Below are 141,270 nucleotides of genomic sequence, written 5' to 3' on the forward strand. Positions count from 1 at the left end.
ATTAGTTTTGGGTTGACTTTTATCTAATATTACTCACATTTGGTTCATATTCATATTTTAAGTGGGTTCAAACAATGGTAGTAGTTTTAATACATGCGGGGCCCGCTGAGTGAAACTTCATATATAATTTGATTGTCATATATTGCTTGAAATCTAATTCTCCAAAAATTAGTATGACACACGTACAGGAGCATTTTAAATAATAAATAAATAAAGAAGCATGCCAACTATGTCACTTATAATTAACTCAATACGTAATGGTTCAAAATATTCGCTTTTACATATTGTTATATTATTATGATTAGTATAATTATTTCATGAAAACAGGCCCACTAAATAATTCAATGGATCAAGAGAAGATAAGAAGATTGAGCCACAAGGTAAACGTAGGGTGATCTTGGCTGGATATAAAGCAAAACCTATGGCCAAATAAACGGGGTAGACGAACTTTGAGGCAATCAGGAGACGAGGGCAGAAGAGGGGGCTACCCCTTGGTGGCAGCTGGAGACAATCAAAAGAAAAAAAGGTTTTGACACCGCTGCTGCTCAAACAGAAAGTGAAAAAACACAAAGAAGAAAGCTAGCTGCCTAGCATGTCTCAAAAGTCACGGCTAAAAAAGAATTAAATAAACAAGCAGGCTGCTAAGCACGTGAATTAATATAACCAAGTTTTCACGCTAGTAGCTCAATTATATTTATTTCTTTTTCGATGATGAACTGTAATATATATTATATTCTTGTTTCATTGATTATTATGAGCGGCTAAACAGTTATACTACCTGAGTTTTGATGAATACTTTTTAGACTTGTTTTACTTTTGGTTTTGGACTTCTTATTGATTGGTGATGTTTTGGTAAAATTTTTATTGTATTTGGTTGTGATGCATATGCGTATTTGGTATTAATTTATAATCAATTTGCTATTCCTTATACATCTTTGTGAACGTCTTTCATGTATGGATGCATATTAGGTTGTTTACTGTGTATTTACAACTAGTTTATGGTTTATTGTTAACGTATTCCATAGGAGCGGTAATTGAGAGTTTAGAGACACCTTATATTCTATCACTTGAGAGACCGGAAGGTAATTAGGTGTCGTCTGTTTTGGTCTTTTGCGGGTTTGGGTAGTGACTGCACGGGAGTGAGTTACCCTAGATTCCCTTAGATTCTTACAGATCCGAGTTATAACCGAATTCAATAAAAATACCCCTTTACGTCTTAGGGTGTTTTGTGATTAGAGAGACCGGAAGGTAATTTAGTCTTTGGGTAGCTTAGCATAGTTAGGTAAGGTGAGACCGGGAGATGATTCGAATCATTAAACTGTTGAGCTTTACATGATATTTAGGGTTCTTAGGTATTGTTGGTGAGACCGGGAGGTGATCTAGCATACTTTAGTTATTCCTTAAGTTTCATATTTTTAGAATCCGGTTACCGATCATAAATCCAATTCTGAGAGTTTACGAGTTGACTAGTAGGATTCCTTGCCTAGGTAGTTGTTTCCCCTAATTAAGTGTCACCCCTATTTGTTCATGTCTATTTTTAGTGTTAGTTTTAGTATTATTTAGTTTATAGTAACTAATTAAAAACAAAAAAAATCAATTAATCCAGTTTAGTTTAGTCAGAGTATAGTTTAGGTGTTGCTAGGCTCCAGTGGGTTCGATATCCAGACTTCATTAGGCTTTGCTACAGCCGATAGGTACACTTGCCTGTCTAGTGGTCTAGCATTAAGAGAGTCTAGATTTATAAATTTAAATCTAGAGTGTCTATATTAGGTTGATATTTTTTATAGACCGCGTTTTTCACATCACATCCCATCGTATATCGCGATGGCCTTCTTGAAAACCCATCGCGTATCGAGATGAGTCATTATCTCGAGATGCTACCACGTGTTGACACGTTGCCTGCCACGTCTTCCATGTTTCGCCACGTGGTGGACACATGTCTTCGGCTGCTTAGACTGGTCATCGCGTCGCGATGGCTCAATATTTAGAGCCATCGCGTAACGCGACACTGCCCTTTATGGGGTTTGGTGACACATCCATCGTGTAACGCAATGGCTCTTTGGCTATGCCCGTCGCGTATCGTGATTGATTAAAATAACAGAATTTTCAGCTTCGATCCCTTTACTTTTGCTAACTTGTCATGTCTTGCCCTAACTTTCATTTTCCAAAAATACTAAGGCGTCTCTCAAGCCGATTGCGGCGATGCGAGCGTGAGAAGTGCAAAGTGCGTCATCAACGTGCCACATTGCGCCCATCGCCAGAGCCCGTGCGCGTCGGGTGCATATTAGCATATAAGATTATTACTATGGAAACTCTTTACCTTATAAAGAGCTTACAAGTTTTACAATCTTTACATTAGGAGGAAATTCTCTTTTTTATTTATACCAATGTGACATGCTTTCACTTCCTTCTTTTTTTCCATGTGGGATGAATCTATTTTTCTTGTTTCCTTAAAATGGGATGCTTCCATATTTATATTATATATTTCTCATTACTTATTTTAGTGAAATTTTAAGTCCCTTATCTTTACCAAGTTGTCAAAATTTGAACCGGAATTTTGGGGATGTTACATCGATACCTTACTTTCCCTTTCTAATAAATGTATTTTATAAATGTTTTTTATTAACCTTTCGACATCAATTAAAATGACGCCATTGTTGGGGAGTTAACGCACAAAGTGATAATTTAGTGTTTTGTTTTTAGTTTTATTTGTTTGTTTTTACGCTTGGTATCTTCGTGTTTCATGTGTGTAGGTAACTGGGTTTATGACCCATATGAGGGATATGAGTTCGTGGAAGATGCTGAATAGTACCATTCATTTCCATACCACGAACCACCATCATACAACCCTCAAAGCTACTATGAGTCAAGTGAATATGATAGTGATGGACTTGAGAGGCCAACTTTTGTACGTTATCAAGAGGAGGAGGATTACAACTACTATGAACATCCTCAACCGATATACGAGGAAGTCACTCAACGTTATAATCATGGTGGTACATATCAAAAGAATTATCAGCAAGATCAAGAATATTCCTCGGGTAACAAAGAAGAGTCTATGAAAGACGTTATGGAATTTCTAAAGGAGATTAAGAGAGATCAAGAAGCTCAGCATAAACCTATAAATCAAAGGTTAGAGCTTCAGGAAATGTCTAGTGCTGCCCAAGATGAACTAATGAGTCAACTTTTAGAAGAGATGGCCCAAATTAAACGGGAACGAGAGAAGTTGGCTAGTGGTGTCGTGGTGAATGATGAAGTGATAGATGAGGTTCAAGGGCTTTTAGAGCATGAAGAAAAGGAAGAGGTTGTGGAGATTAATACCACACCAACTCTGTCAATTATCGTTGAGCCAATGAATGTTGCTATTGTGGTTGAAGATGATGATATTGAGGGACAAAGTTCAGATATTTTAGGGAATGAAGTTGAAGTTTAGACCCAGTTTAAGACATGGAAACCTTTGAAGAACCGGTGATGGAAGTAACCCAGGTTTTGTTTGATGATGATGATGTAGCAAGAGAGGATACAGAGCTCTTGGAGCATATAGTTAAATGCCTAGAGTCTGCAGAAGAGATATCACCCGCTAAAGAATCAGAACCTGAGATAGTTTCATATTATCCCGATCATCCTCCATTACACATTATTCATATTGATAAAATAAGATATGATGTTTTGAACTCGAATAGAAAGAAGATGAAATGAAGAGTAGTGGGCAAAATGGTAAGAAGTGGGCTCCCGTGGGTTTTACAAACATGCCAACCATGAGGAAGAAAGTATGAACACATCAAGTTAAATACCGAGAATACACGGGAAACTCGGTGGGAAAATGCTCGTTCGCCCCCAATCAACATTTGACGCTTAAAAATAAGAAATAGGGTGTTGGCGAGACTAATTAACTATCGGTCATATGTTGGAAATTTTGAAGGTAAACGTGCATTCACACTGGCTCGTATTTGTTTATTAGACATGCTAAACATGAAAGAGGAAGTACAGCTGAGGCATGTCAACTACCGAGAGTTTATGGGAAACTCAACGGGTAATGTTCCATTCGACCGCCATAAATGCCAAATCAGGTAACAGTCTGACTGAAGACCTTAACAAAAACTTAGCATTAACTGGGAGGTATCCTGACCTTTTATTTATTTACTAGCTTTTGAACCCGTGTATTACACGGGATTTGTCATATAATAAAAATAAAAAGATCTATTATCTGAAAGAAATGAACAAAATTAAAGGTAAAAAGAAGATAAAATATATAATACAAACAATAAGAAGTCTAAAATCTCAAATTTATAAATTTGATTTTTTATATACAACATCTGCAAAAATTGTTTTGACCAATTACCCGTGGATAACTATGATAAATGAGATGATAGATTAGAGAATTAAAAGAGAAATTATAACCCATTTCTCAAAATTGTTTTGTCCCATGACCCATGGATATGTAGGATAAATAAAATGGGAAATTAGAGAATTGAAAATGAAATTATAACCCAATTGCTAAAATTATTTTGACCCATGACCAATGGATAATTAGGATGAATGAGATGATAGAATAGAGAATTAGAAAGGAAATTATAACCCATTTGTCAATATGGTTTTACTCCATAACCCATGGATATGTAGGATGAATGAGAAGAGAGATTAGGCCTAGAATGAATGTGGGATTGCCACATCATCCTTATTATTTTCTTTTATTAGTATAGTTAGATTTATATATTTTTTTCATTATTTTAATTTTTCTTTTTTTGTTTTACTTTTTATTTGTGTTTAACAATCATAGTAAACCTAAGTATGGGGAAGCTCATGTTGGTATAGTCAAGATTAAGTGGAATATATATTGTAATATCATAGTTCAAGGAGTGCGGCTCAAGGTTGCAAAAGTACTCATCTGCAGGACCCGGTGGACAAGAGAGATTCGAATCAGATACACGTGCCTCTTTCCTTTGCTTTGTTTGTTAGTATAGTTTAAATTCACGTGTACCACACTCGGTTGTTAAATGAAAATATACATAGGGACAATGTAAAGTTTAAGTGTGGGGATGCGGGAAAGTATTGGAGAAAGAAAATTTGAAGTTATTAAATATGTCATGAATTTAAATTTTTTTTTTACCAAACAATGGAAAATAATAGAAAAATAGGGAAATGTCTTTCAAAACTAATATATATATATATATATAGGGATATTGGTTTTAAATACTCTCAACTTTAACTCATTGGTAGATAGCACTCCCAACTTACGAATTGTTCCCCAACACTCCCAACTTTTAACATATTTTCTTCTGGCACTCCCGGAGTAACGAGACACTAACTTTGTTAGTGTTTGAGGTAAAAAAATGTCATTTTTGAGGTTGGATGAGTGGGCACACAAGGTTAGACCGAATACGAAACGGCGTGTTTCGGGAGATATTAGGGGTGGCGAACATAGCAGACAAGATACGAGAGTGGAGATTGAGATGGTTTGGACATGTGAAGAGAAGACAAACGACGAATCCTGTTAGATCCATAGAAAACATTACTATAGAGGGGAGAAGGGGTAGAGGACGACCTAAATTGACTAGGGACGAGAGGATTAAGCATGATCTGATAGACCTAAACCTCTCTGAGGACATGGTTGAGGATAGGAATTCTTGGAGAAGTAGAATTAAAGTTAAGGATTTTTAGAAAGAAATGAATACCTTAGGGCTTCTATTTACCTTATTTTAGTCACACATCATAATAATATTTTCTCTACATAAATAGTATTAATATTATTATTATTATTGTTATTGTTATTATTATTATTATTATCATTATTATTATTATTACTGTTGAACTCTGATTTCCTTTGTATTACTTCATACACATGTACTTTAGTACTTTAGAGCTGAGGGTCTCTTTGGAAGCCACCTCTTTATCCATGTGGATAGAGGTACGGTGTGCCTACATCCTACCCTTCCCAGACCCTACTTATAGCTATGCTATTGGTGGGACTTTACTGGGTATGATTGATGATTGATGATATATTTCAAACACTACACTCAATTGTCTAATCTCCTCAACAACTTTGGTCCATAAACTCTCATCTTTCTTAATCACCTCTATATTCATCGTTGCTTTCTTGATCTCTGAACCCAGTTCGGATAGTTGTTCGTCTGATGGTTGTTGTTGGGTGGGTTCTGATGTGGGCTTCTCTTCTTCTTCATCTTAGGCGTTGCAGAGGATGGTGTAGCGGTGGGTTTTGGTTTTGTTAGTGGTTAGTATGGTGGAATTGGAAAGTGGGTTTAGGGTTGGTTTGAATGGTGTTGGGTATTTGGGATGATTGATGAGGGTTTTGTTGCAGGTGGGAGTGAGAATTGTGTGAGCGAGAATGTCATGTTTAGGTTCTACACAAACCAGAAATTGAATTTGGGCGTTTAGCTGCACTTGAAACCCCCAAAAGTTATTGAAAGTTTGTATATAAATTGTGTGTTTCCACCGTAATTTAGGTCTAGTATCCTTTCAATGAAATGGAACTTTTGGCTAGTGTAATAAATAAAATTTGATTTAATCCCTTGAACTTTGAAAAATGACATTTTTTACCCGAAACACTAACGAAGTTAGTGTCTCATTACTCCGGGAGTGCTAAAAGAAAATATGTTAAAAGTTGGGAGTGTTGGGGAACAATTCGTAAGTTGGGAGTGCTATCTACCAATGAGTCAAAGTTGAGAGTATTTAAAACCAATATCCCATATATATGTGGGATAATAAAATGCAGAAACATACTAAACAAGGGATTTGTCGGTAGACTCAACTTTTAAGAATTTATGGACGGTTTGGTAGTTGACGTAATTAAACTTTTAATTGCTTGATTTTACTGGGAAACGTCTTAGGGTTTTGTTTGCTTAGTTAACCTTGTGTAAGGATTGGGATGAAATGTCGGACCATACTCAAGCCTTTTGTTAGTTTGATCACCAAAAATATAATTTTCTAAAATATGAATAGACTATTGAACGATGTTTGGAGAGGCTTAACGTTAGAGTATGCTAGATGACTTGTGAGATAAACTAAAATTAACATACTTCTAGTTTAAGTGGTTAACGCTTCACGGTGTATGGTTTAATGACCTTAAATCCTGTATTGATAGGATGCTTCGGGGTTTTGAAATTTTGGGTCTTTATGCGGTTTGTCATATGGGTATTTGTATAACCTAAGTGGTTGACAAATATTAAATTGAACTAAAAAGCTAAACCCATAATTACTACTACCAAAAAAGCAAAACCTACACAACCAATGCAAATCACTTGTTCAAAATAGTGATAAAAAGTCATAAATGATCACAAGTACTTCACCGTACACTTAAACAACTGTGTAGATCACTCATGCTGTTAGTCATTCGTTGGTCTCTCTTGCGCATTCCATACCAATAAGAAAGAAGCTACATGAGATTTAATGTATGTAAACCTTATAGATGAAATGTACATATTCACATAGGATGATGAGCTCCGGGGTGTAACTTGATAACGAGGGTATGTCATGTAGTGGGGACCACTTGCTAGGTTTGTACCTAATTGTACCTTAACTATATATAATGGCCACTCTGGTAGACTTTGATGCTTGAGTTTAGGTGGACAACAATATCCTTGATTGTCATAGCTATTACATATGGGTTTAAAAATTGTACACTTTGTTGTGTAAAATTTTAGTCAACTGATTTTAAGGTTTAAGTCAAGTTGGGGTGGTCTAGCTCGGTAAAACCATAATGAAGCTTGGTGAGGCGGCTTCAGGGCTTTGTAGTGTGGGTCCCACTTAATCATATAAACTACTGAACTGTCACACCTTATTTGTCTCGGTAAGTAGTAGGGCATGGGTTTAATTGGACAAAAATATAGGTGATCGCAATATTTGTGTTAGCCTGTCATTAATTATAATAATCTAAGTGTTTTGTAAAGACAGTTTCTGGTTCTGATTACATTGTAAATCTTTTTCGGGACGAAAAAGGATAAGTGTGGGGATGTGATGAGGGGGTAAAAGGACATGTTTATAATGTTTAATATTGTGCAATTCAACTGTTTATATGTATCGAACACGATTACTTTGAGTTCTATTATGTTTGCATGTAATTGGAGCTTAAACTAGCTATTTCGGAAGCATAAAGATGAAGAACAATCAATTAGTATGAAGGAGGAAGCATGCTGAAGTGTTGGATGAGATATAATAAATATGAAAATAATGAGCATTTTGTGACTGGGGAGTAAGGTTACTCTATAAAGGGCGTAACGTTGCGAAGTACTTGAAAAACCAAACATACTTCAAATTGAGTGGGGGCGTAAGGTGGTTAGACGAGGGAGTAACCTTATGTCAGTTTACCCAAGTAGGGCATATCCCTACTAGTGACTAAGGGCATAACTTTACGCCCTTGTCGAGTTTTTTATGTTGAATTCGTTTTTCAGCCACCTATTTATGGAAACCCTAATTCAAAAAGACATCTCTCCATAGCCGTTTTGGAGCCACTTTCCACCATCATGACACCTACTAATCACCATAATCAACTATGTTATCATCCTTCCAACCAAGAATCGAGACATCCATGATCAAGATGCAAGGCTAAACCGTTCGTGACCATCTCCGGGAGTAGGGTTGTGTTTGTAAGAAAGAAATTTTGTATTTTGAACCTTTACATGGAACTAGAGTTGATTAATCTTTTACATTTGTTTGTGAACGTAAACAATTTTTCGTAATTGAATGCGTTGAGGTTTTATCAGTAGTTAATTGATTTGTGGTCATCAACTTTTAAGATTATGTTCATAGAGTCATTGACCCATTTATTTTTAACCATTGAATTGATTACATTTATCAAACCCTAAAATTGGTAACCAATTAGGTTATTATTCAGCCAAGCCAATCAGTAACGTCAAATATTTAGTTTTTTTATTATATGTATAAATAAACGAGTTTTACAAATAGGTTAAATCAAATTGTTAAAGCTGCTTCACAATCTAAAATTTGAAGTTTGGTCATTTTTCTCTCAATTGTTTTACAATCAAATCAATTTTCCAACCGCTTGACATCATATGTCCATATAGTATAATTAGTTAGTAATTATTGAACTTGATTAGCATTTTCCACTGATACTTGTGGAGTTGTACTTTATAAATGTTTTTGATTGAGCTTTCGATATCGATCAGCTGCACCAGCTATGTTGCAAATTTAGCATGCATGAGTGCTATGTGAAGAGGTATGTACCCGCCTCAACATCGAGCGGGGCGGGTCAACCCACAAGATATATACAAGACATTAGAAATCAAAGATATTATCAAGGCACAAAGCCAAAACTTATGCGCACAGCGCATATCGCATATGCTCAAGCATCACATGCTTGCACATATCACATATGCTCAAGCATCACATATGCTCACGCATCACATATGCTCGCGCGTATCACATGCTCACGCATCATATATGCTTATGCATATCACATCGTGTGTGGCGCATCCGCGCGCGGCGCATCCGCGCGCATCATACATGCCCACCCATATCACAGTTGCGCATGGCGCAGCTGCGCGTGGGGCATCCGCGCGTGACGTGTATTACATGCTTGTGCGTATCACATCTGCGCATGAAATATCTGCGCATGAGAATAAAGAGAAGACCTCGCGCATCCTCAGGATGGGCGCATATCACACATGCACATAATCAACCTCGTCCTTATCCAAATCAGGATTAGGGCAACCTTGATTGTGCACGTCAGACAACCTTCCAGAAGGCATCTTTTTAAGGAATAAGGATATGCTGTTGTTGACAGCTGCTAAATGAAAGGTGGACAGCTCGGCATGACTCATGGGTTACCACGTGATTATAACCAATGAAAAAGCACCAGGTGTCTCCAAGGACACGTGGCGCAAATCGATTGGAGGAGGCCAACAAAACCCTAATTTGGTCCCAGCTCAATCAGTGGAAACCCTAGCACTATAAATACAGCATCAACTCCACAAGGAAAGATATACAAAAACACAGTCACACAATCATACAGTATTCAGCTATTAAGCAATACTCTCCAGATTCCCTTACTCTCACATTATTATCTTTTCCTACATATACTTATTCTCACGCCGGAGGGTTACCCCAAAGAGGACCCCTCTGTCCCTTTCTGAGGGGTAAGTTAACGGCGTTGTTCATTTTGTAGGTGGAAGAACACAGATCCAGAAGAACCATCGGTGAGATAGTACAATCAAAACCCGAGGAAAGTAGATCTGCTACCAGTGAGTAGATCCACGTTTCTTCACCATGGGACTGGGTATTGATATATAATCATCATCCTAAGTACTCTTTCAGTGTTGATGTGTATCCACCATGCCTTTTATAAATCCGCCCACTCTATTCCAAAAAAATTAGTTACAGATAAAAAAATCAATCATAATAGTACGTTGTATAGTTGAAGATCAAAGATAATTTAATTATTGCTTTTATAAAGTACAGAAGGATGAGATCATGAGAACCTCTATGTCTGTCAATGTGTCATATGAGACCATGCGATCGCATTAATCGTGTAGTAGAATTTGAAGAAAGCTGTCTTCATATAAATCGGGAGTTTCTCAATCGCATGATACATGACTAAAAAGTAGTTACAAGCTTATAAACAACTTCAACAAACTTAATACTTATTAAAGTAGTTACAAGCTAAACTACTGCTCCAACTCCATTACATATCATAAGTTATACTGGGATGCCCTCTAGCATCTTATTTTATATTTAAAGCTTCACCTCCAATGTAAGGTACACATTCTTGATTATTTTGTCTCTTAGATTGGACTAAAAAGCAATGATGATAAGTAAGATTTAGTTATTTCAGGACGAGCATGCCCATCTCCTTCGCCATTCATGAATTGTGCCGTCCTAGCCATATTTGATGCATATTCGATGTACTCTCGTGAAAATTGAGTATTAGCACGTGCTCGTTCTTTGTTAAGCTTCTTCCATGTATCCCCAATCAATTCTTTGATGTATTTTCTAGCTTCTTCTTCTGTCGCACCACTCTCATTCATGTAACACTGAATTGATTTTGGAGTGTCGCCTCTTGCTAGTTCATCCTTTAAGATATTAGAGAATGTGTGAGTTTATTTATTTGCATTCTGTATTCCATATATATAATCAACATTTTCAAATTTAAAATAAGTTTCTGGTAAACAAAGTATTAAAGATGTTGTCTTCCCAAAATTTACTAATACCAAGTATAGATACAAATAAAAAGAATTGCATACTGTGGATGTCCCTAAGTCATCAGCTAGTCGTAAGACAGTGACGAGTAGCGATCTAATGCCTCAAATTCTTCCATATGTTGCAAGATTTCTTCGGTTGCACCAACCGATGTTGCAAATTTAAGATGCATGAGTACTGTGGGACCAGATATTGATATATAGCCATTATCCAAGTACTCTTTGAGTGTTGGTGTATATCCGCTATAGTGCCACCGTGCTTCGACTAGGTAAGTCTTGGATAAATCTGCCCACTACAATATTACCATTCCGAAATATAAGACATAGATAAAAAATCAAACATTACAATATTTTTATAGTTTTGAGATCAAGGATGGTTTAATTACTGCTTTCTTAATGTATGGAAGGATGAGGATTCCTGTGTTTGTCAATGTGTCGTATGAGATCTCATTAATCGTGTTGTAGAATCCAAAGAAAGCTATCTTCATATAATTCGGGAGTTTCTCAATCGCATTAATATCCCATCTGTTGATTAGATATTTAATCAGCTTTCATATCCTTTGTGAATTGTCACAAAACACAAAATTAATTCTAATCAAGTGAGTTATCATTTACTTGTCTATAATATCAGTAAATTGTTGAAGTTCATCTAATGTGCCATACACGTCGTATATATCATCTATAGTGGTAATTATCGCAGCAGCCCGTGCTAGTGATCTCCTACCATGGCTATACTGAGGCTGGTACCCAAAACCAATAGCCCACAGAAAGCTCGGCACCACACTGTCTCGAATGAAGCTGAGGTTCTTAACCCATTTTGTATTTCTCCACCACCTGTTCATAGAACTTTACTCTTACTTTTAAAAGTTCATATATAAATGTATTGCGTGTAACATCCTGGACCATATTAAAATGATACCTTGATGTCTCTTTTAGATCATCAATATGGACAGCCTGAACCATATTAAAATCTAATTTCGCAAACTCTAACAATGTGGGATTCATATCGTTTCTTTTCTGGTATACTCTGATATACCATTATGACTCTACTCTTGGCATTCTCCAGTGTAGTGGAAGCTCCAAAGCATGGGTTACTAATGATGATATAACCTCATCCATCTTGTTTTGATTTTCTTCGAGATATTTTGCTGAGAAATCTCTAGTATCGTCAAGTATGCTTTCATCATCGAATGAATGATACGAAGACGTACAAATTCAACATTCCGATCATATCCTCTTGTGAGTGTGGCTTAGGATCTTGAGTCTTGTCCTTAAAGTTGTGAAATATATCTAAATATAAAGAAAAACGTTACTTTCAGTCGATGTTAGTAGTAGGCATTTTCAAGTATTTTTCTTTTAGATTATATTAAAGCTTTAAGTGTGTTCTATGTGAATACAAATTCTTTAATTATAAGTTTGTACCTTGAGAAACCTGAAAACCATGTTGTCTTAGTAGTCGAAATCCAAGGGATTTAAGGTTCAAATCCATTGTATTCCACTGGTCATGAGTTTTGTAGTAATTGTTATAAATCACCTCCAATATATTTCTTATTTCATCCTCAAAATGATACGAAATACGGAGTCTCTGCAAATCATCAACCAACTCTAGGGTACTCAATGGGCTTGCCACCTTGTGTATCATCATCTTCACCGCATCCTTCAATGTATCTGCTCTTGCCTTGCAATTTTCTCCCTAAATGTTCAATATAAGCATAACCTTGCATATTAAATACAACTAGAAATTAAAAGAGCATGTAAATGGAAGTAAATTCACAATCATACTGTGTATTCACTAGAAAGTGATTGAACATAATCAAATGACCATAACGATGGCGCATAGTTTGCTGATCGTCTAGAGACGGGTTCAACCGCCGTGATGGCCTTCACAATGACATTCGACTTTGATGTGGATTTTGATGAATATAGTGCCTTTCTAGTTTCAAATTGTTTAAATGTTTCATGATAAATTTGCAATGGAGAACTGAACAAGAAAAAGAACATATTGAAGCCATCTTGAACGAGATATATATCTATAAGGTTTGTTTGAGTTGCTATTATCATGCATGTAGAACGAGATTTATATAGAGGAAGAGGTAAATGATACCCAATGGAAAAGTTACGCTTCATAGACCTCATAATATGACCATGCAGTCAACATAAATAATATAAAATTGCATGTGATGAGTGAATGAATATAATATTTAACTAATTACAAAGAAAAAAAAAGTATTTTGGTATGCTCTAAATTATATATAAATCTTATAAACACCTACACTTTTGAGTTGTTTTAGTTTTGTTTTTATTAAAGTATATACTCATTCGTGGTTTCTATTTAAATTGAAAGGTTTTAAAATACGATAGGCTAAAATGTACTTTACTAAACCCTAAACCCTGGTTAATTTGATGAGTGATACGTCAAGCAAACTTTATTTATTGTGATTATTCATTTTCTTTGGAATTAATTTTATATATTAATTATTAAGAATGTTCAACGTTCTTGAAGCATTCAGTATTGTTTAATTTGATTTAACAGTTTTTTATGATAATATTTAATCTAACATTTGTTGGCAGAGGAAGTATAAATGGGCTATCTAATATTAAAGTCTTGTTCACAAATCATGCAGACCACACGATAAGGTGATTCAAGCAAATAACTTGGTGACGGGCAATCGGACAAAAGAAGAAAAAAAAACAAATTAACTTGGTGGCAATCGGAGGTTGTAGGAAATTAGGGGGGGGGGGGGGCTGAAGAAAGTCACTACCATAGACAGCAAAAGAAAAGAAAAGCAGGCACGTTAACAAAGTCCCACGCACGACGGCAATTCGAAATTAAAAACCAAGCAAGCTAGCACATCAAGTTTTGGCGTCGTTGCTAGGCCAATTAGGCTATAGCAAGACTAGCTTTGATTTAACTAATTGGTTAACTGGTCTTTTTGTGTCTTAAGTTGTGGTGTGTCTTGTGAGTCCCTGACTATGTGTGTTTTGTGATTAGTCTAGTGAGTATTTTATTTGGCGTCCTAAATCATGTGCAAGATCCACCATGGAATCTATATGTGGTAAAGGGAAAGGAGTCATGAAATGCTCGGGTAATCCTCATCATCATCATCTTCTTCAATAGCTTGAACGTTTTGACTGTTGAATTTGGAGTATGGCTTCGAATTGTTGTTTCTGTATGAGGATCCTTTATTCTTGTCAGGGGATTCTTGTTTCGTTTGAACCCCTAACCGTTCCTGAATCTTTTTGTCATCCTCCAGCCGTATGAACCTCAGTGCTCTGTTCCTTACTTCATCTAAAGTCCTGCAATAAGTCATCACAAGATCATCATAAAAGTAAGAGCCCTTCTGAATTCCCATCTTGAATGCTTCAACAGCAATAGTCATGTCAAGATTAGGGATTTCTAGAGCTTCCCTGCCAAACCTTATAACAAAATCCATAAGGGATTCACCACTAGGTTGGATAACGCGGTATAAATCACAAGTTAACCTCTCAAATTTCCTGCTACAGGAAAATTGACTGTTGAACAAGTTAACTAAGTGTGAGAAAGAAGTAACAGAAAAAGGGAGGGAGACTTAGCAGCCATTTCAAAGCAGATCCTGATAGTGTGGCTCCAAAACCTTTGCATAGACAAGCCTCCTTGAGCCTCTCAGGGATGAATTAATTTCCATCCTTTCACTGTATTGGGCTACATGCTCCTCAGGATCAGTGGTCCCGTCATACACCTTCATGTTGGGGGTTTGAAAGTGTTTCGAGATCTCCGCGTCACAAATTGGTGGTGCAAATCTGGATAACTTGTGGCTTCCCTCCGGTATCTCAGGAATTGGAAGGATCACCCCTGGTACGCTGGATATCATATCCTTGAGTTTCTGCAGTTCCTTAGCCATAGCTTGGTTGATACCTGCGTTCTGCATGGAACCATGGTTAGCATTTAAGGATATAGGATTATACACGCTACCTCTTTGTTGTGTAAAGGTCGGTATTCCAGAAGAGTGGCTGAGGTAAGAAGCATCTACTACAGGAGTTGGTCCACCCAAAGCTATAGTCTGCATAGGGATTATATCTCCTTCATTAACCTCGGAGGATCGTTGATATTGAACCCTTGAGGATCCTTGATTGTGGACAAAGGATCCCAATGGTTGAGAGTTGAGGGATCCTTAAAGATATGACCCTTAGGACCTTGGTTGAAGGATGAATGATCCTCGTTGGAAAGTTGAGGTTCCTTGAGCTAACTGACCCATGGACCCCGGTTGAAGGATGGATGATCCTTGCTGAAAAGTTGAGGATCCTTGAGTAATTGACCCATGGACCCCGGTTGAAGGATGGATGATCCTTGTTGGAAAGTTGAGGATCCTTGAGCTAACTGACCCATGGACCCCGGTTGAAGGATTGATGATTCTTGCTGAAAAGTTGAGGATCCTTGAGCTAATTGACCCATGGAACCCGGTTGAAGGAGGGATGATCCCTGCTGAAAAGTTAAGGATCTTTGAGCTAGCTAACCCATGGACCCCGGTTGAAGGATGGATGATCCTTGCGCATGTTGATCCAAGGATCCTAGAGTAGTGAAATCCAGCATCCTAGGCACTAGAGGATTCTGATCCTCTGCCGGCCTCTTAGTCCTCTTGAGATCTTCTATCTCCCGAAGGATCCTCTGGTTAGTCTTGTTCTACTGCTCCATGTAAGCCTTAACCTGCGAAAACATAGAGGAAACATCATTGTTAGTATTAACCATCGGAGTGGAAACAACGGTTTTCGAGCTCTGAAAACTGGTAGTTGCGTCTTGTTTCCAGCAGCAGTAGCCCTCGGTGCTCCCGTGATTGGCGGAGGCATCGGTGGCAAGGTTCTTGGTAAGAGAGGAACCGAAGATGGCATGGTTGATGAAGCAGAGGTTGATTGAGAGACCATTGATGGTGATATGGGTATGAAAAGTTGAATATTGAAAAGGTATTTTCTGGATTATAGCACCAATTGCTCCACGGTGGGTGCCAAATTGTTTTGGACAAAAATCTGCTAATGATAATGTATCCAAATCCGTAATTGTGAGGTATAGTGCTATGATAATAACAACGAATGTATGAACGAAATTGAGATGAACACAGCGATTTGTTGCGAGGAAAAACTTCTTGACTTTGATTAGATCAAAGGAAAAAAACCCCGGGTGATGACAAGTTGTCTATCACCACTTTATTAATATCAAAATCGGGTTACAATGGGTGGAGTTTATGATCAATGAATACAAGATAGCGAAGTGTGTGTGTGGTAACTGCTGTGTTTTGCTCTGAGGATGATTGTGAACGTGATAAGTGTTAACCTAATTGATCATAATCTCATTTAAATACTAAATAAAAGCTAACAAGAAGTCCTAAAAATATGCCACTCTCCCACTAGCTTAGTCTTCACTTTTACCCATGTGCTGAAGGTGCCTTGTAGCGAAATATATGGTAGACCACGTCTTATAGCCGTTATACCTATCAAATATTAACCTACACATGAGTAACAATCGTTAGTAATACCAATTACTGAGGATCCTTGATCCTGACAGGATCTGGAACACATGCTAAGGATAACTGATCCAGACATATGCCAGGATAACATATCCACAGTGTCAAATTTCCGCGCCCTAACAATACTCTGCTGCGTTTACTACTCTTCCTGTTGAGACAGTTTATTATTATTATTCATGTTATCTATTACTTAAATGAAGAACTGATCAACATTGCATATTCATTTGTTTTATAGTGATTAAGTTTTGATATCTCTTTTTGGCTTCTTCTTCATTCATAACAACTCATCAGTAACGAAGATTTACCAGCTACTCAGCTTACATAACTAATAGTAACTTCAACAAACTTAATACTTCCTCTGTCTCATTAAAAGTGTGCATATTTTTTTTTATTTCTCCCATTATTTCAAAATTTATTAGCCAATTTTCAGGTTTACCCTTAAACGCATACAACTAATATTGATAAACAATATTGATGGACCCAATTTCCAAGGGCATTATTGGCATTTGGTAAGCAAAGAAAACGATAATTTAATCTACCTTAAACTTTGTGTTTCTCAAACTAAGACACTTTGCCCGGGACGGAGGGAGTACTTATTAAAATGCGATGAAAATACAAAGACAATTGCTCCAACTCCGTTACAAATCATAAGTTACACTCTGATGCTCTAGCATCTTATTTTATAAATAAAGCTTCACCTTCATCGAAAGATACACATTCTTAATCATTTTGTCCCTTAGATTGGACTAAAAAGCAATGATGAAAGGTAAGATTTAGTTATTTCAGGACGAGCATGCCCATCTCCTTCTTGATACATGAATTGTGCCATCCTAGCCAAGTTTGATGCATATTCGACGAACTCTCGTGAAAATTGAGAATTAGCACGTGTGCGCTCTTTGTTAATTTTCTTCCATATGTCCCGAATCATGTCTTTGATGTATCTTCTAGCTTCTTCTTCAGTAGCACCACTCTCATGCATGTAACACTGGATTGATTTTGGAGTGTCGCCTCTTGCGAGCTCATCCTTAAAGGCATTAAAGAATGTATAAGTAAGTTTATTTCTATATCTGATATCATAAACATTTTCAAATGTATATATTGGTAAAGAAAGTATGTATGATACTAATTAATAAAAAAAAAAGCATACCGTGGATGTCCCTAAGTCATCAGCTAGTCGTAAGACTAGTGCCGAGTAGCGATCTAAATTCTCAAATTCCTCAATGCGTTGCAAGATTTCTTGGGTAGCACCAACTGATGTTCCAAATTTAGCATGCATGAGTACTGTCAGGCTAGATATTGATAAATAAGCATTATCCAAGTACTCTTGGAGTGTTGGTGTGTATCCATTATAGTACCACTGCGCTTCGACTAGGGCAGCCTTGGCTAAACCTGCCCACTACAATATTGACATTCCATAAAATAAGCAGATACTTAATTTACAATTAAAGATCAAAGATTGATTTAATTACCTTTTCCTGAAAGTATGGAAGGATGTGGATCCCTGTGTTTGTCAATGCGTCATATGATATCTCATGAATCGTGTTGTAGAATCCGAAGAAAGCTATCTTCATATAATCAGGCAGTTTCTCAATCGCATTGATATCCCATCTATTGATTGTATATATATTAACTCAATCAATACTCATAACCTTTGTGAATGAACACGAAATTAATTCTAAGTGAATTATCATTTACCTGTCTATAATGTCAGTAAATTGTTCAAGTTCGTCCAAAGTTCCATACACATCATAGATGTCATCTAAAGCGATAATCATGGCAATAGCCTTAGCTAGCGAACTCCTACCATGGTTATAATGAGGTAGGTAACCAAGTCCAATAGCCCATAGAAAACTTGGTACCAAGCCGTCACGAATGAAGCTGAGTTTCGTTACCCATTTTGTATTTCTCCACCACCTATTCATAGTATTTTACTTTTATTTTCTGAAAGTCCTTAAATACTTTAAAATATATTAAAATGCTACCTTGATGCATCCTTTAGATCTTCAATATGAACAGCCTGCACCATATTAAAATCCAATTTCGCAAACTCAAACAACGTGGGATTCATGTCGCTTCTTTTCTCGTACGCATTGATAAACCATTTTGACTCTGCTCTTGGCACTCTCCAGTGTAGTGGAAGCTCCAAAGCATGGCTTACTAATGATGATATACTCTCATCCATCTTCTCTTGATTGTCTTTGAGATATTTTGCTGCGAAGTCTCTAGCATCATCCAATATGCTTTCATCCTCGAACGAATGATACGAAGCCTCGTACAAATTCAACATTCCCCTCATATCCTCGCAAGAGTGTGGCTTAAGATTTTGAGTATCGTCCTTGAAGTTTTTTAATATATCTGGATAAACATTAGTGTTAGTCTATGTTTTAATACAATTAGCTTAACTCCATAAATTTCAAAAGGGGATATCGGCGCAGCTTGTTGCCCGCTTACCCATTATCCAGATGTAGCTCGGTTTGTGTTATATCTTTAATTATTTTGTCATCAAAAAAAATATATATATAGAACTTATCAATTATCATTAGTAGTCATATTGTTATCTTTTTGGTCACGTTAGGTAATTAAGTAGGTTCCTTAGTAATAATTATGTACCTTGAGGAATCTGAAAACCATGTTGTCTTAGTAGTCTAAATCCAAGGGCTTTAAGGTTCAAATCCATTGTACTCCACTTGTCATGAGTTTTGTAGTTATTGTTGTAAATTACCTCTAACAGATCTCTTATTTCATCCTCAAAATGATATGAAATACCGAGTCTCTGCAAATCATCAACCAGCTCCAGGGTGCTCAATGGGCTTCCCACCTTGTGTATCATCATCTTCACCGCATCCTTCAAAGTATCCGCTCTTGCCTTGCAATCTTCTCCCTAAATGTTCAATATTAGAAGAATTGTACGCATGATCATATATACCACTAGAAATTAAAAGAACACATAAATGGAAATAAAATCACAATCATACTGTGTATAATTCACAAGAAAGTGATTGAATATAATCAAATGACCATAATGATGGCGCATAGTTTGCTGATCGTCTAGAGACGGGTTCAACCATAGTGGTAGCCTTCACAATGACATTAGTCTTTGATGTGGATTTTGATGAATATTGTGGCTTCTGAATTATAATTTTTCTTAATGTGTGTTGATTATTTTTGAGATGGAGAATTGAACATGTAAAAGAGCATACTGAAGCCATCTTGAAGCTGGATATATACTGATAAGTAATAAACAGCTATAAGATTTGTTTGTCTTATTGTTATATATCATGTATATCATGTTGAACAAGCTGATATATAGAGAGAGAGAGGAAGATGTAAGTGTTAGAAAAATTACGCTTCATAGACCTTTTGATTTTACCACATGCGTTCAACATAAATAATATAAACTTGCATGTGATGACTAAATTAATCAAATACTAAATAAATACAAAAAAAAGTAAAGTATGTTCAAATAATAGCAAAATGGTGAATAATTGTGCTATATGCTTTTTTTAGAATGAAAAGAGCCTTATATGTGTCATTCATTATTCGTGGTTGAGTTATCTTACAAGGACCAATAAAAATGAAAACTGTGAGAAGTCATAATGAATTGGCATGTATCAGGTAGGGAACAAAGAAAAAAAGGTATTAGAGTAATAATACACATTTTCTCTCTGCACATGCAAGTCACATGTTAATTCCTCCATCATTTTTAAACGTATATAACTTTTCCATATGATATTTTTTAAATAAAATTCACCATAATAACATGTATTTTTTTATCTTTAATATGAGTATAAATTTGTTTTATAAAAATAAAAATAAAAATTTACGTCATTGTGTTTTTTTTGCTAACCATTGTGTCTTTTTTCGTCATTATGTCTTTTTAATTTGCTTATCATTATTTCTTTTTTCGTCATTGTGTCTTTCATCCTCAAAATGATACGAAATACCGAGTCTCTGCAAATCATCAACCAGCTCTAGGGTGCTCAATGGGCTTCCCACCTTGTATCATCATCTTCACCGCATCCTTCAAAGTATCCGCTCTTGCCTTGCAATCTTCTCCCTAAATGTTCAATATTAGAAGAATTGTACGCATGATCATATATACCACTAGAAATTAAAAGAACACATAAATGGAAATAAAATCACAATCATACTGTGTATAATTCACAAGAAAGTGATTGAATATAATCAAACGACCATAATGATGGCGCATAGTTTGCTGATCGTCTAGAGACGGGTTCAATCGTAGTAGTAGCCTTCACAATGACATTCGTGGATTTTGATGAAAATAGTGGCTTTCGAATTTTAATATTTCTTAACGTGTCATGATGATTTTTGAGAGGTAGAATTGAACAAGAAAAGGAGTACAATGAAGCCATCTTGAAAGAGTTATCTATAAGGTTTGTTTGAGTTATTGTTATAAGGTTTGTTTGAGTTATTGTTATCATGCATGTTGAACGAGATATCTATCTATAATATATATAAATGAAGACATAAAAATCCTACATGTCGTGATGTGGTCTCTTCCCCTTTTTTTGGAGTCATCAGATTTGTTTGCTTTTTAAATGGAGACTTCTCATGCATTTGACCCGAATTCATGGGTATGTGTTTTACCAAACCCAGATATTCTTTAAACGGATTATAACATCTCATTAAATTCAAAATTATTCTCACCAAATTATTGATGTAAAAATCCTATAAAATAGAATATAATAAAAATTAATATCTTATTTATTTGAAAAAAGATATATATATATATATATTATTTAAATTAAAAAACCAATTTGATAGTGAAAAAAATAAACGGGTCTTGGGTCTCATCAAACCATAAGTATATTATTAACTTTCATAAATATTATTTATAATTAAAAAACCAATTTTATAGTAAAAAAATAAATAAATGGGTCTTGGGTCTAATTAAAACCATATAGCTTTTAAACCGGGTTATAACATCTCATTTACTTGTGAAACAATTTATCATCAAACCATAAGTATATTATTAACTTTCATACAATAAAAAAAATATAAATTCAAAAAATAAATAAATATTAGAACAAAAAACATAAAACAACCCCTGTAATACGGGGGATAAAAACTAGTATGTATATATATATATATATATATATATATATATATATATATATATATATATATATATATGAACACATAAATGATGCCCAATGGAAAAATTACGCATCAACCTTCTGATATTACATTATTCGACATGCATTCAAAAAAAATAGTATATAATTGCATGTGATAAATGGATTTTTTTTTTAAATGGTGCTTGTTTCAAAAAATTAATCACAAGGGGCGTTGGGTATGGTTTTTAATCACAAGAAAGGTTTTCGGAGTTAGTATTGGCAAACAAGGAAACAATAGGGATGTAGGAGAGATCAGATTGCAAATCACTTATTCGCCACTAGCAATTGCAATTTAAGTCTTATTCGCCATTAGCAATGTCAATTTAACTCTTATTCACCGCTACCAATAACAATTTACTCTTATTCGCCACTACCAATGACAATTAACTCTTATTCGTCACTAGCAATTACCAATTAACTCTTATTTGTCACTATCAATGTCAATTAACTTTTACTCTGACATAAAGTCTTTTATTCTCTTGTTACTCTCTTATTCGCCAATACTAACCCCAAAAACCCCTCTTGTGATTAAAAATAATACCCAACACCCCTGTTATGTGCTTTTAGTAGTTAATGTTTTAATTATTTATTTTTATTAATTTTGTATGTAATGGGTGGTTAGTTTGAAACACTATCTCACGTTTGAAACACAAAATTTACACATACACGATTCAAAATGCCATCAACACAATACATATATGAACCTAATAGTACATAAATAAATCTACACACGAAAAAAATGCACATACACAATTCAAAATACCACATACACAGTAAAAATTAACTTCTTTTTGTTACATTAAACTACATATATAATAAAAAAACGGATTAATGACCTACACGGTACATATGTGAAACTATATCCTAAAAAAATATCCTACATAAAAAATATATGAACCCACACAATACACTATTATACAAACATTTATTCCTCCCACACACGCAAATTTGAATTCAATAGGTAATTACACTTTCACCAAAACCCCTACACATAACCGTATGTTTCTAATTTGCTACGTATGTACTATATGAAAAAAAAATCCATAATATACAGCATAATGTTGAAAAAATTATGTGTTTTATGAATAAATACTAAAAACAAATAAACAACTTACACAACCTTAAATTCCAAAAAATATATATAATTTATTTACAAAATTTTAGTGAGGAAAATTTTATGAGCATTGATTATGCATAAGAAAATATAACCGTTGAATACATTAATGTCTGGTTTAATGAAGGCGACACCATAAAAGACATGTCTATCCTTTTTTAATTAAGAATATGTTATAAACATATGTTTTTAATTACAATAATAATGACATTTATATTGTGGGATATTGGATTATAATAATCCAAACTTTGCCTCGTTGGCGGGCGTTAAGCCGAACTTTAGAAATATACTACAATAGTCTCAACTTTCAAACTATTGACCAACAACGAGCTTTTTACTAACAGAATTAGAGTCAGTTAGTTTTTGCTGACGTGGCTGCTTAGGTGGGAAAAAAATTCTTTCTAATAAATTCTTACAAGTCCAGGGGGCGAATTGAAAGATTGAATAAAAACACCATCGCCTGCACCACCACCTGCAGCATCGTCATCTTCATCACCATCTTTCAATCAGGAACCAAACCTAACCCTAACCCTAACCCATGTCAATTGGAAGATGCGTGTTGCAACCACTGCCACCTGCCACCACCCAACTGGTTCATCGGCACGAGAACCCTAGAACCCGCTCCAATTTTTGATTTTAAATGTCATGTTCGATAGTAGAAATGAAACGTCATTGGAATCGATTGGTGTGATTTAACTACCTTGATTGATGCTTGTTTCAATACCGTCTTTTGGGCGGAGAACACACAAAAACGACGATGGCGGCTTAACATAGAGAGATGGGGATCGATTGAGTTAGGGGAATCGGTTTTAGGCTATGAGTCAAACTGTTGCGTCAGTTGTCGGTTTCGGTCATGATTTGCGTGTTTATAGTTCTCGCTGGAAAATGCGTGTGTGGTGACCGGAGTGACACCCGAAGTTCAGAACAATTGTGTGAAGCTCGGTTTGAGATTACGAGTCAAATGATTGCTATTAATTATTGGTATCCGTCATAATTTGGGTGTTTGTTTCTCGTCGGAAAATGAGCAAGAGGTGGCGGTAGTGAGACATGGGGGCTAGAAGCAGATGCAACTTTGTTCAATCTTTCAATTTGCCCCCATGGACTTGTAAGAATTTTTTTGAAAGAACTTTTTTTTTCACCTAAGCAGCCACGTCAGCAAAAGCTAACTGACACTAACTCCGTTAGTGAAAAGCTTGTTGTTGGCCAATAGTTTGAAAGTTGGGACTATTGTAGTATATTTCTAAAGTTCGGCTTAACGCCCACCAACAAGGCAAAGTTTGGATTATTATAATCCAATATTCCTTATATTGTAGACCATTGATTAAACACAATCAATCGTACATATTCATTTATCGCACTTTTCACTATAATATTACTTCTTGTATGATCCATCACACACACTGATGGAGGCCCAAGTATTTAAGAGCGTGTCATGTTATATTTGGAGGCCTATGATCGTGTTTCGAAAGGTGGCCCGCGAAAACGGGCATAACTTGGCCTACGAAGCTTCGTTTCAAGCCAATGACCAGTCGAATCGAAACATGAAACGAGGAGCACGTTGTGGCAAACAACCTTCGGCGGTTTGGCCCTTGTCCAAAGCCCAAAAGCGTCCCCTAAATGAATTTATGGGCTTTTTTATGTTTTTATCAGTTTTTAAATTTTTCTTTTTGGGTTTGTGTTTGGCCCATGATCTTTTTTGGGCCCATTTCGTATTTCAAAGTCTATTTATATGATGCTATTGTAATCTGAGAAGTCATACTTGAATTTTATATAACACCCGACCCCTCACACCACCAATATTGTCCGCTTTGCCCACGAAGAGCTCACGGATTTGTTTTTGATTGCCCAGGTGGAGACTTCCCAGGAGGTCACCCATCCTGGTACTACTTTCACCTGAGCACGCTTAACTGTGGAGCTCTCCTCTCGTCCACTACCATTAAGCCCAAAACTCGTTGATGATTTAAGAGGTGGGCCATTTACTTATGAACTAAGGTTCTCTCTTGTCCACGGCCGATGTGAGATTTGCCTAGGATGTTACATTTTAGTAATAAAGTATATTTATCTTCATTTTCCTTGACCTTTGGGTGAGATTTGGGAGTTTTGAGAAGCTCATCACGGGTATTCTAAGAATCAACGTGATTTGATCTTCGTTATCGTTTTACTGCTGCATCACACACACAGACACACACACACACACACATATGGGAGATCAAGAGAGAACTAGACAAATAATAAAGAATTATTTTTAATCTAATTAAAAAATAATAATTTTTTTCTTTCATCCTTCTTATATATGTTGTTATTCTTCACCAGAAAAAAATATTAAAATAAGAAAAAAATTGTTGTAGTGAACATATGCAATACAACTTTTTTTATTGCATATGTGCACTAATGTGTTTTTTATTTAGGAAATAGCATTGAATATCATATATGCAATTGTTTATATTATATATGTGCAATAATGTTATTTTACATGTAAAAATAAAAAAAAAATCGATATAATGCATATATGCATTATTGTTGTATTACATATATGTAATAGTTTGTATTGCATACAAGGATTAATGTATATTTGCATGTATTCAATAGTATGTATTTTATAAAGCAATTTTGTTGTATTATATGCAATAACAATCTATATTATATTTGAAATACACTATTGCACATATGCACTACAACGACAATTTTGTTTTTTTTTTTTTGTTTTTTAGGAACAATATCAAGTTATTAGAATAATGAGAGAGAAAAAAATATAATATTTGTTTTAAAAAGTTAAAAATAATTTTTTATTACTTTTGTAGTTCTCTTTTTAAAAAGAGTTTTCTCCAGGTCTCACCAGTACACACACACACATAGATTTATTGGGCTACAATACAACTACATCCTTAAAACAAAAATTATCCCTCTGCTGATTGGGCGCCACATGTTACTTACCCCCCACCCAACCCAAAAAAAAAAAGTTGTAACCCCTCGTTACAAATAGTCTTAAGAATTGTGATGAGAAAGTTTCTCTACTTAAGTGGGAGAGAGATGTCTTTTAATTTATATTAACAATAATTAAAATATAAATTGAAAACAATAAATACAATTATTAATGCATAATATAGGCAAATTGCAAGTTTTTAACACTAATTTGTTAAAAAAAAACTTCATGTGATTAATTTGTTTCAATTTTAAACACATGTTTTAAGGCTTTTGATCGGAACGAAGGTACGGGTCAATTAATGTAAAAACTTACCTTGAAATGGTGTTCCAAACAACTTGATTTTTGTTAATTTGAAGTTCAAACGCCCGAATAGAAGCACATTTTTGTCGTTTGTAGCTCCGTTTTAAGGTAAGTTTTACATCAATCGACACGTTTCCTCATTCCTATCAAAAGCCCTAAAATATTAGTTTGAAATTTGAAAAAAAAAACTTAACGACGTTAATTGTGTTTTAACGGAGGTCCAATCAAAGAAAATAGTGTGAAAGGTGGGACCGATGTCAACTATTTTCTGAGGTGAGATTATTGTCGATTAACTGCAAGAAGGTGTGATTATTACAATCCAAATTCTCCAAAATATATAGCAGAAAATAAATCTTGTGATTGGAGAGAAATTAGTGGGAAAGTATAATCTAGTATCCCCCATCAAGCGAAACAATGACTTACATACACGAAGTAGTTCCCGAAAATGTTCAAACTAAGGTCTTGACAAACGTTTGGTGAATATATTGGCCATTTGAAGCTTGGTAGGAATAAATCGAGTATGAAGATTTCCATGCATAACAAGCACATGAACAAAATGAAAATCCCAGTCAATGTGTTTGGCTCGTTTATGAGAAACGAGATTTTGGCTCATAAACAAAGGGCTACAGTTATCAAAAAGTAGGGTGGGTTTATCTGGTGGGAGTGCATGAAACTCATGTAACAAGTGGGTGATCCAACTGATTTCAGCAGTGATATTAGCCATAACCTAGTATTCCAACTCACAACTTTATCTAGAGACTAGGGGTGTTCAAAGTCGGATATCCAGAATTTCGAATATCAAAATATTTCGGATAGTGGATTTCACTATCCTAATCCGTATTTGAAATTTCAGATATCCGACGTTCAGATATCAGAATTTTTCAAATAGTGAAATGAATATCTTAATTTAAAAAAATGTTTCAAATTAAAAAATACTAACATGTCAAGATTCCAACCCAAAAGAAACACCAGTTATTCAATCTGTAAAAACTAATAGTGAAAAGTTTGATATTCTTATAAACCAACAAATCTATAACTAACAAATAAACAAATGAACAAATATAATAAGATATCTATAATAAAGTTGTACATAGAACTAATCGTGAAGAATAGGCCGGAATCGGTACTCATCGGAAGTTGCATCCAGCCGTCTACCGCCAATGTCCGATCGTGAGTCACCCAAGCAACCACAGGTTCACCACCGTCTAGCCGTCCACCACCACCAGCGAGATGCGGTGGTGGTTAGAAAAACGTCAGGCCAGTCTTAACGGGTAATCATGTAACATAGTAGTTTTATAAAAATAATAAATTATATTAATACTATACTCAAATTAAAAAGAATAATATGCTCATTTTTATGATGTAATTGTTTAAAAAAATATTAACGTTTGAAAATGTTATGGTCGTTTAAAAGTCGTGGGAGTGGTTTGTTTATGATGAGGATGATGAGAATGAGAATGATGATGATGACCACGAGTATGACAGTTTCGATGAACCTCGTGATGGTAGTGAAAATAATGATGATGATAGTGACGTTGATGACGTCACTTGAGGAAATAAGGCAGAGGAACAGGAACCGCCAAGTGAAGCACAGAAAACCCGTGAGACTGACGCTGGAATCGAGCCTGAAATAGCCTCTGCTTTTAACATTTACTCTTTTGCAGATACCAGCTCGCCGGTTCAAGAAGTTGTTGAAGGAAATAAAAGTGACAGCGATGACGGAATCAACTACTCCCCTAATTTGGACACTCCGAAAATGGTGAGTGAAGAGCCTGTAGTTCAAGAGTGTGTTATCACTCCCTCTGCCAAGCCTGCTCGAAGAAAGTCAATAAAATGCATCAAATACTACAGTGTGAGCAGAATGGGAAGCATAAGATGAAGGTCAAAGCCCAATCCTCTACGCAAGGTGGCATAAGGACAACAAAAGTTGGGCTATCCGACGAGCCAATGGCGACTTGGCATATCTCTCTTATGAAGATGTGCACACCTTGTCTATTTTTTACATGAACTATTTTAGAAAGACGGTGGGTCGAGGCGAGGAGGAAAGCATGGTGGAAGGATGGTTCAAGCGATTTCTGATTCATGAGTGAAAAGATGACTACCCAAATTTTACTCTGAATCTGGGTAGGTCATACAAGTTTAAGGAAGTCAATCCTGCTACTGGAAAGCAAACTAAGGGATGGAGGTACATGATGCCAGATGATCATGGAGAGCCTATCTTTCATGGCATGCCCTTTGATAATGACTTTCTTTATGACTTTATCTCATGGGAATTTGACAATGCGCACGAAGAGGTTATTATTCATTGTGAAAGATCGAGTGGCCTCCGTTTTTTTATGAACACGAACTGGCAGGATTCGGCAACGCTAACTTACTAAAGCTTCATGAGTCACCCTTGTGCACGGTTGAAGATGTGCGTCGGGACTGCACCAATGCTATTGTCGCAAAGTTCTAAAAGTTCATACAACTACTTGTTGAGAAGCAACCATTTCATGATAACGACGATGTGTTCGAGTACGAGTCCGAGTCCGACTGAAGACAAGAGCTAACGGAATAAATACTAAAGACTAGAAGGAGATTGTTTGTGTTTAGTCCTTCGTATTTAATTATGCCTTTAACGTTTATGTATGTTAGCTAGTCAGATTATCTTTGTTTGTATGTTTGGGCCCGAGGCCTTATAATAAGGAGCCCATTGGGCGTAAATAATATCAAGATGGTGCATGGGCACACACACACTATATAGTGTGTGTATCTCATGCATGCACAACTATCAATTGTCTAACCTTATCCATATTTCAAACTCTCTTCTCTACTTTTTCTCTTCCACCCTCACGGTAATAATATAACCAAACAAGATCCGAGATCTCGGTTCCTCACTAGTGATTATCGCTAGCTAGTGTTGAGATTGATCCAAGTAGACTAGTGTTTTGTTGTTTGATCCGTCCATAGGACCTACACCTTTCGTGAAACCCTATATTACAAGCCTTGTTAGCCTTAGCCTTTTATTTTAACCATGTGTGATGAAATCCAGTATGCTGGAGTTGTGTATAGTCAGTACGTTGTAGAGCATAATACACGGTGTATTTATGTCTCAAGTTTTCTTGTTAAAAAAATGAAAAAAAAAAAGAAGAAAAAAGTTGGAAAATTAAAAAAACTCAAACGGAGTCAATGTTTAAAGTCAATATTGGTTGTAAATAATAGTCAATTTATTAGTTTGATTGTTTTTTTGAATAAATTAGGTTTCATCCACCATAAGTCACTAAATAATTCCTATTTCATACCCGTGCCCAAGCCGCATCAAAACCCTAATTAGTGCTAGTCTTTATACAATCGGTGGTTAATGGGTGGAGATATCACTAGCTTGCAAGCTTATTACTTTGTGTTCAAACTTGGTATAGAGGGTAGAGAGATACTGGCACACTTTTTGTTGGTCCGGATATTAAACCGAGAGAAGAGATATATTTATGAGGAGTGTGATCATGTGTGCCTTAACCGAAAACAATGTATACTTATTTGGTTTCCATTGTTTTAAATGCATCATTAAATTTGTTTGGTGGGTTATCAATCTTGAAAGTATTAGCTTTGAGAATTGGGTATGACATTAGACCTCACTAGTATTAATGATGATAATTGTCGAGCCATCGATCGAGGTGTATGTGTTGCATGATAGTTTGCTTGAGGGCATGCAAATGATAAGCGTGGGTATGTGATGGTCGGGTATATTTTGTATATTTTCGCATATTAATTCGTATGTTCTAAATAAATAATGTGTCAACTTTGGTGCTTCAAGCATGTTTTTTGTGTTCAGGTCATCGGATGCTAATGATGCCTATTGACGTTAATTATGAGCTTGGATTGATGATTTAGAAGAGCGGAATTGATTGTCACACGTTAGATGCATAAATAAGAAAAAGAAAAAATTCCATGGTTTGGTTTGGTTTGGTTCGGTTCAGTTTAAAAGTTTAATGGTCTTGTTTTGGTTAACAAGAATCAAAAACCGTTACTAACGGTTCGGTTCACAGTTTGACCCAAAAACCACGAATCAATGGTTTGGTTTTGGTTAACAAGAATCAAAAACCGTTACTAACGGTTCGGTTCACAATTTGACCCAAAAACCACGAATCAATGGTTTGGTTTTGGTTAACAAGAATCAAAAACCGTTACTAACGGTTCAGTTCACAGTTTGACCCAAAAATCGCAAAAAACGGACCGTGAACACTGAACACCCCTAGTTGACACGCGTCATTCCATACCAATTAGTGGTCAGCCACATGTATTTTCGTGAGCCTTTTATACTTTTATTTTAGCTAAATTACTAACCGTCCCTCTGCTTCTTAAATTGTCAAAACTGGTATGAAAATTTTCAAAAAATTTGATTAGAATAGTTTTCAAACTTTAATGACTTACTTGAAATATTTTTTAAACGTATTTAGTTACTTCTTAAGAGTATTTATGTTTAATAGTAATATTCACATTTTAGGAGCTCTTTTTAACGCATACGTATAACTTTTCTTTAAAAAAAATTAATGCCCTCATCGGTACCATGCCTTAAACATCGGCCGAGCCCTATATATGATCGTATGATCAGTATATGATTAGAGATGGCCCCGTGTATTATCTTAGTCATCCAAGGCAGGCTTGAAAAATAACATGATGGCCCTGTGATATGTGATTTGTTTATTTCATTTCTAACTTTATGTCATGTTGCTCACTGTATGCGACATTTACATACATATCAGCTTAATTTTTTTAATATAGCGTGTTCAAGAGTTACAAACCAAGTTTGGTGAAGCTCGTGGAGTCGTGGTCTCTAAATACATGTTCATATCTTTTTATTTCAGTTATATTTGTTCATATCAAATAAGAGCCTTAATTAATATATACCCCCTCCGTCCTTTTGAAAATGTCCAAATTTATTTTTTTGTTTGTCCCCTTTCAAACTTTATTAATTAATTTCCAAACTTACCTTTAAAAATGCAAGCATTCAAACTTTCTTAAATTTTGTTTTTTGTATATGTTAAGAGCATTATAGTCATTTGCTAAGAAAAAAATGCAATCATTAAAATTTTCTTAAAATTTGTGTTTTTCAAACCATGACACTTTTAGAGGGACGGAGGGATTAGGGAGTATATACTTTCCATACAGCCAAACGCGGATCCAACATACAATTATATGGGCCAGAACTTTTTCGAAGTTGGTGAACATTTGGTCCAAAATGGTGTGGTGAGGGCCACAAGTATTTTTGCGACACACATCTACAAGGGCTTCTTTTAAAATTCAAAAGTAGAGTTTCCCTTCATAATATTTTAAGAACAAACTAAATGCAATGTAATTAGGTTGTATTTGTGATATGGATGATGACTTAACGGCGAGAGACAAGAAGGAGAGTTAGAAAATTCTTGCTAAGTGCATGCATTTGGAATGTATGTTAGGAGAAATGAGATAGAAAACGATGAAAGAAAATAAGTTAAAAGAAAGAGAATGAATATAATAGATGATGTAACATGCATTTACATATTTTGTATTGGTGATGATCTAAGTTGTTTCATTATTTGTCTTTTCTATTATTATAAACTTTTGTTTGTTATTAGTCGGTTAATAGTTTGTCGGTTTATGTTATGTTAATAACTTTTTAGTCTATTTTTCCACAAATTTCTTTTATCATTGCTTAAAAAATTAATTATGATTTTTTTTGGAAAATTGAATTTTAATAATCACAACTTTAATATATTTGTCGGGATTAATCCCAACTAAATAAATTTTTACAGGTAATCTTGATTTTGAACTTATTTTTTCCTCGACAAATATACTAACTAATAGTTAAACCGATCAGTACTTTTTTAGACACGGACTTCCTATATGACAAATTAAAAGGGATACATAATTTTCCCTGTATTTAGTGGTTTAATGTTATTTTATCATAATTTTTCTAATTTAAAAATAATGCAAAAGCACTCAATTTAAAAAAAATAGTCCTAAAGTTTACGCATTTGAATGTTGATTGTCGGGTTAAAAGTAATTTTGAAAAAATATGGGACGCGAATATCAAAAATTTCCCGGACTTAAAACCGGTTGACCGGTAAAAACCGGTATTTTAGACAAAAACCGCTGGTACGATATTCTAGCACACCGGTCAAAAATACCGGAATCAAAATACCGGTCTACTGTGCGAAATCCGGTTTAACCGGTTTAACCTGGCCGGTTTTGAACCGGTTTTAAAACATTGAATGTGGGACAACTTTGGATATATTATTTCAAAATAAACGAGTACTTATATGAAAAAGAAAACTTAAGCAAAAAGGAACAAATCTTTTGAACAAATTATGAAAATCAAATAACTTAAAATAAGGAAAGAAAATAATCATCTTTTCTCTCTTGAGATCTTCCAACAACTGTTTCGCATCACTGTTGGGCTTGATCAATCACGCCCGATGGGTCTATTATACCCGGATCCAACGTATCATTTTGTCACTTGTCCATGACTGCAAGCTTTTCACAAAGTGTTCTTCAATCCAAGTCACAATTGTACCAAGATTTTGCCACTTCTCCACTGACTACAAACTTTTCACGCTCGTTGCTATGTGATGGTCATAAATTCTCACTGTCGTCGATGTTTTGATCCACCGAATGTATGGTTCATTACCAGAATTACAACTGAGAAGGACATAATAAATAAGTCGTGGGCGACACATGAGCGACTACCAGTTCGGTGGTTTCATTACCAGATGTCTTTCTTTTACTGATTTGCTATTAACCGAACATCCAAATAGTTAAACTAATCTTCTTTTCCGGTGTTCTGAAATACATTTTGAGTGCTAGCTAGCTTGATTTTAGTGTGATGTTACAAAACTGAAATCTGGGACTTGTTTTAATATGTATTGTTAGAAAAATGAATTTATTTGATTGAGTGAAACTTTAGTGGTCATAATAAGATTAGAGCCAAACATTAAGATAACAAAAGACGTTGTAGGATATGTTAATAATTGAAACATCTACTTGCAATTTCCTAATCCATATATTTGTTAGAGAATCATCTATCATCATGGTTCGATCGATCAACTAGTTCTAGTATTGTTATCATGTTCAGTTAATTGTTTATGTTGGTTTTTTCGGTTTCGTATACATCAAATACTTCTGGTCTCATTCTTCAATTGTTAAAAACTGAGGATTTTATTGATTTGAATATAAAAAAAAATCACATTTTGACGGATGGAATTCAAGTTCACTCTTGATTTCCAACGTAAGTGTAAAATACACACCTATTATAAGAATTATAGCCCTTGGATGGGATTAAACAACAATGATGATGCATGAGATTCAGTCAGATTTGGGCGACCATGCCCGTCTCCTTTATCGTACATAAACTGTGCCATCCTATCAATGTCCATTGCATAGTCAATAAACTCCCGAAGAAGCTGCGATTTAGCATTTGAGCGTTCTTTGTTAAGTTTCTTCCATGTTTTCGTAATTAAGTTTTTTATATGCATTCTAGCTTCCTCTTCAGTAGCGCCGCTCTCATGCATGTAACACTGGATCGACTTTGAAATATCCCCTCTTTCCATTTCATCCATCAAAAACAAGAAAACCAAAAATTTAAGCAATTAACTTGTATATATGCATTTAGAAATTCGTACAATCGTGTTAAAAATATTAGTTAAAATAATACCGAGGATGTCCCCAAGTCATCAGCGAGTCGGAAGATTAGCGCTGCGTGGTGAACTATACTCTTAGATTTTTCCAACCACTCCTGGATCTCTTCAGTTGAATCAATTGATGTTGAAAACTTAATATGCATGAGTGCTAAAGGACTTGATATTTGTCACAAAAGCATTGTCCAAGTACTCTTGGAGTGTTGGTGTATGTCCACTATGGTACCACTTAGCTTCTACAAGGTATGCCTTGCATAAATCTGCCCACTAGAATACATCCCATTCACCATATAATAAGAAAATCAAGACTATTCATAATAACGATATAATCGCGTAAGAAAGATGGATATACAGATTACTCACTGCTTCTTTTAGGTATGGAAGGATGATGATTCTTGTGTTTAACAACGTATTATATGCGATCTCATTTATCGTGTTGTAGAATCCTAGGAAGCATATTTTCATATAATCCGGTAGTTTCTCGATTTCGTTGATATCCCATCTAAAAATTAGAAACAATCTTTTCAGTTCGCATGAAGTTAATTTGTGCTAGGGAAGTAAGAGTATATTAACTAGAATTCACCTGCTGATAACGTCCGTAAATTGTTCAAGTTCATCTAAAGTACCATACACGTCATAAATATCATCAATAGTAGTAACCATGGCATTAACCTTTGTTAGATTTCTCCTTCCAAGACTAAATTTAGGTAGGTAACTATAACCAATAGTCCATAGAAAATTTTCTACTAATCTGTCACGAGCAAAGGTCAGCTTCTCATCCCATCTTGTATTTCTCCACCACCTAAAATTCATTGTATCATCAATTTCATATATGTATAAGTGTATACAAACAAATGATTATATTCATTATAGCTTGGACCAAGGTTGCAAAAGTCGTTAGGCGGACCCTATGCGGTCGACTGAGGAGTTGGGTGTACTCGGAGTACTCGGGGAGTACTCGGAGAGTACTCGGACATGTTAAATATTAAGAAAATTAATTTTTGGATATTATGTATATGTCAAATATAATAAGTTTACTAATATTTATAACAAAATAGGTGAATATCGATATAAATAAAAGAAATACATTTTTAAGTAATAAAATATTTTAAAAATTATTAATCATTAATTAAAAAATGATATTTGTTCGTTAATATTATTGAAATACGAATTTTGTTTTATTTTTTTGAGTCAAAATCGGTCCAAATTCACCGATAAGATGTGAATCTGGCTGAGGTTGACCACGTTTGACCGATTCTTTGTAACCAGGCGGATTTACAGAAACTCGCATCGGCGACATACCTTGTAGCGAGTACTCGGCCTTGTAATCCTACTTTTACAACATTGGTTTGGACACACGCTAGGTAGAAATTAATGATACCTGGACGTGTGTTTTAGATTGTCGATATGAATAGACTGAACCATATCAAAGTCCAATTTTGCAAGCTCGATCAAAGCGGGATTCATGTCACTTCTTTTCTCATATATTTTGATAACCACTTTGCCTCTATCCTTGGCACTCTCCAGTGCAATGGGAGCTCCAAGCTTTGGCTTACTAATGATGATATACTCTCATGAAGCTTGTCTTGATTTTCTTTAAGATATTTTGTTATGAACTCTCTAGCTTATCTAGTATGCTTTCAGCCTCAAATGAATGATATGTAGCCTCGTACAAATTCAACATTCCCATCATATCCTTGGGTGAATGTGGCTTAAGATTTTGGGTTTGGTCCTTAAAGTTGTGAAATATCTCTATATACATAACAAAATCAAATAAACAAATTTAAGTTAAATTATTTATACTGACTATTTTAAATATTTATTTCTTGCTTTTGCTAAGGATTATGCTACAAGTTTATAATTTATTTTTTCAAACATCTAATTTTGTATGGTCTTGTAACTATTTGTAGTCCTGAGAATTTGAATTTGGCCTCTAGTGGTATGAGGTGTTCTTCCTAGGTGGAGCCCACTTGGGTCAGTTCGAAGGACATCTTGGTAAACAGACGAATCACGGCTTTATTTCCGGTTTGAACCGGACAAGGGGCGAGGGGGTACAGTCTTATGACTATCGAGAAGTCGGCCTTGAACATAGCACCGAAAGAGTAGGTTTACAGGTGAGATCACTACTAGAAAAAGACATGTTTTTCTACAACTGAATTTGTAGGAAATTTGTTGGAAAATCCAGTTTCTAACAATTTTCCAACAAAAAAGTTAAAAAAGTTACGTTGGAAAAACACATGCTTGAAAATCGTTTTCAACCGTTTACCAACAAATTTTCTTACAAAATTGCTACAAAAACATGTGGTTGTAAACTTCCTACAACTTTCCTACAAAAACTATTTTGACTTAACATACTGTTTATTAGATAATATTGTAGTAAAGTTGGAGCTTAATTTTTTTGTTGGAAATCTGTTGGAACTACTTGTCGTAGGAAATTTGTAGGAAATTTTTGTGAGAAAATAACTTGTTTTCTAGTAGTGGATCCTCTGCCGTTAAAAAAGATAATAGAAAAGAACTATTTGTAACTTATTTTTTCAAATACCAATGAAATTGGCTCTTGCCTTATTAACTTATTATTTGTAACTATTTTTAAAGTTGATCTTATTGGTGTTGAATATGTTGCGGGTTTTATTAAATTAATTGTTAAATATTTATTTCTCAGTTAGTTATACTGATATATGTTGCAACAGGAGCTAAACTGTGTAGCAGAATATATCTCTAGCAAATCCGTAACAAAGTTATTATATTAATCAGATTTCATGCATGGAGAACTAATACAAACATGCAACTTAAATTAGTACCTTGAGGAACCTGAAAACCATGTTGTCTCAGTAGTCGAAATCCATGGGCTTTAAGATTCAAATCCATTGTATTCCACTTGTCATGAGTTTTGTAGTAATTGTTGTAAATCGCCTCCAATAAATTTCTTATTTCATCCTCAAAATGATACGATATACCGAGTCTTTGCAAATCATCAACCAACTCAAAGGTACTTAATGGATTTCGCAATTCGTTTAACATATTCTTCACCACGTCCTTTAACATGTCTGCTCTTGCCTTGCAATCTTCTCCCTAAACAGTTAAATATATCATCATATAATACTATACAAATTAAGTAGTACAATTGTAAGTGGACGGAACTAAAATTGTAATCATACTGTGTGTTCAACAGAAAGTGATTGAATATGATCAAATGACCATAACGATGGCGCATAGTTTGCTGATCGTCTAGTGAGGGGTTCAACCACAGTTACGGCCTTTGCGGTGACAGCCTTTGATGTGGATTGTGATGAATATGCTGGCTTGCGAGTATTAAGTTGTCTACTTCTATTATGATAACTCTTGTGATGGAGAACTGAAAAAGAAAAAGAACACATTGAAGCCATCTTCAAAGAGAGATCCTAAGAGGTAATAAATTGATCTATAAGGCTTGTGTAAGTTATTGTTATTAGGCAAGTGTATATATAGAGGTTGGAAGATGTAAAAGTTAATTAGGCACCTGAAATATAAATTTTTATGTTATGCATGAATATATAAAACAATTAATTTGTTAAAGAATTAATAAAATATTAATCAAAAACAAAATAGGAAAAACTTAAACATGTCTTTAATCACTTATAAAAATGATGCTATACTAGTGAATGAAAAGAGCCTTACATTAAAAAAACAGGAATTCCATACTTTATCATGTAAGATTAATGACTCATGAAATGAGAAGAATAAAAAACCCGAAACATGAGGCCGGTCCTCACATGAACGGGTCTGGCATACTAGTCCATCGGTGTCGAAGCTTGAGTAAAAATGCTAAGTTGGCCGGACTTAATATGTATAAAAATTTTCATAAACCGGGATAGCCGTGCTCAAACTTTTAGGACTATAACGGGTAAGAAACTAGCTAGATAACTTTTGTATAAGAATAACCCTCACGAAACCAAATAACTTTCGCACAACAAATTTTGTTGATAAAACCACAAGCTTTTCAATGTGGTGAATTGGAACTAGCAATTTTCGCATGAATTTAGGCTTTCGAACCTTTGCATAAGATCTTTTCGCATAAATTGAAACCAACAAATTTGGTTGTTGGTATGGTTTGAACTCAAAACCGAGCTAAATTGACTCATGCTCACCCTTATTAAACACGGTATGCGTGTCATAAATGGATTAAGTTGGTTTACCTCTGAGTTGTGAGATCCCAGGCTCAAACCTGGGGAAATGAAACAATTTACGATTATGTTACAGACCAAAACCATTGCAAGGTATGGGACTTGTCTCACATCGGTTGTATGTGCAATTGATGTGAGGTTTATAAGTCAAATAGGTTTCCTCACCTATTAGACTAATCTCTTGGGTTGAGTTATTTTGTTTGGCTTGTAACATTGGTACTGTGTTTTTTTAATAACGAAATACGGAGTATTATTTAAGTACTATTAATAAATTTATGTTTCCATTTTCTAAATGTTTCAAGGTCGTTAAATCCATAACGAGCCACTTGTGTGTGTAAGAAAGTTAAAACTCAATCACGGGACTCTGCGACATGAACACTCGAGTAAGTGATTGTTTCATTCACGGTCTCCAAACCATCTTGTTTGTATTTGGTCCATGATAACATTCACAAGTTTAAACTAAATCATCAACAACCGGCATTTAGATAAGTAATTTCTATTTATTCGTTTTCATTATCCCCATATTTTCATACTCTGTTTTTTTAATAACGAAAAACTATCTAAGTACTATTAATTTATGTATCCATTTTCTAATCTCATGGGTCGAGTTCTTCTGTTTGGCTTGTAACATTGGTATCAAAGCTAACCTCGGAGTGATGGCCTAGAGGAAGCCGGTTGTAACCAATGAAGACTCAGAGTGGTGGCCCACGGAGTGGTGGCCCACGGAGTGGTGGCCTGGTGTGAGCTAGCCGTGACCAACGAGGACGTTGGCCCTTAAAGAGGGTGTATTGTTACTGACTGAAACCATTGCAAGGTATGCGACTTGTCCCACACCGGTTGTATGGGCAATTGATGTATAACTAGTCAGTGGATTATTTAGAGAAAACAACAAAAGCACTTGCACATACTTTGAGAACTAAACCCGTCGGATTGTCAAAACCGTGGCACGCATTTTGAGAATATGTGTGATATGAAAGTGAGACTGAATTGGGATGCAAAAATGCAAAGTCCGATCACCCTATTTGTAGGGCAAATTTTGGGATCCATCGCATATCTCGATGGATTCTGAAAAGGTCCATCGCGTAGCACGATGGACCTTGTCACACCGCCTTTATTATTATATTCTGTCACGTAACGCGACGTACCTACACCTAATTTTGTCATGTAGCGCAAGGTGGGGCAATAGTCATGCCTTGTCATCATAGGCTTGCCACGTGGCCTGTCATATTGTGCTACGTGTTGCCACGTGGCACTCCATGTGTTCATTGACTGTGGAGAACATGTTGCGTATCGCGATGACCAAGGGTTTGATATATCGCGTAGCGCGAACCAAACCTCTCTTGAATTTGATGATATATCCATCGCGTATCGTGATGGATCTCTTCTTTATTTGTCGCGTAGAGCGATGGGTCTTGAAACCCGAATTTTATTTTTTAACCCTTTATTTCAATATTTTGCAAATTTGATCCAAAAATTCCGAGATGTTACAACTATGAAGAAAGTAGTGGGCCATGTGACTCGACCCATTTTTGACAACATCTTTGGATTGGTGATGATAATTTGGCATCCTTATATACAAGGTTGTTTAATCTTAAAAACAATATAAATGGTTTAATAAAGGATAAGATACATGATCAAATTTGGGTGTGGGATTGGTTTCGGCCAATAACAGGGGAAGTAGAGGAGATGCAATAGTGGTCGATGCTTGATCTAATCAGTCATCATGCATGGTCTTCAAGTAAAGATATGTGAATAAAGAATTATGAAAATCAAATGGAGTTAAATAAATACTGAAATTGATAGAAAGAAAGTCTCTTCCAGAAATTTCATGGCAAAATAGACAGGATAAAAGTGTCCCTAAAAAATAAACATTTTTGTTTGGCGGCTTTTCCTTGATAGATTACTAACGAAAACTAACCTCTCAAATAAAGGGCTAGATGTGCCCTGTGTTTTATCTTCATTTTGTTCTAGAGACACTGAAACGGTTCTTCATTTCTTTACATGTTGTGGGGTAGCTTCATTTAGTCGGTCCACAATATGCAGGGCCGACTCCGAGAAGGCGAAAAATATTTTGGGATGAATGCGAAAAATATTTTGAGGCTTAAGTAAAAGTAATATTTTGTTGGGTTTAAAAAATATTATCTTTAAATGGGCATAATTGGTTATGATTTGAGATGTATAAATTTTTGTATAAGAAACAAGCTTTAAAATGTCTCAAATAAGACCATAACCACAACCTTTTGGTTGGTAGTCATATCTATTTGCCACTAGGCCAAGTAATTTGTTATGTTATTAAGTTTAAGCATTAAATATACATATTGTTTTCCACAAAATTACTTATAATTGTTTTCTTTTAAATTTCGGGCCTAGTGGGGTGTCGGGTCAGTGGCCGTCGACAACCCAGCACTTTTGGCTGGATCAATTCATATATCAAATAAAAGAAATCTTTGGTGGAAGTAATTCTTTTTTACTATATGGTCGGTTATTTGAAAAACTAGAAATAAGGTGATTTATGAAGCGAACGACTTGTTTTCTGGTCTATCTTACATTTCTCTTTGCTTTGGATTGTAATATGAAAAAAAAAAATAGGTTATGTGAGTTATATAAATCTAACCGTTAAATTAGAAGGATTATTTAATGTTGATTTTATTTTAAAGATGTTAATTTAGGTCTTTTCTTTATTCGTTAAATAGAAATCATTCCATAGAGTTGAGCTGATTGGAATTAAATAATCTTGTATGGAACCTCACATGTTCAACTATTCAATTTTAAAATATTTGTTTGTTATTTTATCAAACTGAATTATACAAACAAATTATCATATCATAAAGTTTAAAACTAAATCTTATTAAAGAGATGTCAAAAGGTGAATATTACGTAAAAGAAATCAGAACAGTTTCTGTCTGCTTTTTTAATTCATTTTTTTTCTAAGTACAACTGCTTTGTATTTTTTTGTGCATGAGATTAACTTAGATTTTTTTAAGGGAAGTTATATTTGGAGAACTCACCGGCCTCTTCTAGACAACTATAGGAGTCTAATAGATATGTGAATGGCAAAGGGACTAAAACGTCACACCTTTAGTGGGACCCATCTGTTTCGTATAGGCCTATACAAGTTGTATAGACATTGTTTTCTCGTATAGTGCCTCGTGTATACGAATTTTAGGATGGAAATTCTAGCAACATATTTGGCGTTTTCAACCGATGAGGTAAAATCAGCAAGTAATTTTTATTAGATATGTTTGAATTATATTATCTAGCACTATTGTTTTAAACAAATAAGTAGTTTTGTTATAGGTGTTTGTATATCTGGAGGAATTCACTGAAGAACTAAGCTCAACAAAAGGTCATGAGGCCGGTGGGGTCGTACTCACTCAATAGTCCAAGAAAAATGTCGTTAGCGATGTGATCAAAGTTTAAAATATCATCAAAACTACATAATTTTAATGAGATATACTCTAAAGAAGATTAAAATGTAGAATAAGATGTGAATGTACCACAATAAACAAATATTAAACATTTAAACAAATGTTTAGTAATCTGTACGTGTACAATATAATAGTTAGATTATATTAATTTAATTGCATGCCCTTTGTCAAGAACGGGAAACATAAGCTTTACGGGTGCCGGAAGTAACAGCCTAGCCTAACAGGGATCGACAATGGTGGTCTCGAAAATGTTAAGTTCGTTCATGAAAAGTTCTACAGCATAACTCCTTTAATATAACATTTTCATTATACATATTTTAGTTACCAAGTATCCTATTATATATCAATAAGTAATCACTAATCATGTAAAATAATGTTGGTTTTGATTAAAAAACATAAATATCTTCTAATATCATCTCCATATATGCAATCAGGAGATGCCAATTTTGTTTTCTCCATCTGTTATATGTTGTAAAACCTCAACTTTAAGGAGTCCATCCATGAGCTAAGAATAGTTGACGGTCTCACATCCGGCAACCAAGTCCAACCATCTATGAATCATTCGAAGCAGTACGTATCAATCACCTCTATTGCCAGAGACTCATTTATCAATCACCTCTATTACTTTTGGTCGGAACATGTTTTCTTTACGCTTTTAGTTTTTACTTTTAACACACAAATATAAAACTCACTATAACTGTTTAGTTTCTTGTATGTTGGAGTTGAGTAAAATGTGTCAATATCATCTAAAATTAAAAGTTTAGTAAGATGACATGTTTGAAACAAAAAAATTGTGATACAAATGACTATATCAGTATTACGCTTTCTTTGCCGATATTACCAAATATGTAGTTCCCTTGCTTCTAATTGTATAACCTAATACATGAATTAGAAAAAAAGACATGAAGTCAGCACACAAGTTTATTTTTTGTTAGTTATGGATGGTTAATTATTTAATATCATTAAACCTTCAATTTAAATCCTTTGGTAATTTTTTTATCTGTAGAAACTCTTGTAATTGTTAGTTCAGTAGCAATATATGTTGAAACTAACACAACAATATACTTGGAAACAGTTTGTATACATTTTTCAGCTCTTGTGATTTTTCAAGAGTTTTGATATGTTTTTGTATATGATTATTGAAACTTGAAGAACCAAAATCATATAATAAGATAATGAATGAGATTTTATTTTTCAAACCCGTGTAATACACGAGTTTATAACCTAGTTAAAATAATATCTGAACTGTTTTATGTCTATTTCATTAAAAAAAAATTCTAAAAACCACTGCTTTGTAGTCCTTTGTGTTTGAGATTAGCTAAGATTTTCTTAAGGGAAGTGATATTTGGACAACTCCCTGGCCACTTCTAGACAACTATAGTCTAATAGATATGTGAATGGCAATGGGACTGAAACGTCATACCTTTAGTGTGACCTATCTACTTCGTATAGGCCTATACAAGTTGTATAGATATTGTTTTCTCGTATAGTCCCTCTTACCTATATAATTCGTATAGCCATATACTTCTCGTATAGATGCATAGTTTTGCGTGTTGTCCAAGATTCTTGGGTGAAATCACATGAAAGTAATATTGACATGATATATATAAAAGATTCAGACGTGATGTAATTTCATTAAATTTTTTTTGAAGAGATGCAATATGCAGTTGAAAGTAATATAAATAGGACTATAGGTTTAAGAACCATTCTCGTTTTCCCTGCTTCCCGTTTATGTTATTATCTCTATAAGTTTAGTCATACTATACATTTTAAACGAACCAAATTAGCGATGTCGATTTTGATGATAACTATCAAGAATTTTATGATGGAAATTCTAGCAACATATTTGGTGTTTTCAACGGATGAGGTAAAACCAGAAAGTAATTTTAATTAGATATAACACTATTGTTTTAAACAAATAAGTAGTTTTGTTATAGGTGTTTGTATCTCTCAAGGAACTGAAGAACTAAACTCAACAAAAGGTCATGAGGCCGGTGGGGTCGTACTCACTCAACAGTCCAAGAAAAACGTCGTTGGCGATGTGAACAAAGTTTAAAATATCATTAAAACTAATGAGATGCACTCTAAAGAAGATTAAGATGAAGAATAAGATGTGAGTGTACGACAATAAACAAATATTAAACATTTAAACAAATGTTTAGTAATCTGTACGTGGACAATATAATAATTATATTATTAATATAATTGCATACCCTTTGTCAAGAACAGGAAACATAAGCTTTACGGGTGCCGGAAGTAACAGCCTAGCCTAACAGGGATCGACAATGGTCTCGAAAATGTTAAATTCGTTCATGAAAAGTTCTACAACATAACTCCTTTAATATAACATTTTCATTATGCATATTTTAATTAACAAGTGTCCTATTATATATATCAATAACTAATCACTAATCATGTAAAATAATGTTGGTTTTGATTAAAAAACATAAATATCTTCTAATAACAAACATCTCCATATATGCAATCAGGAGATGCCAATTTTGTTTTCTCCATCTGTTATATGTTGTAAAACCTCAACTTTAAGGAGTCCATCCATGAGCTAAGAATAGTTGACGGTCTCACATCCGGCAACCAAGTCCAACCATCTACCAATCATTCGAAGCAGTATCAATCACCTATATTGCCAGAGGCTCACGTATCGTTGAAATTATTAACCGACATATTGTCAATAGTTTGTTAATAGAAATAATACCAAAAAACAATCATGGCTTTGAACAAAGATGAAGCACCAACTTTGTGTTCATAGATGCCAAAGCGAGACTAATCCAATTGGCCTAGGGCAACTTTTCGAGAATCTCCCACTTGACGTGCACCGCAATAAAAACATAGACAAGTAACAAATGCATAGAGAACCTATAGCTAAGGTAAGAGGCGTCAAGCGCCTTTAATGGACAACAAATTAGCTTTCCAACCGGGAACCCTCCCATGTATTTTGTTTGGTTTGCAACCCGAGTAACTAGCAAAGCACTGCACTTGTTTGAACTGAACACCCACTCCGAATAAGCTTGATTTATGCATAAATATTGTAATAACCCGAATTGTCATAACCCCTAAAATAATAAATACCAAAATATTATTGCTCTGGATTTTAGCTTGTATTATAACAATTAACGGAATGTTTTATATAAAGTATGTAATTATAACGATTATTATGATTTGTAATAAACATATGCGAGAGTCAACATAGTATAATAAAAACTTGTTTTATAATGTGGAAAGCGGTGTTTGCCTTCTATTTCGGTGTAATCTCTGCCACCTAATCATATTGAAGGCCGATTAATGTGGAAATATAATTTTGCTATGAATGGATTGGTTTGGAATTAATAGGAAAACTGCAATCTTAACTACATGGCCCATCCGTTGCTTGAAACATCACTAAAAACACAAGACGACCAGTGAATATCGTTGGGTCATAGCTCACCAGCAATGGCCTTAAACGTACTGCCTATTTTGGTCGTATCAAAGATGTAAAGAATCTTTTACAACTTTATTGAGAATTAAGTGGTGTAAATTATTGATGATAACAATTGAGGAATCTTGACAAAACATTGATGATTTAGTTGGGTCCATTTAACAGTGGCGGATGTATGTTTATACTAGGGGTAACCTCCACTACCCCTCAACTTCTCGTCTGCAGTGGGTAAACAAAAAAAATTAGATCGGTTTTCGTGATTCGTTACCCCTAGAAAAAAAATAATGTTACCCCTTTGCGTTTTAAGGCCAACCAATTTAAAAATTCAACTCAACTAAAGCCCAAACAAATGTGTAAAGCCCAACCAATAAAACTCATTAACCCTTAAAATAATATATGTTACACTTACAATAATATATACACTTGTTAGACGATATTTTACGCCTCACAAATGCTCTATCAAAACGTCTTCAAAAAAATCAACACTTGTTAGAAGTTTTTAAGCTGATAAGCAAGACAAACCGAACATTGAATGATCTAAAACAAAACGGGTTTGACAATATGTTGGCTAGAGTGACATCTTTTTGTGAAAAAAACAAGATTACAATGTTAGATATGACGAAAAGTTGTGGTAATCAACGAAACCGAAAGAATATAATATACTTAAGTAATTCGGCCCATCGTCGTTGTCTCATGTCGAGATATTTTTGGTCAAAAATATGTTGAAGGCTTCTAATATCGGTAAAAACCACACATTTCGTACCATAAAGGTAATGTCTCCAGATTTTGAGAGCGAAAACGACGCACCAAGTTCGAGATCATGAGTCGTGTAGTTCTTCTCGTTGACCTTTAGTTGTCTTGATACGTATGTGACGACTTGACCTCGTTGCATGAGAACACAACCAAGGCCTTGATGAGATGCATCGCAAAATACAACAAAATCGTCGTATCCATCGGGAAGGGTTAGAAACTTAGAATAGGAGCATTGCAAAGCATGTCCTTGAGAGTTTGAAAGGCTTCCTCTTGCTTCGAACCCTAAACGAATGGTTTCCCTTTATGAGTGAGGGAGGTAAGAGGCAAAGAGATCTTGGAAAAATTCCGATTGAAACGCCGATAATATCCGGCAAAACCGAGGAAGGATCGAATTTTCGTGGGAGTCGTTGGAGTTTTCCAATCCTTAACGGCCTCAATTTTAACGGGATCAACATGAATACCTTTGTCATTTACGATATGTCCTAAAAATTGAACTGCCTCTAGCCAAAATTCACATTTGGAGAATTTGGCGTAGAGTCGTTCATTTCTAAGGAGCTCGAGAATGGAACGCAAATAATGTTCATGTTCGGCTTTGGATTTAAAAAAGATGAGAATGTCATCAATAAAGACAATAACGAATTTATCAAGGAATGGTTTGCAAACGCGGTTCATGAGGTCCATAAATACCGTGGGTGCATTTGTTAACCCGAAGGGCATAACCAAAAATCCGAAATGTCCATATCGAGTACGGAAAGCGGTTTTGGGAATGTCTTCTTCGCGAACACGCAATTGATGATAATCCGATCGAAGATCGATTTTGGAGAAGCAAGTTGCGCCTTGAAGTTGGTCGAATAAGTCGTCGATTCGTGGCAATGGATAACGATTTTTTATGGTGAGTTTGTTAAGCTCTCGGTAATCGATGCACATACGAAACGAACCATCCTTCTTTTTCATGAAGAGAACGGGAGCGCCCCAATGAGAAGAGCTAGGACGAATGAAACCTTTATCGGAAAGTTCTTCGAGTTTGTTTGATAATTCTTGCATTTCCGACGGGGCTAAACGATAAGGAGCCTTGGCCACGGGCATCGCGCCAGGCACAAAATCGATACGGAATTCAATCGAACAAACGAGCGGAAGACCGGTGACATCGGGAAAGACGTCGAGGAAATCACGAACAATGGAAATATCTTGGATTTTCCTTTCCTTTTTGTCTTTTGTCACCGAGAGAGCTAAAACGGCAAATACTTTTGGCGTAAGTACTTTTGCGATTGGGCGCACGACATAATATTTAACCTTCGAGAAGTTGTGTTGCCGAAGACTTTATGAATTTTACCGTAGACAAGCGGAATGCGAATGAATTTATCGAAACAAACGACTTCAGCACGGTGCAAAGATAACCAATCTATGCCTACTATGACATCGAAACCTCCCATTTGCATCGGGATGAGATCCATGGAGAATTTATGCTTGGAGAGAATGAGGGAACAATCGTGGACGACGGAATTGATGGTAATAGAATTGTCATTGGAGACTTCAATAGAAAACGGTCGGGAAAGCTTAGTTCGAGGCATAGCAAGTTTTGACTCAAATTTCAAAGAAATAAAAGTTCTATCGGCACCAGTATCAAATAAAATAGAAGCCAAATGATAGTTCACCAAAAACATACCGTTCACGACATCATTTTCCACTTGAGCTTGATTAGCGTTCATCATGAAAGCTCGCCCTTGGTTGCCATGGTTGACTTGAGGTGCTTGTTGTGGAGGTGGAGGTGGTGCTTGGATTGCTTGGATGGGTTGGATGAGTGGTGCATTGAGTTGAGGGAGTTGGGGTTGGTAAGTTTGAACTTGGTAAGCTTGGGTTCGGTAGTAGAGCACGATCATGGTTTGGTTGGCAAAGGTTAATCGTGGGGCAATTGTTGCAGAAATGGTTAGGTCCAGAATTGAAGCAAGCTCGGGGTTGTTGGGGTTGGTTTTGTGGGTAGGTGCATATCGGTTTTGGGAATTTTGGGGAAGGGTTCTTGGTTGGTTAGGTTGGTTGGGTTGGTTAGGTTGGGTTCGTTGGGCGGATCGGCATGTGGTGTGGAGGTGACCAAGTCGGTTACAAATAGTACAATGGCGACAAGGCATGTTTGGTGGGTGGTGAAGTTGACAAGTGTTGCATAGCGGGGCGGTACCGGTATAGGGTTTTCGGTTTGGTGGTGGAGCTTGAGTTTGTTGTTGAGGTTGGGTAACAGCAAAGTTTCGGTAGTTGGATTTGGGTTTCTTCTTGTTATTGTTATTGTTGTTGTGACGGGATGAGTTGAAGTAGTTAATGGCTTGTGGTGCGGGTTGAACCTTGGCTTGAGGTGCGGGCTTGGGCTTGGCTTTCTCACTCGGTTTCTTGAGGGTTAGAGTAGCCGCCTTCACAGGATTTTCCGATAGCGCACCGGCTAAAGTGATGGCGTCCTCAAGATTCACGGGTTTGCTACTCATAACGGAGTCCCGGATTTGCATAGGTAAACCCCCAATGTATTTGTCAAGCTCGCGCTCGGTCTGGGTAACCAAGTGAGGAACAAGAATGCTCAGCTCGTGAAATCGGAGTGAATAAGCGGCGTTATCACCACTTTCTTATTTTAAGTTCCAAAATTAGTCCTCAAGCCTTTGGAGCTCGTGTTTGGGACAGAATTTCTTCATCATAAGAGCCTTGAGATCGTCCCATGGAAGAGCCATACCGTATCTGAACCTTGGAGGTGTATAACACTACCCCACCATATGCTTGAAGCGAAATATGTCTTTTTCGCTTCGGGGCATTCGCTATGTCGAAACACACTCTCGATCGATTCGAACCATTGCAATAAGGTAGTCGCAATTGGTTCCAAGGAACTCGGACGGGTTGGCACTAGTAAATTGCTTATACAAGTAGGATGCGGGTTTGGGTTCAACGGGTGCAACAACGGGTGTGGGTTGGGTAGCTTGGATTTGGGTTACAAGTTCGGGAATCACAGCGGCCATATGCTTAACGATAAAAGCAGTCATACGTCGGTTGGAGTTCTTGCGCGGTCTTAGTGGAGGCATGCTAAAAGATTATAAAGAAAATGGGATAAGTTTTGGGTAAAAAGAAATGAATATGAGGTATATAAAATAAAATAAGATTTCAATATTTTTTTATTGTGATTCCTAGAGTTAGTATGGAGAAGATGTTAGTGTTAGATAAAATATAGAACTTTGTTTATAAATAACAAAACCGAAAACAAACGTAAATGATTTTTTTGAGATGTTAAAGCTTGAAATTTGAGATTTTGAGATTTATAGAGTCTGAAAATCGCGCATGAACTGACTTGATATTCCAATACTAAAATGTTTATAAAACACCACGTTGGAGTCTAAACATGTGCACGAACCACCGCGACTTTTTCATTTTTCGACTCAAATAACGATAATAACACAATAAATCGAGATACAACGTCATGTCAAAACACTAGTCCACGAACCACCGTAGTTCTATTGTTTTAACACCGAAAATTAGGATGGCGATCGGAACGCTCGCATTCGACTACTTAAAGAATTGACATATATATCGCGATTTGTGGCCTAGAAAACGAGCACTATAACTCAACTATCCCAGGTAAGTAACTCACCTTCGATTCTTGGAATCTTTTTGTCAAATTGTCGTTTTATAATGTCTCGTTTTCTATGATGGCTACAAACCAGATATAAATGCAACCTTTAAGGGATTTGAAACAACGGGATCCAAGTTAATCTTGTAATCCATAAAACACAATGAAAATCTACTTTTTGCGTTTTAAGGTAAGGATACCTTGGAAATACTATGAAAGTGTGTGTATGTGAACATTTAGGATATTGGTGAATTTTAAATAAGTTTATAAATAACATACGATATGAACAATCAATTATAGAGTAAACACGTATGAGCACACGTATAGGACCCTAAGCATAACAATACTAGGTCGTTACGTCTAACCATTTATCCTATTGTCAAGGCTCTGATACCAATCTGTCACACCCCGACCAAAGGCGGCGGAACATGCCGGGGTGCAGCGATTGCTCATAAGCGCATGACACTATTTAAAGCGACAATATTTAACAAACTCATTTCATTTCACAACATCGAAAATGTCACATAACAATATTCATAACAAAACATAGCAAGTCAAATATTGTTCATTTTTACTAATATCCTAAAGGTATTGATGACGTTTTCATCGCAATCCCATATCAACCAAGATGCAAACCTGTAACATTTCATAAAATAAAGTTTATCAACACAAAGGTTGGTGAGCAATTCATAAGTTTGAGCATATAGATATATAGTAAGAAAAGCCACAAAACTCGTATACGAAACAATAAATAAAAACAATAATTTGGATAAAATCGCTAATAGAATTACGTTAGCGACACCTAACTATAAGGGGGTGCCAAATAGTCTAGAATTTTATAGTTATCGTTAATTGCATTACGTTAACGACACCTTGATATAAGGGGATTCCAAATAGACTAGATTTTATAGTTCCACCGACCAAAAGCGATAAACACATAAGCATATAATCATAGAACACCAAATCGAGTAATCATTTAAGTAAAGTATACAATAACGTTTGTGGTTTAAGATTCAAGTATAAAACATTTAGTTGAATAAGTATGAAATGTCACCCCCAAAACAAAAGATAGAAAACAGGGGATGAATGTACTCACTTTCAAGTAATAAACTTGAAAAGTTGATAATTTGGAGATTTGCCGGAACGACGGGTTTATCGAACAATGCCTAAAAGGAAAGAAGTCTTGGATTTAGAAAGGTTGTCTTGAAGATCTTTTAATAAAATACATGTTGCGAAAAGTAAACAATTTAAAGTTCAAGGTTTAAAATGTAACTATTTAAGAACTTATAATAATAACCCTTAAAAATGTAAGTTTGTTCGAAACCGGGTTAAAGTATCTAACCTTAATATTTACTTAACCTATGTTAGGTAATAAGGTGGGGACAATGTAAGAATACAAGTCCCTTTGGAATAAAGATACTAAAATGGGTTTTAACGAGTGTTCGGGTTGTTGGTTCGGGTCTTGACAATTGGTTAAACCCAAAGTCAACTTTCCAAAATATTAAATGTTATGAGATAACTCATAAAAATCCAATAATGCTTAACCAAGTATGTAGATCTATTGTTTTAGAACTAACAACGTAAGTTAAGCAAGTGTTGGTTTTGTCGGTCCAAACTTTCTTATGAGATCAAGTTGGATCCAACATTTCCAAGTACTTAAGAAAATAATTAAAATCAGTTTGTAAACTATTTTTTAAAGAATTATACAAGCCTTGATAACTAAAAACACACTTGTGTGTCTTAAGCGAGTGAAATCAGTTTAGTTTGTTTTGGTTCGGCTTCCATCTCACAAGAAGTTCATAGATGGTTTCCACATGCCCAAATATCAAAGAACTTGTATAATAATTTATAAGTAATGATACTTAAGTTTTACAACTAAAAAGTTAACAATAAAGTATTTAAACAAAAGTTCGGTTTACGGTTCGGATCTAGTTTCGGGTTAAGACCGAGTTTAGAATCTACTAACCCATAACCATAGAACTCATAAAATGATTTTATAAACTGAGATCTAACATTAAAACATGTTTAAACAAGTATTTAACAAAAATTAGTAAGCAAAGTTCGGTTTACGGTATAGAGCAATTTACGGTTAAACCGAAGCATAGACTCTTAGAACCCATAACCATGGAATTTGTAAATAAACTAAAATGAGCAGAAGTTAAGCATGAATAATATGTATAAACAAGTTATATAAGTATATATATATATATCAAGGACACGAAGTCCTCCATGAAGCTTTGCCTTACAAGGTCCGAAACATCACCGATCGGAACCGGAGAAGTAACTACCAAAGCCTACTAGGGGTATTATATTATATATATGTTGTGCCATCATAAACAAGTATTAATAAGACTACATACGCTAATTAGAATGAAAGAATAAACTCAATTTGACTTTTAGAAGTTAAACCTTCAAGAACCCTAAGAAAACAACCTTAAGATCTTTGAATTTGAGAGAGAATTTGGAGATGTAGCAGGGAATAATGGATGGAAATGGTGGTGTATATATAGGGTAAGTTGAAAAGGTTAAGTATAAAGTGTTTTGCATGAAAATGAGATGGTTTAGTCACATGTTTGCATAAAATTAAACAAAAAATGAGCTGTTGCAGGTCATGGCATCGCGCCACGCGATGAAGGAAGGGTGTCCCCCATCGCGATGGGGTGTGTGTCAGATTTTGCCAACTTTTAAAAATGACAGTTTTGGCCCCCAAAGTTCGTTTTAAGTGATTTTTACGCGTTTTAAGGACCAAAATGAATGTTTTCAAGACCTAAAAGTGTGAAAGAATATTGTAACATAAAATCCATCATTTTGATTATATCCAAGGTTTCGGTTTACAAAACGGGTCGGTTTACATAATAAAAGTTTACAAAACGAATACGAATCGAGACCCGAAATTGACGAATGCCACACGTGTGAATTTTTGAAACCCCCAAATTTACATTTTACACTACACTACATATAAAAATTTTGAGGGAAAAGTAGAGAGACAGAGTAAATTTACATTTTACACTAAGTATAAAAATTTACAGACGAAGACGATAAATTTACACCATAGAGCAATTGAAAAATGATAAACGGGTGGGGGGAGGGGTACCCCCACGCACAACTACACTTCACCACTGACAGAGAACAAAGAGAGAGGGGGAACGTGTGGAACTTGAATGACCGCCACCCAACTTGGGATAACAAATGGCCGGTACCCAAGATGACAGGGAGTCGGGGAGTTGTTCCCGGTACTAAGGTAACATCACTCCCACCTACAAGTGTACAAAGTCAGTTTTTTCCCATATGGAACCAGTTTGGTCAAAGCTGGGTCAAAACCGTTTGACCCAAACCAGTTCGTTTAGAAACCGGTTAAAGAGCATTAATGTTCGAACTGGTTGATATCGATTCGGTTTAAATCACAGTTTTTTTCCTACGGGTTCGGAAATTTTTGAGGATTTTTACCGGGGGGTTTTAAATCAGTCCGGTTCAAAACCGGTTTGGTAACTCCAAAAAAGGAACTGGTACTAAAACTGACGGGTTGGGTCGGTTTGAAAAACGGTTTGATTGAGACCATTTTTTATTAAACTGGTTCGATTCAGACTAATGAACCAGTCTCAAACTTGTTATTGTGTACAACTCTACTCCCACCCAAATGTTTTGGATGCTCAAATGACACGTATGTGGGGTGGTTAGATTGTGCGATCTTTAATATTTAAAGACAAGTCACCATCACCCTTTCTGTCACGTTTTTTATTTTATAACCACAATTTATAACTATTTCCAGCCGACACAAACACTTGTCCATTTAACACTACAACAATGTCTTTAAACAAGATATAATGGTGTGTATAAACCAGTTACTAGGACGCGTTTAAAATTAACGAGCGATTGCAGGAATATAACAGTGTGAATTGTCGTGTAGGAATAAATCACATTTTTATTTATGTGATAAATAATTTGACAGCTTTACCAAATGAATTGAATTTCAACAGGATTGAACCCATGAATTTTAGATACACTAGCATTTTTCCATTGTAATAAGGAGTTATTTTGTATGTTTTTATCTTAAAACAAAATTATATATAAAATATTTATATACTTTTTTAATAATTATGGGCCTTTCGGGAGAGTAGCCTAGGTTGGTTGCCCTCCTCGCCCTCCCTATGGGTCGGCCATATTAACTAGTGGAATTCTTTGGTGCGTTTCAACGGAAATTCGGTTGGTATTAGTTTGGTTCGTCAAAACACCGGTAAGATATCAACACTCGTTATAATTTACGATACCAAATAAACATTCTGTTTTGAATACAACTCTTTTTCCAGCGAAATTTATACTAAAACTTTGATAACCCAAAAAAATCATATTTGTCCCGTTCGCTTTGTAACAAAACTTTTATGGGAAATAGGCATGTCACAACTACATACTTGAAATTTATATTATATCGTATTCTAGAAGTTATAAATAAAAATAAAGAATGTAGAGTTATTTTGTTGTATTGGTGAATGTAACTTGTTGGGAATAGCTACTTGCTACTCTTATTTGTTTTTAATGAAATCTAGCCCTTTGAGAAAAATATATAATTATTGTAGATATAAATGAGATATTAAAATTTAAATGAGATATTAAAATTTAAAATGTGATCGATGTTGACAAGAACACCTGAGGTGTGACAAGACCTGTGTGTCATGCAAGTCAATAAGGTCATCCTTAAGAATTCTTAAAAATTTGGGTCAAAAAAAGAGAAAAATGTAGGCCTAAAACGATTTTTTTATTAGGTTTAAACAATTAAGTTTTTTTAATGGGCTTATTTTCGTTTAAGTTATGCAATATTTTTTATAAAAAGTTAGGTTAAATGAATTTGATAATTGTGTTTAACTATTAAAAATATATATATATATATTAAAAACTTTCAAACCAAGCGATGTCATCAATCTTCGTAACGGTCAATTCAATGAAGATTTACTTAGTGAGATTTTCTATTTTTCAAAATTTATTTATTTTAAGTTATATTTTGTTATAGGTGAGGCGCTCGCTTCGCTGTGTATAGGATATAACAATAATGGATTTTCTAGCAACCGGAGGTGTGATACATTTTAAAAGATACATTCAGATAAATCATGTCTCATTAGCTTCAATAAGCCCCCCCCCCCTTCTCCCTTTAACACCCACACACACACGAGTCTCCAACAAAAAATAATAATAATAATGGACGTCATACTCAAGCCCCCCCCCCCCCCCCCGGTTATTAATTTCCCTATCAAAGCAGAGAAGCGTTGGATAAACCACGATAAAGAAGAAAACATTAGCAGGTAGAGACGAGCAACTCGTAAGGATATATAGCCTCGAATTTTAGCAAGATGAACCAAACTAACAAAATAGAGTTAAACTCGACGACCCAACCAAAAGCAAAAGCTTCATCTCATTGGAGTAACCATGACCCCAGAAACAATAGAAGAATGATTACCCATTATCATTAAGCCGAGTTTTTTACCAAAATGGGTGGGGTGGAAAATTTATTTACCAAAATGGGTGATTTGAAAAATATTTACCAAAATGGGTAATTTCTCATTTATTTTTTTAATTAGTTAATCTATTATAACCTTTTTTTTCTTTTTATTTAATCAACCTGTTAATAATATTCTTTTTACTTTTATTTTTTAATCAACAAGTTTATGACTTTTTTTTAAATTTATTAGTTATAAATTTATTTAATTAAGCCCAGATAATATAAAAACAAAATAACAAGCTAAACAAATGTTAAAAATGAAAAAAAAAAGTTCTAAAATATACATAACAAAACTAATAAATTAACATGATTGTTTTATTTGTCTTCATTTAAACTAAGAAGTCAAAGAAGTCAAGATAAATTAACGTGATTGTTTTATTTGTCTTTTTTTATTTTGTTCTTTTTTAATATACCTAGTTGTATTATGGTTTTAGGATAAAATGTGAATCTAATTCAGTAAAATCAGTTATAAATATTTATGAATCAACATTTCGTGAATATTCCTCCTAAAAACGAGTTATATCATGACAGGGACGAAGCATAGTGAGGGCTAAGGGTGGCCCGCCCATGTATTTTTACACAGTAGTGTTAATTAACCTGTTTTTCGGCCTTAAATTTGTATACGTGATGTAAATTTATTTGTTCGGTCAAAAATTTGAGCCCCCTTGATTATGAAAATTTTGATATAAATTGAGTCCCCAATACCCCATCGCGACATTTTAGTCCAAGCTTCGCTAATGTATCATAATATGGTTTTAAAAGGAAATTGAATTGGTCTAATTTTTAAAAAACGTGATTTTTTTATCTTGATTACGATAATGTTTGTTTCGGAATTAAGGTTTAAGAATATGCTATATATATGTTTCAATTAAAATAAAAAATAAAATAGAAATAGTTATTTCAACCGCAAATGTGAAATTCTTCGTAGAGATATCTACAAAAATGGGTAGTTTTAATTAATAAGTTGAAAAAAAGAAGTATAAAATGAGTTTATCCAAGAGACTAAAGAAAATGTTAATAATTGGTTGATTAAATAAAAATAAAAGAAGAAAGAAGTTATATAGATTAGTTAAATAAAGGAATAAATGAAAAATACCTATTTTGATAAATACTTTTAAAATCATCTACTTTAGTAATTAAATTTTCTACCCCACCTATTTTAATAAAAAAAAACTCCATTAAGCCCAACCAAATGATAAGTTGGTTGTGGCTCAATGGTAGAGCACTTACTTTACAAGTGAGAGGTATGGGGATCAAACCTCACTACCATCAACTTATATGGGAGATATGAGGGATGACCCTGGCTTGCCAGGGTTCGATTCCTGATCTCACCCGGTTTTACCGGCTTCTCGCTGTCGTGCCGTTTGGCGGGCTTGGGGGTCGGGTTTTATCCGGTGAATCCCTAACAGGTGGACCGCTATGGGCTCCGTCCGTCCGGACTAGTGGCCGGCTCGGGCTACCTTTAACCGTTACTTAGTTGGCCGTTCAAAAAAAAATAATAAAATAAGCCCAACCAAATGGCTAGATCCACGTTACGTGCTACCCTACGGCCTACAATAGGCAACGTTGGAGGTCGACTAGTTTAATTGTCTTTTATTAAGATCCTATACTATTGAGTATATTGACTAAAGCAGGACTTTTAAAAGTTATATTAACGCCCCTAAAAAATTTACAATATGCATTTATCCACTTTAGTTAAACTAACTATTTAAACCCTAGACTTTTACTAAATTAAGAATTTTAATCTCCTCTTGTCCATCTAAACCTTTACATGCTTATTTTTATTTGTCGTGACCTGCTTATTTTTATCTACTTTTCAGTGTAATTTTTATTCTAAAATGAAGTTGTGCATTATAATATACAAATCATCTAGATGAAAAAGCTATTAGATCTTGCTTAGGCTTTTTATATCTGATTTTTACTGTTACGATTTCGTTATTTTTTGCTGCGACAACGTTTTACGATCTGGTCTAAATTTTGTGATTTTACATTTCTACAATAATGTTTTACGTGTCGGACAAAATTTTGTTATATTCATTCCTTTAAACACGTGTAGTGAGCATTTAGAGCATCCATAGTAGAGGGGCTAATGGTTGAAACCCATTTGAATGATTAGATATTGTTTAAATGAATTAAAATAATAATAATAAGGATTTAGATCAATCATAAATAAAATTAACATGCTAATTGTGTGAATCAAATAGAGTAATTATATATACAAGTAGAGTAATTATGTAATTATATCATAGAGTAATTATGCTACCCAATGATGTGTTTACATAATTACTCTACTTGTATATATAATTACAATATTTTATTCTCACAATTATCATGTTAATTTCATTTGTACGTTAACTTTCCAATAATAATAATAATAATCAAAGAAGAGATATGATTGGTCCTTTGACCAACTCTTTTGCCACTCGTTAGGGGGCCAAAAATTACAAAGACACGCCACTCATAGTTGTGTGGGGGGCGTTTTAACTTGAAAACGGATAGGGAAGACGTCCCATTACGGATGCTAATAAAATGAACAGATAAAAATTACACGTAAACATTAAAGGTTAAACCAAATTATGTATCTACAACGCATCTATTATAATTGATTCTATAATCTACACCATAAATTATAAGTTATAACTGTAACTATTGTCAATTCAATTAACAAAATATTGCACTTTCATATTAATACACGTTTGATAATGTTAACTAGGATATGAGTCAAAATGCTCGACTAAGTTTCTTCATCCCATCCCACATGACACTCTATATAATGCTACTTATGAGTAATATCTAACATCATTCTTCCCACATGGCTTCAATGTGCTTTGTTCCCTCCTCACTTCTATTTAGCAAAGATTACCATGTGCCAAGCAAAGGTCGCAACATTTGCAAGTCGATAAACTCGTCACAAACCAACTCACGTGTCGTTGAACCCCTTGTTACCCGACGGACTGCAAATTATGAGTCGTCGCTATGGTTGTATGATCATATTCAATCACTCTCTACCAAATACTCGGTAAGATCACCATTTATGGCTTGTTTTTATATTTTTACAAGCTAATTTTGAATAAAATAATCAGGGAAATGATTCTGCGGCTAGAGCCGAGTCTTTAAAAAAAGTAGTTAAGATGATGATACGAAAAAGTAGTAAGGCGGAAAATATTTAAGTAACCTCGAGCTAGTTGATGATCTGCAGAGGCTTGGGATCGCGTATCATTTTAAGGAGGAGATACGTGATGTCTTGGAGATTATTTACTACAAAACACGCGACAACTGGAGTACAATGGACTTGAACCTTCAGTCTCTTGGTTTTCGACTACTTAGACAACATGGTTATCCTGTCCCGCAAGGTTATACAGTTTATTAATAAATCATTTTAAGTTAGCAATCTTGAAATAAATGTTTTTACTTGTTATTTCTATTCCCATGTGTTTAGACATATTTGGCAACTTTAAGGAGAAGATAGAAAATCTTGACCCATGGGGATACGAGGATATGGTCGGCATTTTGAACTTATACGAGGCATCTTTCCATTCATTCGAGGATGAGCACGTATTGGATGAAGCAAGAGACTTGACAACCAAATATTTGAACAAAAAACTAGACGAGATTAACAGAAGTATAGCACCATTAGTAAGTCATGCTTTGGAGAGTCCACTGCATTGGAGGGTACCACGAGTAGAGGCGAGATGGTTCATCGAAGCATATGAAAAAAGAAGTGACATGAATCCGACATTGATCGAACTTGCAAAATTGGACTTTGATATGGTCCAAGCTGTTCATGTAGAAGATCTAAAACACGCGTCAAGGTATCATTTCTCTTTCATATTTATGTGCCAAAACTATTTAATAACGAGTAATTCGATATAACGAATGAGCAGATGGTGGAGAAATACAAAATGGGATAAGAAGTTAACCTTCGCTCGTGACCGTTTGGTTGAGTGTTTTTTGTGGTCCGTAGGCTATAGCTACGTGCCCGGGTTTAGTTATGGAAGGAGGGAGATAACAAAGGTTAATGCCATGATTACTTCTATTGATGATGTCTATGATGTGTATGGTACTTTAGATGAACTTGAATTGTTTACAAATGTTATAAACAGGTAAATACTAATTAAAAGTACTATTTACTTATCTAACAAAGATTTCATGAGAACTAAAAGGTTTCTTATACTTAGATGGGATATCAATGTGGTCTAGGAACTCCCCGATTATATGAAGATCTGCTTCCTTGGACTATACAACACGACAAACGAGATGGTGTATCAAACGTTTATAAACACAAACATCATTGTCCTACCATACCTAAAAAAAGCGGTTAGCAATTAATTCGTCTTTATTATGCGACTATATTGACTTCTGTTTTGCGGCCACGAAAACTTGTATGGACAACTAACCCCCCGAATTGCTCTTGTAAAAGATCAGCTACAAAAAGAATACGTTTATTTTGCAAATGATTCATATCGTCAAGTGTACCCATACCAATTTTGATTCGAGTCAAACGCGCTTACCATAACACTACCCCTTATATATATATATATGATTATATTGATAATATAATAATACAGATTGTCTAGATTATTTTCTAATTTTGGGTTGGATTGAAATACTGCAGTGGGCAGATTTATGCAGAACATACCTTCTAGAAGCAAGGTGGTACCATAGTGGATATACACCAACACTCGAAGAGTACTTGAATAATGCTTGCATAACAATAGGAAGCCCTCTAACACTCATGTACATGAAGTTTTCAACTTCAATTGCTTCAAACCAAGAGATCCTACAATGGTTTGAAGAATCTAAGAACATAGTTAACCATACAGCGTTAATCGTCCGCCTTGCTGATGACCTAGCAACATCCTCGGTATGACTTATTATTAACATAATAGACAAGTGCATGCGAAATGCAGCGGGTATTTGAGCATAAACTTTGGTAATCACGTAAAAGTTATGGGAGTTCATGGTTCGGTTTGAAACCTTACAACCATTTAAATCGATCATCGGTTAGGTTCACGGTTGGGGTTTTCTTTAATGTTCGGTTTCAATTTTCAACGGTTTAGTTTTTATTTTCGATGATAAATAATCATTACTAACAGTTTCGCTCGCATGTTTGGCTTAAACCATCAAAACCGGCATTGAACACACATACATAACATATTAATTTTTTTAATTGAAAAAGCTCCAACAATATCATAATCAAATTAAAGAGAATAAAATGTTGGTTTTTTGGTGCAACATTTTTTAAAAACTATTAACGTACGAAAAAGTTATGTCGGTTTAAAAATCATGGGGGGAAGTTGGTTTAAATGTAAAATAAATAGTAATAAATGGTTATAGACAAAGGAGGCAAAATTGTAACTATTATTTCATTTAATAAAGGTTGAATGTAAAAAGTTGTAAATATATTAAATGAATCGTGTGCATTATATGCTTGAAAGTATTAATTTGTAAATCCCTTAAAACCAAGTGTCTTAATTTGTCTTTTTCCCATACATTATATACAATATAGATAACCCTATAGTTATATTATAGTTTTCATATAGAAACCAGTAGCTTTAATTCTTCATCTTCGTGTTTATAAGGACGAAATGGCAAGAGGGGATATCTCAAAGTCGATCCAGTGTCACATGCATGAAAGTGGTACTACTGAAGACGAAGCTAGAAGGCATATCAAAAACTTAATCATGGAACATGGAAGAAACTTAACAAAGAACGAGCAAATGCTAAATCTCAGCTTCTACGAGAGTCGGTTGATTATGCAATGGACATTGTTAGAGTGGCACAGTTGATGTATGGTAAAGGAGATGGACATGGTCGTCCAAATGTGACTAAATCTCATGTATCATCATTGTTGTTTAAGTCTATCTAAGGGATATAGTTATCAAAATAGTATGTATTTTGCACTAAAAGCTAAAGCTTCATAATACCGATAATTCCGGTTTTATGAATTTAGGTCCTCGAAGGTTAGTAATTAACCTATTAACAACTATTAGTCTATTACTAGACATCTAATAAATATGTTTTGTCTAACAAGATATTATCAGTATACAATTATTATAGTCTTAGCATGTAGTCCGGTTTATCATTTAATCAAATATTATGATAAATAAAATAATAATATTGTAGTCCAAAAACTCCAGACTATCGGTATACGATTATTATAGTCTTAACTATGCATATTAATGTACGGTAAAGGAGACAGACACGGTCGTCCAAATGTGACTAAATCTCGTGTGTCATCATTATTGTTTAATCCTATCCAAGATAAATAATTGTCAAACTTCTGTACATCATGCACTAAAGTTAAACTTGATAATGCACTTAGATACCAAAGCATCTCACCTTGTATGTTAATGAAGACAGAACTGTAATCTTAATTGTTGGTCATATGAATTTTGATCCTAGAAAGTTAGTAATTAACCTGTTAACAACTATTACCAGATACCTAATACATATGTTTTGATTAACAAAAACTTTACGGTATATGATTATTAGCATAAACAATGAACTTGTGCATCATGAATTTAATGTCATGCAACTCGAATTAATTGAGTCTTAACTACCATAGCTTGTGTAGTTACTGAAGAACATGCATGGAGATCTGGTTATTGTAAAAAAAGCCTCGGTTTTTCATTATCATCGCACTCATGGCTGCGGTTGAAGAAACGAACCTTATAATTGCCACTTTGGTAGGCCCGAAAGCTCCCTGCCTGCAAATGTAATTAAATTATTTAATTAGATTCAAGAAATTATGTGATAATGGACTGAAATAATAATAATAATTATTATTATTATTATTTTAACCTGGTGAACAGACGGATGTTTGAAGAATCATACTCGGAACCAGCAAGAAACCATTCGACATCTTCTAAGGTTGCATTTGGTGGAATTCCTTGCAATAAAACCTGCAACAAACTACACGTTAATGATCTTGTGAAAGAGGTGTAAATTCAAAAGAATTGAAGCATACACACATAGTCGCATATCGGGCACATATAAATATTTACATTAACGCGTGTATAAATATGAATATATACATTCAAAGATAGAACAGTAAACCCCAAATCTTGAGGAAGGATTAATCTGTTTACACCCTAAAAATTACCAATTATGCACTTATAATGTGACTATTTAATATTCTTAATTCAAAGTGTATCTTTGTTTTCCTTAATAACTTTTAATATATAATGTTTTATATAATTTAAATAAGCTGTTGTTATGTGTTAGATTTTAGCATACATAAAAGTTATCACAAACTCAGCCATATCGAATATAATATATATATATATATCATATTAAACATGGCTTGATAAAATTATTTAAAAATGCAGATATAAAAAACGACACATCAGAACGGCTTATTCAAATTGTAAAAACATATTACAATCTACAGAAAAAATACTAAAAACAAATTATACCTTAATATAAAACTAAAAAATAAATAAACGCTCATGTCACGAGAATGTAAAAGATTGTTACACATATGTTTTAGCTATGCAAAAAAAAATACTGTGCTTACAGATTTTCCACCATATGGCTGAATAGAATCCCAGTTTGAACGATCAGCCTGAAATCAAAATGTCAAAATTAGCATTAGAAAGCTTCTTAGTATACAACAATGCAAAGCCGGTTTAAGCAATTGGAAACAATATTCAACAATAAATTACCCGCTCTAATCTATACAATCGGCCTTTCCTATTGATCGCCCTGAGAGCAGCATCATAGGCACTCCGTGAAGAGAATTGAACCATCCTGCGCGTCAATGTAATTAATCACACACTTTCAGTTAATCAAAATAAAAACTAAATAACACAAATTATATTAATGAGAACATTACATTCCCATTGGTAAGAACGATGGGTTGTAATCCACTTTGACATCATCAATGCTTAAATTAGACTCGTCTAACAAACTCAAAACATCACTCTTCAATGTATTCTTTGTAATGCCGACCAGTTTCCCGTATACCAAACCTGACATAAGCAGATATTCATAGCTGGAAATTAGGTCATGAATATGCCAATTTATGTATGATTTTTGTTGAACTACTTATAATAAGAATTAAGCATGTCGCAGAGCATAAACAACGAATCTAAACAACTATAAAATATCTGGTGCACAAATCTAGAGCTGTAGAAGAACCGAACGTTCGGCGAACTGTTTATGAACGGTTTGGAGGGAAGTTCATTCATGCTCGCTCGTTTAATGAATGACCGAACATAAACAATGAATTTCGTTTGATTAGCTTAATGAACGAAAACGAACAGAGGCCATGAGCATTCGATAATGTATTCGTTTATGTTCGTTAATGTTTGTTTGTTCATTAAAGGTTTTCAATGACTTTCTCAATTTTATCATATAGATTTAAGAAAAATTAGAAACTCCAAAAGAAAATTATATACGAGTATTATGTGATTAATCTATATTTAACGAATACTAATGTTAAAAAATAACAACGCAAAACTTGGTAGGCAGACCGAACAGTTAACACCGACCATTCTCGGTTAGCCATATCAAATAAGTCATCGATTAATCGTTTGTTTTCATTCGTGTTCGTGAACCGTTCACTAAAAAGTTCATTTCCTTAAAGAACATACACGAACAACTTCGGTTAGGTGTTCGTGAACCGTTCGCTTGTCCTTAGACCTGAAAACGAACCGAAAGTTCATAAACTGTTGGGCAGGAAGTTCGATTATGTTCATCTAATTAACATCCCATAAAACATGAACAAATATTTATCGTTCATTTAGTTAAACAAACGAACACGAACACACGTTTTGTTCATTCATTTATGTTAATGAACATACATTCATTTATTTGCGTTCATTAAATTTTAATCAATACCTAAGTAGTTATATTTATATAAATATGGGTTTGGATCAAATACAAATTAAATTAATGTGCTAACTATGAGAATCAAGTAGTGTAACTGTGTATATAGCGTAGTGTAATTACACTACGATGTAATTACATAATACACTACTTGATTCTCACATTTAGCACGTTGCTAATTTAATTTGATAAACATAAAAGGGGCTCATTTAAACTACATTTATAGTGTGTGTATACTTGGTTATGTTCGTGAATTGTTCATTTTGCTTTTTAACGAACGAACATAAGCGAACACGAACATAATAATTTGTTCGATTATATGTTTGTGTTCAGTTCTAGTAGTTATTCACAACGAAGTATTAATTAAATAAAACTAATTTGATATTAAATTAATAATAATAACAGTGAAAATGTGCGAAATAATACCGGCAGATGGTGTTTCGAAGAAAGGTTTGGTGGATGATTGGCTACTCGGCGGTGCAGATTCGGTTGAGAATGGACGGTGAGAGATCGAGGCAGAAAAAAGTGATCTGAGCGTTTGATTTGGATGAACGGTCTGGATCAAACGAGTGGACTTGATTGCGTGGTGTAGGAGATTCATCTTCAATGGTTGAGATGAGAATATGAGATCGATTGTTCAGTGTCTGTGAGGTTTAAGGGAGTGAGGGTTTGTTATTGTTTGATGATGCTGATGAGTGGTGACATGAACGGCGTCGTATCCGGTTTGAAATTTGGTACTGGGCTGGGCTCGATAGTTTTGCAACTAGTTTTGGGCTATTATCTGCAGAAAGCATTTTTTTTACAAAATAAAACTTTCAAATATAGAATATATATATAGGTATTTTAAGTTATGGTCAACAAAAGTCAAACCCGGGTGGGGTAGGAACTGGCTCCGGGCATTTGACCGGGTTTTTTCGGGTACGCTCGGATTTTGACTGGGTATTTCCGATTCCAGTTATTGTGGGTACGGGTCGATTTCAGGTACAGTTCCAGGGAGAAATCCTATGCCAGGTCGTACCCGTGGGTCGGGTCGGGTACGGGTAGAAACTGGTTTTGGATATGGAATCGGTTCCGGTTTCCGGGTATTGCCGAATCGGATCCGCTTACAGGTACGGGTTTTGGTACTGAAATGCATGCCATATCTGTATTCTACAGGTAGGGTCGGGTTCAGGTATTAAAAACCCGGGAATTAAAAAACCCGGTTCTAGTTTTTTTTCGTGTCCAATTCCTGGTTCGGGTTTTTTGTGCATCTCAACTTGGAAGTTGGAACTTCTTTGCTTGTTTTAATCTAATTCTCGAGTAATATGTTGAATGTTAACGGTGTATATATTTCTTATTATGTTGTTGGTGTAGTTTGTTTCGGTTTTGAAAAGTTTACCAAGCTTATTCTATAGAAATTTATATGTTAAACGATTCTTGTTCTTTTAATGATATTTTAGAACAAAAAATTCTCACAAAGAATCAATTAGTAGAATCGAGACTTCAAACAATGATCATGCTGAGTTAGGGTTATTAAAATAGCTTGAAGTTCGCTCAAAAATAGCTCACTCAAAATTGACTGACTAAACAATCTGACACGCCTCAGCTGGCTCGTGAACAACACAACATCAATGACCAAACGACCATCTCACTCATAACAATTATTCTAATTAAATAATGTCCAAGCTTAGTCTTACTTAACTAACACGAATACATTGATTTGGAGCTAAAGCCAATTACACCCGAATTCTATACACTACTAGAAAACAAACTTTCAACGAAAAAAATCACTATCGTACAATTTGCCAATAACCCCTATTCGGTCGAAAAAACCTTTGTTTCTTGTTGATATGCATTTGTAAAGAAATTAGGCCAACAAAAGTAAGTTGACATAATACTAATGGTTGAAGCTCCAATGAGCATATTCATCACCACCATCTGAAGTTGAATCGCTTCCACTGGAGAAGCTCCCCCCATTATAAGCCCGGTCATTGCTCCTGGAAGCGATATGAGGCCCACGGTCTTTGTGTCGTCAATAACCGGCGAAAGCGCAATGACTAACGACCTTTTCACTTGTTGGATCGTCGCTTGTCGTGGCGTGGCACCTAACGCTAGCGCCGTCTCCACCGACACCAAAAAATAGTCTATATTAACATTTTTTTACAAGAAAAAAAAAGCAGCATTTCATATTCACAACTCATACAATACACAATGGGGATAAAACATAGCATAGCTTATAATGAATATATTAACAACACTTTAAATATGACTTTGACTAGGAAATACATATTAAAAATGTACAATTAATAACTGTGAGAATTGAGTTTGTCTCAAATATTTTATAGGGCTGTTAAATGGGTCGTGTTCACAGGTCCAAACCGACAAGAAACCCTGAAATTTTGACATGGCCCCGTTCACAATTAGGAGCCCGAAAATCATGTTAGACACGTGAACCGAACACTATCTGTATTTTTGCAGGTTGAGTCGAACATGAGTCGTTTTACCGATAATTTTTTTACTTTTTTTGTTGTTTTCAAATTCTAACTATTTGAAAACATTTGGATCCCTAGCTCCTGAGGCGGTTCGCTTCTTGGAGCGGGTGCAGAAGGTGGTCCACAGTGACTCGCAGAGCCCAGGGAACCAAGGATTTATATTTAGCATAATAGGCTTTGCGATTCAAAAGAGGATAGCGGCGCAGCTTGTTGCTCACTTACACATTCTCCAGATGTAGCTCGGTTTGTGTTATATAAAAGAAGTTTTATTATAAAATATATATATATATATATATAAAGGTAAAGGATGGAATACGAAAATCCTTTATCGTACATTACGTACGCGAGGCTATGAAACGTCGATCTTCAATAACCCTAAAATCACAATTACGCGAGCCGGCCTCCGTCAACCTCTTCTCCCGTCGATTCCGTCCACCTTCACCATCGCCGTTCAACAACTCCGTCCACTATCCACCGTTGCGACCATCGTCTACCGTCGTGACCACCATCTTCTTCCAACACAACCATCAATCGTTGCTCACAGGTCAGTTGTCAAATTGAGCAATTAAATTGAAATTGTTGAACCTAATTTGATCAATTAATCTTGAAATCGATCCAATTAATCATCAATTTGAAGCTTCAATCAATCAATTTTGATAAACTTTAAACCTGAACGTTTAAAGGTTTAACCTTTGAACGTTTAAAGGTTGTGAATTTGTTGAACGTATTAGGGACTGTTTGGCTGAGCTTATTTTTTTTGCTTTTTGCTTTTTGGAGAAGCAAAATGTCCAAAATGCCCCTTCAAAAAGCAAAACAGCTTGGTGCTTTTAAGTGCTTTTGGAGGGGCATTTTGGACATTTTGCCCCTCCAAAAAGCAAAAAGCAAAAAATATAAGCTCAGCCAAACATGCACTTAGTGTTTTTAACCTTGAACGTTTAAAGTTTTGTGAATTTTGCTTGAACGTTTTAGTGGAACGTATTTCGCGTACGTAATGTACGTTAAGCAATTATTGTACGTTAACTCACCCCTATATATATATATATATATTGCAACATGCAATACTAATTTATATGAAATATTCATTTTCACTACAAACATTTTAGCTAAACGGGTTCGCGGGTTCCACCTGAAACTTACCTGAACCCGTTTATACCAATCCGTAACCCGTGAATTATGTGTTAGGCTCGTATCATGTTTTCCGATAGTGTCACAAATAACAAATCAACACCCCTAATATTTTACAACCAAATGATAAAAATAGTTTTGATATGGTTCGACTTACCAAATTCATTTGTGTCCGAATATCATCCCGTAGCCGTTTCATCGTAACTCCAGTAACAGTCATCGCATTGCCAACCATCATTCCGGCAACAGGAATGATATACTGAGGAGTGAACGGGAAAACATTTAGTAAAACCAGAAGCAACATCGTTAACGTCGTACCGACCAAAATAGACGCTCCCGCGATATATTTCCCATGTGGTATATGTTTTGCTCGTTGGCGGCGGTATACCCAGCAACCGAAACCTACGAAAGTGTTAAAAAGTCAAAACACCTATTATTTAATGAGACTTTGAAACCATCTATACACACACCGTCTGAAATCTAAAAAAATTTAAGATATAAAGGTCTATGGTCAAAACGGACATCTAAATATTATTCAGACAGTCATTCTGACCAATAGTTTTAAAGTTTCACATTTTGGTCAGAATGCTTGTCTGAGTGTTTTGTGTATGTTCGTTTGATGGTGTAAAAGAAATTACCATGAAAAGATAAGGAAGAACAATCCACCAACTACTATTTTGGTTAAATATAAATTGAAGAACAAATCCAATAACTGAGAGCTGAATAAAAGCTCTAACAATGGCATAAACCATCTCTCCTTCAAGTTTAAGCTTTTGATAATATGACAACAAAGCCGCCAGCAACACCACCGTGGTGGCGGCTGCCGGCTTTATCATCCCCTTCAAGAACTCCACCAGCCACTCCCACTCCATAGTTAAGTTTTTTTTGTTATGTTCACATATGCATGAATACTCCAGTCCTGTCTCACATGTCATACATATATAGTAAAAGAAAGGATTCCATAAGTTGTTATAAGGAGTTGTTTATATCAATAAGTAGTTATCAGTTTTTTAACATCCACAAATTAGTAAGCTATATGTAAATATTTAATCTATCTACTTTACTAGTAGAAAATAGGATCTGCCATTCAACGGGTGGTCTTCAAATCTGTTCTCGTCATTTATTCCCGTCTCTCTTATTAAATACACTAGGTTAGATCTCGTGTTACACATAGACAGAAAATATATAAAACTTTATATTTATATATATGTGTGTCTGTGTGATGCATTTTAATGAATTGTAAACGTCAAATAATCTCAAATTATTGTCATTATTAGAAAGTATCACATTGTTGTTTTAATTAAAAGAATTCAATATACAAAGACAAACAGATAAAAATGATAATTTAAAACATAATTCTAACTTAGTTAAATGATGTGTGGAAATATTTTTTTTGTTTTAATAGTATATGTAGATATGTATATACTAATTAAACTAATGAAACACATTCATTTATTTTAAGTATCTCTTATTATAAGAAACTCTAATTAAAATATATTTATGTAACTTCTATGTTCAATCAAATAGTAAAGGACACCAACTTACAATGTATTTTCCGAACTCGGTTTTATATATTAAATTGTACATATTTTTGAATTTTTGCTTTAAATCATCGGTACATCTAATACAATTTTTTAGCTATAAGATATACATATCGATTATAAGAATTTTATGCAATGATTTTTCACTCTGTGTAGTGTGCAAGTTCTAAGCTAGCCAATATGGAACAATCTTAATTACAGAAGTGTAAGATACATAAAGCGTTTGTATATATTATTTACATATGATACATATCGTTTTCATTTCAACGACATTAGTTTGATGGCAACGGTGTATTTCCCATTGACCTTTTCTCACTTTAGGATGTAATTATTTGTCATACAATATTTATAAATGTTTATACGGTTATGATATTTAAGTTTAGTGAATAATTAATAGAAAAGATTAAGATATCTTTTTACACGAGTTATTAAGTTTTTTTATATTATTGATTTGGATTTTGGAATCTAGTTAGAGCTAGAGCCAACAAGGTGCAAGTGACAACCGGGGGAGGGTTATGAATCTTTGAATGGTTATACTGGTGAAGGCATTATAAAATGGGGCCAGATTAAGCCCACTTACTTTGATGAGTCACTCACATGAGTGCATGATTTGTTGGCCACGACTCATGTTATAGTGGGTGTCAATTTCCTTCAAATAAAATGAGTAAGCATTCCTATTCTATCTATTATTTACTATTTAGTGAGTGAGGTTTTTATAATTTTGAGAGTGATATATTGTGTTATGAGCGATGGAGAAAGAACACGTAGTGATATTTATGTATATTTAAAATGTTTATATAGTATTTTATAAAAATTTTAATATTTTTATAAAATGGTTGTGAGAGAAGTAGAGAAAATATAATACTTCAATAAATGTATAAAAACATTATTTAATTGGAAAAATATAGAATGTAATTATTTTTGGTGTAATTTCAAATTTAAAAATATAAGAAGAGATGAGAATGTTCTTATTGGTCGATCCAATTTCAATCTAAAAATAACATGAGTGTCTATATCATCTACGGTTAATATACCATAGGGGCAATTTAAGAATGGATAAAATTCATACATCATCCCCAGAGCATTATAAGGGCGTGAAGGAGCATAAAAATTTCTTCAATAACGTCCATGTCTTTTAAATTAGTTACATACAAAAGACAACTTTATAAAACACATTGTATTTTTTTAAATATATTATCTTTTTTATTTTGCTCTCATTAGGTGTTTATGTTATTATGCTTGGCTTAGTACTCAAAAAAAGTAAGAAGCCAGAATGTTCACACTCTTAGTTGATCGGTTTTGATGGAATTTACAGCCGAACTAGTAACCATTTCTATAAAGCTAAACCGTGCCGGGCATGTTGGTCAACAAAATTGTTCGGTTTTGATGGGTTGCACCAATTTTTTCATAACGCATCACACCATTAGTTTTTCGAAAGTTTAGTGAAACAATAAACTTAAAAAATACGGAATGCTTAACCTAAAAGTACAAAATCAATTAAATTAATAATCTATACATTTTATAATTAAAAATACTTATACGTATTATAATTATTAGATTTATACACGTGAAAAACACATTTTATTTTTATTTTACAAAAAAAATTATATACACACATCACATGCATAAACACCATCATTGTGGATTTTCGCACACACAAACTTAAATCAGGATGGAGCCATGCAGGGGAGACGTTATTTACTTGCCTTTGGATTTTAACAAACAGTTGAGCGTACCTTGGATGCGAAGTTGTTTAGTATATATAGCATGTGTTCTTAACTATTATTTTACATTTTTAATAAGGGTGGGTGATTATTGCATTTATATGCCCTTTTGTTATACATAAAGTTCAAAAAAGCTACATGATTTTATTAAATTAGAATCTTTATTTCCAATGCATTCATTAAATTAGTGCTTACATCAATACAAAAGCTAAACGGACAACAAGCAACATCATTAACCTTTTTTATATAGCAAAATTAAGTCGTTTAAAAATAACATTTATAGATTATAGAGTAGTAACATCAACTAGATAACTCCACAATCTTACACGCTAGGAAACCAAAAATATCAAATGTGAAGGGTATAAAAACGTGTTGGTTGTCAAGGCACGTCTTCTCATGTTTAGCAATTTTAAATGAAGCAACTTTTAAAGCAGTCTGATCCATTGTTAAAACAATACTACCCAAGCCCGCAAGAGCAGAGACCCCTGTCAGATTTACACATGCATTTTTCTCTTCTATCCATCCAAAAACCAAAACATCAGATGTTCTAAGAGTTTACCTTCCATCAAACGAGTCAGTCAAGAACTTCACTAATACTTCTTTCTAAACAAAAATCCCGAAACACCTTAATATGTCAAAGAGTACATCCCTAACCAATTGATCCCATGAGCTACTAGATTGTACTGCATGCTCCCCAAATAAGTCCATAAACATCTTGTGACAAACATGATACATCTCCATCTATCAAGAATAGATGAATCATAAGACGATACTTAAAGATAGTATAATATTGTATACTTCATCAATAACATATGTAGGCCGGATTATGATTCGAATGTCTATTTACAGTGTAGGAAAATCAACCTAAATAAAATAATAATAATTAATTTAAGGAGAATAAAAATGATTAATCAATATATTCCAATATATTTTAAAAACAAAAGGATAGGAATTTATGCCGTACGACAAAAATACGACTAGGTACAACCGGGGGAGTAATAGATCAATAGAATATGTGGGGCCACCATTTTTTATATCCAGGTGATATGTGGACTGTTCATATCAAATATTTGTCGGTTAATTTAAAAGTAATCAAGATAAAGAAATTTAAAAGAAAAATAGCAAAAAGAAATGTTTGCCTCACTTGTAGTGGATGTAACTTTCTTTAGGAATCTCATGCTTTTATTATCTTTAAAAAAATTAAGAAAAAAGAAAATACTTTACATGCAATTTTCTAAGTGGAAAAGCTTTTGATTCTAATTATGTCAGAAATAGCGATAGCCTATTTAAAAGAGAAAACATCAAATATTTTTGATGAATCAGTTTGTGTTTTTATATCTATAATAACATGAGATAATGAATATTTAAATAAAAAGAACTAAAGATTGGGTCTAGTTCCACATATATATATGCATGTTGTACAACCTATAAAATAACTTGTGTACACGTTGAGTGATTGAGTGCATTTATAACATAGTAAGTCTCGGTTTTAATCCATGTACTGTACTTCGGTTAAGATATCCTTTTAGTTCAAAAGTCTTAATTTGACTTTTTACGTTATTATATGATTTCATTTTCGTTTTAATTAAAGTCAGAAATCTAACACCGTTAGATTACTGGCTGGTGTTAACTTCTTGAGAATTACCAATATGAATAGTAAATATATAAGCGGAAGAGAAGTTACCAATTAATATACGTGTAACTTTAAATAAAAGTTGAGTTGCTTTTTGGCCTATGTGGTTTACGTTTCACAGCTCTTTCAACCTAAAACATAACTTTTTGACAAATGAAAAGTTGACGTTAACTTCTTGTGAATTGACCAAATTACCCTTTTATTTAACACATATAATTACTTTCCCACTTCTCTCAGGCAAACCTTAAAACCTAATCCATCACCCATCGTCTCTAACGACCCCTCTCCATATGACTCATTTCTTCAACTAGATTTAAAGTCAATCAAAATCATCAAACTTGGGTGCCATTAGTTATTTGAAATGAAGATCCGAAGGTGATGACATCGAATCTTTGTTATTCGCCGAATCTCAACTCACCACCACCCAATAGGGTGTTACACGAAGCTAACTTGATTAAATTACATCAAAGTGGGAGGAAATCAGTGCTAGACGATGCCAGAACATTAAGTGACCAAAGAACGAGTGATCCAGCCATCAAAGATTCAATTATGGAACACAAGAACAAAAATTAGTGCTAAATTAGATTGAATCACAACTAAATAATTAAATAGATGAAAAAAAATTTGGCCAAAACCATGCATTCTATTAATTCAGGGAGGTGGTCCTCAAGATTTTAGAGGGCATGCGCCCATTAGCCCATGTGAGACTAATATAAATGGGCCTTAAAAATAAACATATAAGCCTAAACTGAGAATCGATCATATAAGGGATTGTAGCTGAGAAGTGAAAAAAAAAACCGAACTCGGAATCAGACTTGAAAAAAAAAATCTGGAACCGGGTTTTTAATACCTGAACTTCGTACATGACCCTCTCCATAGGGTACGGATAGGGTATGTATTTCAGTACCAAAACTCGTACCCGAACCGGACCCAATAATACCCGAAAACGGGAACTGAGTTCTTCCAATACCCGGAACCGGGTTTTTCAAATAACCGATCTATACCCGATATTACCCGAAAAATACCCCTAAAAAGTACAGCCCTTAAAAATCTCATCTATGCCCGGAAAAAAGCCCGAAAAAATATACAAAAATACGGTTTTTTTCAATAACCAAAAATATGGTATTAAAATACCCGGTTTTAGAATACTCGGTTCTATACCCGACCCGAACCCGATGCATAGGGTATGGTTTTTAGAAACAATACCCGAACCCAAACCCAAGCTGGGTATTACCAAAACCCGATTTTTCAATACCCAGTCATATCCGAACTCAGTTCCATAACTGAAACCACGTATTTGAAAAACCCGATTTATACCGCTCTATGTACCTCACAAATGTTATTAAAAATTTATTTTCTCACTCTTTGGTGATACTTATTAGTACATCAATAATTGGTAAAAAAATAAACAAAACAAAATTAGTGGAGCTGATTTGATATCATCTTCAAAACTGGTTGGATACCATAATTAAGCATACGTCAAAACTGTTAAAACTATTCACGAAACTAAAAAACATATTATTCTGAAAAATACTTGGTTTTCGTAAAATTATATATCATAACGTTTATATAAAAGTAAGCAAAACCCGGTATTTAACTTTGATTATAATAGCTAACAAGTACAGGTTATTCGAGCAATATTAAATTAAATCTAACTATCTATATAATTGTCTACCATAAAATCTTATGTGTTGTTCTTAGGTTGTTCTCCCAATTCTTTAGTCACCAGATTGCTTGATTTCTAAATGGGGTTTCTCATGCATTTGACCCGAATTCATGGGTATGGGTCTTACCAAACCCGGATAGTCTTTAAATGGGTTATAACATCTCATATATTTATGAAACACTTTCATAATCAAAAAATAATTTTTGCGGGTCATGGGTCTCACCAAACCTGGATAACTTCTAAACGGGTTATAACATCTCATTTATTTGTGAAATAACCCCTTAATCATCAAAGAATAATTTACACGGGTTATGGGTCTTACCAAACCCTAATAGCCCTCAAATGGGTTATAAGATCTCATTTATTGGTAAACATTATCATTAAACCCTAATTTAATTTATCTCCTTTACATGTTCTTTGTTGCTGGTCTATCATCTTCATCGTCGGTTAACTTCTGATACTACCCACCATTGTCATCTACATTAACATCCCCTTTTTCATTAGACAAATATTTGTGTTCATGTTTGTTCATTTAAAAAAATCAAGATGCTCGTGTCCGTTTATGTTTGTTCGTTAAAAATCTAAAAAACCTACACATCTCAATTGAAAAAACTCAAATGCTAAAAAAATATAATAACAAATTAATATATATGTATTAAATTAAAAATAAACTACGTTAAAAATAATATAACTCATCATAAAATAGCAAAATGATTAAAATAAAAACTTGAATAAACCCCAATAACACGAAAGGATTAAACTAGTGTTAAATGAAGTGCTATAATAATAAAATATTATAAAAGAGAAAAACAAATGGATGACGTGTCATCTCTCATTGAGTGTGTAGCAGTTTTAGAAAAAAAAAAGAAATGGTTCACGCATGAAGAGTGCCCAAGATAGGTATTTAGGTAGGACAAAACATGAGTCGGGTGAAAAACAAACAAATAAATATCACACTTTTGTAACATAAGCAATTAATTTAACATAAACAAACATTAAATATAAGTAAAGACGTTAAAGAAATAATTTACTAGCAAACTAGCGTGCTTGAACCCATGCACTGCAAACGGAGTTTGGTTGTTGTTCGTTTGATTTGTTACGGTAACTATACGGTGTTGACACTGCTATAGCAACCAGACGAGAAAACTTAAAATACGTCAAAAAAAAAACCAACGCATGTTAGGTTGCTAAAATCTCAAATCAAGCTTGACCTTAAACCACATAAGTATGTTGGGACATATACGTATAAAAGATCCTTATTTAAAGAAGATAACATATACGTATATATACGTATATATGTGTGTGCGCGCACACACACACGAACACTTACATATATATAATATAAACATATGTGGCAGGTTTATTTTAAATATCTAGGAACAAGCTACATGAACTAAGTTCAAACTTTGGAACTAAAACCTGAACTAGCCAAATTTGCAAATGGAAGGAAGTGACAGATCAATCGTCAACTTCAGGAGTGGGGGGAATTGGAGCTCAATTGATCGTTCCTTCTCTGATGTCTGCCAATGAGATCCCTTCTTGATTACAAGTCTCGATCGATCAGTTGTCAATTACAGGTTCAGCAATCTTCAATTATTCTGCTTTGTCAGGACTAATTTCATTCCATTCGATTTCTAGGTTCTTCGAGCTTCAATTTCTTCAAGACTTTGATTTCTATCTTTTTTCAGAGTGTACGAATTTAAAGGCATATGAGTAATAACTAATGAGTGATTAAGTTTTGTTATTTGTTAACAGGAAATGACTTTGAATTTTTTGTTCTTTAAAATTGTTGAGCTGCCTCTCTCTTAAACTAGTCTTAGATCAGTTGTTTATAACCCGAAACCCAAATACGAAAACATGAAGTGTTGGGTAAAAAGAAGCATTTCAAAAGGTGAGTTTATCAAATAAAGAGTGGGCTTTTACGTCTAAAGGGCTTTAATCAAAATCACCAGGAAGCGGTTTCTAAAACAATGAAAGAAAGTGGCCGATACCCACTGGGTTGCGGATCCATATAAATTTTTATTGGCGAGAAAATGTACTTAAATCAACCTATACCATTAAAACAAAATCATTCTTCTAAATGTCACACAACTATAGGAGCCAACTAGGATGCCAACTAATACTATTATCATTTATAGAATTACTAACAAAATTATAAATGTAACTTTAAATTTTGTATTAAATGAGGTTTTTAGATATTTATGAATTATAAAGTTTTTTTATCATTATTTATATCTTATAAATCTATAAGTATGTTATTACGTGTATTATAAAATTTAACTTATTGTTGTATCATTTTAACCACCAGTGTATTACATGAGCTATATTCTAGTTTTGCAATAAAGCTTAACTAATTCAAGTTATTACTAACTTGAAAAAAGAAAATATATATAAGTTAATTAAGTTTGGTTTTGTGTGAAGAAGATACTTCAAGTTGATAATTGATTATTTAAAATTTAGAATGAACTGTATTTTTTGTCCGCAATGTATTTGATCAAATTTCAGACGTTGCCCTTACGATAGGTATTAACAAAGGATATTCCTTATGTTTAAAATTTTAAATAGATGTTGTCTTTTGAAATATAACCCCGTTAATTATGTTTTTTTGTTAAGTTTAAACATGTGCTAAACACGTGAGGGCAATATCGCCCTTTTCTTCATCCTTTTTATCAGACGCTAACTAAACCCCATACCATGTCTGATCGATCAAACTTTCAAATTTTGGCTCTTAGACTAAAGACGAAGACCAATATCAAGATGGTGTTTTGCTTGGCAAAAAAGCACTCGCCCTAAGATTATGGGGAAATCGAAACCCAAGTCGTCGTTATAATGCTTGTTCAGAGAAGGTATGCTGATTCTTGCCCTAAATTTATAATTACTCACTTCTTCCTCCTAAATCAATTTTTTAACATAATGTAGGAATCAAAATGTAGATTCTTGGCACAAAATTTTCAAGCATTGAAAAATTGTATAAAGAAACAAACAATTTTCAAAAACTCAAAAACGATTCGGTTTTAGCTCATAACCGACCGATGCACAACCATAGTATGAGTGAGCCATTCTAATACATACATATATGTGTGTATACACGTGCGTACACATGTGTATGTGTTTTAAGTTCTTTATGATGTTATCTAACTTTTTGGATGACCTGATTAGTAGACAACTTGACAACGAATTGGTTGATTATGACTTATAAGGACGTCCTAAATTAATTAAAAGTAGATGCAAAGATTTTTTTAATATATAATAAATACATTCAACTTGCAATTACAATTAATGATTCAACTTGCAATTACAATGTATGGTTGTAAGATGATTGTTTAACAACCAATTGGTTATGACATAAATGTAGCATGCCTTCTTTACTTGAAAAACAAAAGGTTTCCTACTAGCAAATATTCATTTAACATCAACAGTTGGACATGATAAGAAAAAAACCAAATATTTGGAATAACCATTTGTTTTTAACGATCAAGTGGCCAAGTGCTTGTATCGTTGTAAATCCTTGTATTAAAGCTGAGACAATCGTGTACCGTTCACCTAAAAGTCCTTAATCTCAATCATATATTTTCATGAAGTCTTATATTTAACAATGCCTCTAGAGACGTGCAAATATATCAAATTAAATTCGCCCATCCAATTATCCAAGTCAATTTGGTTTTGCATCTACTCATCCTCCTCTCCGTAATGAGGGTCTCCATGGCTTTAGTCATCTTTGTCTGTTTTATGTTCACATGTTCAAACAATCTCTACCCCCTCTCTCTTTTCTTATTTGATATTCTAGTCACCGCTAATCTTTCCTGGAAAACCTCATTCATTTAAATGCATAATACATTAGAAAGAAGAGATTTGAACACATATAATGTGTGACTCGTTGTGTAACAACCGAACTCTATTAGTAACTAAACCACTTAGAAGTTCGAACCGGGATCGATTTGTACTTTTAGGTAAATGCCCCCTTATTCTAGGTAGAGTAAATTGCGGTTTTCGTTCATGTAATTTGTTCAACTATGCGGTTTTAGCCTAATAGTTTCAAATTTGTGATTTTCGTCCATGCGGTTTCATTTTACTTGCAATTAAACTCGATCCCACTAACCCTGTTAAGTATGGCCGTTAAACTCATCATTATGCCTCTCACGTGAGTAGCATTTTTGTCCCTTTTTTCCCCAAATAACCCTTAATCCTAATTTGCAAGCCCCTCACATGAGGGGTTGGGGTGTATTTAGGTAAAACGGACAAAACTGCCCTCACGTGAGAGGCACAATGATGGGTTTAACGACCAGACTTAACATGGTTAGTGAGATCGGGTTTAATTGCAAGTAAAATGAAACCACATGGACGAAATTAGACTAAAACCGCATATTTGAACAAACCACATAAACAAAAACCATAGTTTAAATATAAGCTATCTAACCGCTCCAATTAGTGAATAGTGATATCCTATACGGGGCAAAATAACAAACCCTTAAAAAAATTGTTTAACCAAGAAGGAAAACATCTCTTGAATCTTCATATGGACTTGTCAAAGTATGTGAGTCAATGTTAGGTCTAGATAACCTTTATAACGGTGGTATCCTAGCAAAACTCAATTGTTATAATTGAATAAAATATAGTATACAATATTAAAAACATGATCAAATACATTTTATTCTTAACATAAAAACATTAAGAATCAATTTGCTGTTATCATTAGGTTTATTTTTATAGGTGTCTTCTGTTATTTTTTGTTCGTATTTGTTAATTTTCGATTATGAGATGTTATAAGTATCTGCTGATTATATTTTGTTGTTATTATTAGATTTTTTTTTCTTTTGCTGTTATCGGTGTTTGCTGGTATATGTTATTATTTTGTTCTTAATTTTGATTCTTTTGTTATAATTTTTAGGTTTTTTCTTTGTTATTATAAATCATTATATATGTAGATTTGTATTGTAGTTGGTATTGTTTCTTACGTTCTTATTTTTTTATAAATTAGTATTATTTCTTACGTTCTCACGTTAAGATTAAAATGTACATGAACCTTCCCCTACAATATTATTCTATATATGACGATCTTATAATTGCAATTATAATACATGTATAGTTTATAAAAAAAATTGTATAATCACAAAATATTTGAAGACAAGAAGTTGGGAAACCTTATAATAACAAAAAAAATATTATTTTCGAAGCTGATCAAGTAGATACGTTTGCTAGAACCAATATTGTAAAATAGGTTTCCAATGTCGAGTACACCTTGAGTACTCGTTACAAGGTATGTCGTCGATGCAGGTTCAATTAACTCGGCCAAGTTACTAAGAATCGATCAAAGATAGTCAACCTCCGTCAGAATCACATCTTATCGGTGAACTTGGGCCGATTTTGACTCAAAAAAATAATAAATAATTCGTATATCTATAATACTAAGAACAAATATCATTTTTTTACATTAATGATTCGCAATTTTTAAAATATTTTATTATTTATTGATATTCACTTATTTTGTTATAAATATTAGTAAACTTATTATATTTGACATATATATATATATATATTATATCCAGTTTTTTATTTTTTATTTTTATCATGTTCGAGTACTCTCTGAGTACTTCGAGTATGCCCAACTCCTCAGTCTGCAGATTAATATTCGGCTAACGGCTTTTACAACATTGGCTAAAACTATTGCTCCTAACTTTCTATCAAAAATCTCAACAACACTATTACCTATATTTTAATTCGCAATATTGGCTTCAATTCTTTTCGTTCTTCATAAATTATCAAATGTAAGAAAAAAACTAGTGGCTCAATTTTAATTTTTATTTATTTCTTTCACAAGAGTTCATATTTTATAGAATTATAGGTATACATATTTTATATTTTATTGTATTTACTAGTTTTAGATCCCGTGTGACACACGTGACGCTTAAAAGAAATAATATTAAGCTATAAAATTAAATGATTAAATTTAAACTAATAAAACTATATTTTATCAAGTTAAATGGTTTTATAAGTACAAATTATATTTTCTAATTTAATATTCATATGAATACGTGGTGGACTGTTACACGGCTCCTTCGAACACATAGTGATTTTATAAGTTGTAATTATATTTTTTTAATGAAATAACAAATTCTAACAAAAGATGATAAAATGTTTCATTAATAATGGCATAAAAAAACATCATATATAAAATTAGCGTTAATAAAACACGCTTGTACTATAGTTTCGAAATAGATAAATGAAAACTCCATGGATCCATGGAGGTTGAATTAGAGTTGTCACTTTTACTTGAAACCCGACCTGAGAAAACCCGAGCCCGAACCAAAACGAACCTGACCCGAAAAACCCGAACCCGAGAAAAGGCCAACCAAACTGGAACCTAAGTAATCCGGATTGGTTCTTGGGTTTGATGTCTATGTTTTGGGTCAACCTAAAAAACCCGAATAAACTATTTGTTTAAAAACATAATATCATTATGTAACATCCCGAAAATTCCAAAATAATATTAATTATATTACTTAATAATAGAGGGAAAGTTTACTCGGGTTATCGGGAAATAAATAAATAGAGTAGGAGTTGGTATGGGCCGGGCTAGTGTTGGGTAATGGATATGGGTTATGGACTTGGGTTATGAAAGAACGAAGGAGAGTCCATGGGCTTGAGCCCATGATCCCTAAATATAAATACCATTAATCACCATTTAATCCTCATTCTCACATATTCCATACACCACCAAAACACACACTTAATATTTCTATCTAATTCTTCCTTATCTCTAGCCTAAATCAAGAAGGAAACCGAGCACCGACCCGAGGTAACGATAGTTTAATATTGTATGAGCTTAACCCGTTAGATATAGTTGTGAAACGACGAGCCGACACCGTTAAACCGTTTAAATCATGAGATCCGGGTGAAATTGGGTATAAACCGAACCTATGATGAGCTTAGGGATCACCCTAGCTTAGATCTGGATCGAACGGGGCGAAAAAACGGTGAAAAACGAGTTAAAACTCGTTTTTTCGGTGAGTTTGCGTATTTCCGGCGGCTTTCCGGCAATGACAGCGCCGGAAAAGTTAATATGAGGATAGGGGTGTCAGGGAATGTTCTGACATTCCCTGACCTAACCCTAGTTCGCTATGGGAACTTAGCGAACCGGAGGGTGATTCTTTAGCTGATTTGCTATGGGAACTTAGCGAATCGGAGGGTGATTCTTTAGCTGATTCGCTATGAGAACTTAGCGAATCGGAGGGTGATTCTTTAGCTGATTCGCATAAGGAAGCCTAACGAACTAGGCTTGATTCTTTATCCGATTCGTTAAGGGAAAAGGGTAACGAATTACCCTTGATTAGTTAAGACCATTCGTTAACAGAGATAACGAATTAGAAAGTTCAATTCGCTAAGACCAAAGTAATGAACTAGAAGTTTAGCATAATGACAGAATGGTCCTTGTACTTAGAAAGGAATGAGATAATTACATAGTAGCCCTTGGACTTTGATAATTTATGAAAGATGCCCTTAAAGGATTAACGAGTAACGATTAACTAACCGGGTAATGATTCAATGAAGTAAAATCGGCTTAGACACGTAAGACTAATTAAGTAGTAATGAGAATGGATAGAGTAGTATTTGATATTCAATTATTAAACAGTTAGACACGCACAACCCGAGAAGGAATAGCCAGTAGCAGAAGAAGTAACCAGGATCCAGGTGAGTTTCTAGCCCCATTTCCTTGTTATGTTTTCGGGGCTGTGTGCATACTCGATGTGAAGTGTGAATACACTTACCTTAAGTAGTAAGTGTATACTATAGATGTTATACGAGTAGCTATTTTATAATGCTTGTCGGTACGTGAACGATCTTCGGATATTGCACGTATCGCCAAGGATAGTAAATTCCAAGTGGTTGTTAGTGTGAATGAATGCTATGATGTGACTTGCTTATTACGTAAATAATGAACTAATATGAAGTGTGATATAGGCAGGTAGAGGTAGAGTGTGTTAGAAGTGGCAAGAGTCTAGTAAGGGTGTTAGTGGCATAACGTGAGTGCGTGATAGGGAAAGCCTATACGTGCCTTCGTTATTAAGTGGCATAACGTGAGTGCGTGATAGGGAAAGCCTATACGTGCCTTCGTTATTAAGTGGCATAACGTGAGTGCGTGATAGGGAAAGCCTATACGTGCCCCTGTTATTAAGTGGCATAACGTGAGTGCGTGATAGGGAAAGCCTATACGTGCCCCTGTTATTAAGTGGCATAACGTGAACACGTGAGAGGGCAAGCCTCTATGTGTTTCCGTAAACAAGTGGCTAAGTGGTTAGGGGCAGTTAAGTGGTTAAGTGGTAAGGTGGACAGGTTAGACAGTGGATTATGTGTCTTCGGATACATACATATTGTATGAAGTGGTTGTATGGTAAGTTGCTTGATTAACTAGAACTCACTCAGCGTAGTTGACTTTTAGTATGCACGCGGGTGATCAGACCAAAGAACTAGCATGAGGAGGGCACATGGCGTGGATTGAACGGCTGGCATCTGAAGATGGAAGAAACGATGTGTTAAATATATGTTATGGTTTTAAAGAAAAGATTAAATGTTTGTAATAAACGGTTAAAGTTTTATATTCCGCGAAAGTTTTAATTAACTCTGATTTGTAGAACTGTGTTTATGAGTAAATCCGACGCTAAAGTAGGGATACCGGGAACGGGGCCTTACATATTATTAGGCATGCACACATATATGAAACACTCTACACGTTCCACTTGTTCTTATTCCATCTATTGTAGTTGATCGACTATTTATTGTTTAAAAACATAGTGTGTATTTTACCGGGTTATGTTTATTTATTATTTGGTTATTTACATAAGGAATAAAAAAATGTGTGTTGCTTTAGTTTTCACGTTGTAGCTTTTATTTACTTTTTTTATTTACATTTTGTTTTGTTATACACCCGAAACTCAAGTAACCCAACTTGAAAAACACAAACCCAAACAACCCGAACACGAAAAACTGTGGTAGATTTGGGTTGGGTTTTGGTTCTAAATTTACAACTTTGAAACCTGAAGAACCCGACCCGAGAAACCATAAACCCAAAATGCATACTCGAAGCATCCCTAGGTTGAATAAATATGTGAGAATAAAACTTTTATTCATTCAAAATTTATTTCCTATCATTTTAGACCTATATTTGATTTCATTAAAGATATAATAATTTAATTTTATTTACATAAATACCTGCATATTTGTAATTTCTATAATTTAGGTAATTAGTTATTTAATTAAAAGATGAACTGATATGTTTTGATTACACTGACATAAATATGGTTTTATTAAAAATAGAAATTAATTTGAGCGGGAAATTGAGGCTAGGAATGAATCTCCAAGTGATACGTGTCTCAGTTATTTTATTTTATTAGAATAGGTAGATAAGGTGTGTTTATAATGTACAGAATTACTATAATGACCACTAAATATTCATCCACGTGGGCGTATTTTTTATGATTATAAACATTGTTATACACAGATTAACAAAAGTTACACCAAATAATTAATACACACCAAATATATGTACTTATTTGAGTAAGCCCTGCTTTAGGATTACAAAAGTTGTTAACTATTGGATTATTTCAAAGAAAAATAATTATATGCATTTACATATATCTTATATTAACTAATAAGATTTTTATACTTATATAAGTAATAGTACTCGGTGTACAAAACTTGGAAAAGAGCCCCTTTTTTAAATTATGCTTGAACTATTTTAACTTCGGTTCAATCAAAGCTTTTAAAGAGTGAATCTCGAGTATAAACAGTTCAGCTTTTACGCGTCATGACATATTGTTTGCTAGCTTAAAAAGTTAAAATTAAGTTTCACATATTAAAAATGTTAAATCATAAGCTCCCATCAAGAAAAAGAAATTAAATTGAAACCAAATACACTTTAAATAGAAAACAAATAAATTACACCATGGGATTTACTTATTTACCTCCTTTTATTTTTACTTCCAACCAACAAAGCAAAATAAAACAAAACCCTAAAAAAGAAACCCAATGCAATTGTGACCCAAAAGCACCCCCATTTGTTAATATCAGTCACCCCTTGTTTCCTCAATATATCTCCACCAGTTGTCAAACAAGTTGAGCTAGTAATACTCACACCAAGTGTTTTACTCATACTCTTCAAAACCTTCACTTTTAATGCATCTGGAATAGCCCCTAGAGGTGAGTTATCAAATATTTGTGTCCCCCTAACAAAACACTTGTTAGGGTCATCAAACTCATTTTGTAACACACCCTGGTATGGATACTTAACTAGTGAAATATAATGAAACCATAGCCAATACTCGGGTATCCGATCGCGGGTAATAAAAAACCCGCTAAACAAAAGGAAGTAAGCGAGAATCGCCACCACGACCGTGTACCCTAGCATCACGTGTGACACGACACCCGAAAGGAAGGTCACGAATGAGCTCCCAACCCAAAACGACGCGAAAATAAATAGCGTGTAGGTAACGAACCCCATGGTTCCACCCGCTAGCCCGACCGACCAAAATGTGATGCAAGCGAACACGAACGAGAGGAAGATTAACGATGGGATGGACATTATCGAATGCGAGACAACGTAGGATGAACGTCGGTACGCGTTGTACGCGGTTTCTCTCATGAAAATGTACCTTTCTTGTAGGAACACGGGGATCGCTTCCGCACACGTGTAGAACATCGTAGACATCGCGAACGCAAAAAACCCTAATCGTTCTTGGATCCCACGGGGCGAATTGTCGAGATTTCGAAACATGGTTGCGAGTATGGTCCCCGTGACAACAATAGCGCCTAGTCGAATAGCGTATAGTTCGGGAGATCGCCACGAGTTGAGCATCAAACGTTTGGCGATCACGACAACCTCGACCCAAAACGGGTTCGCAAATGTCGGTACCGAAGATGCTAGATTCGAATCTATGTTTGTTGCACCCGACACAAGTTTACCTCTAGATATGCTTGCACTTATGGTATCTTTTAGTGACAATTTTGTCCCTTGATCAACCAAATTTGTGTCATGTTTTTTGTTTCTTGACCATGATTTGTAAAAATCAACTAACGGTTTGGTTCCAGTGGGGCCTGATATTTCGAGCTCTCGGATGTAATCCAGAGCGAATTCAGTCCGATCCTCGTGTTCAGGGATCGGGTTACCGAATTCCGCGAAGAATTCGGGTAACTTTGATGTTTTGTCACTAAACACCATTTGTCCTCTTGAAAGGAATATTAACTTGTCTAGTAAACTCATTATTCTATAACTTGGTTGGTGTATAGACATAATAACAACACTACCACTTTGAGCAATCCTTTGCAACACTTTAACCACCATAAACGCGCTAGTCGAGTCCAACCCGGACGTCGGTTCGTCAAGAAACAAAACGATCGGGTCGTGAATTATATCAATTCCAATCGACACACGGCGTCTTTCGCCTCCCGAAACCCCTCTATGACCTTCATCACCGATGATCGTTTTGGCACAGTTTCTTAGACCTAATTGGTCTATTAACACTTGAACCCTAGCTTTCTTTTTTGACTTTGACAATGTTCTCGGCAGACGAAACTCTGCCGAGAACATTAATGTTTCCTCAACCGTTAACATTGGAAACAACAAATCGTCTTGCATGACATAAGCCGAAATAACTTTCAACAGTTTCGACTCGAGAACCTCTCCGTTTAACGTAACCGTACCTTTTAACCTTCCCTTCGCTATCCGATTCGCTAGAGCGTCGATCAACGTTGACTTACCCGAGCCACTAGCACCTAGAACCGCCATGATCTCCCCGTCCCGAGCCTCGCCCGAGATATCATCCAATAAAACTTTATTGTTGTTGCTAGAAGTTTTGACAATATAGGAAAGGTTGTTAAAAGAAAGAACAATAGGGGATGCATGAGGTATTTGATCACAACCATTGTTATGGCCGGTTTTCGAGTCTTCGACGAATAGCATGAGCTCGCGGAGAGTAGAGGAGGTCTGGCGTTGTGGCCGGAGGTCCAGGCTTGAAGGGCCAGACAGTGGGCCTAAAAATGGCAAGTCACTAGACATGGACATTGTGTCCAAAGACATTGAATAACAAGTTATGTTCAATGCAGGGTTTTATAGGATGAAACTCAACTGAGTTGTTGGCTCACTCAGTGAGTCTAGATATATACTATGAAGAGGTTTCTTGACGAGTTGAAATTAAATTGGTGAATATAGAAAGCGATGGAGGTTGGTGATAGTTGGCTGGGAAGATCTACTTACTGTGACTAATATATGTGAAGATGTCATTTGGAGTATAATATATACTCTCTTAAATCTTAATTAACAAATTAAATATGTACATATAATTATATATACGTCTCTAGCCTATTAATTAATCTATTACAATATTTTGTATAAAATCCGGATACATATACATTCATCTCAAATACAGGTGAAACTTCTAGGATATTTTGTACGTTTTCAATTAAACATATTTAGCAATGTTGTAAAAGTAGATTTTTAAGGCCGAGTAATCACTACAAGGTATAGCGTCGATGAGAGTTTTTTTAACTCCGTCTAGTTACTAAGAATTAATTAATCAAATGTGGTCAACTTCAGTCAGAATCACATCTAGTCGGTTAACTTAAGCCGATTTTAACTTAAAAAAATAAAACATAATTCATATTTCTATAATATTAAAAAAAATATATCAATTTTTAGTTAATGATTATTAATTTTAGAATAATTTAGTATTTAAAAATATATTTTTATTATTTGTATTGATATTCACTTATTTTATTATAATTATTCGTATACTCAGAATCTCTTTAGTAACTTTTACAATATTGAGAGATTAAGTGAGTTATTTAGCTTGTTAGTGAAGCTTTTAAAGACTGTTTTGTGAAAATATCTACAACCTAATATATATTATATTCGATTATAGTGGTTACTTGTAGGATGTATCAAAGCGAACACATATATTTTCTAGTTTCTTTTTTAACACGTCTTCATGTGTTCACGAAAACATTTCTTTTCTAAATTTCAAACCATATTACCAAACAACAAAATCATAAGTATTACATAAAAATGTCATTAATATATATTTTTTTATAAATTTATAAATATTAATAACGAAATATCATGAACCAATGCACGCGCAATTAATCGAGGATACAACCTAATGGCTCCAGATTGCAAGAGTGGTTTCCTTGACTCGAGAATTGCTAAACTGCTAATTTTGTACGAATAAAATTTATTGAACGTTATAGTTACTTAATCGTCGACAAATAAATTTGTATTTAAATAATATTAACAAGTTTTAAGATGTTTCCTAATTACACTTTAATTTTAAAAGATAATTAAGCATGTTTCATAATCTTGTAGCTATAGAAATGATTATTCTAACTAAAAGGTTTGCTCTTAAATAGAAGTGATGTACCTCATCATTGGATCAAACTACATCATGTCTAAAAACAACGAAAGTCCAAAATTAAAGCAAACTTAAATTAAGAAAACTTAACAAGTACTTAAGATATGCTAAAGAGTCAATCATTTACGTACAAAGTTATAAAAATGTGTGGAAAAAAGATTTAAGCATGAACCACTGTATGCATAACCTTAAGACCAGGGTGCCCAAGTGATGTTGAGATATCATAAGTAAACGAAAACCACCATATCGAGTCAAGGAAACCACTCTTGCAATCTGGAGCCATTAGGTTGTATCCTCGATTAAAATTTATTGAACGTTATAGTTACTTAATCGTCGACAAATAAATTTGTATTTAAATAATATTAACAAGTTTTAAGATGTTTCCTAATTACACTTTAATTTTAAAAGATAATTAAGCAAGTTTCATAATCTTGTAGCTATAGAAATGATTATTCTAACTAAAAGGTTTGCTCTTAAATAGAAGTGATGTACCTCATCATTGGATCAAACTACATCATGTCTAAAAACAACGAAAGTCCAAAATTAAAGCAAACTTAAATTAAGAAAACTTAACAAGTACTTAAGATATGCTAAAGAGTCAATCATTTACGTACAAAGTTATAAAAATGTGTGGAAAAAAGATTTAAGCATGAACCACTGTATGCATAACCTTAAGACCAGGGTGCCCAAGTGATGTTGAGATATCATAAGTAAACGAAAACCACCATATCATGATGCCTTACATATCATTGTACCAACTACCAAAGACTATAATCCAAATTTCTAGCCATAAACTCCAATACTTTCACATGATTCATTTATGGAGCATTTAAGTTTGTCATCATCATCGTCGTACTCAGTATATCCCACCAATAGCAATGCTATGGTAGGGTCTGAGGAGGGTAAGATGTAGACAGCCTTACCTCTATCCCATAGGGATAGAGAGGCTGCTTCCGGTGAGACCCCCGGCTCGAAGAGCATTTAAGTTTGTGTCATAGTAAAATACGTGCACTAGTCAAACTCGCAAATAAATTAAGCGAATCACTTTTTTTTAACGATGAATTTATGTCATATATGAGACTATACACACAATACTAACCATATATAGTCGCTCTAGTCATACAACACTGACATAGTATACGGCCATATACGTATGTATATGACGGTAATGTGTCCTTGAACTTTTTTTTTCTCTTTTTTTATTTTTAAGATGTTCTTTGTTTTCAAAAGTTATAAACGTTTGCTATCTTTTCAAAATATATGTCTTTCTAATTTAGTATATTAGATTATATCTTTTTTAATTAATATTATAAATTAATGCATTTTTACTTTAAACTTTTTTTATTAGTTTTTATTTTTCAAAATACAATATATTTTTTATTTAAAACTATATTTTTTAAGTTATTTTTTTTTTTTGAGGATTGAGCTCAATCAATTTATTTTAATAATAACTTTTTTAATTGTATATTTGTATATATATATATATACTTTTATACAAAAGCTACAACATTTTCTGATTAATCTTTTATGTAACTTTTTTTTTTCTTAACTATACAATTTTTTGGTTATTTTATAGGTAAAACCTTTTACAAATATAAAAAAGGTGTTTTATACATTTCTTTCACATCTCCTATACACTAGATTATCGATCTTTCAACAAAAATACATACAGGTGTATAACATGCTATACGCCTGGATAGATGTATACTATCGTATAGCTAGCTTGCTACACCCGTATAACTTGTGGCTGATTTGTCACATGTATGTAGCAATTGGGTCCAGTGGCGGATCCACACGGAACCCGGTTCTTTTTCGGTTTTATATATAACCTATAGCGTTTTATAAACGAGCGAACCCATTCTTTTTTCTGCGAGCGGACCCATTATCATTTTAAAAATGTATATTCGAACCCATTGATTATGAAAAGCTTAGTTAATAAACAAATAAAAACATCGGCAATCGACTCAGCAACCGATCAACATTTTTCTTCACCGTTCGCCTCAAGGTTTCAACCATCCTCAACAACCAATACATGTTGGTCTATCGTTTGAGAAGTGTTTTTCTCCAATGAAGCATGTGAAGCCGGATTTGCATAATCTGAGCGACAATTATATGAATTATGCTTATATTTGTTGTATTGAGAATAAGTTCTTTTCTCAAAATAGCGATTGAAGATATTTTTCAAAACATGAAAACACGTAAGGAAGAATTATAATATGCAATATATTTATATTTAATGACTTTGTATTTTATTGAATGTTTAACGATATATTTTTGTTATGATAGTGATATTGTCTTTTATTTATCTAACCGAATGATCAACCCAACCCGAACCGACCCATTCGGGCGCGAAAACTTTGACACCGGAAAAAAAATCAAGCATTGAAAATTCCAAACCCATAGGAAAAAGTTTCTGGCTCCATCACTTATTGGGTCAATGTTTGCATGTAGTGACCTCGTTCCCTGTGTCGTCTTTCCTCAAGAACAACCCATGCACCTGTGTTCGGATTTATGTCCAACCACTGCCAAGCAGAGGCTGCTGGCTGGCTGCATTCAGCCTTGTGAACCACCTCGTGAACTCTTTCAGTTTCTTTTGTACATTACTAAAAACCAATTAATTCCAACCTTTTTCCAGCCCATTTACAATTAAGTTAAAGCTAGCCCATTGCTTATTATACGATGTAACTCAGTAAATAATTATGTTAGTTAGTATTGTCTAATTGGTTTTTGTAATGCAATATTAAGACATGTACAAATGGGTTTTAAATCCTAACCGGTCCGGGTTGGTCAACTCTTGGTCAAAACCAGTTTGGTATAAACTGGATCGGGTTAGAAACCAGTTTGTAGGCAAGAATGTTCAGCTCGATCCAAACCGCTTTGGATCTAGTTGAAGTGGTATTGAGCTGGCATGTTGGGACTTGGGTGTGGTCCAAACCGGTTTTTAGGTGTAGTTGTTTGGGTTATAAACCGTTTGGGCAAGCCCAAACCGGTTATTTTACACCTTTAATACAATACCTAAAAAAATGAATTTCGAATTCTTTTATTTTTCTTCTTCTTTATATCCTCATAACTGTTAATCATTTAATATGATATTATCACTTTTTTTAGTTCAATTGTAGCCCCTTTTATTCTTAAGCATTTGATTCTTATATTAACTTTCTATTATATGTTATGTGGACTTCTCTATGTTACTCTGTTCCCAAAATAATGCGGAGTAATTTTAAAGTAATGATGCTAGAAATAAAAATGTTTTAAAAGTTTTAGCGTTTAAATAAAATCATGATAAAAGCCATCATTTTTCACAATTTATTTGGAACTCATTTTTATATATCAAAATTTACATTATTAAAAAATGAATTATTATATAAAACAAATGCTTGATGATAAATTTAATACTCTAGGGCCTGTTTACTATATCCAGTAAGGCCCATTTTGAATTGCGGCCTACAACCAACTTACCTCTCTCGGCCCACTTCGAATGTCTAAAACCTAAAACGATGAGTGAAAGCAATTGAAGCACTCTCAAGTCTCAACAATACATATTTTTTGCAATTTGTTGCCGGAGGCTTCGGAAGGCTTAGCATCCGTATATAATCCACTTTTTCCAAGTTCGAATCCTCCTTACACTGGTGTTGCTCATATTTTAGAACGTGTATACGGGCTGGGATTCGAACTTGAACACCACCCTAGAAAAACACCCCCGACCACCCAACCGAAGTCGAAGTAGCACTCACAACAATAATGTTCTGGTGTGTTCTCAAGCAAAAGTTAACTAAATTATGTGTTGGGGAATTTATGCAAACGATTATCTTTGGATATCTGTCGTGTAAACACTATCAGATCAAAATTATTTGTGGTTCCTGAAGAGGTATGTACCCGCCTCAACACCGAGCAAGGCGGGTCAACCCACAAGATAAAGACATTATGAAGGCACAAAGCCAAAACCTATGCGCATGGCGCATACAAAACATGCTCAGGCATCATATGCCCAGGCACACATATGCTCGCGCATCGCATATGCGCGCGGCGCATCAGCGCGCGGCGCATATCACATGCACTGCATATCACATCTGCCCAGGCACACATATGCTCGCGCATCACATATGCGCGCAACGCATCAGCGCGCGGCGCATATCACATGCTCGTGCATATCACATCTGCGCATGAAATATCTGCGCGTGAGAATAAAGAGAAGACCTCGCGCATCCTCAGGGTGGGCGCATATCATACGTGCACATAATCAACCTCGTCCTTATCCAAATCAGGATTAGGGCAACCTTGATTGTGCACATCAGACAACCTTCCAGAAGGCATCTTTTTAAGGAGAAAGAATATGCTGATGTTGACAGCTGCCAAATGAAAGGTCGACAACTCAGCATGACACATGTGTTACCACGTGATTACAACCAACGAGAAAGCGCCAGGTGTCCCAGAGGACACGTGGCGCAGTGCGATTGGAGGAGGCCAACGAGGTTGAGCCCAATCAGTGGAAACCCTAGCATTATAAATACAGCATCAACTCCACTTTGATGACACATTCATACTCAATCATTGACAGTTACAGGCAGTGATATCACATTCAATCATATTGAAATACATTCACTCACAGTCAGTTACATACAAACACACAGTCTCACAATCAGAGGGTATTCAGCTATTTCAGCAATACTCTTGAGATCCCCTTACACACATTATTATCTTCTCCACAATATACTGATTCTCACGCCGGAGGGTTACCCCAAAGAGGACCCCTCTGTCCCTTTCTGAGGGGTAAGTAACGGCGCTGTTCATTTTGTAGGTGGAAGAACACAGATCCAGAAGAACCATCGGTGAAATAGTATAATCAAACCCGAGGAAAGTAGATCTACTACCAGTGAGTAGATCCACGTTTCTTCATTGGCGCCATCCACTGTTACAACAAACGGCAATCAGATCTCATCAGATCTATAAAAAAAAAAAATCAATCACCATGGTTTCTGGCGTTCGTAACGTTGATCAAGCTCTGGAGGATATTGAACGTGAGGGTGTTAACGACGGACAGCAGGTTCTGAGGGTTCCGCGTGATTCTACGCGTACCACCAGCAACCGTCCCTTCGTCACAACCCCTCACGGCCAGACTGAAACTCCTCCAGACGATCTCACGTTACAAAATATGGCCGGCGCGAAACTGAAAGGACCAATGGGTCCAGAAGAAGAAACAAATGATCCGAAAGAATGGCTCATAAACGAGCAGCGGCGTCTGATGGAAAAGTACAATGAAATGGTCAAGCAGAAGAAGCTAGCCGACCAAACACAAAGGCAAGCGTTTGATAAGCAGACTACAAAGAGGCCGCGCGCGCCGGAAGAAGGACATTCTGTTCACACTGCACACACTGAGTTCAGTGATGAAGAAGTGCATAGCATGAGGAAGACACGGGATACTCATGCAGGAGGCTCACAGCTCCGCGCGCCTGTGAACATGGCGCCTGGAGCCAGAGCAGATCTGGATCTGCACATGCCGTACAGCCCACCGGTCAGAGGGCAAGTGGACGTAACCACACCCTACAGACCAGCCATCCTGGTAAAACACTCAAAGTTTACTGCGCGCATCGCGCAGGCTCCCATCCAGCACAAGACCAAGATGCCAAGTGGTCTGGGCAAATATGATGGCACAACAGATCCAGATGACTTTTTGCAAGGTTTCTATAACACGGGAAACCTAGAGAGCTGGACGATGCCAACATGGTGTCATATGTTTGCTCGCTGCCTCACGGGCGCAGCGCGGGTATGGTTCGAGAGCTTGCCGACAGGGCAAATTGATGGGTTCGAGGAACTATTAGAAAAGTTCCAAGCCCACTTCGTACAGCAGCGCAGGCACACGCGCGATCCTGATGACATCATGCACTGCATACGCAGGAATGATGAAACGATTGAAGATTACATCACTCGTTTCAATCAGGAGTCCCTGGCAATTAGGGGGTATAACTGAGCAGCTCCTGCGCGTGGCCTTTATACAAGGCGCGCGCAGTGATCAACTCCGCCGGGCTCTCGTAAGCAAAGATGGTATGCCCACCACTTGGGCAAAACTAATGGAGGCATCGCGAGTTTTCGCGAGAAATGAAAAACAGATTGCCCAAGATAGGGCAAGAGAAAGAGCGCATCAGGCAGAATCACCGCGCAGCAAAGAGAAGAGGGCCAAACAGAACTCTGTATGGTCCAGGTTGCAGCCAACAAGTTTTTCTTCCGCGGAAAAACAAGCGCAACCAAGCTCACCCCAGCCCCAAAAAGAAGTTCGTAATCGCGGGGAGGGTGACAAGAGGGAGGGCGGCAGAGATCCTAGCAGACCTCTGCCAAGAATAAGGACACCCCTCACTAAAACACCTTCACAGGTGTTAAGTACTGAGAATGTTCAATTCAAGCCCCCCAAGCAGCTACACTACAAGGGACCGCAAAACAGTGGCAAATATTGTGAATTTCACAGGTCCCCGGGCCATAACACCGACGCATGCCATCATTTAAAGGATGCGATCGAGAAGGATGTAAAATCAGGCAGGCTGGCTCACTTGGTAAAAAACCAAAGAATAGAAGATGAGCAACCGGAAGGAGCCTCTGCCAGTAAGAAATACAAAAGAATCTGTGTGGCTGAGGGGGGACGACAAGGGCAGACGTCAAAAAAGAGAAGCGCGCAAATCCACGGGGATTGGCGCGAGCAGCAAGTCATCTTCCCAAGAATCAGGGGAGGCCCTTCGATAAGCAGTCCTCTCGTCATTACCACACACATTGCTCATTACGAAGTGTCAAAAGTCCTGGTGGACACTGGAAGCGAATCTGACATTATGTATGAGCAATGTTTCAGAAAGTTAGACCCGGCAGACCAAGCGCGGCTCGAAATTGTGAACGCACCAATCTGTGGTGTTTCAAATGAAATCATCCATCCCCTAGGCCAGATTCAGTTTGAACTAACTATGGGGGATGATGAGCATAAGCGAGCAGAAGTTGTCAACTTCTTGGTCTTACCCACCACGTCATGCCACAATATGATCCTGGGTAGGGGAACGATTGCCCAATTTAATGCTGTACCGTCGCCAGCGCACGGCGCATTGGGGTTCCCTACGCCAACAGGTGTAACATTTGTTTACCGCGATCATTTGTGCGCAGTGACAAGCACGCCGCGGGAAGGAAGAATGAAACTTCCAATGGCGGACAATGCGCCAGAGAAGTGGATTTTAAACCCAAAATTCCCAGACCAAACGGTCACAATTGGCGCTACCATTTCAGACGAAACGAGATTGAGAATGAAAAGGTTGCTCACAAAATACACGTCGGTTTTCGCGTGGCAACACTCCGATATGACGGGGGTCCCGCGAGACTTGGCGCAACATTCTCTTAACACGTTCAAGTCGGTGGAGCCAATTGCTCAGAAAAAGAGAATCATGGGGGATGAAAAGGCGAAGGCCATGAATGAGCAAGTTGAGGACCTGTTGCGCGCAAACATCATTCGCCCGATCCGATACCAGACGTGGGTAGCCAATCCTGTGATGGTAAAGAAAAGCAACGGGTCATGGAGGATGTGTATTGACTTCAAGGACCTCAACAAAGCATGTCCGAAAGACTGTTACCCCCTCCCAAACATCGACGCAAAGGTGGACTCCGTGGCGCCATTCAAGCTCAAATGTTTCCTGGATGCCTACAAAGGCTATCACCAGATTCAAATGGCACCACAGGACGAAGACAAGACTGCCTTCAGAACCGACAAGGGTGTTTTTTGTTACACAAAAATGCCCTTTGGTTTAAAGAATGCAGGCGCAACCTATCAGAGACTTATGGATTCGGTTTTCAGTGAACAAATCGGAAGAAATCTAGAAGTCTACGTTGATGATTTGGTGATCAAGAGCAGGGAGGAGAGACAAATGCTCAAAGACATCGAGGAAACTCTTCAGCGCCTAACGGAAGTTAACATGAAGCTCAACCAGAGCAAATGTACTTTCGGCGCGGAAGAGGGGAAATTTCTTGGTGTAATGGTCACTAAGGATGGTTTCAAGGTGAACCCTGAAAAGGTAGAAGCCATCCTTGACATGCCTTCACCATCCACCATGAAGGAGGTTCAGAAGCTGAATGGTAGACTGGTGTCAATCAACAGGTTCCTAGCGAACCACGCCAGCAAATCTACTCCATTCGTTAACACTTTGAGGAACTGCTTGAAGAAGAGCCAATTCAAGTGGACGCCTGAGGCTGAGCAAGCTTTCACTGAGATAAAAGAATGTCTCATAAAGCTGCCCGCGCTCACAGCTCCACTTCCTGGCGAAACCCTTACATTGTACTTGTCAGCTGGAGATCGCGCCATCGGCGCAGTATTATTGGTGGATCGAAAGGGGATCCAAACGCCAATATACTATGTGAGTCGGGTGCTCACAGACCCTGAGACGCGCTATTCCATCATGGAAAAGTTAGTTTTGTCACTAACACACGCGTCGCGCAAGCTCCATAGATACTTCAATGGTCATCCTATTGAAGTTCTGACTGGTTACAACATCCAGCAAGTCTTGTGACGCCCTGCGCTCTCCGGAAGGCTGACAAAGTGGGCGCTGGAATTAGGTGAACACACGATCACCTATAAGCCCCGTCCAGCAATAAAGGGTCAAGTTTTAGCGGATTTCATCACGGAAATCCCAGAGGGAAAGATTGAAGAAGCTCAGCGCGAGGTAGACCCTCCGCGAGCAAATGATGAAGAAGATGTTTGGAGGCTATTCACTGATGGAGCCTCCAACAGCGAAGGGTCCGGCGCAGGCCTCAAACTGGTGGACCCTGATAATCATGAATATACTTATGCTATTAGGTTGGACTTCAAGAGTACCAACAATGAGGCAGAGTATGAAGCCCTGCTGGCTGGTCTGCGCATTGCGCGCAAGTTTGGAGTTAAAAGGCTAGAGGCCCATGTTGATTCTTACTTGGTAGCTGCTCAGGTCAACGGCCTATATGACGCCAAGGAGAACACAATGCCTCTATATCTAGAGCAGGCAAAAAAGCTCGTTGAGCAGTTTGACTTCTTCAGAATCATACACATCTCGCGCAGCGAAAACAAGTCCGCTGACGCGTTGAGTAAAATGGCGTCAACTAATTTTGATCACTTTGGCAAAGATGTCAGGGTGGAAGTAATGAGCAGCCCGTCAGTGCAAACGCAATCGGTCCTTGTAATTCATACAACCCCTTCATCCTGGATAACTCCAATAATGGAATTCCTGAAGGAGGGGAAGTTACCGGACGATCGCGCGCAGGCGAGGAAGATAAGACACAAGGCGCAGAACTATGAACTACTTGAGGGTACATTATATCGACGCTCTTATCTTGGACCGCTCATGAAATGCCTGGATGCTGAAGAAGCAAGCTATGTGATTAGGGAGATTCACGAAGGAATCTGCGGAATACACGCTGGCCCGCGCATGGTGGTTGCCAAGGCAATGAGCGCAGGCTACTATTGGCCAGGCATGTACTTGGATGCGCTAAAGGAAATCCAAAAATGCAAGGCATGTCAGAGCTACGCGCCAAACACCATGCGGCCGAAGAACAACTTGATCCCATTGACCTCCGCATGGCCTTTCCACAAATGGGCCATTGATATTGTGGGGCCCCTGCCGCAAGCGCAAGGGCGAGTGAAATTTTTGGTAGTGGCAGTAGATTATTTCACAAAATGGGTTGAAGCCAAGCCACTAGCAAAAATCACAGCTGAGGCGATGAAGCAATTTATCTGGAGCCACATCATTTGCCGTTTTGGCCTTCCTATGGAAATTGTGAGCGACAATGGCAAACAATTCACTGACAGGAAGATATCCAGCTGGCTCAAAGAATTGCACATCAACCAAATCTTCACTTCGGTCTACCACCCTCAGGGGAATGGCCAAGTGGAGCGCGCGAATCAAAGTTTGTTAAATGGGCTGAAGAAAAGGTTGGAGGGAGAATCCCATTCTTGGGTCGAAGAGTTACCTAATGTCCTGTGGACGCACAGGACATTAAGCAAAACTAGCAATGGCGAATCTCCATTCAGCCTAACCTATGGGACAGAGGCTATGATCCCAGCAGAAATTGGATGCCCATCCCATAGGGTACTCATGATGAGCAAGACTGATAACGAGCGCGAAAGAAGATTGGACCTCAACTTGCTTGAAGGGCGCAGAGAAGCGGCTATCATCAATGAAGCCAAATACAAGAAAAAGCTGGAAAAATATTATAATCAGCGCGTTAAAGAATGCCACTTCAAGAAAAATGATTTTGTCCTTCGAAACAATGAAGCTAGCCGCGCGATACCCCCAGGAAAAATGTCCCCCAATTGGGAGGGACCTTATCAAATTTCAGAAGATTTGGGGAAAGGCGCGTACACTTTAAAAGATTTGAATGGAAAAAAGATACCGCGCGCGTGGAACGCGGCACAGCTTAGAAAATGCTTTATGTAAAAGTTCAAATATGTAATCAAGGCTTTTAAGCCATCATGAATGATGATTCGCGCTACCTTTCAATATTTGTTCTATTAACTTTGCATACATGTTTCACACTTCCTTTATTAATTTGGAGCAATATGACAACACTATATTGACTTCAAAACAAAATAAAACGAAGTAAAACATACATGCGCGAGCCTTAGCTCAAACGCGTTAACGAGTCTTAACTCTAAAACGTCAGGGCCTTAGCCCAAACCTACGAGCCTTAGCTCAAACACGTTAATGAGTCTTAACTCTAAAACGTCAGGGCCTTAGCCCAAAACAAAGAGCCTTAGCTCAAAACACTCACAAACATCCATCTTACATCCCGCGCAGCCTGATCATAAAAATCCTTAAACACAACTAAGGCAAAGTACATGCCATATCATAGTTGTTAAGGTCTCAGGTCAAGGTCGCGCTCGGAATCATAGTGGGTATCTGAGTAACACATGCTGACATGTAATGGCTAAAACTCATACTTCCATATAAAAACCGCGCGACAACAACGCGCGAAAAAGGAATTGTGAAAAGTTATCGCGCATGTCAGCATAAACAAGATACTTCGAAACCACTTACAAAATAGGACTATGGTTAAGTGAATAATTTCCTTACAACCTTGTTCTTATTTTAACGTGCAAGCATATCTTATATCTATACAAGCAAACATGAAGAGATGAATGGAAATGCGCAAGATGTAAAAAAGAGAAAACAAGTTTCATTCCATAGCATTGAAATTTACAAGTATGATGAGTTACAAATTACAAGTATAAAAAAAAATTATAAAATTTCATGAAGGGCTTCTCAAGTCTCCACGTCGACGTCAGCCACTTCATCACCCTCATCATCTCCCGCAGCATCTGGCGCGGCCTGCTCCTCATCTCCGAACTGACCATAGTCAAGTTCTTCCTCCTCATTGGAGTCTTCTATCACGACGGTGTCAGGAGCAGATTTTTTCGCAGCGCCAGAGCCGCTGGCAGGGGCAACATCCCCCGCGCCACCATCATCGCTACCAGCCCTCTCGCATTCATCGAGCAACTTCTTTAGCGCGCCGAGGTCGGGCTGGTCAGCAAGCGCAGCTATCTGCAAAATCAATAGAAAAGTATTGAGTACAAAACACTTGGAAAATTAATCAAGTAAAACTCATTAAGGTCAAGGTACCTGCATAAGGATGGGGATGGGAGTATTCATGTACTTCTCCCCCACCGCGGCCATGTCCGCGCAGGCCGCGTCGCTCTTGTAAGGGTACTCGGATGGGTTCTTCTTCAACATGCCATATTCATATCCATCCGTAAACCCTTCAGCGCGAACCACCAAGCGCGCGGCAGCATTGCAGTCCATCACAAGGGCCTGAAACTCGGCGGAATATTTCATCGCCAAAGCGCAACGAGTCATGCCCTGTGACACCAGCCATTGGCGATCCTGCGCGAGGCCAGCAACAGACGTCTCGAGGGCAGGAACCTGGGAGTTTAATAACTCAACAGTTTCCTTGGTCTTTTTTAGCTCCTCCTTATCAGACGCTGCTGCCGCCAAAATTTTTTCTTTCTCCGCCTGCGCAGCACCAAGTGCTTCCTGGCTGGACGCTGCCGTCGCCAAGGCCTCATCTCTATCGGCCTGCGCGGCCGCCAACTCCCTCTTCAGGCGCGCAACCTCGATCTCCAGTGATGATTTCTCAGTGATACTCTGGACGATAGCTTGGTCACGCGCCTCAGCCTGCTGTTCCAAGACACGCACTCTACGCGCGTACTTGGCAACTTCGGCCTCCGCCACCTGCTGCTTCTCCCGCGCAGCTTGGAGCTCATGCCCGCGCTTAATATAGGCGGTGTTGGCACTTGCTCGGTTTTCGCTGAGCTCCGCCTGGAGTTTCCCAGCTCGTGCGCGAGCATCAGAAAGGTTCCAGGCGGCAACCTTAGCCTCTCGCTGGGCTTCCACAAGAGCATCGCGTACTTTAATATAATCACGACGAAGCTCCTGGGAGGCAGCAAAGAAAGCCGACCCAGCGAAAATATGGTCATTCAGCAAGTCCGCGCGGGTGCGCTCCTCCTGATACCTCCTTTTAGTAGGAGGCACGGCATGAGCCCAGAAGTCCTCGCATACGCCCAAGGATTTGAAGGAGCTGTCTTCATTAATACTCCATCTCGGGCGGTAAACGTGGTCACCTTCCTGCAAAACACAAGAAATGTTCTAAGTCATAAGACATACTTATATGGAGGTACGCGCGGCGGAGCAACAAATTAAAACATACCTGCGGGGATGAAGCAGAAAAGTCAGCGCCAGCCCCACCAGAAGTATGCGCTGCGAACTCTTGTGGCATCGCAGGGCTGGCGCGGTCTCCCAAGGAGTCTTCAGCTTGAGCCCCCTCATCCTCCTCATCTTCTTCAATAGGCCTCTTCTCCTGCGACCTGGAGGGCTCCAAACCAGTCTCGCGGGGAGGGCTGCGTGTAGGAGGAGGCGAGGGAGGTCTCGACGCCGCCAGTTCGGCGCGCAATACGGTTTCCTGCTCCTTGGTAATCCCAATAAGGGGAGACTCAGCACTAGCAGGAGCAGGACCAGAACCAGCGGCGCCGGCAACGGCGCCAGGAGTGTCGCCAGCAACTTGTACGCCAGCTATAACTCCTATGAACAAATCAACAAGGAAAAATGGTTTATGACTGAATCAAAAAGAAAAATTCATAAGACAAATGTGCAAAACATACCTTGGCGCAATTCTGTTCGCGCGGCGAACATCGCCATAAAGTTCATTCTACCCTTTTCAGAGGGTAGAACAGGGGACTCCGAAGCAGCCCCCGGCGCAGCCTCAGCACCTTGTGGCGCCTGCGGCTGATCTGCTACCGTCGCCGGTTCTGCAAACATTCAAAGGAGCAAAGGTTTAATAACAATTCAACCAGATGAAGATAAACAAAGTATACCTGTTGCAGGCGCGGCACTGCTTCTCTCTTCAGCCGCGCGAACGGAGGAGGTGAAGCCACCATACCTCAAGTGGACAGGAGGTCTGCCCACTCTCACAGGCAGGGAAGCTAAAGAAACCTTGGTGGTAAACACCTGGGTTTCCTTAGGTCCCTTCGTTTGAGCATGGGGATGAGAAACAGGGGTGTCATTTTTCTTCTGTTTCTTACTGGCCCCTGCGCCAGATTTCCCCTTAGCTTTGCGCTTTAGTAGGGGCGCCTCCTCTTCCTCCTCCTCCTCTTCCGCGAGCTCCAGCTCGTAGTTTTCAAGCGCATCTGCAAAAACAACCAACAGAACTGTTAATAAACTTGGGTATTCTAAAGGAATGAGCATAAGTGCGAAGGCTTACCAGGCGCGTCACTGTCAAAGTCAAATTCCAGATCCACTGGGATGAACATGTCATCGAAGCGATCTGGGAAACCAACCTCCCCAGCGCCAAGCGCGACGGAGCCACCCTCCACTTGATCATCATAAGCGGCAAGGACATAATCCTTGGTGACTGCGCAAAAACAAGTCAAGTGATATCAGCAAAAGAATTATGTTCGCGCAGAAAAAGAAATAAAGCAATGAAATAAACTTACACAACCCGTCGACTTGGATAACGGGCTCAAGCGCGCTGTCGGCCCATAGCTTACTCATGCCGACCCCCACCAGCGCCTCCTCGCGAATTTTCTTCGCGGGGGATGGTTCGGCGGTCATTTTCTTAACCCAGGCGCCAGTTGGGTTCTTGAGGACACCCTCATCCGCAGGCGCAGAAGAGATAGAGCGCATGGTCATACGGATGGGGATCACACCAGCCCTTATGTAAAAGAACCTCTCAGACCAGTCATGAAGGCTCTTGAATGAAACAGTGGAGCACTTCACCTTCTGACTGCGAGGAATAAAAGAGATCCAATTGTCTTGGATCTTGGGCTTGTAAAAATACTGAAAGCGCCGAGGAGTCGGCTCCTCGCGCTGGGATTTGCACATGAACTCAAAGTGAGTCACGCGCACGAGTCCAAACGGATGGACTTGGGATATATGAATCCCATAGAACTTCAGCAGTGCACCCACAAACCTTGTTATCGGGAGACGAAGGTTGCAGTGGGTGAAAAAGTGGCTATATAGGGATATATAGCCGGCAGGCGGGTCCGCCGCCGTTTGCCCGGCCCCAGGCAACATGCAGCCAAACAGGGGGAGAAAGCCCTGAGAGGCGATGAGGCTGTCGAGATCGGCCTGCTTCAATTTGCAGGGGATTTCATTCCACCTTTTGGTGGCCTTGGTCCTCCCTACTTCCTCCGATGTGGTCTCAACAACCCTCTTCCCCTTCCCCTTTTGCTTCAATGTCGACATCACCACAGATTTCACACGCCGTCTTAGAGAGGCAATAGAGGTGATTGAGGGGCTAGACGAGTCTGAACTATCAGACATACAACTGCAGCAGCAAATAATAGAAGTTTCGAGACGATGAAAATATTCAATTCAGAATATGAAAGACAGAAATTCGAAAATTAGTAACAATGAAGATGAAGATAAAAAATTTCCTAAGGGCCTGCTTTTATAGGCCCAGGAGAGAGAAATTTGGCAACTGATCGGATTTTCACGCGCCCCCACTCGCAGCTGTCAGACGACGTGGTAGCGGCACGTGTCCTTGACACTGTTTGAGGGGACATGAAAACGTAACTGACCTGCCACGGAGCAGAGACGCGCCCCCACTCGCAGGTGTTAACCAATGCGAGCGCGACACGTGTTCAAGACAGCTGTGTGAGGGGACATGAAAGGCAACTGTAGCGCCTCGAGCACACGAAACGTCTGACACGTTTACGGCGCACGTCACCACCAACTAACCACGTGTTTGGACCCTTCGTTTCAACCAAATGGATAGAACTTCGCGCAACGATGGAAACAACAAAGAAAACGACAAAACACCTTTTAAAAGACCAAATCAGTAAGTCTAATATCTATCTTACCGCGCTCGCGCGAGATAAGACACACATTAGACTGGGGGGGCTTGAAGAGGTATGTACCCGCCTCAACACCGAGCAAGGCGGGTCAACCCACAAGATAAAGACATTATGAAGGCACAAAGCCAAAACCTATGCGCATGGCGCATACAAAACATGCTCAGGCATCATATGCCCAGGCACACATATGCTCGCGCATCGCATATGCGCGCGGCGCATCAGCGCGCGGCGCATATCACATGCACTGCATATCACATCTGCCCAGGCACACATATGCTCGCGCATCACATATGCGCGCAACGCATCAGCGCGCGGCGCATATCACATGCTCGTGCATATCACATCTGCGCATGAAATATCTGCGCGTGAGAATAAAGAGAAGACCTCACGCATCCTCAGGGTGGGCGCATATCATACGTGCACATAATCAACCTCGTCCTTATCCAAATCAGGATTAGGGCAACCTTGATTGTGCACATCAGACAACCTTCCAGAAGGCATCTTTTTAAGGAGAAAGAATATGCTGATGTTGACAGCTGCCAAATGAAAGGTCGACAACTCAGCATGACACATGTGTTACCACGTGATTACAACCAACGAGAAAGCGCCAGGTGTCCCAGAGGACACGTGGCGCAGTGCGATTGGAGGAGGCCAACGAGGTTGAGCCCAATCAGTGGAAACCCTAGCATTATAAATACAGCATCAACTCCACTTTGATGACACATTCATACTCAATCATTGACAGTTACAGGCAGTGATATCACATTCAATCATATTGAAATACATTCACTCACAGTCAGTTACATACAAACACACAGTCTCACAATCAGAGGGTATTCAGCTATTTCAGCAATACTCTTGAGATCCCCTTACACACATTATTATCTTCTCCACAATATACTGATTCTCACGCCGGAGGGTTACCCCAAAGAGGACCCCTCTGTCCCTTTCTGAGGGGTAAGTAACGGCGCTGTTCATTTTGTAGGTGGAAGAACACAGATCCAGAAGAACCATCGGTGAAATAGTATAATCAAACCCGAGGAAAGTAGATCTACTACCAGTGAGTAGATCCACGTTTCTTCAGTTCCTAAATATTTTGACCGGATGAAACTCAGAATTATGAGCAAGAATCAAGTATGGATTTGTTTATGTTATGATAAACCAAAGAGAACTTCGTATATTGATGATCAAGTTATATTAGGGTTTTCAAGGATAATGCAGTTATCATAATTTGCAGTTATTATAACTGCAAATACGCTCTTGTTTTTTATTAAACGTTGTAACCAAATTAATTAATTAATTAATTTTCTAATACGTTTTTAATAAAGAAACATATGTCCGAAATAAAAAATTTCCAAGCTGACCTGGCAGCTCGACCCCGGCCAGGGGCGCTGCCCCTTGGACCCTGTCAGGGGCTGCCGCCCCTCGCACCCCGCCATTCGCCCCTAAGTACCAATAAGATTATAAATTATAATAAGATCAAATAAGTGTGCACCCCGCACCCGACTTATTTAGATTCGTATTACAATTAACTTGGTCAACAAGTTAATTCTTAATTACACTAAAATCACTAACATTATGGTATGGTCCAGTGTACAACATTATAAAGTAGATGCAATCAAACTTCTCTTCGTTATAATTATTTCATATATAGATGCACATTTCATGAAAATTACCTAATATATAAAACTATAAATATAAATAGTTAAATACCCTTCATAACTGGAAGGTAATAATCATAAACCCCGGTGTATATTCTTGTAAAGCGGCAACTCAACAATTTAAAAAATAATTTAATATTTAGATCCCCTAATTTCTCCTATGAGTGCCGTGACAATTCATCTGTTCAGAAAAATAAGTTAGTGCCTGGGGTTCAATTTTCAAGTTGACCATGTTTGATTTTAATACGTGTGATTCTTCATTTCTGATCATAACTCACTCAGCTGTTAATATCTCTAACCTTTTATTGAAACCAGGGGCGGAACTACGGGAGGGTCAGAGGGGTCAGCTGACCAAATTTCAAGGTTACCGGAGTTCATCGCCAAAAACATTTGTTATAGTTGGACCCTCTTAATAGTCATATTTGAAGCATAAAAGTTAAAAGAAAAGAAAATTAATTTAGTAAAGTTTTCCGGCAGGTTGTGGGCGATGAACGGCAAGTTAAGTTTCTGAATATGTTGAGAAGAAAAAGAAGATGCAATGTTGTATTGAAGTTTTATTATTATGATTATTAGGATAAACACTTGGAATACGGGCTTTTTAAAGAAAAAGGGAAAAAACAAGATATTTTTATAAAAATAGTCGTCGCCTTCAGATCTGAATTCTCAACACAAAAAAAAAGTCCCATTGTAAGTCTAAATCCATAGACCATTCTACAATCATCATGATGTAAGTTTCTATTCACTTTTGCCAATGATCCAACCAGAGGCATAATTGGAACAATACTATCAAACTTCTTAATAGCATTATCGATTAAAAATGTATTTTCTAGCATTTGACCGCGTACCATTGAAGGCTTTTTATTAATTATTAAGTTATTTATCAATAATTTTGATTTCAACGAATATTAAGCTATTTATCAATAATTGTGAACATAATTCTTTATTTTATTTATTTATATATTTCTAGATACAAGTACACTATAGTTTTAAAGAATTTTTTTGTTGTAATTTTCTATTGTTTTTAGATGTAGAAATGCATGTTTAAAAAGACACTGGTAAATAACCTACATCAAGTGTCAAGAATTCATCCATTCATAATATTCTAATGAAAATACTACTAAAAGAAATTGAGATGATATTGTTCGTTACCCGACCTTATGAAAACCAAGTAATGATTATCCAGACAATACTTGAGCGCTAGTAAGAAGATGGTGCGTGTTGAAAGGCCTCTAACCAAATGTTTTTGGCTTCGAAAATTACAATTAACAAATGGTAAAAAAAATTGACTAATGTACTTTGACGAAAGTACAAAATTTATATTACGACCCCCTGAATTAAAAATCCTGGTTCCGCCACTGATTGAAACACTAAACAACCAGCAACGCCAATCAACATCTCTACCATGACACAAACCTTTGAAGTATGACATCTGAATTCATGGGATCATTTGTATAAAATAAGTTATATAATAAAAGTATCTAAACACATTCTCGCGTGCTAACATCATAAAGATATTAGTTTGTCTTCTAATAACAAACCATGATTTTAAATTTCCTTCTAGTCCCTAAAAAACAGGGATGCTAACGAGTCGAGCCGACGTGAGTTCGAGCTCGACTTCGAAATTAAACGAGGTAGCTCGACTCAGCTCGAGCATAAGCTCGACGTAGAACAACTTAAGGTTACAAAAATGAGCCAGCTTGGCTTAGGTCATTTAAAATCCAGTTTTTTTAACTAGGTTTATTAATCAAGCGAGTTACGAGCCATGAGTTTTTAACAGCCGTGCTAAAAAATATCAAGCTCACACCGGTCCCTACAATCATTTTCTCATTAAAACCTTTTTTACTTTGCTCACATCAAAGTATGAGTGACACTTGTGAAGCTAACAATGTCAAGTATTAATTTTGCATATTATTTTCTAACCCTTCGAAAAAAAATATATCATAATTATGAATGTTCGGAACATTAAAACATGAATTTGGTCTACTGGTTAGCTAGTCTGCCTTCCATAGTAGAGATACATGTTCGATTCTCAGTTAAATCATTTTCCCAAATAGGTGAAGGAAGAATCATGATATTAATCCCTAGTTTTAAACTTTGAACTCGACGGACGACGAGGTTTACGGATTCCTTCCGAAGCGAGACCGCTACGGTCTCACGACAATCGAGAAGTCAACCTCGATCATAACCCCGAATAAAATAAGTTTACACGTAAGATTTCCTTTAATTGAAAAAAATGTTGCTTGCTAACAACGAACATGTTCCTTAACTGAAACAAACAACTTAAAAACAAAAATATCTAAGTAGAAATCATCATCGATGTCGGCAAAGGTAACAGCAGCACCGTACGGATCCTGGTCATCTCCTATCACCTCTGACGTCGTCTCCGGCGCCGGCAAGTCTCTCGGCGGAACCGCCGTTGACTCTCACGGCAACTTATTCTGGCTCGAATCACGTCCCACTGAATCAGGGTACATTCACTAGTATTAATTATTAAACATACCACTCTTACTATTATTATTATTATTATTATTATTATTATTATTACACCAAACCCCTAGTTATGCTCAGTGCCGGCTTTGAAGGAGGGCAGGGTGGTCGACGGTCAATGGCCCGATCACCCGGTAGGCTCTGAGTTTTTTTTTTAATCTATACTTCATCCGTCCCGGTCAAGGTTTCTTAGTTTGAAAAACACAAAATTTAAGGTAGATTAAATTATTATTTTTTTGCTTAATAAATGACAATAATGCTCTTGGAAATTGGGTTCATCAATGTTGTTTATTAAATGTTAGTTGTGTGTGTTTAAGGGTAAACTTGTAAATTGGCTAATAAATTTTGAAATTGGACATTTGTAATGTGACAAATAAAATAGGAAGTGTGGACATTTTTAGTGGAACATTGGGAGTATATATTTTTATGAAAAGAAAAATATGTATTTTTAATAATATATAAACTCTTAAAGTCAATTACTCAACTCATTTAATCAACTCATTTAAGTCTATTTTTATATTAAAAAACACATTTTTTGCACAACCAAATCTTAAACCGGTAAAGCTTATATACAAATTTAATTGTTTAAACCTGACAAAAATCTTTTTGCTTAACGGCCAAAAATTTTTTCACCTGAAGGCCCAATTTTTTTTTAACAATTCTCGGAGACGGCTCTGATATGTTTCTTATTATTAATTCAGACGATCAGTTCTGGTTAAAGGTGGTGGTGATGGTGATGAAGATATTGATGTAACACCAAATGAGTTCTCGGTGTGAACAGTTGCTAATGAATATGGTGGTGGTGATTTCTCGGTTTATGGAGATATTGTGTTCTTCTCGAATTATAATGATCAGAGACTATACAAACAGTCCATTGGTTCTAAAGGTTTGAATATTAATTACTGATGCCTGATTGGTAACCTCTTAATGATTCTATTAAGAGGCTACCTTTGAATCGGTCAAAGGTAGGGTCTATGCAGTTAATGCGGAAAAATATCGGATATCGGTGAATGACCGATATCTGAGATATCGATTATCGCGGTGGGATATCGGTAGCTTTACTATCATGTAAAATTCATATATATAACAATTTAACACTAATAATTCAGTATACTCTCCTACCATTAACAATTTAACATTTTGCAACTTGCAAAACACTAACAATTGTAGCAGGTAGGAATTGATTTAAGACTCACTAACATTGAACACTAAAAAATGATAATTAAGACTTAAAACACTGATATTGGGAATATCGGTGATTTATCGTCCAATGTTGCCGATATTTATCCCCGATATTTTGACCGACGACAAGTTTATTTTCCCAATCCGGTTTGGTTTGGTTTGGGTTGAACAGGTTTCAGTTTGAGTCAACAATAGTCAAACCACTTTTTGTTGGAATCAGTTCGGTTGGAACTGGGTTAACTGTTAAGGGTTAAAAAGGCAAAGTTGAGACCGGTTTCAGCGTATAAGGTTACAACCCAATTTCAACCCTAGGGTTCGGTTGGTTCCTACCAAACCGATTTGGATACCGCATCCGTGTCGGGTTACGACCAGGTTTCACATGAAGTGTTTGAATATCAGAAATCACCTACTTGGTTTGACCACAAAAGTCAAAGCAATATTGAAAACTGATAAAGAAGTATATACTGAATGTTCATTGTTTTGGTAGCAGAGGCACCACCTGTGGCACTTACTCCGGATTTTGGTGGACCTCTAGTAGCCTATGCTGATGGAGTTTATGATAAACGACGTAATCGGTATATCGCTGTTAGGGAAGGTAAGTTATCAACACTATTTACTGTTTTACTTTAATCAGTTGTTAGTAAAAAAAATTTCATTTAATTTTTTGGCAGATCGACGTGAAAGTGTCTCGAGCTCCGTCACAACTATTGTAGCAATTGAACTCAATGACAGTATTATTCAAGGTATAGTTTAATACTATGTTTTATTTATTTATGAATTTATTTTTGGAAAAATAATTTCAAATCTCCTCATTATACCGATGGCATGTAGATCCAAAAGTGTTAATCGGTGGAAATGATTTCTATGCGTTCCCGAGATTGGATCCCGAGGGAAAACGGATGGCTTGGATCGAATGGAGCCATCCTGACATGCCATGGGACCGATCCCAACTTTGGGTTGGTTACATTTCTGATAGCGGGTAATCGCATAAATAAATATGGTTGCCAAAAATAGAATAATATTGGTTTGGTATTTTGACCAAAATCATTATGCAGGGATGTATACAAACACGTATGTGTGGCGGGGGCTGATCTTACCATAGTTGAATCTCCAACTGAACCAAAGTGGTCATCTGAAGGTGATTATTATTAACTCTTAGGCATCTGCATTATCGGTTGTTTACAGTTTACACTCGTTGCATCTGTTTTTCTGCAGGAGAGTTGTTCTTTGTCACTGATAGAAATCTTGGGTTTTGGAATCTTTACAGATGGGTAATTTCAATTCTTGGTTTTGTATTTGCATGTACAGCCACAACAACCGTACCGCTAAAAATCCCACCAATAGCAAAGCTATCAGCAGGGTCTGGGGAGGGTGGGATGTAGGCAACCGTACCTCTATCCCAAAGAATAGAGAGGCTGCTTCCAGAGAGACCCCAACTCAAAAACCATATGTATGAAACCGAATAAAAGTGACACAAAGTTCAAACACTAGACCTCTAGCTAGCAAAGGAAAAACCAAATATTTACAATAAATAAACAGACAATAGTGTTAATAATAATAGTAATAGTATCTGTAATAATAAGTTGATAAATAAAAATAATGATAATAGTAATGAATCAGGGCCAGCCCTGAGAATTCACGTACCCCGGCCGAGCCAGAAAAAAAAATATGCCCTTTAAGCCTTAATGAACTTAATAATGTAAACTCTTTTTTTAAACAATGATTACAGTTATAGTAATAAACATAACAATTAGCAAAATCATGGTATTAGAATGAGTTTATGACATAACAAAATAGACTATAAAGTGTTTGGGTAATCTAAAATAGTGCCTTAAATAAGTTCGGGTATTCTAAATATAATATTGGAGTTTTTAAAAATGGACCATACAGCCAAAACCCGGAGACACATTTGTAACCAAAACCTATATGTGTCCCCTAAAAGTCCTTAACCTTAATTTTACGTCTCCAAGAATTCATATCCTCGGCCATGTCCTCAGAGAAGTGTCAGCCTAGCAAATTCATGCCGAATACCAAATTTGGGTCAATTTGGTATTTGCATGTAATTTTTAAAATTCCATCAAGATAATCTGGTTAATTATTTATACATTTTTGCTAACAGGTTGAACCTGATAACAAGGTGGTGCCTGTATATTCATTAGAAGCTGAATTCACACGACCATCGTGGGTGTATGGTATAAATTCTTACGAGATGATCAAAGAACATAAAAACTTAATCGCTTGCAGTTACAGGTAATAGTTTTACATACTTCAAATTTATTATATTACTTTTATTAATTTATTTAAATCATTAAATGCAAATGATACACAGGCAGAAAGGAAGGTCATATCTTGGAGTTTTGGACATTAATACGAGTTCATTAATTCATCTTCACATTCCTTTTACTGATCTAAGGAATATTGTAATAATCCCACAAATCTTTTTTCAATTTAATTACATTTAAACTCTTTTTTTAAACTTTATTTATATTAATTTTTTAAATTTCATGTAGACTTCAGGTGTACACTGTCTCTATATTGAAGGTGCATCCGCGGTTCATCCATTGTCAATAGCTAAGGTTTAATCCTGTTTAGTAATTTTTCCGTAACAGCATTTAAAAGTTTATTACTTTATGCACATATTATTATGCGGGACAGGTGACTTTAGATGAAGAAGCATCAAAAGTTTTGGATTTCAAGATTATTTGATCTTCGTCGCCTACAAGTTCAAAATACGAGTCCTATTTTAGCTCTCCCGAGCTTATTGAATTTCCAACAGAAGTTCCCGGTGAGAAGGCGAATGCGTATTATTATCCACCGACGAATCCCATGTATGAAGCTAGTAAAGAAGAAAAACCACCGTTGTTATTGGAGAGTCATGGTAATTCATTAATTGTATTCCCTACTTATTATACCCTTATCTACTTGATATATTAATGTGTTTTCATTTATATTCGTTCTTATTAAAGTAGTTTTATGATATGTGTTATTTTTCACATTTTGCGACAGGTGGGCCCACCGATGAAGCACACGGAATTTTGAATCTGAATATACAGTTCTGGACTAGTCGCGGATGGGCTTTTGTGGATGTGAATTATGGTGGAAGCAGTGGTATGCCTGTTATTTTTTTTTATTTTTTTAATAAATTATTGTTGCTAATGATAATTTTTATCGTAATGTGAAGGTTATGGACGGAAGTTTCGTGAAAGACTTTTGAAGAACTGGGGTGTCGTTGATGTCAACGGCTGTTGTAGTTGCGCTCAGTTTTTGGTATTAAAAGTTTACAAATATGTTTACTAGTCGTTTAATATTTTATTCTTGCATTTAGTTATTTATTTATTTTCTTGTTCAGGTAGACTGTGGAAAGGCGGATGGTGAAAGATTGTGCATAACAGGGTGCTCTGCTGGCGGTTACACGACATTGGCGGCACTTGCTTTCAAGAATGTATTCAAGGCTGGTGCTTCTTTGTTTGGTGTAAGTACTCAATATTTATGCTACAAGTTTTTCTTTTATTATATATAATATTATTATTAGCAATGATGAAACATAGTAGCTTCTTAAATGTTATGTGATGGTTACAAACAGGTAGCTGATGTGAAGTTGTTAAAACAGCAAATCGTCAAATTTGAATCCTACTACATTGATAATCTTATTGGTAAGTTTTCATAACCGGGCAAGTCCTGTCCTTGGTAACACCGGTTTAAAACCAGATGACGTCATAAATAACTTAAATTTTAAAAAAATATATAGGTATATATATGAAACTACCAGCTTTTATCCCCCGTATTACGGGGTTGTTTTACATTATTCGTTTATAATATTTATATATTTTGCTGGATTTTAATTTTATTTATTGTAAGGAAGTTAATAATATACTTAGGATTTGGTGATGAAAGTGTTTCACAAATAAATGAGATGTTATAATTCGGTTTAATAACTATCTGAGCTTTGTGAGACCCATGACCCCGCTTTTTTTTTACTATAAATTGTTTCTTAATTATAAATAATATATTTTTTTAAAAAAATGGATATTAATTTTTAGTATGCCCCCTATTTAATAGGATTTTCATATCAAATATTTGGTAAGATTAATTTTTTATTTAATGAGATGTTATAACCCGTTTAAGGGCTATCTGGGTTTGGTGAGACCCATACCCGTGAATTCGGGTCAAATGCATTAGAAACCTTCATTTACAAATAAAGCACAAATAAAACGATCTGGTGGCTTGAGAGAAGATAGTGAGCAATCAAAGAGCTTTTAAATGTTTCGTTTATATATATTTAGTACCCGACTAGTTATAAAGCCGGTTCTGAGACCATCGCTTGTGAGCATTAAATATAAACCTATTTACGTTAGTTTTAATTAAAAAGACTAAAAATTTGCAACAGGGAGCGAGAAAGATTTCATCGAGCGAAACCCTATCAATTCGGTCAATCAGTTTTCTTGCCCCGTCATCCTCTTTCATGGATTAGAAGACAAGGTAATGAAAATCAGTTTCTAATTTATTTATAATTTTTTTTTCACACAGCTACACAAACTTAATGCATATTGTTTTACAGGTGGTAAATCCTGAACAAGCAAGAATAATATATAGAGCATTGAAATCAAAAGGATTACCTGTGGCCCTTGTGGAATATGAAGGCGAGCAGCACGGTTTCCGAATGGTAGGGATAGATAACGATAATATAAACAGTTACTGTTTTAAGTTTTATGTTACGTATAGAGTTGCATCATATGTTTTCATTTTGTGACATGCAGGCTGAAAATATTAAGCACACGCTCGAACAACAAATGGTGTTTTTCGCGCGTTTAGTGGGACACTTCGAAGTCGCAGATGAGTTTACGTCTGTTAAAATCGATAACTTTGATTAGATGTTTGTATCTGTATTTTTCATCCTGTTGTACTTTAATGGGGCCTTTGAAGTTTGATCCATTTGTTTACCTTTTATGGTTTATATAAATAAACTAGGAAGATTCCTGGCGCGTTGTGCCGGGTTGATGTTATCGACCGTCGTACTCATACAACTTATCTAATCGTGCAGTGCGTCTGCGAGTCGAAATGAATTCAATGGTGTCAGGTTTCAAAACCGGTAATAAACCAACACCCCCCCCCCCCAAAAAAAAACTTAACACAAAAAATACAACAGTTAACATAACAAAACACGCGTCGTAGTTACGAACCGATGACACCTCGGTTGGTATCTGGTTATGACGCCAAAAATAAAGCAAACCATAAATTCGTCCACACTCAAACACAACAATTTAACATATTTAAAATATATAAAAATGTGGCCAAAAAAACCACGCACGTTGCAGTTGCGGACTGATACGAATTCGTTGATTATGGGATCAAGGTACAAAAAAATGATTAAAAAACTCGTATTTTACGGCAGCGAACCGACGTGAATATATAACCCACAAATTAAAAGCAAATAAAAAGGCCGACCAACCACGTGAGGTCACGTGAACCAATCTTGTGTTGCCAAACTTCTTAATTATTACATATAATAATTTCTAGAGGGATTCAGAACCTGAATGTAGAATAAAAGTTATACCGTTGACTTTTAAAGTCAAAGATGTCAATTTTCTAAATTCAAAGTTATGCTGAATTCGATATGGAAAAATAAATAATGCAATGTGTGTATCCAATAGTTAAATGCTTAATTTTTGAAATATTATTAGTTGCGTAATCACACTTTGATGTTGCAAACTTGTAACGACTCCATATCGTTTTTATGATTCCCACTAATATATGTACGATGCTTTACGTACACCGACTATTTCATTTAGTAATCTTGCATGCTCAATAATACTATAGGTCATAAGTTTGAAATTTTTTTTTCAAACCCGCTTCTAAGTATAAGCTAAAACTAAAAATTCATCTAGGAAACGATATTATTTCGGCTATCAAAAATGTATTTGTACTGTTGACAAATACGACATGAAGCAAACTTTGTTAAGCTTGATTCTAAATTAACTTTTTCGTTATATTGTTGAGAATTTAATATACTGTGCACCAAATACAATTTAGACGAGAATGTAATATTCGGTATGTGGTTCAAGATGAAGTTATTGACGAACCACATGGTGAGAAAAAATCATAGTATTCTGTAAGTGGTGAAGGTTAAAATTAAATTTTAACAGGTATCGGTCAATGCCAGAACAGTTGACACTAGTTATACCTTTTTTCCGGTAGCCTATAATGTATCTAAACTAGAGAACTAAAAATCATGGATATGATTATGTGAATTACTTAAAAAGGCAATCATATGCCTAATGGTCTTGTGGACTCTTTAGGCAAGTAAAAAGGTTTAGAAATGGCAATAACACAAATTCAAGCTTCTATTGTACACAGATAGGGACTTACATAGTAATTTCAAGAAACGTTTTTGTGGTGAGATCTTTCACAAAAATTTACGGCGAGCATGAAATGCTATTGAATAGAATAGCCGGAGTACGTAAAAATGTGCTTACATATATTAGTGAAAATCATAAAAAGATATGGAGTCATTGCAAGTTTGGAACAACATGCAAGTGTGATTACATTACTAACAAAATTTCAGAAGCATTTAATACGTGTATAAGTGTATTACGTTATCAACTACATTATGAAAGCCCAAAAGAAGACATAAATATCTATGTCGTTGTAAGTACAAACACCATGAAAGAATTTGCAAGAATCAGCATCTCAAGATTCTACATATTAATCATCAACTAGCAAAAAGGAAACCCGAGAGTGAAAAAAAAAATTACGAAAATAGCTAAATTAAACAATTGTTATTTTGATACTTGCCTAGAACATGATCTACGCACTTAGACACCAACGGTCTCATCCTTAACTAACTAGTGTGTACTAGACACGATGAGGACAACAATACTATAAATCGTCTTTCAAATCAACACAAGAATTAATCACATCCAAAATGATTACAGACACTAACTAGTGTGCACAAAATACCCGGTTTTGAATTCTGAACCCGACCCGATGTACCTGACCTGGAGCTAGTTCCTACCCGTACAAGAGATGAGGGTGCAACCTAGTATTGGGTTCCTACCCGATTGATGTTCCTAAAAATGCTTGTTCACCTCTACGTGGGAGTTCCAATTAATTTCATCTAATTAATTAGATTGCATGCACCACATGAGTTCTTTAACTAATAATTAACTCCACCAACTAATTTCGTACTCATTTATAATTGACATATTAATCCTTAATAACAATCTTTCATGTGTAAATTGTCAGATAACCATCATATTTTACCATTTAAGCTCATAATCTCTTTGACCTAAAAAATACGAAAACAAATTAAAGCAAAATATGATATGTTATAGCAGTATGGATACATTTATAACATAACTAATATCCAATAATTCATATAAAAACTAACACCAATCAAGTAGTCAGCATCCTTCACAACTATGCTCTTGTAGTATGAGACATGATATCCTTTCTTTTAACACTAAACCTATATCTTTCTAGTTGCTTTTTCTATTATCCCATGTGTATTGTATTTGTTCATGTCCTTCACATGACTTTGTTGGAGTTAGTTCCCGTCGAGTTAATGAGACAGGTTGGGTCTATTTCGAGTAACGGGGTGGTTCAGGTTGGGTCAGTTTCGAGTTATAGAGTTGGGTCAACTAATTAAATCAGATTAGAGAGAAATTAAATAAGTTGTATTTAATTTATGATAGTTATTATTTAATTAGGAGTTTTGAGTCCATATCTAATTGTAGTCATGGTCTATATAGCCTAATCAAAGTTGTGATTATGGTTTTGAGTTCGTAATCAGTTTTTTAGTTATATTTTTATGGTTGTAATAGATCGAGTTATTCAATCCAAATTCATTGTTACATTTCAGTAAGTTATATCAATTCATTTTTGAGACTTGATAATCTTGTTTCAAACGATTCTAAACCCTAAACCGGTTCGGGGTTTCGTTTTGTCAACAAAAAGTGAAAATATGTTTTGAGTTACAAACTGATTATGTTTCAGACCGGTTTTGTTTATTTCCAAACGCTTCAATTTGGTTTAACTGGTTACATACCGGTTTCAATGGGGAGGATTATAAACCAATCATGAACCTGTTGTTTCTGTGGGTTCCAAACTAGTTTCAAAGAGTACCGGTTTGGTTTCTATTCGGTTCAGAAAACAATTTTGTTTTTTGCACCCCTATTAGTATGTATTGTCTCTTCTGGTTGATCCTTGGATGATCCATAATCATTGAGACACTTCATTTCCATGGTTGTTGATTCGGGTGGGTCCACTGAAAGATGTCGTTAGGAATAGCTATGATAAGCAAGGATCTAACTTTCTCATCAGTTTCAGCAATCTTGATCTCGTCAACACTCTACAACGATCGAGGTTTGTGCTTGCTTCATTTTATAGTTGCATTCCAGGTTAATGGTTCACCATTTTTTTAAAAGTTTGAAATAAAGGATTATGAAATGATCAACACAATCCAAATATTATAGGAAAATTGGATTTTAATAATCCCAACGCTGATAATCCCAACTTTGAAAGTAGTTGTCACTGGTCCCAACTTTCACACTATTTATTTTCATTGGACCTCCGTTAAAAAAAACTTAACGACGTTATGTTTTTTTTCAAATTTCAAACTGATATTTTAGGGCTTTTGATCGGAATGAAAATACGAGTCGATTGATGTAAAACTTAACTTGAAACGACACTTCAAACAGCTTGATTTTTGTTAATTAAAAGTTTAAACACCGAAATTGAAGCTTCCATTAGTCGTTTGGACCACCGTTTGGAAGTAAGTTTTACATCAATCGACTCGTATTCTCCTTCCGATCAAAAGCCCTAAAATATCAGTTTAAAATTTGGAAAAAAACATAACGTCGTTATGTTTTTTTTAACGGAGGTCCAATGAAAATAAATAGTGTGAAAATTGGGACCAATGACAGCTACTTTCAAAGTTTGGATTATTATCAGCCAACTGCATTAAGTTGGAATTATTAAAATCCAATTTTTCAATATTATATGGGTTATGTTTGTATTAACCTATTTATTAATCGGGTCACGTTCGCATTAACTTGTTTATTAAACGTGTCTTGTTTTGGTTGACATGTTTTATAAAGCGGGTCGTGTTAGCCAACCTAAAACATATTTTCCGTGTCGTGTTTAGGTAGTGTCAGGAAGTACAGCCCCTAATACCATGGGCATGTTGACTCATCAATTCATACTCCTACCACTTCAACGTTTATGTATTCGACTTTGACCCAATGCATTAGCTTTCTCTAATGTACATGATCTTATGCATCTTTCATTATAACTACAGTTACTACATGTCTGCATTTATCATCAAAACACTTTTTGAGTTATAGACATAACGACCCACACCCACATTACTCGCAGTTAATAAGCCTAATTTTACCGTGTTTAAGATGATAAATCATTTTTTAATGGGTAATTTAGTGGACACGCCTTGACAAGAAAGATGTCATCACAAAACACTTTCAGAAATGAACGAGTTCCTTACTAGATAGATGGCTTTCAAGGAGGCAGAAAACAGTTGAATCCGAGCATAAGATCTCTGCCAGGGAGACTCGGGTGGCACACTGAAGGTTAAAAATGAACTGGTTTGGCAACTTAACCATTTATAGTCTATATAAACCACTTAAGAACAAACAGGAAGATGGCAGAAATTCAACTCTGTATGAGAACTGAATCATGCAAGAACTCGAAAGGATGCCAGATCACCAACCAAATTACTACTACATGTCGAGTCAGAATTCAGAGACACTGAAGCTAGAAGACTGGTTCCAGAACAATATCGCAAATTTGTGCACGTAAATGATCAGTAATTCCAATTACAGGTGTGTTTGAGAAGATCAACATCTAGCTAACAACTGTACTCATACTCGATTACTCCAAACGAATGGTTACGGTACTTACGTGGGATACAGATACATAATACATTTTGACACGTTATATATATGAATCTACTTAAAGCTACAGACAAGAGCCTACATCACTTGCTTACTATCTTATAGGGGTGCAAACAAGCCAAGCCGAGCCACTCGTGAGCTACTCGAGATCGACTAGTAAAAAAGCTCGATCAAGCCGAGCTTGAGCCTAAAAGTAAGCTCATTTAATAAATGAGCCTGAGCCCGAGCTTCACTTATTGAGCTCGAGCCGGCTCACGAGCCTAAACGAGCTTACCATTTATATAATTTTTTACTATATATATTTAATAATTATTAATTAATACATATAATGTTATAAAAAAATATAACTAATATGATAATATATGTTATTTTATAAATAATATTAAATTGAAAAAAATATATATAAAAAAACTAATTATTAATAAATAGTAAACGAGCCGAGCTCGAGCTTGAAAATCTACTCATGAGCCGAGCCCGAGCTTGAAAATCTACTCACGAGCCGAGCCCAAGCTTTGAAAATAGAGTTAGAAATGACCCGAGCTCGGGCTCCGTATAAGTTAAACAAGCCGAGCCCGAGCCGTTTGCACCCCTAGTATTTTAGTAATCTAATCGTTGGACAAACTTTCCTAGAATTCTATCACCAATCTGTCTGTCACGATTATAGTTATGAGTAAAAAACTTTAATCTTTTGCCTCAAAAATGAGTCTAAAACCATAAGTTACCCCAATGAAAATCTGAAGACACTATGCTTCAAATCAATCAAGGCATTGCAGGCTTACAGCACCGGCCATCAAGTACAAAATGCAAGAAAAGGCATATATAATGCTGCCATGAAAGCTAAAACGACAAAAACCATGTAACATGTTCAGTACTTAAATCACTATGGTGTTACGTATCTTGCCTTAAATTAAACCATGCTAATCTAGTAATCTTAAAAGGAATCCAACGGTTCTAATTACGAAAAAAAATGTCTCTAAAGATTGCTTATTTATGTAGGCAGATATGCATTTGAAGTAAGCAATAAATCAAAGAAATCAACAATGAACACATTAACAAATAAGCCGATACGAAAATACAAAACTTTGAACACATGCACACTATCAGTAAATCCATAGTTGTTATGACGTAAAATAAAAAGTAAAGTAACATCAAACTGTTCGACAAAAAACTAACTCAAGTTTAAGTTGATAACTCGCATTGTATCATCATCTAGACAAGTATGAAAGATAAAACAAGACCCGATCCTCGAACCTCAATACGCAGTATCAAAGCTCAAACTCCTCATCCCTTAACGCCATCTCAGCCGCCTCTTCATCCTCATCATCAAGCACAAAGTACTCGTTCTTCTCAACCGGCCTAAACATATAAAACATCACCAAATAAAACACAAGACTCGCAATCTCCTCCGCCGCACTCGCCACCCACTGGTACTTATACGCCGCAATCGTCTTCAACGCAAACACAACAATCCTCGTAAAATACAAGTAACCAATCACCACAATATAAAACTGCCTAAACAACGTCAACTTCGCCAGATTCCTCGCTGCCTTCCCGTCCGTCTTCGACGTCTCCCTCAACGACCGAATCGACCACACGATCGGGAAAATAATCGCGCAGCAACAAATAATATCCACCAACAAAAACACCTGGTTCCACGTCACCCAATCCTTAATAAACGGCCCCGTCTCGCCAATCACAATCGACGCCACGTTCGCCAAAACCTGCAACGGAATCACGATCATCAAAACCTTCTTCTCCTTCTCCTGCAAAAACGGCTTCAGAAACGACCACCCAGTCCCGATCAACACAATGACCGTAAACAACAAAACAACCCGAATAAACTGAAAGATGTAAAACAACACGTCCCAACCATGGGGAGTACCGGTAACCTTAACATAATGTTTATCCTCCGCCGCGCAAATTAAATTAAGCCCTTTCATAACAACCAACCCACCCATTAACAAATGGATCCTATGCACGGACGTTTTATTTTTCACACATAAATAAATCCACCCCACTAAAAAACAAATATACACGACAGAGAATGTGAAGTAAAGGGATGGCAGCTGGGTCATTCCAGCTGGCAAATAGTCCTTTTGATTCGTATTCGTATTTGTATTGTAAAGCTCGGTTCTGACGTCCATTGTAACCAGCGACTGCCGGTTACAATTGGCGAAGAACAACGAGTACTCGTTCGGGTGAGTGACCGGGTACGTTCGGTTGAAAGCTGATTGTGGTGGCGGTGATAGATCTCGGAATCTGAAAAGAACCTTAACGAATTGGGAGTCTACTACGCAGAAGTTAGGGTTTTGTTGAAGCTCCAAGAGGACTTGGATTAACGACTCTTCGGATAATAAGAAGAAGCCTAGGCGAGCTGGATCTGGTTGTGAGAGAGTGGATGTGACGGAGACGCCGGAGATTGCGACGGAGGCGAAGCCGTAGTGTGTGAATCCGAATTTCTCGAAGAGGATCATTGGACGGTTGTCTGATCGGATCTTGAGGGATTTGATCTCGGCCGTTGATGGAGATGTGAAGAGGAAGAGGAATAATATGACTCCGGTGAGAATTTTGGTTGAAATCCTCATTTTTTTTATTTTTTTTGGGTTTTCCGGCGGTGGTTGACGACGGTGGTGGTGGAAATAGTTGAGAGAGGAATTTGGTGTGGAGAGAGACAGGTTAATGTCGAAGATGTGAGCCGTTTAATTGTTATTTACTCGATATGAGAGTGAATCTGAGCCGTTGGATTGATTGGGTTGACAGCGTGGAATCTGAGAGTGATGGTGATGTAAGTCTATAACGTGTTTTAGAGTTTAGACCCGATTATATTCTGTATCGGGTTGGGGTAAGTTCATTTCACGAGTCGAGTTCGAGCGGGTTTGATATCGAGTTTGAAATTATATGAGGTAGCTTAGCTAGGCTCGAGCTTGATTTTGAAGTTTAGCGAGTCTAACTTCGAGCAAACGAGTCGAGACAAAAATGAGATGAATTAGCTCGGGTTGTTTCGAATCAAGTTTTTTAGTTAGGTTTATTCGAGATTTTATCGAGCGAGCCGCCAGCCCAAGCTTTTTGAATAGCTTTAAATTTAGTTGGGGTTGTGCTGAATGGAGTAATTGATAGAATACGGTTTAACTTGTTAGTTTAAATTCTGTTAAAGATAAGTCTCTATGTCACGTGATAAGACGGTGGTTTGAACATTGTCTCATGTGTGTGACCTTGGACCAACCAGATACAGAATGTTTTACTCTTAACGGATTGGGAATTAGTATAAACTATAGATAGAAGGTTTCTGAACAAGGTAAGTCCGACACCTTACTTTCACTTATACTTTGACTCTGATGTTGTATTAATGATTCACATTCCGGAGATTGGTCACATGGAGAAGTTGAGAACCTCTTTCATGCAGCAACACTAACGGTGATCAGTTTTTGCATATCGAAAGTGTTTCTCTGGTTATAGGTCTCCTTATATGCAGCAGAAATCCAGAGCCGGTCTTTATAGCTACTTTGGATTGATGTTACTTCATTGTTATCCGTGTGACTCAAACGCATGACCACGTTTATTATATTAAAACCTACCAATTTACTATAAATAGTATAAACAGTTTAAAAGAAATAAAATATAAACAGACAAACTTGATATAAATCTCATCGTTTTTATGTTCAGATGAGACGTTGAGTATCTTTGTTGTTTTGCCCAGATATGACTCTTCGTATCTATTTGTTTCCTTGTTGGTTTGTTGTACTTCACAAAATGGGGAAAATCAGCAAATTAAACCGGCCGACTTAAATAGAAGGGGGTATATAATCACCCAACTATGCAAGTCCTATTACCTAATATGGTTCTAAAAACATTTATTAACATTATGCTACTTGAATACACTAAACACTTATTAACATGTCAACGGTTCTAAAAACATTTACTAACATTATACTACTTGATTACGTTAAACACTTATTAACATATCATACCCGATATCTTAAATTTTCAGATCTCATAATAACCACACTCCTTTTAATAAAAAAAATTGATATTACACATTATTTATATTATTGACGTAGATGTCGTGCTATAATTAAAAAACAAGTACTTATAAAGCTTAAATACCAATAACTAGTTCGTGTAAGGCTGAGGGTAGTGGGGGGTGAGCGGGGGGCGCGGCCGCCTATGTAACATCCCGAAATTTCTAAAGTAATATTTAATATATTATTTTGTCGGGTGAAATAAACGAGTTAGTGGAACGATAATAATAATAGCAAAATATGAAGACTTAGTAGGATAATTAGATGGGATTAGATATGGACCAAAAGGAAATATGGGCCTTCGGTCCATGGGCTTAAGGGAGTATAAATACCCCCTTAAACCCCAATCCTTTCCATTCCATCCATTTATCCATCCTAATCTCTACACACTCCAAAACACACACAACCCGAACCAAGATCCAAAGGCAAGGACCCGAGCTCGTTGGTGCTAGATCGTCGTGACGAACCAAAGCAACAAGACCAGCTCGTGTTCGTAGTTCGACTCATTTACGGTACGTTTATATCGAGAACATGTTCGTTTAGGTTTGGATTAGTATAGAAATGATAGATCGGTGTTTGTATGGTAAAAACGAATCCTACAAAGCTAAACTTACTGAAAATGGTTAAGATTTGATGGGTTAATCGATTGATAAAAGAACCCGTAACCTATATGCCTAAATCGCACCCCTTAAACATCGATGTTAGGCCGATTTGATGGTTGGGGTTTGTAGGCGCTGGTCAGACGATTCCGTGGATACCTAAATCGAGTTATTTGGTTAAGAAACGAAGATGATTAAGGACGAACAGTAGCTGCAGCCGACAACTTCGCCTGCAAGCTAAGTTCGCCTGATGAACTTCGCCTGCAAAGCTAAGTTCGCCTGATGATAACTTCGCCTAAAGCTAAGTTCGCCTAAGGTTCAACTTCGCCTAAAGCTAAGTTCGCCTAAGGTTCAACTTCGCCTAAAGCTAAGTTCGCCTAAGGTTTAACTTCGCCTAAAGCTAAGTTCGCTTAAGGTTTAACTTCGCCTAAAGTTAAGTTCGATTAGAAAATAAATTAAAAACCTAATGAAAAATGTGTTAAGACAGTTAATGGAAATAAAATTTTTCCAAGCTGACCTGGCAGCTCGACCCCAGCCAGGGGCTCTGCCCCTTGGACCCTGCTAGGGGCTGCCTCCCCTAGACCCCGCTGCCAGGGGCGCTGCCCCCGGACCCCCGTTCGTTGTGGGTCATATAAAGATAGAAATACAACATGAGTAGTAGTAGTTAATTGATACGTGTAAATATTATACAGTTAGCCGTGCACAGCTCAAGAAGGGAATAACTATTGACGGAGAGCGTAACAGGATTCAGGTGAGTTTTTAGCCCCATTTCCTTGTTATGTTTTCTGGGCTGTGTGCATACTCGATGTGAAGTGTGAATACACTTACCTTAAGTGGTAAGTGTATGCTATAGTATACGAGGTAGCTATTATATAATACTTGTTGGTGCGTAAACGATCTTCGGATATTGCACGCATCGCCAAGGATAGTGATTGCCAAGTGGTTATTAGTGTGTATGAATGCTATGATGTGACTTGCTTATTATGTAAATGATATGAAGCATGATGTAGACAAGTAGAGGTAGAGCGTGTTTGAAATGGCATGAGTGTAGTAAGAGTGTTAGTGGCACGACGATAGTACGTGGTAGGGTAAGCCTATACGTGACTACGTTATTAAAGCGGCAAAGTGGCATAACGTTATACGTTATTAAAGTGGCAAAGTGGCATAACGTTATACGTTATTAAAGTGGCAAAGTGGCAAGGTGGTAGGTGTAAATAAGAGGCTAAGTGGTAAGGTAAGCAGGTTAGATAGTGGACTACGTGTCTGCGGATACGTATAAGATGCATGTAGTGGTTGTATGATAAGTTGCTTGATTAACTAGAACTCACTCAGCGTAGCTGACTTTTAGTATGCACGCAGGTGATCAGACCAAAGAACTAGCATGAGGATGGCACATGGCATGGATTGAACGGCTGGCATCTTAAGATGGAAGAAAAGATGTTTTAAATATAATGATTTGTTTTATAGTATCAGAGAAGAGATTGAATGTTTTGTAACGAATGCTTCAAGTAAACGTTTCCGCGAAAGTTTTAATTAACTCTGATTGTAAGAACTGTGTTTATGAGTAAATCCGACGCTAAAGTAGGGCTACCGGTTTGGGGCCTTACAGCCTACGTGGCTCGCGAACACCGCTACACCCCTCAGGTGGTTGGGGGCGCGGTGGTCCGGCGTGGCTATGACCGCGTGAGGATATAGCCGTTGGGCTATTTTGGTTTTCAAAAAAATAGCCGTTGGGCTATTTTAAATTCTTTTTTTTTTTTGCAAATAATACACTAAAAATAACTACCTCATTTTATAACAATAACACACCATTCTTACTACATTTCTCTCTAATAATTTAAGAATCTATCAAGTTACAAACCATGTCGGGTTGGGGTAATATCAACATCAACGACACTCAATTTCCCGAGGGATTTAACTACATGGACGACGATTCGTTTCAAGAGTTCATTGAGATGTCACACCCCGATTATTCGGTTCCGGAAACACAATCGGAGTCGGCACCGGAGAAGCCGGCAAAACGATCCCACAAAAATAAGGGGAAGCAGACCTGCGAAGCGGATGGTCCTTCGGCACCAGAGAAGCGGAAGTCTACTCCATGGTCTAAAGAAGAGAAACTTGCGTTGGAGAAAGTTTGGATTGAAATATCCGAAAATCGGAACGCAGGTAAATTATTTCGTGAATTTTATTGTTTAATATATCTTTTAAGTTTTGTGTGTACTTATTACATTTTTGGTTATTTATTTTGTAGCCGACTTTCAAAAAGCTCGAGTTTTTTGGGCCAAGGTTCGGGAATGTTTTTATGATCAAGTGGGGAGTAGGGTGTTGGAAATCTTGTATTAATAATCAACAGAAATAATGTAACAATCAACAGTAAACCGGGCTTGTGTTTAACACAATTCCCTTAAACAGATTCTCGGTCTGTTCCCAGGGTACTCTGGTTTGAAACAGAATCGGTGCTCTGCCGGACTCGATCACTTGACTGAAAACGAAAACGAAATAATATTGCTGCCGTAGAAAAGAAGAAGATGAAGTGTGATTTTCGTTGGTGTGTCTTGGCTAAAGAATAGTCATCTTATTTATAACCAAAAGTCATAAACATATAATCAATTCAGAGTTTATGACCATTAAAGAATATTAAAGAATAATAATATTCATCTAATGACCATTAGTGCATAATTGAAACTTAATAATAATAATCATAATCATTATGATCATTAATGGTATTGACCAGACCAACCGAGTTGAATTTCAAAAACGAATTCAAAAAATCGTCTCACGCGGGCTCGGGTTTTCGGAGTTGCATTCGTGTCAGCGGGACGTGCGGGCACGCACGAGTTCGATGAATTTCTAGTCCGGAAACCCAAATTTGCACCCCCCATGCGCGCGTAGAACTTATGGTAAAACATGTCACAAATAATTCAAATGGGTGTAAGGGCTCCACCTTATAAACTATTCATTATTTTGTTCCCAATCCGATGTGGGACAAGCATTTACCACTTCACCACTTCCTTCATTCACACACTTAAAACTTCCAACAATCCCCCACATGAATGGAGGTCGAAACAACAACATTATTCCGATTAGATTTCAACAGTTGAATCTTGCATACAATAGGTAGGTGTTATCCTTTGAACCTTTGCTTATGAAGCATACTTAGCCCACTGGCTCTGAGTAGACAGTGATGTCTTTGAACTCGTCTGCCATTTGTGTAGACGACAATATACTTCACACAAGACTCTCCCTAACAAAGTCAAGTCCTCATAGTTATGTTCGTTATGGTCATGAACATGCGCATGGTTCTGCAAGAGCTATTAAGTATTGTGCCTAACAACACCCTTCGAAGCGACCCCACTTCTCTCTCACATAGGTGATTCACCATGTATGACTACCTTGGTCGAATCATTAAAAGCCATATGCTTAGCCTCACACTTGTCACTTTTAGGAATGGACTAGGAAGGTTACCTTGCTACGTGGTAAACTCCCTTTTAAAAATTGTAGTGTTATCCCCCCACGGTGACCGCACTAATTCATACAAGTAGGTTTTCCTATTGAACTCAACTCTTGGGATCTCCAGTCTGTTGAGTTAGGTTTCCTTCGCATGAACTTTAATTTTTCAAGGGCTCCAGTCCCATTCCCATGGACGACTTCTGAACTAACTCTCTACTTAGGCCTTTTGTTAGCGGATCCGCAATATTATCCTTTGACTTCACGTAGTCAACGGTGATAATTCCAGTAGATATTAGTTGTCGTACCGTATTATGTCTACGTCTAATATGTCTATTCTTGCCATTATACATTGTGCTATGAGCTCTGCCAATTGTCTATTGGCTATCACAATGTATACAGATGGCCGATGTCGGCTTAGGCCATCTTGGTATATCCTCAACAAATTGGCGTAACCATTCTGCCTCTTCGCCCGCTTTATCTAGGGCGATGAATTCTGATTCCATCGTGGATCTAGCTATAACCGTTTGTTTAGACGATTTCCACGATATAGCAGCACCTCCAAGTGTGAATACATACCCACTTGTTGCTCTGGAATCATTCGTGTCCGATATCCAATTTGCATCACAATGTCCTTCGACAACTGCAGGATATCTGTTATAATGTAACTCGTATTCTCTAGTGTATCTTAGGTACCGAAGCAACCGAATCACACAGTTCCAATGACTTGAACTTGGGTTGCTTGTGTATCTACTTAGCTTGCTCACAGCATATGCTAAGTCGGGTCTAGTGCAACTCATAAGATACATCAAATTGCCAATAATTCTTGAGTATTCCAACTAGTTAACGGGTTCACATCTATTCTTAGCTAGATGTTGACTCGTGTCAATAGGAGTTCTAGCTACACTAGAGTCATTTACATTAAACTTCTCAAGAATTTTGCTCACGTAATGGGATTGACTTAGAACAAGTCCATTTTGGGTTCGTGTGATTTTAACTCCCAAAATCACATCCGCCAAAACCATGTCCTTCATGTCAAATCTTGCTTTTAACATGTTCTTAGTGGACCTTATGATTTTGTCATCACTTCCAGCAATGAGCATATCATCTACGTACAGACACAAAATGACATATCCATCGGATGTGTCCTTCGCGTATACACATTTGTCACATTCATTGATTTTGAACCCAACATCAAGCATGACATGATCAAACTTTTGGTGCCATTGTTTAGGAGCTTGTTTCAATCCATACAAGGATTTCACAAGTTTACACACTTTCTTTTCTTGCCCAACGGCTATGAAGCCTTCGGGTTATTCCATGTAAATCTATTCCTCTAGATTTCCATTCAAGAAAGCCGTTTTTACATCCATTTGATGAACTTCCAAGTTTCTAATGGCGGCAATGGCAAGCACCAACCTTATAGATGTTATTCGCGTAACCGGCGAATATGTATCAAAGTAATTTAAACCTTCTCGTTGTTTATATCCTTTGATCACCAACCTTACCTTATATTTATCGATGGTGCCATCAGGTTTCATCTTCTTTTTGAAGATCCATCGATATCCTAGTGGTTTACACCCTTGAGGAATATCCACTAGTTCCCACGCATGATTTTGTAAGATAGAATCTATCTCACATTTGATGGCCTCCCTCCACTGAGGTCCTTCGGCGGAATTCACCGCTTGTTGATACGTTTGAGGTTCCTCTTATACCATGTAGGTAAGGAAATCAGGGCCGAAGGTTTTTTCAGTCCTTTGCCGTTTACTTTTTCTGAATTCAACCTCCTCTGTCTCAGATTGTTCCCGAGGTTCATTTCCAATACTCTCGTGTTGAATACTTTCCTCAACCGGTCTAGAATATCTCGGTTTTCCTTTATCCAAACATGGGAACTTATATTCAAACCATGATGCATCATTTGCTTCTATTATGGTGCCATTGTTTATTCCGAGATTCTTGGAATCATGCACCAGAAAACGATATGCACCACCGGGAAGGGTATATCCTATAAATACACAATCCACGGTTTTGGGTCCTATTACTAGGCGTTTTGGTGGAGTCACCGCTACCTTGGCTAGGCACCCCCACACTCGCAAGTATTTATATGGTGGTTTAATTCTCGTCCATAACTCATATGGAGTTAGATCTTTCTTCTTATTCGGTATCATGTTTAAGACATAATTAGCCGAGAAGATTGCTCCCCCCCATATGTTTGGGCTTACCCCAGAACTTATTATCATGGCATTCATCATTTCTTTCAAGGTTCGGTTCTTACGTTCCGCTATGCCATTTGATTGAGGGGAGTAAGGAGGCGTGACTTCATGTATGATTACTTCTTTTTCACACAAGTCAATAAAAGGTGAAACATATTCACCTCCTCGGTCACTCCTTACTCTTTTAATTTTTCAATTTAGTTGATTCTCAACTTCGGCTTTAAATAAGATAAACTTATCAATAACCTCGTCCTTACTCTTAAGTAAGTAAACATAGCAATATCTTGTACAATCATTAATGAACGTGATGAAGTACTTGTTCCCACAACGAGTAGGAATTGCTTTTAGATTACACACATTGGTGTGAATCATCTCGAGGGGTTCGGTAAATCGTTCAATCTTTTTGAATGACGATCTTGTTTGTTTTGCTTCGACGCAAGTTTCACATTTATTATCTGAGTCGATATCGAATGTTGGTATGCATTTAAGTTTAATCAAACGTCGAATGGAATTAAAATTAACATGAACTAGTCTACCATGCCAAACATTATAAGACTCAAGCATATAAGCAGAACTAGTAGCATTCTCATTCATTTTGTTAAACACGGTTACATTCAACTTGAACATACCATTAAGGGCATAGCCCTTACCAACATACACACCATTTTTGGTCAACACGACCTTATCACACTCAATCACCATTTTGAACCCAAACTTGTTCAACTGCCACCCCGACACAAGATTCTTATGAATTTCGGGAACATACAACACATTTAACAAAGTAAGTTCCTTTCCCGAAGTCATCTTCAAAACCACATTCCCCTCACATTTGACTTCGGCCGTAGCGGAGTTTCCCATAAACACCTTTTCTCCATTAGTCACCTCTTTGAAAGTGCTAAAGAGACTTTTGTCAAAACACACATGACGGGTAGCCCCCGTATCGACCCACCAATCTTTGTTATTTTGTCCAACCAAGTTAACTTCGGTTACCATAATCAAGAGGTCCGTGACCACCGCAACAAGGTTCTCAACCTCACGAACCATGTTAACTTGTCGAGCATTTTCTTTCTTTGGAAGCTTGCATTCATTGGCCCTATGGCCTTGCTTTCCATAATTGTAACAAGTTCCTTGAAACTTCTTTTTCTTCCCAACTCCCCCCTTCGGACCAAGGTTGAAGCCTTTTCCATGATTTTTCTTTCCACCATTTTTATCCTTTGAAGATTGGCCATGTTCAACAACATTGGCCTTTGTTGTTCTGGGACCGTCAATTCTTTTTAGAGCAATTTTGTTATCTTCTTCAATACAAAGACGAACAACAAGATCTTCAATGGTCATCTCCTTTCGCTTATGCTTGAGATAGTTCTTGAAATCGACCCAACTTGGTGGTAGCTTTTCAATAATACAAGCAACTTGGAATGTCTCACTAAGTGACATCCCTTCCGCATGAATATCATGAAGAATGACTTGCAAATCTTGGACTTGACTCATAACAGTTTTTGAGTCTATCATTTTAAAGTCCAAGAACTTAGCCACCACGAATTTCTTAGTACCGACATCTTCAATTTTGTATTTGCGTTCCAATGACTCCCATAATTCTTTGGCAGTCTTGGCTTTACAATACACGATATAAAGTGCATCCACCATGCCATTCAAGACATAGTTTCGGCACAAGAAATCCAAATGATTCCAAGCATGAATCGCGCTTACCGACAGCGCATCTGTTGCCCCTTCATCAACTTGGGGAACGGTTTTAGTCAAGAACCTCGCAAGGTTCAAAGTGGTCAAATAAAAGAACATCTTTTGTTGCCACTGTTTGAAATTCACACCGATGAACTTTCCGGTTTCTCAGCATGAGACGTGACAGCAGCAGGCAGCGGAGCGACCAAACCGGTTGTGACAGCAACAGCGGTAGTCATGATGGCAGAAACGGCAGCACTCATGGGTTGGGATTCCATTCTGAAAACGTAAATACAAGAATAATAATAAGTAATATGTTTAAGTTTGTTGAATCTTGTATTAATAATCAACAGAAATAATGTAACAATCAACAGTAAACCGGGCTTGTGTTTAACACAATTCCCTTAAACAGATTCTCGGTATGTTCCCAGGGTACTCCGGTTCGAAACAGAATCGGTGCTCTGTCGGACTCAATCACTTGTCTGAAAACGAAAATGAAATAATTGCTGCCGTAGAAAAGAAGATGAAGTGTGATTTTCGTTGGTGTGTTGATGGTGTGTTGCGCGCGGTGTAAAATATAAAGGGATGGGATGATTTGCTTTTGCACGAGATCGTGTTTTAAATTTATAAAAGTGATTTCTACAAAGACTAAACACACACAAAATAGGCAAGTGTACCTATCGTATATGTAGAATAGTATTGGTAAGAACCAAGTATCGATCCGTGGACAAAAAGGTTTCTAATAATAAATCGTTGTTTTACTTTAATCGGAGGTTTTAATCATTTTGGGGTTAATTTTTTAACTTTTTATAAAATGTAAATACTTATATAATATATATAGGTGACCAAGATAAGAAATTCTAAACGGGTTATTCAATTATGCGAATGTTACCATCTAAGATCAAGAATCCACTCCATTTTAACATTGATAATTAATATTTAGACATGTGATAAACTTGCCATAGAAATATATGATAGATAGCTCCTTAAACCTTAGGTGAGCATCTTTGGCACTAAGGAGATAGCATGCGCATTTTAAAGTCCACCCTTTCCTAATGTCATATCATCTCAATGATGTCAATTTAAGTTGGCAAGTAGTTTCGTAAAGTAGAAAGATTAGGATTGACTTCGATTTCTCAAATACCAATTCTAACAACTTCGGGTGGTTTTAGTTCATCACACAACCTCCCATTGGTTGATTTATGTAGGTTATAATTACACATTCCGTTAACATATGGTTTCTTTAACTAATTTGATATCCTAAGCAAAGCCATTTTCGGATTACCAAGGTTTAGAAAAATACATCATAACTTATATCTCATCATTTCTAAGTACAATATAAGGATCCATGTTTCGATAATGTATCAAAGTATTTCTATCTTTCAAGAACATGAATCGATCATGAACGATTGCCAATGAAATTGACAACCACCAACTTTGAATTAGTGATTTAAAATGGTGAAACATTTCTCATCAAAAGATAATTGTAATATAACCATGTACTTTACTAGACTACTTCACATGTCTTAATTAATTATCAAGTAAAACAAAGCTTCTTCATAGATTTTAGATGGTAAAAGGAGTTTAGCTCATAATGAGCATGATGATAAACATTAAGATGATTGATAATAACATATACATGATTAAACTTGAAACAATCTAACCAAATGTAGATGAATCTTTCTTCTTAATGATGGTAATGATGGTTGATGATGATGATTGATGGTGATGACCTCCAAGCTTTCAAACTCTTCACTAGATCTTCAAAGTGAGTGTTAGTGTGTGTTTTTATAATTGAAAATCGGAGAGAACTCTTTTCAAGGCACACCAAATGAGTGCAACATGAGCCACTATTTATTGGCAATCTGGATAGTGAGGCACGGCCCCGTGCTTGATGAGCACGCCCCGGTGCATTTCTATGACATGTGTCAGATTTGTTTTGTCTTTTCTGTGAGGTGGCAACGGCCCCGTGGTTGGTAGGCACGGTCCCGTGTTTTTAGTGACATGTGCTCAATTCTTCTTTGTCTTTTCTGTATTCTCGTCCACGGCCCCGTGCATGATGAGCACGGCCACGTGCTTTTGCTTCCAGATTTTGTCTTTTATTGTGTTAAAAGCATGGGGGTGTGTTTCTTGAGGCATGGGGGCGTGTTTATTTGTTTTCTTGTGTTTTCTTCTATTTTTCTTCGTCTTTTTGCTTGTTTATTCGTTTTGGGGCTTGGTTTCACCTGAAATTATGTTTTATTATGATAAGTAGCCTTTTATGCTATGTTATTAGATAGAAATTGCAGTTTTTAGAGATTATTTGATGCCGAAAAGATTTATATTTCTATGTACGTCATGTGTCTTGGCTAAAGAATGGTCATCTTATTTATAACCAAAAGTCATAAACATATAATCAATTCAGAGATTATGACCATTAAAGAATAATAATAATATTCATCTAATGACCATTAGTGCATAATTGAAACTTAATAATCATAATCATTAATGGTATTGACCAGACCAACCGATTTGAATTTCAAAAATGAATTCGAAAAATCGTCTCACGCGGGCTCGGGTTTTCGGAGTTGCATTCGTGTCCGCGGGACGTGCGGGCACGCACGAGTTCGATGAATTTCTAGTCCAGAAACCCAAATTTGCACCCCCCCTGCGCGCGTAGAACTTATGGTAAAACATGTCACAAATAATTCAAATGGATGTAAGGGCTCCACCTTATAAACTATTCATTATTTTGTTCTCAATCCGATGTGGGACAAACATTTACCACTTCCACCACTTCCTTCATTCACACACTTAAAACTTCCAACATAGGGCTCGTACCGATAATACGATATCGGGACGGTGGACCGATACTCGTAAATATGTAGGATTGTTTACCAACATACATAACCGCAATGCTAACCGAATGCGGCCGAGTGTGTCCGATGATCTCGTGGTTTACCGATTCACTTGTGATGAATGGAAACAAGAGGTGTTGCGGAGGTATGGGGTGGTGAAGATGTTTGACGATGGCTACTTGTGGGAGGTGTTAAGAAAGTGCTCGAAATGGATTGAACTATGTGCGGAGGACGTGACCGATGGGGCAAAACGTACAAAAACTAGTGCGTCCGGCACATACGTCTCTTCGAGCGGGTTGGAGAATCAAATTGACTTCGACCTAAACTTGTCCGATGGTCATTTGAAAGACCAAGGTTGTAACCGCCCTCCGGGTAGGGATCGTGGGGAAAAAACGGTTGTTGATGGCGACTATAAAAAAGAATTAAGGAATTGTCAAGTGGCCTCCTCTCGATTGGTGAAGCTCGACACAAAAGAAACCATTTCAAGAGTTTGGCTTTTCTAGCCAAATACTTTTGCCACCTACCACCATACGACCAAGCGCTAATGGAGGAAGAAAAAGAACGTATTCGGAAGGAATTGGCAACACAAAAATAAAAGCGCTATTTATATGTGTTTTTATATTTTCCTTTTTATTTTTCTTTTTATTTTCCTTTTTATTTATGTTTTAATGAAGTATTTTAATTTATGGTGTATATAATAAAAAAAATAATAAATAAAAAAAATCAATCAAGCCCTGATCACCTGGACCACTACACCCTCTGGGGCTTGGTTGAGGGGCTTGATCCTGTGCCACATCAACGCCTACGTGGCGCAAATATATTGGATCACTTGGGGCTCAACCAAGCCCCACCACCCTTAGCCTAAGTCGTCTCCACAGGAAATCAATGGAAAATGTGCAGTTCAAATTCATATTTTACTTCATCTAAAGCGGACAGACAATGTCAAGCAGTTTTAAAGATGAAAACACGATTACTTTAGTTTTAAAAATCAATATGAGAAAAGTGTGAGTACACTTCAGGTTCAAGTAATGTGATAAACTGTATAATTGTAACTCTTATCTCATTGATAACCACATAGACATGGTTTGCTAATTAATTTTGATAAATTAGTCCAGACGCATTAGTTTGGTTATAATGATTCATAGAACTTAATTTGGCGAATTGACACAACTGAACGTGATCTATCTAATTACCAATTTATTAGTATAAGACTCCAAATAAATTAATGATCAAAGGTAAATAGTTCAATGGCGATAAGAACTTAATCATAAATGTTGATGAACACAAACCAATTGATTGATAGAAACGAGAATCCTAGAAAAACAATTGTTTAATCAGTTTAAATAAACGTAAAGCTAGATTCCTAAAGATTAAATCAAAACTCAATCTAATATTAGATAGAAGTCACAAAACAATCAGTTCATACAAACCATACACCTGAAGCGGTCACAAATGTCAAATGGTATAGCCTTGTCTTTGCATATTGATTCTTTTGATTCTTGGTTGGAAGGATGAATTCATGAATGACTTTGATTATTGAAAAGTGTTATGATGGTGAGAGATGGCTCCAAAATCATCCCCAAGTGATAGAGTATGAATGATAATCTACTTAGGGTTTAACCGGGCTTTTATGTGAAAGAAAAGCCTAAAAACGGATTTTTGCGTCAGGCCCGTCGTACGCTATGACCAGGCCACCGTAGCCTACGGTAGGGTGTGAAGAAAGCAGAGACCATAAAGCGGAGTCTCACGCCCGTAGCCTACTGGTCCACCGTAGCCTATGATGAAACCACCATAAGCTATTGTGACATCTTTCTTAGATATATTGTTTTCGTCATAAAATATTCATTCAAGCTCCATTTTCCTCTCCGTTTGCGGCCACGTCTTCGTACAACTCTTTATCATATCATATTCCGTTACTTTCATTTCCAATCCATTTGTATCCTCCGCAGCACGTCAAATCTTTGTGTTTTGTAACCATATTGAACGTTCCAAATTAGCTCATTTAAGCTTCAAACACCTATAATCATAAAAAAAACAAAGTAAACGTGTTCGATATATATAATTAATTAAAACACACAATATTAAACACTTAAAGCACGTTATTTCACCCACACATCAGTTATATTGCAAGATAGAATAACACTAAATCAATTCTTTATGAACAAAATAACTAATATTACAGGATATACTATGATGTGTTATAGGAAAACTTAACTAAAACTTAGTTAAAGGAACAATAGTACAAGTGTACAACATGTATACTACTACCATCAATTTAACTATAACTTTTAGTTTTGTAGTCTAATCTTTTGTGACTGTTGTTTGACTTGATGTGAATATTATATGACATGTTATGATGTCTTATGTGGAAACTTAATTAAAACCTAAACCTAAATAAAATTTTACATCCATGGCTCTAATACCATTTTTTGTTTTTTGTTTTTTTTTTTATTTTAACATTTTTTATTTTATTTATTTTAAGTTTTTAGTTTATTTAGTTAAAACATGTAAAAAGTAACTTGTAAAGGAATCGTGTATGAAACTTTAGGTACTATGGTTTCTTTACCCATATTTCAACTGGCTAATAGTATTAACATGCGGTCAGTACAGGCCACGCCCTAGAAACGCCTTTAATCACGGCAACAAACGGGCTACCATAATTCTACCACGATATTAATATTATGCCTGTTTTAATATAGAACCAACCTAAAAATTTTTCATCCATGACTCTTTTTTTTTTTTTTTTTTTTTTTTTTTGAGTCATGGTTTATGACTTATATCATCTGGGTTAATTCAACACTTTTGGGATTTAGCTTGTCATTAAGCTAAATAATAATAAAGAAAAGTTAAGTATACTAACCTTTAAAGGGATTCTGTGGTTTATTAAGTTGTCTTCACAAACTTCAGACTTTTTATTTAATAGAGAGAATTTTTACAATAGCTAAGATATTATAGATACTAGATAAGGAAGTGGTGTCTTCCTGAAATAATCTGAGCTCCTTTTATAATGAGAGTCTCAGTATACAAACAAACTACAATAATTTACAATAATTCTGCTTTTTGAAAATTTTCAAAAGTCTTCATAATTGTGTCTGCTATAATTGAGTAAAACAGCCTGCTTTATTAAAGCAGATTCTCCTTTATTAAAGTGGTCAGCTTTATTAAAGTAGATTCTTCTTTATCCAGTATTATTGGACCATCTTTTTCTTGTCTTTTTGTGTTGTCAGGGATTCCTTTAACGATGCTAATTCAGCTTCCAGAAGTTCTTCATCAAGCTCTTCATCTTCATAAACATTTTGAGCATCTTCAGCTGCTTCATTATTTTCTGAAGATGTTATAGACATATCAGACCTTTTTTCTAGTTGAAGGTTTTTAATTAGGTCCTTCTTGACTTCTTCTAAGTACTTCTGAATAATTTCATCTTTTGATAATTGATCATTTGATAGTTGAATCTTCTTGACAATTTGTCTGAATGGACTAGGAGCCTCTTTCTGTTGTTTTAAACGTATTTGTTCTTCATATTCTTCAATTGTAGACTTTATTAAGTCTATCGTTTCTTGGCCTTCAATATTACCTTGATCATCCATTTTATTCATTTTCTTCCAGAACTTTGTATAAAAAGTCCTTCTTAAACATGGGATATTTTGTTGGGTATAACCAACTTCTGGAGACCACTTCCAGATCCAAGGGATTCCAAACTGAGTGAAATAATGCAATGAAGATATTCCTTCAATATTTATATTATTATACTCCATTTCTATTAGAGTTGGAGAAACTTCAGACCATTTCTGAAAAAATCCTTTATAAGGTTCAGGTAGAATTTTTATAGCTGGACCATATGACATCCACCATTTATTAAACCAATTTGGAATATCCAAGTTATAAACTTGTGGACATATTTTGAAAAACCAAGAATGCTTCTTCTTTGAATTTTCATATAAAAAGGCTTTATTAAATGCCTCTATATAATCCCAATAATTAAATTTTAATGGTGCCCTAGATTCAGGGTGATAAACTTCTCTTTCTTTAAGAGGAGATGTTCCCCATGTCTCAACGGATATTATCTGTTTAATTATTACTTTGCTGAAATTGTAAATCTGGGTATTACCCGAATTATAATGTGTAATCTCACAAGATTCTGTGGATCGTAGAATCGTCTCATAATATAATCTGGGTTTATAAGATCCTGCAGGATATGATCCTGTATCCATATATTTTTGGATTAAAATCCACGGTTGATCTTTATATTTAAGATCTTTAAATTCTAGGAGCAATATTATCTCCTTGTATGGAGTTTGATTATATGCTCCATCATCTGGGTCTTCTGTAGTAATATTCACATATGAGGGTTTACAAGCCTCGTTTCTGGAGTTTTTCCATGAAAGGAATTCTTCTAATAAAGAATCCTGGTTTTCATTACTTCCAGTATTACTAGAAGTGGTTGCAATATTTGCGATATTAGCAGCTATTAGCCTTTGTTGCCCAATTTGCGCAATTACTCTGCTATTATTTTGACTAGCTCTCCCTCTTCCTCTATTAGAGGAATGAAAATAATTTCCTCTTCCACGAGGATACATACCTGAAATAAAATATAAGTTATCCACAAGAAATTATTTTCTTGTTTTCCTTTAGAATCTTAATTCGATCCTTGTAGCAGTTATATTGCTGCCATTCGTAATTTAAAAGAAATTGTTTTTGGTAAGATGATAATGAAAAATCCATGTTTAAATTATGGATATGAAAAGCATGCATTGTGCTCATTTGATTATAAAAATTGATTCTTCTATCTATTGATGAAATAATTACTCTCAGGGGTCTCTTATACACCATTATTCCTGCAGAATAGAGTTAAGATATTCTCTTGTTAAATAATCAGGTAAACTATTATCAGTACATTTTTTATATATTATATCGAAATCAAATGGTGCTAAATTAGACTGCCATCTTGCAAACATTTGTTTGGAGACATCATGTTTAAAATCTTTATTAAACATATATTTAGCAGCTTGACAATCAGTTTTTATAATAAATTTTTGATTATATAAATCGTCTTGGAATTTCAAAACGCATTTGACTATAGCTAAGATTTCTTTAGCAATAGTAGCATAATTTCTCTGACTTTTATTCCATTTTCCTGAATGGAATCTAACAAGAAATTCTTTCTTATCAATTGGAGATATTTGTTTTAATATGCCACCGTAACCTATTTCACTGGCATCTGTTTCAACAACTTTTTCTCATTCTGGGTTAGCTAACATTAAACATGGTAGGTTTTTTACTTGATGTTTAATTTTTTGGACTGCCTTAGTATGATATTTGGTCCAAGGAGGAGGATTATTTTTTAATCTATCATATAAGATAGCAGTATCATCTGCTAGACCCTGATAATAAGGAGAAATATAATTCAAGCTTCCTAAAAATCTTTGTAATTGGGTTTTATCAATTATTTCATCTGGAAATTTTGAAGCAAATTCTATACTTCTGTTAATAGGAATTATATTTCCTTTTTCAATATTGTGTCCTAAAAACCTTATATTAGTTTGAAATAAAACCATCTTGGGTCTACTTATTACCAAACCATTTTTGATTATTATATTCTTAAATATTTCTAAATGTTTAAAATGTGTTTCAATATTTGTTGAAAATACTAAGATATCATCAATATATACGATGATAAAATCACTATAAGGAATGAATATATCATTCATAATATTTTGAAATTCACTAGGAGCATTTTTTAATCCGAATGGCATTACGTTCCATTCATAATGTCCTATTGGAACCGTGAAAGCAGTTTTATACCTGTCCTTTTCTTCTATTTGGATTTGCCAGTATCCTGATTTTAAATCAAATTTTGAAAAGATTACAGCATTATGTAATCTATCCAATAAATCTTTTTTATTTGGAATAGGGTATCTAATCCATTTTAAAACTTTATTCAATGGTTTATAATTTATTACTAACCTTGGAATTCCTCTTTCCTGTTCAGAATGTTTATTTACATAAAAAGCTGTGCAGGACCAAGGAGATTTAGAGGGTCTAATAAGACTTTTCTCAACTAAGGTTTTTATTTCTTTTTTGCATAATTGTAAATATTCAGAATTCATTTGACATGGTCTCGCTTTCGTAGGTATTTGGCTTTCCTTGAAGTCTTCTTCATAAGGAAGAGAAACAATATGTTTCTTTCTATCCCAAAAAGCATTAGGATGGTCATTACATATTTGTAAAGAGAATTGATGTTGGACAAAATTTATTTTTTCCTGTAATTTAGGATTTTTTAACTTTTCTTCTATTGTAATGTAATTTATTTCTTGTTTAAGAAAGTTACCATTTTTTGATTTTTGTTATTTTATTTATTTTAACATTTTTTATTTTATTTATTTTAAGTTTTTAGTTTATTTAGTTAAAACATGTAAAAAGTAACTTGTAAAGGAATCGTGTATGAAACTTTAGGTACTATGGTTTCTTTACCCATATTTCAACTGGCTAATAGTATTAACATGCGGTCAGTACAGGCCACGCCCTAGAAACGCCTTTAATCACGGCAACAAACGGGCTACCATAATTCTACCACGATATTAATATTATGCCTGTTTTAATATAGAACCAACCTAAAAATTTTTCATCCATGACTCTTTTTTTTTTTTTTTTTTTTTTTTTTTTTTGAGTCATGGTTTATGACTTATATCATCTGGGTTAATTCAACACTTTTGGGATTTAGCTTGTCATTAAGCTAAATAATAATAAAGAAAAGTTAAGTATACTAACCTTTAAAGGGATTCTGTGGTTTATTAAGTTGTCTTCACAAACTTCAGACTTTTTATTTAATAGAGAGAATTTTTACAATAGCTAAGATATTATAGATACTAGATAAGGAAGTGGTGTCTTCCTGAAATAATCTGAGCTCCTTTTATAATGAGAGTCTCAGTATACAAACAAACTACAATAATTTACAATAATTCTGCTTTTTGAAAATTTTCAAAAGTCTTCATAATTGTGTCTGCTATAATTGAGTAAAACAGCCTGCTTTATTAAAGCAGATTCTCCTTTATTAAAGTGGTCATCTTTATTAAAGTAGATTCTTCTTTATCCAGTATTATTGGACCATCTTTTTCTTGTCTTTTTGTGTTGTCAGGGATTCCTTTAACGATGCTAATTCAGCTTCCAGAAGTTCTTCATCAAGCTCTTCATCTTCATAAACATTTTGAGCATCTTCAGCTGCTTCATTATTTCTGAAGATGTTATAGACATATCAGACCTTTTTTCTGGTTGAAGGTTTTTAATTAGGTCCTTCTTGACTTCTTCTAAGTACTTCTGAATAATTTCATCTTTTGATAATTGATCATTTGATAGTTGAATCTTCTTGACAATTTGTCTGAATGGACTAGGAGCCTCTTTCTGTTGTTTTAAACGTATTTGTTCTTCATATTCTTCAATTGTAGACTTTATTAAGTCTATCGTTTCTTGGCCTTCAATATTACCTTGATCATCCATTTTATTCATTTTCTTCCAGAACTTTGTATAAAAAGTCCTTCTTAAACATGGGATATTTTGTTGGGTATAACCAACTTCTGGAGACCACTTCCAGATCCAAGGGATTCCAAACTGAGTGAAATAATGCAATGAAGATATTCCTTCAATATTTATATTATTATACTCCATTTCTATTAGAGTTGGAGAAACTTCAGACCATTTCTGAAAAAATCCTTTATAAGGTTCAGGTAGAATTTTTATAGCTGGACCATATGACATCCACCATTTATTAAACCAATTTGGAATATCCAAGTTATAAACTTGTGGACATATTTTGAAAAACCAAGAATGCTTCTTCTTTGAATTTTCATATAAAAAGGCTTTATTAAATGCCTCTATATAATCCCAATAATTAAATTTTAATGGTGCCCTAGATTCAGGGTGATAAACTTCTCTTTCTTTAAGAGGAGATGTTCCCCATGTCTCAACGGATATTATCTGTTTAATTATTACTTTGCTGAAATTGTAAATCTGGGTATTACCCGAATTATAATGTGTAATCTCACAAGATTCTGTGGATCGTAGAATCGTCTCATAATATAATCTGGGTTTATAAGATCCTGCAGGATATGATCCTGTATCCATATATTTTTGGATTAAAATCCACGGTTGATCTTTATATTTAAGATCTTTAAATTCTAGGAGCAATATTATCTCCTTGTATGGAGTTTGATTATATGCTCCATCATCTGGGTCTTCTGTAGTAATATTCACATATGAGGGTTTACAAGCCTCGTTTCTGGAGTTTTTCCATGAAAGGAATTCTTCTAATAAAGAATCCTGGTTTTCATTACTTCCAGTATTACTAGAAGTGGTTGCAATATTTGCGATATTAGCAGCTATTAGCCTTTGTTGCCCAATTTGCGCAATTACTCTGCTATTATTTTGACTAGCTCTCCCTCTTCCTCTATTAGAGGAATGAAAATAATTTCCTCTTCCACGAGGATACATACCTGAAATAAAATATAAGTTATCCACAAGAAATTATTTTCTTGTTTTCCTTTAGAATCTTAATTCGATCCTTGTAGCAGTTATATTGCTGCCATTCGTAATTTAAAAGAAATTGTTTTTGGTAAGATGATAATGAAAAATCCATGTTTAAATTATGGATATGAAAAGCATGCATTGTGCTCATTTGATTATAAAAATTGATTCTTCTATCTATTGATGAAATAATTACTCTCAGGGGTCCCTTATACACCATTATTCCTGCAGAATAGAGTTAAGATATTCTCTTGTTAAATAATCAGGTAAACTATTATCAGTACCTTTTTTATATATTATATCGAAATCAAATGGTGCTAAATTAGACTGCCATCTTG

General features: G+C 36.0%; 3 protein-coding genes and 6 pseudogenes across 8 annotated transcripts; 2 read left to right on the top strand and 7 right to left on the bottom strand.

Annotated features, from left to right (window-relative positions):
• Nucleotides 1-10,753: 10,753 nt before the first annotated feature.
• On the bottom strand, nucleotides 10,754-13,183 carry LOC143618974 (R-linalool synthase QH1, chloroplastic-like; annotated as a pseudogene). The gene is made up of 7 exons (XR_013151121.1): nucleotides 12,954-13,183; nucleotides 12,594-12,864; nucleotides 12,091-12,461; nucleotides 11,787-12,005; nucleotides 11,558-11,696; nucleotides 11,217-11,464; nucleotides 10,754-11,045 (listed from the first exon to the last, which is right to left on the bottom strand). The product of XR_013151121.1 is annotated as an R-linalool synthase QH1, chloroplastic-like (transcript).
• Nucleotides 13,184-17,405: 4,222 nt separating this feature from the next.
• On the bottom strand, nucleotides 17,406-21,045 carry LOC143618976 (R-linalool synthase QH5, chloroplastic-like). The gene is made up of 7 exons (XM_077091030.1): nucleotides 20,821-21,045; nucleotides 19,280-19,550; nucleotides 18,652-19,024; nucleotides 18,365-18,583; nucleotides 18,139-18,277; nucleotides 17,817-18,065; nucleotides 17,406-17,693 (listed from the first exon to the last, which is right to left on the bottom strand). The coding sequence occupies exons 1-7, from the start codon at nucleotides 21,043-21,045 to the stop codon at nucleotides 17,406-17,408; spliced, it is 1,764 nt and encodes a 587-aa protein (XP_076947145.1).
• A 12,127-nt stretch (nucleotides 21,046-33,172) lies between these two features.
• Nucleotides 33,173-37,357, bottom strand: LOC143618978 (R-linalool synthase QH1, chloroplastic-like; annotated as a pseudogene). The gene is made up of 7 exons (XR_013151122.1): nucleotides 36,958-37,357; nucleotides 36,601-36,871; nucleotides 35,181-35,551; nucleotides 34,383-34,601; nucleotides 34,163-34,301; nucleotides 33,818-34,066; nucleotides 33,173-33,719 (listed from the first exon to the last, which is right to left on the bottom strand). The product of XR_013151122.1 is annotated as an R-linalool synthase QH1, chloroplastic-like (transcript).
• Nucleotides 37,358-57,349: 19,992 nt separating this feature from the next.
• LOC143618981 (R-linalool synthase QH1, chloroplastic-like) lies at nucleotides 57,350-60,571 on the top strand (annotated as a pseudogene). The gene is made up of 7 exons (XR_013151125.1): nucleotides 57,350-57,681; nucleotides 57,746-58,015; nucleotides 58,102-58,474; nucleotides 58,547-58,765; nucleotides 58,841-58,979; nucleotides 59,278-59,526; nucleotides 60,245-60,571. The product of XR_013151125.1 is annotated as an R-linalool synthase QH1, chloroplastic-like (transcript).
• Nucleotides 60,572-61,102: 531 nt separating this feature from the next.
• On the bottom strand, nucleotides 61,103-64,134 carry LOC143618913 (uncharacterized). The gene is made up of 6 exons (XM_077090962.1): nucleotides 63,921-64,134; nucleotides 62,500-62,635; nucleotides 62,330-62,414; nucleotides 62,182-62,229; nucleotides 61,467-61,567; nucleotides 61,103-61,372 (listed from the first exon to the last, which is right to left on the bottom strand). The coding sequence occupies exons 1-6, from the start codon at nucleotides 64,093-64,095 to the stop codon at nucleotides 61,240-61,242; spliced, it is 678 nt and encodes a 225-aa protein (XP_076947077.1). The 5' UTR covers nucleotides 64,096-64,134; the 3' UTR covers nucleotides 61,103-61,239.
• Nucleotides 64,135-65,024: 890 nt separating this feature from the next.
• Nucleotides 65,025-68,052, bottom strand: LOC143618915 (protein ALUMINUM SENSITIVE 3-like; annotated as a pseudogene). The gene is made up of 3 exons (XR_013151107.1): nucleotides 67,729-68,052; nucleotides 67,244-67,492; nucleotides 65,025-65,617 (listed from the first exon to the last, which is right to left on the bottom strand). The product of XR_013151107.1 is annotated as a protein ALUMINUM SENSITIVE 3-like (transcript).
• Nucleotides 68,053-83,518: 15,466 nt separating this feature from the next.
• On the bottom strand, nucleotides 83,519-86,022 carry LOC143618982 (ABC transporter G family member 20-like). Its single transcript, XM_077091033.1, has one exon. The coding sequence runs from the start codon at nucleotides 85,722-85,724 to the stop codon at nucleotides 83,610-83,612; it is 2,115 nt and encodes a 704-aa protein (XP_076947148.1). The 5' UTR covers nucleotides 85,725-86,022; the 3' UTR covers nucleotides 83,519-83,609.
• A 20,314-nt stretch (nucleotides 86,023-106,336) lies between these two features.
• Nucleotides 106,337-112,646, top strand: LOC143618916 (dipeptidyl-peptidase 5-like; annotated as a pseudogene). The gene is made up of 18 exons (XR_013151108.1): nucleotides 106,337-106,517; nucleotides 107,238-107,422; nucleotides 108,209-108,313; nucleotides 108,390-108,461; nucleotides 108,550-108,697; nucleotides 108,774-108,856; nucleotides 108,934-108,989; nucleotides 109,838-109,968; nucleotides 110,048-110,138; nucleotides 110,229-110,294; nucleotides 110,374-110,596; nucleotides 110,725-110,826; nucleotides 110,900-110,985; nucleotides 111,068-111,190; nucleotides 111,302-111,371; nucleotides 112,106-112,197; nucleotides 112,277-112,381; nucleotides 112,476-112,646. The product of XR_013151108.1 is annotated as a dipeptidyl-peptidase 5-like (transcript).
• A 5,998-nt stretch (nucleotides 112,647-118,644) lies between these two features.
• On the bottom strand, nucleotides 118,645-120,289 carry LOC143618983 (protein CANDIDATE G-PROTEIN COUPLED RECEPTOR 7 pseudogene; annotated as a pseudogene).
• Nucleotides 120,290-141,270: the final 20,981 nt, after the last annotated feature.

Source organism: Bidens hawaiensis, unplaced genomic scaffold (assembly GCF_021521415.1).
Source record: "Bidens hawaiensis isolate Kalapana, Puna unplaced genomic scaffold, B.hawaiensis_p1.1 tig00002343_1, whole genome shotgun sequence".
Lineage (NCBI taxonomy): Eukaryota > Viridiplantae > Streptophyta > Magnoliopsida > Asterales > Asteraceae > Bidens > Bidens hawaiensis.

Coding starts and splice junctions, on each gene's coding strand:
- LOC143618913 (XM_077090962.1), bottom strand. CDS start 64,095: ATGAATCTCCTACACCACGCAATCAAGTCCACTCGTTTGATCCAGACC. Junction 62,230..62,329: donor GATTGTATAGATTAGAGCGG/GTAATTTATTGT, acceptor TTTTGATTTCAG/GCTGATCGTTCAAACTGGGA. Junction 61,568..62,181: donor AGCCATATGGTGGAAAATCT/GTAAGCACAGTA, acceptor AGTTTGTTGCAG/GTTTTATTGCAAGGAATTCC.
- LOC143618976 (XM_077091030.1), bottom strand. CDS start 21,045: ATGGCTTCATTGTACTCCTTTTCTTGTTCAATTCTACCTCTCAAAAAT. Junction 19,025..19,279: donor TGGTTTTCAGATTCCTCAAG/GTACATAATTAT, acceptor ATGTTTATCCAG/ATATATTAAAAAACTTCAAG. Junction 18,066..18,138: donor TTCCATACTTTCAGGAAAAG/GTAATTAAATCA, acceptor TCAATATTGTAG/TGGGCAGGTTTAGCCAAGGC.
- LOC143618982 (XM_077091033.1), bottom strand. CDS start 85,724: ATGTCTTTGGACACAATGTCCATGTCTAGTGACTTGCCATTTTTAGGC.